This window comes from Sylvia atricapilla, chromosome 29 (genome assembly GCF_009819655.1).
Source record: "Sylvia atricapilla isolate bSylAtr1 chromosome 29, bSylAtr1.pri, whole genome shotgun sequence".
NCBI lineage: Eukaryota > Metazoa > Chordata > Aves > Passeriformes > Sylviidae > Sylvia > Sylvia atricapilla.
Genome location: NC_089168.1, coordinates 805,583 through 938,602, shown reverse-complemented (window position 1 = coordinate 938,602; position 133,020 = coordinate 805,583). Strand labels below are relative to the sequence as shown.

Below are 133,020 nucleotides of genomic sequence, written 5' to 3'. Positions count from 1 at the left end.
GCGCCGGCGGCGACGGCGTGCGCTCCGGCTGCCAGGTGCGCCCGCGGCCCCCGCGCTGCCCCCGCGGCCCCGGCGGCCCCCGCAGCCCCGGCTCACGCCGCTCCTCGCTCCGCAGGGCGATTCCGGCGGTCCCCTGAGCTGCGCCGTCAACGGGCAGTACCAGGTGCACGGCGTCACCAGCTTCGTGTCCAGCCTGGGCTGCAACGTCTACCGCAAGCCCACCGTGTTCACCCGCGTCTCCGCCTACGTCTCCTGGATCAACAGCGTAAGGCGGCCGTGCCGGGCCGGCCCCGGCCCCGGCGGCGCTCCCGGGGCACCGCTGCGCCCGCCCCGGCGCCCCGCGCCTCAGCCCGGCCCTTTCTCCCTTCCAGGTCATCGCCCAGAACTGAGCGCAGCGGGACGAGCGCTCGCTGCCCCTCGGCCCTGGACATCCCCCGACTGTCCCCGCCGCCCTCAATAAAATCTCCTCCCGTCTCTGTGCCTCCGTGCTGCCTCGGCTCGCGCCCGCCGATCCTTCCTCCTAAACGCCTCGACCTCCTCCTCCCCTCCCAGCTCCCGCACCAACCCTTCCCCATCTCCTCCTCCTCCTCCTCGCTCCTCACGGATCGGTCCTGGCGAGCAGGAGCCGGCTCCGAGCTGTCGGGGCGGCCCCAATCCCTGCTTGGGGATGCTGGACAAGGGGAAATGCCGCAAATCCCCCCCGGCTGCAGGTGGCTGTGCCCGGCACTGCTGAAGCCGCTCGAGGGCTGTGCCCGCTTCTGCCCCTCCCATCGAGGAAAACACGGAGGGGCTGGGCCGTGTCCGGGGAAGGGAACAGAGCTGGGCCAGGGGTTGGAGAACTCCTGAGGGAGCTGGGGAAGGGGCTCAGCCCGGAGAAAAGGAGGCTCGGGGGGCACCTTGTGGCTCTGCACAACTCCCTGACAGGAGGGGACAGCCAGGGGAGGTCGGGCTCTGCTCCCGGGGCACAGGGACAGGAGGTGAGGGAGCGGCCCCAGGCTGGGCCAGGGCAGGGGCAGCTTGGACATCAGGAGGGATTTCCCCATGGGAAGGGTGGTCGGGCCTTGGCAGGGGCTGCCCGGGAGGTGGCGGAGTCCCCATCCACGGAGGTGTCCAAGGAAGGCCTGGATGTGGCACTCAGTGCTCTGGGCTGGGGACAAGGTGGGGATCAGGCACAGCTTGGAGTCGATGCTCTGGGAGGGCTTTTCCCTCCTCAGGGATTCTGGAATTCTGTGCTCGGTGTGCTGAGGAACACAGCTGGTGCAGCAGCTCAGTTGGTGGTTGAGATGAAAGTTGAGCTCTGGGTGGTACAAGAGGCCGTGAGGAGACCTTGTGGGGACACAGATGGAGATAGTGCTGAGGGCAGTCGTGACTGCGATTTGTTGCTGCCGTGTTAATTATCCGAGAGTGGGAACAGCCTGTTTTCCCCCAGCTCTGGGTGTGATAAAGAGTGATTTAGTTGGGATGGGATGTGTGGAGTCAGTTGGAGTCTGCTGGCCGTACTCTGAGGAGGAAGGGACAGAAGTTCGGCAAGGGACTAATGAGCTAAGGTACTGTACAAGGGACAGACAGGGAGAGGCAGCTGTGCCAGGGACAGAAGGGAGTGAGCTCGAACAGAAGAAAGAGTAGAAGAAGAGCTGAGGCAGTGTGTCTACAGCCTAGCTGCTGCTATAAATGGACAAACTCTGAGAGCTGTGTGGAGCTGCCCATAAAAGCTGTAGAGAAAAGGTATGAGAGACTTCTAAATAATGAGGTGCCCAGGCTTGGAGCCCCCTGAAGTTTTTAAAGAGGCACTCTGAGTGCAGTGTCTGTCTCGACTTCCACAGTGAACTGCTGACCCTTTGCTGACCCTTTGCTGACCGTTTCCTGATCCTTTGGAGGGCAGTGGCACAGCTAGTGGGGTGGACACTGAGAGACAGGAGGAGCCAAAGATTTGGGAGGAAGAGCAAAACTTGCACTCTTGGACTGTAAAGGGATAAATCTGAGGGGTTCCCTCGTCGGGCTCCTCCTCAGAGGCAGCAGTTCGGGCTGTGCCCGTGTCACAGGAATAGATGCCTTTGTGTGACAGGACAGCTGAGACTGCTGAGGGAAACCAGGGCTGGAAGGGCAGGGGAAACCCGGCCTGACTGTGGGAGAGGGGCTGTGGGGACTCCAGTGGGGCTTGTCGGATCCCTGGAGCCACTGCTGGGAAGGGGCTCCAGTCCCTGCAGTGGAAGTCTCCGGAGGTGGAGTGCAACAGCCAGAGAACCTTGGGAATGGTCAGACTGGGAAGTTCCATTAACGAGGGCACCAGGCCCGGCCCGTGATTGTGACAATCTCCTTCTTATAAATACATATCATAAGTTGCTTTCACAAATATCAGAGTGAATAGTGTCTGTATAATTGTACCGTATTGTGTTTTGTTAATGAGAGTTCAGAAAGATGATGACCGTATTTTCTGATTGTGACATAGTGTGAATAGTGGAAAGACTGGGTTGTCCTCTTTGGGACATCTGAAACCAACCAAGCCAAGAATTATGGGGAAGAGGTCGTCCCCTTATTGCCCTGCAGGAAGGCTGCTGGATTTCGGGGGTTTTTATCAAAATAAAACCAGCCAAGACCCATCTTACCAGAAAAAGTGGAGCCACCCACAAATAAATCTATCAAATAAGATGATTGAGGAAACTTGAAACAGAAAAGAATGTTTTAATATCTACTGAATATGTAAAAGAGCAAATCATTAAAACACCGTAATCAGAAAGAAGGGTGTGCTTTCTGGTGAGGCACCCAGCAGAAACGTTTGCTCTTATGTCTGTCTCCTAATTGTCTATTTTATTTTTTATTAACCTTATAAAATTTTAAAAGAGGTGGAACTCGTTTTTACATCCTGATGTCACACCTGCCCCTCCTCTGGCACAGCTTGAGACTCTTCCCTCACCTCCTGTCCCTGAGCACTATCTCCATCTGTGTCCCCACAAGGTCTCCTCACGGCCTCTTGTACCACCCAGAGCTCAACTTTCATCTCAACCACCAACTGAGCTGCTGCACCAGCTGTGTTCCTCAGCACACCGAGCACAGAATTCCAGAATCCCTGAGGTGGGAAAAGCCCTCCCAGGCATGACTCCAAGCTGTGCCTGATCCCCACCTTGTCCCCAGCCCAGAGCACTGAGTGCCACATCCAGGCCTTCCTTGGACACCTCCGTGGATGGGGACTCCGCCACCTCCCCGGGCAGCCCCTGCCAAGGCCCGACCACCCTTCCCATGGGGAAATCCCTCCTGATGTCCAAGCTGCCCCTGCCCTGGCCCAGCCTGGGGCCGCTCCCTCACCTCCTGTCCCTGTGCCCGGGAGCAGAGCCCGACCTCCCCTGGCTGTCCCCTCCTGTCAGGGAGTTGTGCAGAGCCACAAGGTGCCCCCCGAGCCTCCTTTTCTCCGGGCTGAGCCCCTTCCCCAGCTCCCTCAGGAGTTCTCCAACCCTGGCCCGGCTCTGTTCCCTTCCCGGACACGGCCCAGCCCCTCCGTGTTTTCCTCGATGGGAGGGGCAGAAGCGGGCACAGCCCTCGAGCGGCTTCAGCAGTGCCGGGCACAGCCACCTGCAGCCCGGGAAGGGGATTTGCGGCATTTCCCCCTTGTCCAGCGTCCCCAAGCAGGGATTGGGGCCGCCCCGACAGCTCGGAGCCGGCTCCTGCTCGCCAGGACCGATCCGTGAGGAGCGAGGAGGAGGAGGAGGAGATGGGGAAGGGTTGGTGCGGGAGCTGGGAGGGGAGGAGGAGGTCGAGGCGTTTAGGAGGAAGGATCGGCGGGCGCGAGCCGAGGCAGCACGGAGGCACAGAGACGGGAGGAGAGATTTTATTGAGGGCGGCGGGGGACAGTCGGGGATGTCCAGGGCCGAGGGGCAGCGAGCGCTCGTCCCGCTGCGCTCAGTTCTGGGCGATGACCTGGAAGGGAGAAAGGGCCGGGCTGAGGCGCGGGGCGCCGGGGCGGGCGCAGCGGTGCCCCGGGAGCGCCGCCGGGGCCGGGGCCGGCCCGGCACGGCCGCCTTACGCTGTTGATCCAGGAGACGTAGGCGGAGACGCGGGTGAACACGGTGGGCTTGCGGTAGACGTTGCAGCCCAGGCTGGACACGAAGCTGGTGACGCCGTGCACCTGGTACTGCCCGTTGACGGCGCAGCTCAGGGGACCGCCGGAATCGCCCTGCGGAGCGAGGAGCGGCGTGAGCCGGGGCTGCGGGGGCCGCCGGGCCGCGGGGGCAGCGCGGGGGCCGCGGGCGCACCTGGCAGCCGGAGCGCACGCCGTCGCCGCCGGCGCACACCATGGTGTTCTTGACGGTGGAGCCCCAGTAGGACGAGCTGGAGCAGGTCTGGTAGCTGACGACGGGCAGGTATGCCTGCAGCAGGACGCTGGACAGCTGCCCGTTGCCTGCGAGGAGCCGGGCCCGGTCAGCGCCCGCCCGACGCCGCGAGGGCCCGGCCGAAGCGGAGCCCGCGGCCCCGCCGAGCCCCTCCGGCCCCGCCCGGCCCCACAAAGCCGGGCACGGCCCCGGCAAAGGCCCGAGCCAAGCGTCCCGGGGCCGCCCGGGGCTCCGGGAGCCGCCGCGGCTGCCGGCCTTGGCCGGCGCGCTCCGGGGACAGTTTGGGGCGGGGAGAGCCCCGAAGTCACTCACTGCGGGTCAGGCCCCAGCCCGTGATGTAGCAGGGGTAGTTGTTGGACAGGGCTGCCCTCCTGGGGCAGCACGGCCAGCTGCACGGCGCTGTTCAGGGTGGCGTAGCGCTCAGGCGGAACAGGGCGATGTCGTAGCTGCCGGGGCACGGAGAGGATGCTCTAAGGACCCCCGGGCCCAAAGGCCGTGCGGGCTCCCCCCGTGTGCCCTCCGGCGGCCTTACCCGGCGGCCACGTTGTTGCTGTTCCAGTAGGGGTGGACGACGATCTTGCTGACGCTGAAGATCTGCTCGCTGCCGTCGTTGGCGTTGAGGTTGTGCTCGCCGGCCACCACACGGTACTGCAGGTTACTGGCGGCGAGGTGCAAAAAGCCCCCGTGAGCCCCGAATTCCGCTCACTGGAAGCGTGGGCTGGTGCGGGAGGGTCAGAGCAGGGACAAGTTGCTCCCAGAGAAGCCCCGAGGGCCTTTTGGGCCGCGGAGCCCCGAAGCCCTGCGAGGGCGGCTGCTGCGCCTTGCGGCAGGCAGCTTTTCCCCTCGGGAAGGCTTTTGGGGGCAAGGAGGTTTGGCGAGAGGAAGGAGGGGGCACTTGGTGACTCGCTCACTTGTTGACGCAGTGGGCGGCGGTCATCACCCAGTTCCTCTGGATGAGGGAGCCTCCGCAGGTGTGGTACCAGCCGCCGTTGGAGTAATACTGGAGGGAGATCTGGGCAGGGGGCGAGACACGGGCCGGGGCTGAGCGCGGGGTCCCGGCGGCCGCAGAGCCCCGGCAGCGGCCGCGGGGCTCCGGCAGGACCCACCTGGTAGGGCCAGGAGTGCGAGCGCGCCTCGCTGCCGCCGACCACCCGCTGCATGTCCTCGACATCCAGCTCGGAGCAGCGCCCTGGGGACACGGGGACGGCGTCAGGCCCCGCCGGGGCGCGGGCCGAGGGGGGATTGAGGAGGTGCGGAGGCCGAAGGCTCCGGGCGGTACTCACCGCACAGGGCGAGGGCGGCGAGGAGCACGAGCTGCAGCATCATCGTGGAGCGCCGGTGTCCGCGGTGGGGCCGAGGCGCTCCCCGCGGCGCTTTAACGGGGCCGCGGGAGGAGGCGCGGGAAGGGCAGCAGCTGCCGCGGCCCCGTCGGCGGCCTTGGCCCCTGTGCCAAAGCACACACGGCCCCGAGGCTCCCGAGGGACGCCCCGAGCGCCCCGAGCCTTTGGGTCCCTCTGGGGAGACGCTGCCCCGCGCTGCCACCTGCTGTCGCCGTGTCCCCGCGGTGTCACGGGCTTGTCCCGGTGTCGGCCCGAGGAGGCCTCGGCTGCGGCTTTCCAGGGCCGTGGTTTGTGGGATGGCTCCTGAGGCTGATCCGACACCGGAGCGGAGCCGCGGGGCGCTGGCCCGGGGAAATGGAGGCAGCCCAGGACACGACCTTGGCCCCCTCCCCAAGGCCCAGCCGGGCCGGAGTCTGGGGCTAAACGAAGCAGCGAAATGGTTTGAAATAAAGCCTGGAGTTTGGGCCCAAACGGTGTCATTTTTTACCCCTTCAACTCCAAACTGCTGAGGCTGTTTTGGGGGGAACCTTGGCCCTGGAGGCACAGGCGCTGGCAAAGAGCATTTGGGATCCCGGGGCTCGTGGGGTCACCCAGGTCAAGCGGAATGAAGGCAGCAAAAAGCACCCTGGTGCAGTTCTGCCCTTATCTCCAAGGGAATCACAAGATTTCACAGGAACACAGCGTCCCACTAATCCCGTGTTTGTTGTATCAGCACCAAGGGCACGCGGCGAGGGACAGCAGCAAGGGCTCCACCCCAGCCAGGGACACCCCAATCCACAGCTGAGCCGCCCGCTGTGGCACAAAGAGCTGTCAACTCATTTTGATCTACAAAGGTGGATTTTATGGATTAATGAGAGTTTTGGGGTTGTCCTGTGCAGGGCCAAAGCTGGACACAACCTGTGCCCCCTTCAACTCCAGATGTTCCACAATACTTTGTTCCCAGTGGGTCCTTTCCAACTCAGGATATCCATGATTCCGTGTCTCTGGACATCAGAGATGTCTTGGGCAACACTCTTGGATTTTGGGGATCTTTGGGGTTGTCCCAGAACCAACAGGTGATCCTTACCATCCCTGCAGCTCCTTTCCACCTCTGGTTATTCCATGACCTGAGCGTTCTGGAACCTTTTTGACAATCTTGAACGCTGGGATTTTATCAGTGGACTTTGGGGTTGTCCTGTGCAGGGCCAGGAGCTGACTGGATGATCCTTGTGGGTTTCTCCCGGCGCTGGATCCGCCATGGCCCCCAGCCCCGTGGCCCAGCCCTGTCCTAGGTGCCAGGGGAGCCTTTTGGGGGTTCTGGGGGTTCCGGGGCGCGCAGCGGATGCTGCTTGGCCTCGCCTCCCACTTCCTTCATCAAAACCCTCCAACGGCAGCCGCGGGGCCACGGGCGGGGCCGGGCCGGGGCCATGGCCGAGGGCAGGAGCGGCAGCGCCGGGCTCTTCGCCAGGCAGGTCCAGAAACGCTTCAGCCGCGCCCAGGAGAAGGTATGGAGGTGCCACCCACCCCCAGATCCCAGCTGTGCCTGGGGTTGTCCTTCTTCCCCACCGCAGTGCTCCCGGCGGGGCCCAAAGGGAGCAGCTCAGCTCCTTTGGGTGCTCGGAGGGTGGGAATTGGGAGTTTCTGGGTCAACATCATCGTTGCTCCAAGGCTTTGGAGGATGGCATCTCCCAAAGCTCCCCAGGGACTTTGGCTTCTCTAAGGGGGGCAGTTTTCCACCCAAAACGCCCTGCAGGGGTTAGGGGGGGCTGTGGGGTGGTGGCACGGGGTCTGGCTGGCGCTGAGGGTCCCCGGCAGGGCCCGGCTGGGCTGGTGGTCCCAGGAATGTTGGTGAGATGGGCCCCAGCCCCACAGGAAGGGAGGGGGAAGGGCTGCGGAAGCGGCACGAGCAGGGCAATCCTCAGCTGCTTTGGGGTTACTCTGGGGGAGCTTCTTTCCTTTCCTGTCCCCCAAAACCGTGCCATGACTCCCCTTTTGGGGGTGACACAAAGACCCCCCCCTCAAACCTTCACCCTCCCAGGTTTCCTGGCCGGCGCTTGGTGCTAAATTTGGCTTTCCCACGGCTCAATCATCCCGGGCCAGGCTCCGGCCGCTTCCTGCACACAGCAAATCTCCCTCCCAGCCGCTCCCAGCCACTTCCCGGGGGGCCCAACCTCTTCCTGGACATCCCAAATCTCCCTCTGACCCAGCCAAAAGCTCTTCCTGGACACTCCAAAGCTCCCCGCTCCCAGCCCTGGCCTCTTCCTGGGGGGCTCAGCCTTTTCCTGGACACCTTGAACTTCCCCCGTCTGGCTTCAGTCATTTTCCAGAGGGTCGCCTTCTTCCTGGGCACCCCAAAACTCCTTCCTGCCTGGCCCCAGACTTTCCCAGGGGAGTTCTCTTCCTGGACACCCCAAATCTCCCCCACCCGGCCCAGCCTCTCTCTCTTCAGCCTCAGACCCTCCTCATCCTCCTCACGGTGCCCCCAGTACCCCACAGTCGGGGCCCGGGGTGTTTTGGGGTGCACACGACTGCACTCACCGGGTTTAAGGTGGGAGGTGGGTTGGCACGCAAAAATTCACTGTTTTCCTGAAAATAATAAAGGCGGTGAGATTTTGCATTTCCACATAAATCGCGCCCTGCCAGACCCTCGGCAGCCCCTCGGGGGTTTGGGGGGCCCAGGGGGCACAGCCCGGTGACCTCGGGGTGTGTTTGGGCTCTTCCCCTCTCCCTCCATCACAGGTTTTGCAAAAATTGGGCAAAACTGTGGAAACCAAAGATGAGCAGTTCGAGCAGAGCGCCTACAACTTCCAGCTGCAGCAGGTGACAGGGGGACCCCGGGGACATCGGGGACATGGGGGACACCCCGAGCCACCCTGGGGGTCCCCGTCCCCCCCCAGACCCGCGGACAGCCCTGACCCCCCCTCGCCACCGTGTTTTGCAGAACGAGGGTCACAAACTCTACAAGGACCTCAAGGGGTTCGTGGGAGCCGTGAGAGGTGTGGAACCGACCCGGGAAATCCTGGGAACAGGGATGGACTCGGGGCGGAGCCAGGATAATAAATAAGGAATAAAGAGGAAATAAATCACGCTTATAATAAATAGGTTATTAATTTCAAATCAGTATTAAATCAAAATAAAGAAAAATAAACATAAAATTGAAATAAATAGATTGCAAGCTACAAATGGATAATAAGGAGAAAATAGATAATAAAAATACTTACGTGGGATAATAGATAATATATAATGGATGAGATATATATTACATATCTTACATATATGATATATGCAATATATATCTTTATATCTCATTATGTATTAAAAACATATGGGATAATAAAGAGAAAAACAATAGATAACAAAGACATAAAATAATAGATATAAAAAGTAAAGATATATTAAGATAAGATAATAATCAGACTACTGTATGTGTGATGATAGATAATGAATATATTGGGATATATATATATACGGGATATCATAAAGAAAAACAGCTAATACATATCTATCAGATAGATATGGTATAGATATATATATATAAAATAGATAATAGAGACCATAGATCATTTAAAATAACGCGCCCAGGCCCATAAACACCAGCAGAGAGCAGCGAATAGATCCATAAGCTGAGGGATGAATGAGCACTGACGGTGCCTGTGCCCGCAGTGATGCACGAGAGCTCCCGCAGAGTGGCCGAGACGCTGCAGGAGATTTACAGCCCCGAGTGGGACGGGCACCAGGAGCTCCGAGCCATCGCCGACGTGAGTCTGGCTGTCCCCAAGGGTCCCCTTGAAGCCTGGGGGGAGGTGGCAGGGTCCAGGGTGTCACCGCTGTCCCTGGCCCTGTCCCCCCAGAGCAATGACCTCCTGTGGGAAGACTACGAGGCGAAGTTGGCCGACCAAGCCCTGAGGCTCATGGAGAATTACCTGGCTCAGTTCGGGGATTTCAAGGTGCCCTCTGCGCGTCGGGCGGGGTTGGGGACAGGGGGGACACGGCGGGTGTGGCTCACCTGTCCCCCCCGCCCAGGAGCGCATCGCCAAGCGGGGCCGAAAGCTCGTGGACTACGACAGCGCCCGGCACCACCTAGAGGCTCTGCAGAGCGCCAAGAAAAAGGACGAGGCCAAAATCGCCAAGGTTGGGACCCCTCGAGACTCCCCCGGCACAGCCCCCACGTGGGGACAGTCCCCCGGCCTTGGGGACAAAGCCACGGCCCCCCGTGTCGCCCCGCAGGCTGAGGAGGAGTTCAACAAAGCCAGGCGGTGTTTGAGGAGCTGAACAGCGAGCTGCGGGAGGAGCTGCCCGTCCTGTACGGCAGGTACGGGACTGTCACAGGGGCTGGGGACAGCGCGGGGCCTCGGGGACATGAGGGAACGCTGCAGGGGTTTGGGGACATCACGGGGCTGGAGGTCACTGTAGGGGTTGTCAGGCTGGGGGTGGGACCATGGGACTGGGAGACACCACAAGGGTTTGGGGACATCACGGGCCAGGGGCTTGAGGGACATTGTGGGGCTTGGGGACATCGTGGGGCTGGGTGACACAGCAGGGACGGGTGGATATTGTGGGGCTGGGGGACACGGGTGGGCACGGGTGCCACTGGGTGGGTGAGGTCCCCCCGTGGCAGGGAAAAACTTGCGTGGGTCTCTCCTCAAAGCCCACCCTGGGGACACATCGGGGGTCCTGGGGGACATCGGCCACGGGCGCCTGTGACAGTGGGAGGTGGCAATTCCACAGCATCCATGGGGTGGCCCTGAGGGGCCATTCCCCTTCCCTGCTGCGTCCACGGAGTTGGGCACTCAGCGGGTGGGATGGGCTGAGCACCCCCAGACAGCTCCAGTGTCCCCTCCGTGGGACATCGTGGGGCAGCCCCAGACCCCTCCGGTGTCCCCCGCAGCCGCATCGCCTGTTACGTCACCGTTTTCCAGAACATCTCCAATCTCCGTGACGTCTTCTACAAGGAGATGAGCAAGGTGATGAACACGTCCTCCGCGCCCCCAGCAGCACCAGGTGTCCCCAGGTGTCCCCAGGTGTCCCAGGTGTCCCCAGGTGTCTCAGGTGTCCCCAGGAGGCTACGCCGGTGCTGTTCCCCACCCTCCAGAGTCCCCGCTCTTCGTTTAATTCATTCAGAGCAGCCCGAGGGTGTTCGGGGTGTCCCCAAGTGTTGGGGACCCTGCTGAGCCCCGGGTGATGGGGCCACCTGGGGACCCCCTGAAATGTCTCTGTGTCCCCGCTCCCCAGCTCAACCGGGACCTGTACGAGGTGATGAGCAAACTGGAGAAGCAGCACTCGAGCAAGGTGTTCATCATCAAAGGTGTCCCCAGGTAACACCGGGGGGCGATGAGGGGACAGCGGAGGTTAAGGGGACAATTTCCCCCAGCCCCCAAATGCGATGCAGGCTGCGGCCCCAAAGTCCTGCGGTGGGCGGGCACCTGCCAAAGACGGGCTGAAGGAGCTTTTTGGTGGGCCTGGGGAGTTCATCAGGGTCCTGCTGGATGGGGAAGCGTCACCTGCAAGCTGGGACGGTGACACCCCAAGGATGCTTGGGGACACCCCGAGGTGACCCGCTCTGTCCCGCCCTCTCAGCAACCGCCGCTCGCTGGTCATCTCGGCGCCCGTGAGCCCCCCGGCCGTGTTCCCGTGCCCGGACAAGGCGCCCGCGTGGTCGCGGAGGTGACACGGCGTCCCCCGGCGGGGCCGGCGCTGCCACCGACCCCGCCGCCAACGGGGACCTGGGCGCTGTTTCCCCCGGGCCGCCCCCGGCCTCTCCCGCCGGCGGAGGGTCCCTGGACTCGGTGTCCAGCGAGGAGAGCCCGGAGCCCGACCACGCGCCCCCGGAGCAGGCGACAGCGGTGACAGTGTCGGTGTCCAGCGAGGAGAACCCGGAGCCCGGCCCCGACGCCGACTCTCTGTCCCCTGCTCAGGAGACATCGGCGACAGCCGCCGACCGGGGGGTGACAGCGGCGCTCCGGGGGACCCCGAGGGCATCGCCACCTCCCTGGCGTCACTGATTTTATCCGAGGCAATTGCCCAGGCCACCGGCACCTTGTCCCGAGCCGGGAAAAGCCGCGGACGCGGCAGGGGACAGCGGGGCCACCAGCGTTGAGGGTGGGGCAGGTCCCGCGGTGCCGTCCCCCACCGCAGCTGTCCCCTGCCGTGTCCCCGGGCCCGCAGCAGCGGCACCGGCGTGTCCTGGGGAGCCGTGCCAGCTCGGCGGTGAGCGGGGACAGAGCGGTGACGTCGAGGACAGCGCGGAGGTGACAGATGTGGAGCCAGAGGTGCGCAGAACGGGTGGGAACGGTCTGGGAGACGGCAGGGGTGGGGGCGGGGAGCACACACAGGGGGTTTCCCGGCTCGGGGGACACCGCGGCGGGATGTGGGGACACGAGGGGGACAAACCCAGCCCGTGGGACACCTCCTGGGGCAGGTGGGGCTGGACCCGGGATCAGCCGGTCCCCCCTGGACCCCCAACCCAGGCGGCTGCGGGGGCGTGGGGCTCGGCCCCTTTGGGATGGGGTTTAACGGGATCACGAGGTGCCGGTGTCACCCCCGTGTCTCTCCCAGGGCCCTTCCGGGACACCGGAGCAGGACACGAGCCAGGACACAAGCCGGGACCCCTCAGGTGCTGCCGAGCCCCCCCAGTGTCCCCCGAGTCCTTCAGCATCCTGTGATCCCACAGGAAACGCGGCGTCTTCCCCAAATTCATTCCCCAGAATGCATTTCCCAGCCCTCAACCCGTCCGAAATAAAGATGGAAAAAAATGTGGCGAAGTCCCGTATCGGAATGACGGAGGGGTCCGGGGGGATCCTCACCGGGGATTTGGGGGGGCTGAGGAGTGGAGGGGAGGTTGGGGGTTGTCACTCCCTCCCCCTCCAACACTCGTGACTCGGGGAAAAGGCGTCGAGCCCGTTCCACCAGTTCCTGGAAAATGCGTTGTCACGCCAAAAATCCCCCAAACACCTGATTTTCTGCTCCCGTGATCCAGAATTCCGCCATTCCCGCACAAAACCCCACTCCCGATCTCCGGGCGATGGCTCGGCCCCGCAGCCAGCGAGGGGTTAACGGGGGAGGAATCCTCAGGGTGGTTCCTCATTCCGGCCGAACTGGAAAGGTGAGGTAGAAAAAGGACAACGCCTTCACCTGGGCACCGCCTTCACCTGGAGCCGCACATGGTGCCGGCAGGTAAGAGCTGCAGGAGCGGGCCCTGGACCCCGGGATGTCCCCCCGGAATTCCCACTCCCTGCGGGGCTCCAGGGGTCCTGCCCCAGGCACAGGGAGGCACCGGAGGCCTGAAGCGAGGCGTGCAGCCGGTCTGGGGTGAAGCCGGGCTGTCGGGGCTCGGCCGGGCGTTTTCCAGCTGGATTTGGGGTGGAAGGCGAGGGAAAGGGCCGGATCCTGCCACAGGGAGAGGCTGAAAGCAGGAAATCCGGCAGGAAAGCTGAGGGGGAAACAGGGGAAAGCAAAGCGCTGATCCCAGGGGCTCATCCCAAGGTGACGGAGCAGACACAGGGTGAGCAGCGGATCCCGCCCTCCCAGCGGGGAGGGGAAAGGGGGGGCGGGGAAGGGGCTGCTGAGCACCCCCAAAAGCCTGTGGGGATGGTTTGGTGATCCCATCCTCCATCCGCCGGGAATGGGAATGGAAGTGGGATGGGACTGGGGGGACTGCGAAGGCACTGCTAAAAATCCCTGTGGGGAGGTTTGGTCCTCCAGGCACCGGGAATGGGCACGGCGATGGGGTGGCTGCATCCCCAGCGCTCCTCGAAGGAGTTTTTGGGACGGGAGCAGTGAGGTGGGGTGAGGTTTCCCTTGGGAACGCCTCTGGAGCCGCTCAGCCCGAGCGCAGGAATGAGGAAGATGAGGTTTTCACAACCTGCTTTAAAAACACATGGAAATCCATCGGGATGCAGCGTGCCGGGAATGATTCACTCCCACTGCCAGCCCCCCCTCTTCTGGGCTGGATCCGGCCTGGCACTGCCAAAAATACCGTGGTTTTCCGCGCTGGGATCACCGGGCCTTCCCACGGTCCCACGGCGGGAGCAGTGAGGGGGATGCACAGGGAGGAGCATCCCTGCCCCAGGACAGAGCACGAGGAGCTCCACTTCCATAACACGCGTGGTTTGGTGGAAAGCAAACCTTTCCCTCAGAAAAAAACTCACTTTAAACCTTTGGTGAGTCCCAGGATTCCGTTTTTCAGGTGCTGTGGGTCCTAGGATTCAATTTTTTGGGTACTGGTACATCTTTCCCCCTGGCAGTGCCAGACTTCCCAAGAAACCCTCCCTAAGGCTCAGACCAGCTCTCGTCCCACCCAGCAGCATCTTTTGCTCTCTTCTTTTAAACCTCAGTCTCTTTGGGGGAATAAGACCCAGTTTTTGCTCCAAAGCCACCCGGGAGCAGCAGCTGCTCCATGGGAAGGTCGTGGTTGGCTTTGGGAAAGGCCCAGAGCCCGGAGAGCTCTGCTGGGGGAGCTTCACAGCAAAGCTGGCCTTAGTGAAGGGTTGGCTTAAAGCAAAACCAGATTTAAAGCAAAACTGGATTTAAAATGAAACTGTTTAAAGTAAAACTTGGTTTAATTCAAAGTTGGGTTTGAAGAAAACCTGGGTTTAAAACAAAGCTGGGATTAAAGCAACTCCGGATTTAATGCAAAACTGTGTTTAAAGCAAAATCATGTCTAAATCAAACTGGGTTTAAAGGTAAAATCAGGTTTAATTCAAAGCTGAGTTAATGAAAAGCTTAAAGTGAAGCTGGGTTTAAAGCAAAATGAGTTTAGAGCAAAACCAAGCTTAAAGAAAAGCTAGGTTTAACATAAAACTGGATTAAAGTAAACCAGATTAAAGCAAAATTGTGCTGGAAATAACATTGAGTTTAATGCAAAGCTGGGTTTAAAGCAAAACAAAGTCTAAAGTGAAACTGGATTAAAACAAAGCAAGGTTTAATGCCGGAGTAGTTTTAAAGCAGAACTGGTCTTACAGCAAAACCAGATTTAAGCAAAGCTGGGTTAAATTCAAAACAGGTTTAAAGCAGGGCTAATTTTAGGTAAAACTGAGTTTAATGAGCCGGTGACTGCTGCCAGCCCGAGCCCGAACCCAACGCGGGCATCGCCTGCTCGGGGTGCCCTCCCTGTCCTGCTGCGGGGAAGGAACGTTCACTCCCGAATTCCTGGGCCCTCCCCGGCCCCTATTCTCGGGTCCCCCAGCCCAAATTCCCGGCTCTCCCCAACCCCAAATCCCACCTTCCCCGGCCCCAATTCCCGGCTCCCGGCCCGCCGGAGCCACTCCTCGCTCCTGCCCCGCTGCCGCCGCTCGATTTCCTCTTTTTTAAAAAACCCAAACGAATGAGATTTGATCCGCTCCCGGCCGCGCTGAGTCACGGAATCCCCGAGCGCCGGAGCCACCGCCGGGACACTTTGGGGGACACAGCCCAAGGTGGGTCGGGCAATTCCGCGGCATCGACCTCCGCCAACGGATTTAGGGCATTTTCAAGGACTTTTAAAGACTTGGAAGCTCACAAGATTTGGGAGTATATCCAGTCAGCGGCTGGTTCTTCCCAGCTCCAGCAATACCAGCGCGTAATTGGTGCTGCAGCACCCCCCTCGCGCGGAGCCTTTCGGGGCGATTTGTAGGAAATCACTATTTTTATCCCTATTTTTGGCAGTTCCGAAGGAACCCGGAGCCTCACCTGGAAGGAGCCGCTGGAAGGAGAGATCTCACCCTACCTGAGCACAGCTGATGGGGCACTGAGGGAATTTACCGCTCTTATCGCTATTTTTGGCAGCTCTGAAGGACCCCAAACATCCACGAGAAAGGAGCCGATGCGATGGAGGGAGATCAGCCCCACCTGAGCTCAGGTGAGCGCCTGGAGCCGCTTTCGGGGCTTTTCCCACCTTCTCCGCCCGGCTCCGGCTCCCCCTCACCTCCCTCTCTCTCCTGTCCCGAGGAAGACCTGACGACCCGTACTGAGGAAGGCTCCCACGCCCCCGGGCCATGAGGACGTTGACACCGCGGTCATCGCAGGTGAGTGAGGCCGGGCTCCTGTTCCTCCCCGGGGCCGGGGCCGCCGCTCCGGGGAGCCCCGCTCCGTTCGACCCCGGCTCCGGGCTGAGCCCCGCTCCGTTCTGTGCCCCGGGCTGAGCCCCGCTCCGCTCTGCTTCCCCCGCAGTGGTGATCGCCCTGGTGTTCCTCACCCTGCTCACCGTGTGGTGGTGATCGGGATTTACCTGTACCGAAACCAGGGCTCCTACCGCACCTACGAGCAGCCGGAGCCGGACACGGCCCCGCGGGAGGAGGCGCCCTCCAAGGAGAAGGAGGAATATTTATCTAAGGACGCGCCTGGGATCCACACAGGTCCCGAAGTTCTCTGGAGTTGGGCGTCTATATAAATTTCAGGAGTTGGGATGCTACCTGAATCCCTGCCATCGGGGATCTGCCCGAATTCCCTGGAGCTGGGGGTCCACCTGAATATTCCGGAGTTGAGGTCTGCCGAAATTTCTTGGAGGTGGAGGATCTTCCTACACCGGGAAGCTGCCTAAATTCCCTGGAGTAAATTCCCTGGATTTGGGGACCCACCTAAATTGGAAACCTGCCTAAATTCCCTGGGGTTGAGGTTTTGCCTAAATATCCTGGAGCAAGGAATCCGCCTGAATCTCCTGGAGCTTGTGATCTACCTGAACCCCGGAGCTGGGGTTCTGCCCAAAGCTGAGGATTCACAGACTGATTTTGTTTGATTTAGTTGGTTTTGTTTCCTTAATTTATGAAGCAAACCATGGAAGGAATGTGTGGGTGCCCGAGGCAGGAAAAAACCCTAATTACCCCCCCAAAAAAATAAAAGTCCCAAAAGAGGAAGTCCCCAACTCAGCTAGGAAAAAGGAAAGAAGTGAGAAAAGCCCCGTTGGCAGCAGCCAAAGGGGTTCTCAGAGGCCCAACAGAAATTTGTTACTTCACTGAAATTTCAAAATAATCTTTATTTTATTTTTTGGGTTTTAAGTATAAAAACTCCACAGTTCAGTGCAGCACAGAGAGTCCGAGAGCCGAGCTCAGGAACAGTCAGGGACGGTCACACACACAGAGGACCACGGATTCAGATTAAAATGAAAATATTAAGATAAAATGGAGTCGAATCTGAGCTCTTCTTCATCGAATAACAGCCAAAAAGAAAAATAACACCCGATTGAGGATCCCTGAAACGTTCCTCCCAAGCTTGTGGAGGTTTGGTTATCATCGCAGGCGTGACATCACTGATAAACACTTCGATAAACCCACTTCACAACCCATTTATGAGCTCCTCAGTCCATAAAAATCCCGCCCACAAACATCCCGTTCATAAAACTCATTCACAAACCTACCGATAAACAACTCATTGATAAACCCATTGATAAACCCATTGATAACGCCCCCAACCCTCCGCTGCTGAAGAGCCCAAGGGATCTGTGTGTTCCCTGACAGTCCCCCCACAGCCGGACAGATGGAAACCAGCCTCTCGGATTAAGGAATTTGGGTGCAAAACCACCAGGTCTGAGTTAAATCAAGCGTTTGCTAATTAAGCATCGGTTAAAACCCGGTTCTAGCTGGAATGGGAGGATCCCACGGGAGCTGCAGCACGGCCCTGGCACCGGTCATGGCTTTGATTAGAGCTGAAGTGCAAACAATCCAAGAGTACTCGGAGTGGGTTAAAACAATCCCAGGACAGACATTTCTGGGGGAGAAAAAGGTGGGAGAGGGTGAGGGGGCACCTCTGGAGTAAGGCCGGGAAGGACTCAGGTGTCCCTTCCACCTCTGGGAAGGAGAGTTTGCCTCTGGGAAGGGAATTTTCATCTCTGGGGAGGAGATTTTGCCTGTTTTCCTACCCAAAATCCACCTTCCTAAAAGGAAGGAAAATCCGATGGGGTCCAGCAGAGGGATAAAGGCAGTGGAAGGGGAAACCCTTCCCCAGAGCATAATTAGGCCATAATCAATTAGAGCTGAATATAAATGGAGGAAGAGGCAGGGCTGAGCTCACCCCTATTTATTAATGACCCCCACCCCCCCGGGACCCCTAATTGACCAACACCCCTCCCCTGTCACCCATTGGTGTCACCTGCGGGAAGTGGGGTCCCTCCCCGGCCTTTGGGGGTCCCACAGGCGCGGTGCAGGTACCTGGGGGAGGCGCTGACGGGCGGGGGGGATCCCCCAAACCCGCGCCCCCCCTCACCAGAGGCTGAAGCCGCCCCCGGCCCCCCCCCAGGAAGCCCCCCTTGCGCCGGGGGCAGCAGGACTGGTGGCTCCGGGCGGGACGGGCACCGGGGGGGCACCCGGGGGGCACCCGGTGGGGCGGCGGCTGGCAAGACACAAAGGGGAGGACGGGTCACTGTCACGACAAGGGGACAGCCGAGGTCACTGTCACGACAGGACGGGCCAGCCGATGTCAGTGCCGTGGACAGGAGTGGGTGGACAAGGTCATGACACCGAGGTCAGTGTCACACCTGTGGCAGGCACAAAGCCCCCGTGGGCTGTGGGGACACAGCAATGTCCCCACCCCCTGCTGAGGGACAGCACCCGGGGGTGGGACACGTTGGGTCCTCAGCCCTGACCCATCTCTGAGGCCTGTGGCACCTGGGCCAGGTGGGGGACACACCTGTCACCTGTGCCAACACCTGTGGGACACACTCTCCACCTGTCAGCGAGCTGCAGGTGGCAATTCCAGGGGAGCAGGAACCTCTCAGGTTCCAGGGAAGGGGAGCCAAAGGAGTCCGGGGAAGCACGGACCAGGTGAGCAGGACCCTCCCCCAGCTCACGGGAAGTGCCAGGCCCCAGCTGTGGAACAGGTGACGTTCAGGTGGCCAAGGGCCCCCTTGCCCTGCTCCCCCCAGCCCAGATTTGGGCAGCACCAGGCAGGCTTGGAGCCAGAGCCACCTGCAACCCCTGAGCCCACCTGGGATCAGGTGGGATGGGCTGGGACCCACTTGGGCCAGGGCCAGGTGATCTTCTGTCCCCTCCCACCCAAATCCCCGATTCTGTGCAATCCACCCGGCACTCCCCGGGATGCTGCCGGTGCCCCCTGTCCCAAACCTTCCCACCCAACCCCACAGATCCACCTGTGCCCCCTGTCCCAAACCTCCCCACCAATCCCCAAGCCCCACCTGCACTCACCGGGATGCTGGTGGTGCCAGCTGTCCCCAGCCTGGCTGCGGGGTCAAACCCCCCTTCCAGCAGCACTGTGGATCCCGGTGGATACACCTGTCCCAGCGGGAAATAGGCCACGGGGGAGCCCAGAGCCCCCACGGGCAGCGGCGGGGCCAGGGGCAGGTACAGGGACGCACCTGGGTACGCTGGGGACACCGGGGGGATGCCAGCAGCACCCAGGGGGGACGAAGCTCAGACGGTAGAGCTGGAAAAACACCGAGTCGGCACGGTCAGACAGGCGTTATCCCAAATCCAGGTGTGCAGCCAGCACCCAGGGGGCTCTCAACCTGCCTGCGGGAGCAGGGAAATCACCCGGATTTCACACCAGGGCTTTTATGGGGGTTTTGGGTCACTTGGAGATGGGAAGAAGTGGTCCCTGTCCAAGGTGAGCTCCCAGGGTTCCCCCAGGGCTATGGACACGAGGGGTCCCGGGTAAAAGCCCCTCTGCAGAGGTGTTCCCCTACCTCGGGGTACGCAGCTGCAGGGTCGAGGTATGGGGGCGGCTGCGGCACGGGCAGGGTCTGGGGGTACCCGGGGGCGCCGGGCCGGGGAACGAGGGTGGCCTGGGAACGGCCCTGCGGGACACAAACGGGTCAGGAGAGCCGGGAGCGAGGAGTCTGGGATGGAGCTGGAAATCGCCCCGTGCCCTGAGCCCACCGGAGGGATCAACCCCCGGCCCGTTCATCCCGGGATCACTGCCCCGCCCTGCCCCCACCCCATATGGCATCGGCCCGGCCTCAGTGTCCCCAAAGCGCTGCCACCCCCTGCGCCCGCTGGCCTCAGACCCCCCCGCCCCTCCCATGGTACCGCCCCCCAAGCCTCAGACCCCCCCCGCCCCTCCCATGGAATGTCCCCAAAGCCTCAGCCCCCCCCGCCCCTCCCATGGAATGTCCCCAAAGCCTCAGCCCCCCCCTCCCATGGAATGTCCCCCAGCCCCGCCCCCTGGGCCAAAGCGAGGCTGAGCACGATTCTCCATGGCAACCCGCCCCGCCCCGGCCCCGCCCCCAGGCCCCGCCCAGCCCGTGCCTCAGACGCCCTAAAGGCGCCGCGGCCCGGGCCGCGCTCCCGGCAGGCCCGGGGGCTCCGGTCAAAGGGCCCGAGGGGCCCCGCCCCGGCCTGCCTTTGCCGTTCATGGCGGCGGCGGCTCCCGCGGGCACGGCGGGGGGAGGAGGAGGACGAGGAGGAGGCGGGGGCGGCCCGTGGGGGAGGGTGAGGGACGGGGCAGGAAGCGGGGCAGGAAGCGGGCGTTGTGACGTCATCGCGCTCGGGGGCGGGGCCGCGCGCTCTTAAAGGGGCCGCGGGTAACGGGGAGCGGAGGGGGCGGGGCCAATGGGGGCGGGGTCACAGCGGGGGGCTGCAGGGGAAGGGTGCCGGCCACCGAGCGGGGCTCGGAAATATTGTGTAAAATTTAATCTCAAATGTAGAGAATACTAGAAAACTGGTAATAAATCACAGCGTTCTGTATTGCGCATTAATGCATGAGAATGAAATATAAAATACAGTTAAAATAATATTATAAAGTATTTCTAAAATACCTATAAAACTCATAGAGGTATATGATACATACTCAATAATATATCAAAATAGTAAATAAGAAATATTTTTAAATGCAGTAGGGTAATCTATAATATATCGGAATTAATATTAATAAGGACTAATAAATAAAACATATTAATTAATATAAGGATGTATTCGTACAAAAATCATATAATTATGCATAAATCTATAAATATGTTATGATATATAATATAATATGAATATATGGCAGTAAATATTTTATAAATACACAATATATAGCCTAATAGTATAACATATTAAAAAATCAACAAATGCTGATAAAAGAAGAGACTATATAGTACATAAATATATATAATGAGTATCACATGTATAAAGCTGTACATAAATAATCCATATGTCTCTATATCATCATTTACGACCCCTTAGGTTGTAAAACGTCCCTTGGAAGTCTAAAATTCCCATTTTGGGGTGGGAGTCTCCCTTCATTTCGCCCCGTGCTTTCAGGACTCAAACCTCTCCTTTTCCGCCTCATTTTCCTCCGGCTCCATCCCCAAACCCGAGCAAACCGCTCATGAATAATGTAGCAGCTGCCACATGAATATGCAAATGAGTCTCGCGGAGCTGGGGTGTGGTCATGAATAATTCATGAGAGGGACTATTCCTCACCCTCAAAACTCAGCGAAATGGAAAAAAAAAAATAATATCGACCTTCCGAGTGGGACCAGACACCGCTCAGGGACCCCCAGACCTTCCCTTAGGGACTCCCGAGCCCTCCAGCCCGGCCCCGACCCCGCTCAGGGAGCGCAGAAACCAACCACTTCGGGACCCCCCCTCTCCGCTCCAGACCCCCCTTGGGACCCTCTTTAGGGACCCCCCGTTCTCCCCAGACCCCGCTTAGGCACCCCCAAACCCGCTTCCCGACCTCCCTCTAACCCCAGATCCCACTGAGGGACCCCTCTGCCCCCCGACAGCCCCAGACCGGTTTTAGGGACCCCCGGCCCCCGTTTAGGGACCCTCCCATCCAGCCCCCCGCAGTGCCCCCCCGGCCCCCCCGCTGAGTCTTGTTAATTAAAATCCGCCCCCTCACCCCGAGCTGTTTTCCTTTCCCCGTCCGCAATCTATTAGCGCTATGCAAATGTATGCAAATGAGCCCGGGCTTTAACGAGCTGTAGGTATTTAACTATTCCTATTAAATATTCATAATCGCGGCAGCGCATATGCAAATGAAGCCGGCAGAACTGGGCCGTGGCCGCCAATAACAGGTGCACCTGGGCTAATTAGAATATTAATGAATATTAATGATTATTAATGAGGAGGGTCGGTCTGGCTGTGGGGTTATCAATATTTGGCCTTGTCCCCCCCCTTCCCCCCCCAACACCATCCCTTGTCCCCTTTGTCCCCTCTCGGCTGGGGGATCCTGACACTGCAGGGGCTTGGGGGGTTGGAGGGCTCCGGGATTGGGGTCCGGGGTTTGGGGGGTCCGGGGTTTGGGGGATCTGGGATCGGGGAGGTCCTGGATAAGGGATCTGGGTTGGGGGGTCCCGGCACTTTGGGGTCTGGGGTTTTGGGGGGATTTGGGGCTGGGAACCTCTGATTTGGGGGTCTTGGGGCTGGAGCAGGCTCTGGTTCAGGTGTCGGGGAGGGCTCTGGATTTGGGGTCCCAGGGCTCAGGAGGGCCTCTCTGGTTTCGGGAGTTCGGGTTTAGGGGGTTCCCTGGTGTCTCAGACCCTGCGGGGCTCTGACTCTGAGGGCTCCCTCTGCTCTGGGGGTCTCCGCACCGGGAGGGCTTTTGGCCCTGGGGCATCTCGGGAGCCTCCGCCTCTGAGGGGGCTTCTGGAGGGGTCTCTGGGGTCTCTCTGCCCCCAAAAGGTGTCTGGGTCGGGGGTTTCTAGCGGGTGTCCAGGGGGGTCTCGGGGGTCTCTGTCCTAGTGGGGGTCTCTGAAGGGTCTCCAAGATCTCTGTTCTGGGATCTCTGTCCTGGGGGTCCCCACCCCGGGGGTCTCCGACCCAGTGGTCCCTGTCCAGCGGGTCCCTGTCCATGGGTCTCTGTCCCGGGGTCTCTGTCCCAAGGTCCCTGTCCGGGGGTCCCGGGCTCTCTGTCCCAGGGTCCCTGTCCCGGGGTCCCTGTCCGGGGGTCCCGGGGGTCCCGGGCTCTCTACCCCGGGCTCTCTGTCCCGGGGTACCTGTCCCCGGGGTCCCTGTCCGGGGGTCCCGGGGGTCCCGGGCTCTCTGTCCCAAGGTCCCTGTCCGGGGGTCCCGGGGGTCCCGGGCTCTCTACCCCGGCTCTCTGTCCGGGGTCCCTGTCCCGGGGTCCCTGTCCGGGGGTCCCGGGGGTCCCGGGCTCTCTGTCCCGGGGTCCCTGTCCCGGGCTCTCTGTCCCAAGGTCCCTGTCCGGGGGTCCCGGGCTCTCTGTCCCGGGTCCCTGTCCCGGGGGTCCCTGTCCGGGGGTCCCGGGGTCCCGGGCTCTCTGTCCCGGGCTCTCTGTCCCGGGCTCTCTGTCCCAAGGTCCCTGTCCCGGGGTCCCTGTCCGGGGGTCCCGGGGGTCCCGGGCTCTCTGTCCGGGGTCCCTGTCCGGGGGTCCCGGGGGTCCCGGGCTCTCTGTCCCGGGGTCCCTGTCCGGGGGTCCCAAGGTCCCTGTCCCGGGGTCCCTGTCCGGGGGTCCCGGGGGTCCCGGGCTCTCTGTCCCGGGGTCCCTGTCCGGGGGTCCCGGGGTCCCGGGCTCTCTGTCCCGGGGTCCCTGTCCGGGGGTCCCAAGGTCCCTGTCCCGGGGGTCCCTGTCCGGGGGTCCCGGGGGTCCCGGGCTCTCCGCGGCGCCGCTCGCAGCGCCCCCAGCGGCGGCGGGCGGCAGCGCCCCTGCGGCAGCGGCCTGCGCATAAATTATGTTCATGACGCAGCAGCCCCAAAACCCCGGGAAGAGGCAAAAATCCCCTCCCGGGACCCCCGCGGCCCCGAGCCCCCCGTAAGCCGCCCCCGCCGCTCCCGCCGTGGGCCCGGGCCGTGGTCCCGGGGCCGCTCCGCCGCCGCCCCCCGCCCCTTTGTGCCGCCGCCGCCGTCGCCGCCGCAGCGATCGCGGGAGCGGCGCGAGCGGCGGGGACCCCCCGGGCCCCCCCCGGCCCCCCGGGGCCCCCCCGGAGCCCCGACCCCCGGCTCGGTGAGTGCGGGCCCGGGGCGGGCGGGGGGCGGCGGGCCCGGCGCGGTGAATATGCAATGGCGTAATTAGCATAATTTATATATTTATGATAAAGAGCGGTGGGGGGGGCGGGGAGGCGAGAAAACGGCGGAAAACGGGGGCCAACGGGGGGCCAGCGGGGTGTGGGGGGATAATGGGGGTCAGGGGAGGGGTGGGGGGCAGAGGGGCGCCGAGGGCGGCCGTGGGGCCGGGGGGGAACTGGGGAGAACTGGGAGGAACTGGGCAGAAAGGCGGGGGGGCAGAGGGGAGGATGAGGACGGGGGGAATTGGGGGGTGCCGGGGGGGGGCTTTGGGGACAGCCTTGGGGGAATTCCGGATTTGGGGAACAGGGAAGGGGGGAGAGGGGCTGGAGAGCTCTGGGTCGGGGAAAAGGGGGGGAAACTGTCCGGGGGTTAAACGGGGGGCAGGAGAATTTGGGGGTGCTGAAAGTGCAGCAGAGGAGACACGGGGGCGGGGGCTGGGGACAGTTTTGGGGTCCTGCCCGGAGAGGGCAAAGAGAGCCCAGGGGTGGGAGGCGACGGGGGCAGCGGGATTCGGGGGGCAGCGGGATTCGGGGGACGGAGGGATTCGGGGGGCAGCGGGATTCGGGGGGCAGCGGGATTTGGGGGGCGGAGCGGGGCAGAGGGGCGCGGGGTGGGGGAATTGGGGGGCACTGGGGGGACACGGCCGCTCTGAGGGGGGGCAGCGGGGGGCAGGGGGCACCAGAAAGGGAGCTGAGGGTTGGCGGGTGCCGCGGGGACCTGGCACAAGTGGGGTCCCTGGGGACACGGCGGAATTGGGGGGGCTGGAGAGGTGCGGGGCAGGGAACGGAGGTGCCTGCCCTGGGGGGGGCATTTTGGGGAATTTTGGGGGGGCGGGAAATGGATTTTGGAGTGTAGGAGAGGAGAAACAGCGCTGAAGGGGGCAGGACGGTGTTGGGGTCCTGCCGGGTGGAGCCGAAGGGGGGATTTAGGGGGGAAGGACAGATTTGGGGGGCTGTGGGGCTTGGAGAGGGGCGCTGGGTTTGTGGGGGAAACTGGGGGTACACCACGTGTTGGGGGACACAGAAATGGGGGCTGAGGGGTGCCAGGGGGACCTCGGCTTAGTGAAGGTCCTCGGGGAGACAGCCCTCAATATCGGGGTTCAGGGAAGGGGAAAGAGCAGCTGAAGAGCCCCAGGGCAGGGAAAGGAGGAGCTGCCCAGGATCGGCGGGGCGGGAGGAATCGGGGTGCGGGAGGTGGTTCGGGGTGCAGCAGAGGAGACACAGGGCAGGGGGTGGGGACAGTTTTGGGGTCCTGCCCAGGGAGGGCAAAGAGACCCCGGGGACCCCCGGGATTTGGGGGGCAAAGGCAGCTCAGGGGAGTGAGAGAGGCTTGGAAGGTCTGGGGAGGAAACTGGGGGGACACGAACGCACTGAGGGGGGTCAGATGGGCTGCTGAGGATTCGGGGGTGCCACTGGGGACTTCAGCTAAGTGAGTGTCCCTGGGGTCACCCCGGAATTGAGGGGGTCAGGGGAATGGGAGGAGGGGGCTGGAGAGCCCCGGGGCAGGGAAAGGGGGTTGACTGCCCGAGGGGAGGAGCAGGAGGAATTCGGGGATGAGTTTTGGGGTGCAGGACCTTATTGGGGTCCTGTTTGGACCCCCAGAGGGGAGGCTGTGGGATTTGGGGGGGGGGGGGGGGGGAAAGGCAGGGCAGGGGAATTTCAGGGGGGTACCGGGTTTTGAGGGGGCAAAGGAAGGTGGGGGGGATCCAAGGACATTTTGGGGTGCTGCAGAACAGCGAGGGGGGGCTGTGAGGGTTTGGGGGGGACTCAGCATCCATTAGATCCATTAGTATCCCGGGACTTCCCCCACAGCCACTCCGAGCCCCTTGTTTGGTGGTTTTGGGGTGGGGGGGTCCCCTGGGTGCTGCAAAGGGGGTGGGGCTGCGTTGTCCCGTGTGCCCCCCAAACCTGTCCTCAGCACCTCCATCTCTGGCCATCTCAGGGTGACTCTTGTCCCTGCACCCCACGTGAACCTCCCAAAGGAGCAGTGGGGGTACAGCATTGCCCCCCATCCCATCGGTCCTGTTGATCCCATTGATCCCATCTCGTTGATCCCATTGATACCACTAATCCCATCCCACTGATCTCATCTCATCCCATCGATCCCCTTGATGCCATTGATACTACTGATATTGATCCCATCCCACTGATCCCATTGATCCCATCCTATTGGTCCCATTGATCCTGCTGATCCCATCCCATACCATCAATCCCATTGGTCTCATTGATCCCATCCCACTGATCCCATCCTATTGATCCCGTCCCATCCCATTGATCTCACTGATAGCATTGATACTGTTGATCCCATCCCATTGATCCCACTGATCCCATTGATCCCATTGATCCCATTGATCCCATTGATTCTATTTATATTGATCCCATTGATCCCATCCCATAGGATGTAGGTCCCGGGGGTCCCATGCCCCCCAAGCCCCCCGTGCTGCCCCTCCAGGCTGTCCTGTGCCCTCGGGGGCACTTCAGGACACGGGGTCGATGCTCCAGGTTCTATTTTTGGGGGGGCCAAACTCTGCTTCTGGCCTTGGCAGGAGATTGTAATCCCAGGAATAAAGATTCCTGGGAAGTCACGGCAGGCTGATTCCACTGCTCCCGGTGCCAGGGGCTCACATTCCCAACAGGCAGCAGGGCCAGGGGCACCCCAACACCGCCAGAAATGCTGGAGGCTTGATTTGGGATCAGGGTTTTACCCCCAAAGAATCCCTGTGAAAGGGGGAAGGAAATCAGGGATTGAGGAATTCCACCTAGGCCACGTGGCCCAGAGCAACGTGTTGGTCCCCGCATCTTTTTTGGGAAAAACATGGCAAAACCAGGGGAAATTGTTCCTTTTTAATGGTGCAAAAAGGATTTTTGGAACATTTGAGTTAAACTGGCAGGAAACCTTTGGCCAACTGGTTTTAGGTTTTCACTGTTTTCTAGCAGTTTTGGAGCCCCTCCGCAGGGCATTTCTTCTCTGATGGAGTGGTATTATTATTATTATTATTATTATTATTATTATTATTATTGTCATTATCATTATCCCCTGGATTTTGGGGGGTCGGGGTGCTGGCACTCCATGGCCACACACCTGGCTCAACAATTTTGCCTAATTATGTGTGTCCCCCCCGCCAAGCTCCCCTTTTTCTGGGCTGCCCCTTTTCCCTGGATTTGGAACTTTTAGGGGGCAGTAAATGACTTTTCCCAGATTTTCCTTTGGAATTTGGCTGCCCCAGCCCCAAAATGGAGCTTTCCAGATGTGAATCTTGTTGGAGGTGGATGGATTTGGGGTATTCTGGGAGTGACATCTCATCCCCTGCCTCAGCTTCTTCATAAATGCCATAAAACCTTAAAATACATCAAATTTAGAGGGAAGGAAGGATTTGAGGGGGAATTATTCCCTCCAGGAATGAATCCAGGATAACAACAGGAAGAGTTTGTGGGTCTAAAGTCTCCCCTACTCAGGTTTCTCACCTGGACAAACTCAGTTTTCCACCCATTTTGGATCCATCTCTGCCTCATCAATAACTAATTAACATGGGAATGAAATCCACATGGAGACTGGGAGCATCCTGAAAATCCTTCTCTCACCTTTGTCTCCTCTTTATTTTTTGATATTTTTATTATGATTTTATGCCTTTCCTTGCCTTCCTCCATCTGTTGCTCCGTGGCTGCTCCTCCCTGCCTGCCCTCGCCACCATCTGGATAAATTATTTGTCGCATTAAATGCCAAAGAATACCCCAAAAAGTGTGAAAAACGGGATGTGCAATAGGGAAAGGATCCCGCTCCCAAATCTAGAGCTGGATGCCCACCTGCATCCAGCCTGGAATTACAAATGTATGATTAATTGTCTCGTTAATTAGTCCTTCCCCGCCCCCTCCCCTTCCCTCCCAGGCTGTGGCTCCTCCCACCAGCAGCAGGGCGAGAAATCCAAGGATTTTGGGGAACTTGTGCCCTGCTCAGCCTTTTGCTGCTCCCAAAAATTTATTATTTATTAGTTATTATTTATTGTTTATTATTTATTATGGAATAAATCCAGTTTGGCTGCTTGGCTCGGGCTGGGATGGAGAACGGGGAGGTTTTGTGTTCCTTGTGAGGCCAGAGCCTCAGAGAACCCCACACATCCCTGAACGTCCCTGTTTCTCCTGAGTTGCCTTTTCCCAAAACGTCTCCATCCTCTGGGAGTGGGAGGGGTGGTTCCTGGGGCTCCTGGTGGTTTTGAGCACGGGAGCAGCCAGAGCTCAGCATGGGAACAGCTCCGGGTTTTGTGTCCTTCCAGGTCAAATCCAGGGACCCCAAAACTCAGAGGAGCCCAGGGAGCCTCAAAACCAGGAGAGGCCAGAGCCCAGACACCCCAAAAGCTGCAGAGCCAGAGCCCAGACACCCCGAAACCCGGAGAGACAAAGCCCAGAATTCCCAAGAGCTGCACCAGGACACCGGAGCCCCAGAGCCCTGACATCCCGAGGTCCCAGAATCCCGGGAGCCCCCAGCCCCATCGGCCCATCCCAGGGGGCAGGACCCACCTCCAGCCCCGTGTCCAGCCGGGAGGGTCCCTCACCCCGGAGCAAACAGTGGGTGAGTACCTGGGACCCCAAAATCCCGTGGGATTCCCTTCCTTTCCCCCTTCCCATTCCCCCTTTTCCCTTCCCATTTGGGGTCCGGTTTGGCCTCAGCCATTGAGGTCCCCCTGTGTGAAGATGTGGGGGAGGTGGGAGGGGATGGAGATCCCACCTGGAAGAGGGGGGAGCAGAAACTTTCTCACCTTTTCCAGCCTCAGGTGTGGGAAAAAGCTGTCCCAGGATTTTGGGGTGTCGCTCAGGGGTTCCCCCGGATCCCTGGGGCAGGTGAATCCCACCTGGGGGGTGAATCCCGAGCCCTCCCTCCCCGTGACTCCTGTCACCTGCTCTGTCCCAACAATTTGGGCACCCATAGGAAGCAGCAGGGACTTGGGTGGGCAGCCAGGTGTCACCTGGAGATTTGGGGACCCGCTTTGGGCTGTAGAGAGGTGCTCTCACCTCACCCATCCCTGGTTTTTAGGGTTTTAAAGGGGCTGAGAGGATCCCGCAGGTGGTGACAGCCCCTCCTTGTCCCCTCTTGCAGCATGTGGCAGGTGTGACCCTGCCCACTTGTGCCAGGTCACCATGGAGCCGTGTCCAGGGCAGCCCCAGGAGGCTCTGCTGACAGTCAACGAGCAGGTACAGCCCCCCTGCCCCCCAACGGGCCTGGACACAGCCACCCTGGGGTCACCTGGTGCCCTGGGGTCACCTGGCCCTGTGCCACACCTGTGGGGATGGAGGGGACACTGCTGCTGCAGTGTGGGGTGGTGGCTCTGCTTTGGGGTGCTGGGGATGGGGGGATGAGGCAGGTGTGGGGGTTCTGCTGTGTTTTGGGGTGCTGCAGGTGTGGGAGTGCCAGCTCCATGGGTTAATGCAGGCTCAGGTGGAAGGGGCAGGTTTTATTAATCATTAATTAATCCCCTCTCTGAGGTAACACTGGGCAGGTTTAATTAATCATTAATTAATCCCCTCTCTGAGGTAACACTGGGGTCACCCCCAGGCCTGGGGAGAGGGCCCAGAAATGGGTCTGGGGGCTCTTTGGGGTCTCGGGGGGTTTGTGGCCCTGCTGGGACCCCCGGGTCCCTGAGCCAGCCCTGCCCCACAGGACAGGGAACGGCCCCCCCAGACCCCATTTACTCTTCCATGAGCCCATTTTCCATTTCGTGGCCCCTTTTACCCCTCAGGACGTCGTTGGCCATTTCAGAACCCCATTTTCCCTTTTAGGGCCATTTACACTTCAGGAGCCCATTTACCCTTCCAGGACCCTATTTACTCCCTGAGGATCCTCTTTCTCTTTCCAGACCCCATTTACCCCTTCAGGGTGTGAAAAACAAGGTTCACTTTCTTAGTAAAATTTATAAGTTCAATAATTCTTTTTTTAAAGAGACAATTAAGAGGCAGACAAGCAAAAACAGTCAATGGCTGGGTGCCTGGAGTTCAGCCAAAAGCAGCCCCTAGCTCAGAAAACGCTGCTCTGAATGTACCAGTTTGATACATATTCAAAAGACCCTAATGCATTATTCAGACATTCCTTTAAGTTTAGATATTCTCTGGGTTTTAACTCCCCCAACCTGCCCCTTTTCACCTATTTAACGTTTTATTGCTCCTGGTAGATAAATCTCTTGGTGGCACCTCTTGGTCATCTCATGGCCCACTCCCTGATAACAGAGGATCAATAAATTCCTCCTTTGGAGCTTTGGGGGTCTGTCCTCGTTATCTTCATCCAGATAATCCAAAAGTGTGGGGAAATTCCCGATTATTTTCCCTATTCTTCTGGGTTAACTCCAAAAAGCATCTTACGTCACATAGTTTCCATTTTGATGCTATGCTACAACCTAAAATGTATAAATGTATATATACATTAATCACACCGCCATTTCTGAGCACTGTTAATAGCAGAAAAGGAGAAACGATGATACATGTGATATACAATGTGTACAGACAGTATGGTGTGATACAATATGACACACAGAGTATTCACTTTGATATCTGTGAAGAGCCGACTTTATAAGATGTATTTATAACCAGGTGGACGGGAGGATGCCCCAGAGCCACGGCAGTCTTTAAAAAACACAAAAGCAGGAAGCAATGACAATTCCATTCCCACTCACCAGTGAGGCTCCAGGACAGGAAAACCGAGAGCCTGGGCTCCACTCTTTGAGCCTTGCTTTGCCTGGGATCTTCTCTGCTGTGCCCAGGGACCTTGTGCTGCTCCTGCAGGGCTGGTGGCCTTTCCCTGCTGCCACAGCCCTGTCCTGCAGGCACATCCAGCTCTCCAGGCTCTTTGGGCTGCAGCTCCAGAGCAAACTGGTTTTGTTTGGCAGGTTTGGGAGCTGCTGGGGGTTTAATTCCCCCCAGGCACAGCCAGTTCAGTGGTTTGAGACTGGCTCAGACCAAGAGATGTTCTCCAGAATCAATCAGCGTCTCCTAAGGGTCAGTGTGTTCTCCGGCACTTCCAGGTCCCACCTGTTGGAAGGAGCCGCGGGAGACGAGTCTCATGCTATCATGGTCAACAAGTCTCAGTTTATTGCTTCCAAAGCTATCACACTTATACAGACAGTAATTAGCTCATGCATATTGCAAAAACACAGCTCATTATTGGTTTTACTTTCTATGACGCATATAGCTTTTGTGTTTAGCCTTGCTGTTGCAACTTCCTTCGCTTTATGTATCTTTCTGCATACTATGTATTTTCATATTTTCAACATCCCTGTTGTTAACTAACCTCCATTCTCAAGGGTAATGTATACTTGCCACCAGTCCCGTAGCTGATGGCTGCACTTTAACCAGTCTGACTTTATTGTGGCCCTTGCTACGCAGCCATTCTTCTGACAAACTCTCCACACCCACCCGTCAGGATTCCTTGGACTCCATGGCTTTGGGATCCATCTCTTTCCCTGCACCTCGTGTCCTGTGCTGAGGTAAAATGAAGTCACAAACGCTGCCAGGACACTGCTGGGAGCCCCAGCATTCCCTTGGATCCAGCCCCGTCCCGTGTGGACATTTTTCCATCCCGTCACACCCAAACTGTTCCTCGTGGAATATTTGGCTGGGGAGGGATCCAGGTCACCTCAGGGAGCTTCCTGTGCCTTGTCCCTGGAACTGCAGCCCCTGGGTGATGGGAATGGCACAGCACAGCCCTGTCCATCTCTGAGACCCATCAGGTGTCACCTCTGGAGACATCCCCAGCTGGGATAACCCAGTGTGTCCTGGGTAAAAGTTCTTGGATTGGGATGATCCAACGTGTCCTGGATAAGGGTTTCCAGCTCCAAGATATTCCAGATTTCTGTGGGCTCAGCTCACCTTCCCCTATTGCCAAAAAAGTGGGAGAAATCAAACTCTGACACTATTTTTAGTGCTAGAAAACAGCACTGCTTTATTCACTCCCCAGACTCACCCCACCACACACTTCCCGAACTTTTCACTATTTCTACATTTTGGCAAAGAAATTCCTGCCCATTAGCTATAAATCAGAGAATTGTCATTAATTAGCGGTTTATCCTCTATTGGTTATTGATTTCTCATGCTGATTAGTTCTCATTTTCAGTCTCTTTATGGCCTTTTTCCCAGCTCGGGAGTTTCAGTTCAGCTGTGGGCTGTGTGTGTCTCTTCTTTATCTCTGGGCTCTGCAGAATGTCCTTGTGCTCTATAAATCCTGCATTCCTCACGTCCAGCTCCAGCAAAAACATCTCCCTCTCCCATGCTTTGTTTATTGAAGAGCAGCAAGGTTAGTTCAGCAAAACTCAGAAAGTTTCAGCGATTTTCCCAAAGAGCAGCTCCTGACAAACCTTGCTGAGTGCTGCCTGCAGTGGAATGTGCCGCTGCTTGTGATTAATGAAAGCCATTCGTTAGAAAAGTTAATTAAAACAATTAATTAGGAAAGTTATTAGGGAAGTTTATCCTTTTCCCGCACAGGCACAGTTTGTGGATGGTTCAGGAAGGGTTGGGTGGGAGCTGGGAAGAGATTTCCTTGTGTTTGATCCCTGTTCCCTTGGCAGTCCTGTCCCTCCTCCTGCTCTGGGATGGGCCTTGGGGACATTTTCATGTGTTTTGTCAAGGTTATTTCATTCCCTTGTTCACATCTCTGAAAAATTCAGTCAGATCATCACAAATCTAAAGCCATCCAAGGCAAAACTGATAAAAATTCCTGCAATTGGGTGACTCCAAATATTCATTAATGCTTGTACCAACTCCGAGGCTTAATTTGGTTCAGTTCCCTGACCTTCAATTAGTTGAGACAAATTTATACATAAGATAAACGTACATTTAACCTGAGAGAAAACTAAAAGCTTTTCTAACACCTTTTTTTTCCAGTAAAGAAAAGACAAAATCAACTTAGCAAAAAAGCAAACTGACAGCACATAAAATAGCCCGATTTAGATAATCCCAGTAAGATTTAGTTGCCCAACAAGCAGCTCACAATAAAAACAAATCAACAGTTATTATTAAATTGATAATACAGGTGGTTATTTTGAGGACTGTTAAAAGTCTCCTTGGTCCCACACAGCTTGATCAGGTCCTATAAAAAGGGAAAATTCCTTGATCAGGTTCTATAAAAAGGGGAAATTCAGCCCAGGATGGACCAGTAATTAAAAAGCAGGAGAAGTCCATCGAGTGTGGATTCAATTCCCAGCTCTTTTTCTCCTCTGGTAGCTCCAGGGTGAACTGTGGCACTGGTGACTTGGGTAAGAGTGAAAGGGGCAGAGGGACCACCCCAAAGCCTGGGATCATCTGGGATCATCCCAGTAAACCCAGTGCCCTCCCCTCTGGGGACTGGTCAGACTGGTCAGCCCAGGCTCCTGCTGGGGGTTGGCAGGGGAGTGTCACACCACCCCCAGTGCCCAGGGACCTTGTGGAAATCTCATCCTTTTGCCCCAGGAATTGGGATTTTCCCTCTTTTCCTGCTGCTCTGAGGGCAGCACCACCCCCCATGGCTCTGCCCTGCCTCTGCCAGGTTCATGTCCTGCAGGAATTGCAATTCCCATCACCCCTGGGGTGGGCAGGGACTGCCAGAGCCCAGCTCAGGTGGCAGGAGAATGACCACAGGGGACAGTGACCACTGAGTGACCCTCAAAGGTGCCGGCCTCAGTAACCCACTGGGGGTCACTCGGTGTCCTCCCTGAGGGTCAGCTGGACTCTGTGCCAGAGGACACCTCAGAGGACATCTGGGTCACACCAGGAACCCCAGCGCCAGCACTGCACCTCACTGAGCACTGCACCCACCCAGGGGACCACCACTGACCACTGACCACTGACCCCCACCCAGGGGACCCTCACTGACCACTGACCACTGACCCCCACCTGAGAGACCTTCACTGACCACTGCACCCCACCCAGGGGACCCTCACTGACCACTGACCACTGACCCCCACCCAGGGGACCTTCACTGACCACTGACCACTGCACCCCACCCGAGAGACCTTCACTGACCACCGCACCCCACCTGAGAGACCTTCACTGACCACTGCACCCCACCTGAGAGACCTTCACTGACCACTGCACCGCACCCAGGGGACCCTCACTGACCACTGACCACTGACCCCCACCCAGGGGACCCTCACTGACCACTGCACTGCACCCAGGGGACCCTCACTGACCACTGACCACTGCACCCCACCTGAGAGACCTTCACTGACCACTGCACCCCACCCAAGGGACCCTCACTGACCATTGACCCCACCCGAGGGACCCTCGCTGAGCACTGCAGTGGTCACTACTCGACCAATTACAAGGCTTTGGCTTTGTATTTATTTACAGAGGTCTTACACTCAAAGACGTTGATACATTTGCATAATCCCAGCCCCTCCCATTCCTCGGTGGATGTTACAGTGAGGCCAGTGGCCTTCCCACCTGCACAGTTCTCTTGAATTGGGTTGGTGGTCTTTAAAATGGGTCAGTGGTCTTAGAGGATGAAGTCAGAGACATCTTCCTCACCATGACCTTTTGACCTTTTTACTGCTGGCAGGTTCTCATGTCCTGGCACAACTCAATCTCTCCTGCTGGGTTCCAGGGAGTTTCTGGGTCCAGGTGCTCTCATGGTTCCACTGGTTTTCATTTGTTCTCCTGGTGGTCCATTTATCTCGTTTCCTTCTACAAACACAGCAAAGAATACATCACCTGGGCTCCAGCTTCAGCATCTAATAATTATTAACTCATCTTTATTTTTCCAGCTTTTATCCTAATCAATATAAATTGCTTCTGCAAATTCCTTGGCTAAAACCTTAATTCTTTAAAACCTTGACTCACCGCTGCACTCACAAGGGGCCCTCACTGACCACTGACCCCACCCAAAGGACCCTCACTGACCACTGCCAAGCATTCCTGGCATTGCCTGGCCAGCTCAGGGAGTTCAGGAGAGACTTGGATTTGCTTTGGTTTAGGGGAGGAGTCGGGTTTGCTCTGGATTTAGGGAAGGGCTGGATTGACTGTGGATTTTGGGGAAGAGTTTAGTTGACTCTGAGTTTAGAGGAAGAGTGGATTTGCTCTGGGTTTAGGGAGAGCTGGATTTGCCCTGGGCCTTGCAGAGGAACAACCACGATTCTCAGGAGGTTCAGGAACAGGGTCAGTGCTTTTCTCCCCATTAACCCTCCCTGAGGGTCAGCTGGGCTTCCTCAGGGACAAAACCTCACAAAAGCCTGGGGCACTCCAGGGAACCTCCCACACCAGGGAACGTCCCACAGCAGAGAACTTCCCACAGCAGAGAACCTCCCACACCATCAAACCTTCCACACCAGGGAACGTCCCACAGCAGAGAACCTCCCACAGCAGCAAACCTCCCACACCATCAAACCTCTCACAGCAGAGAACCTCTCACACCATCAAACCTCTCACAGCAGAGAACCTCCCACACCAGAGAACTTCCCACACCAGGGAACCTCCCACACCAGAGAACTTCCCACAGCAGAGAACCTCTCTGTGGGTGTGCTGTGCCCAGGTCGTGCAGAGAGGACAGAAATCAGAGCACTGAAGGTCAGGCACCTCCCCAGCTTCCAGGACCTTGTGCTGGAGATTTCTGTCACTTCCCCCCGTCCAACCTCCTGGCTGCTGTCATCCCCTGGGAAAACCTCTGGATCCTGAGTGATCCTGTCCCTGGCACCAGTAAAATGTGCCAGCCACCCTTAGAGCAAAGGTAACCCAGGGTGGTGTTAGTGGAGCCCTTGGGGTGAATTAGAGCGAAATGACATTGAGTGATCTGGGTATGTAAATATATGAATATAAACTTATATGTAGGATGGGGTTTAGAACAATTTGTTTGCAATGGGGAACGGGTTTGGAGCTGTTTGTGTTGTTCTCATCTACGGTAATATGGAAACAGAACCAAAAATAACACAGGAAAATGTACAAGGGGGAAGGAAGGAAAGAGGGAAGGAAAGAGGGAAGGAAGGATTATAAATACATATTATAAACTTGGTTTTTTGCAAATATTAAGATGAATGCTCTATGTATAATGTTAAAATAACTTAGCTTTTATTTCTTTTATTAACAAAACTTGGAAATAGTAATGTGATGAATACAAACCTGTCACAGGTTAACACAGCTTGGTTTTTTGGTTAATGGAATGTTAGACCTTAGCATGATATTAAAATGGAGACTGTGTGATGTTAAAATGCTTTTATTCATGTAACTAACTCAAAGAATGGTGAAGGTAAATAGGTGATTCCTCACATTTGTGGGTTATCCTATCTGGATGAAGATAACAGTGACAGAAACCAGAAGCCCAAAGGAAGAATTTATTGACTCTCCATTATCAGGGAGGGTAAAAAACCAACAGGATGGAATCATAAGGAGCAATAAAACATATTGATTTAATCTACAAGATGGCATGAAGACAAGTCAAAGGTTAAAACCAAGCAAAAACACATCTAAACTCAAAGGAATGTATGAATAATACATAATAGTCTGTGAATATGCAACAGGCTGATTGAAAAAATATTAGAAGGGTGTTTCCAAGGTAGTAAGTGCTGAATGCCAAGCAGCTGGCCACCTTTGTTGTTGTTGTTGTTGTTTAACCCTTTGCTTTATTTGTGTCTCTTGTTGTCTTTTGATTAAACTTTGAAAGTTTTACCAAGAAAGTGAACCTCGTTTGTCACAGGTGCACACTCCTGGGGGGATGTGCCCTCTCTGCTGGTCACTGGGGTCACCCCCAGTCCTCGGGGAGAGCCCAGAAATGGGTCTGGGGGCTGCTGGCCCTGCTGGGAGCCCTCCAGGGGCTGAGGCAGCCCTGCCCCAGCACACAGGGAACACTCCTCAGGAACGGGAATGGCCTTGGGAATGGGAAGTCTGAAAAACGACGTTCACTCTCTTGGTCAAATTGACAAGTTTAATAAAGGACAATAGGAGACAAAGATAATAAAGCAAATTTTAAAGGCTGGGTGCCTGGCATTCAGCCAGGAGCACACCTGCTATTTCAGAGACACCCTTTGCATAACTCTCCTATTGCATCAGCCTATTCATAAACAATTTTACATATTTGAATTTCATATCTTTCATATTTAAATTTCCTATTTTCCTATCTTTTTACATCTTTAAATATTCTTAAACAATTACACATATTTAAACTTTCCCCCAAGCTAGTGCACGTGTTCCAGGAACTGTTTAGCTCCTCCTCGGCTCTGCCCTTTTAGAGCTGCTCATTCCTTTGGCTGTGGTTTCAGTCCGTTCTCTTTATCACCTCCAGTCGGGGTCTCGCTCCACGCTTTCTGCAGATGGCAGGGGCTGATAGTTGGGCTATCAGCAGCAGGGTCTTCATCATCCGTTCACGGGATGTTATCCCGGCCGAGCAGGAAGGTCAGCCACAGCCAGAGCTGCACCAGCTGCTTCTCTACTACATCTAAGTTTAGTGAATAACACAAATAAAAACCGTATCTTTGTAGCAAAGTTACTTTGACATTAGACATAGAGCATCCGTTTTAATATTCGCGAAAAGCCAATGCTGTAATTTGGATTTAGAGCTCCAACAGCGCACTCCAGGAGTCCACTCCCTTGGAGAGTGGGAATGTCCCGGCACCTCCGGGGGTGGGTCTGGGGCTGTAAAAGGCAGGAGCTGCCTGATAAAAAGCTCTGTCCGGGAGGATGAGCAGCCCAGTGCCGCCCCCGCAGGGGCCCTGCTGTGGCTCAGAGCCCCCGGGAAGCCCTGGGCTGGGCTGGGGCCGCACCATGGCCGCGGGCCTCGGCTCCTTCACCGTGTTCGTGCCGGTCCCTGCCACGCTCCAGGTACGGGCACGCCTCTGGGGCTGCCGCGGGTGTGCGGGGGTCCGGAGGGTGTGGGGCTGATGTACATTTGGGGGTGCTGCGACCGCTGGCGGCGTTTCACCTGCCCAGGGTGTGACCCGGGGGTGCCGCTGGAGTTGGGGTGTTGGGATCCGTCCAGGGTCCGGGTGGGCTCAGCACCCCAGAAACAACCCCCCCGGGAAGCAGGGGGAGCCCCTGGGGGACACGGCGGCGGGGTGACATCCCTTCAGCTGATCTTGGGGTTCCTTTGCAGGTTATTGTCATGTCCAGCCACGAGACCATCCGGGTGCTGGAGGTGGGGGTGGATGGGGACCCCAAAACGGCCGGGGAGGGAGCGGGGGGGTCCCCGGCACCGCGGGGCCCCCCAGGTGTGGAGGATGCTCCCTCCAGCACCCCGAGCTCGTCCTGCGGGGAGGCGGCAGGTGAGAGACCTTCCCCCTTCCCGGTGCTTCTCCCGGGTCTCTCCTTCCCGGGATCGGTCCCAGGTCCCCCCTCGGGAGCAGAGGAGGTGTCTGGGTTGTGTCACCTGTGTCACCTGGGCTGCCCCGCGGTCCTGCTGCAGGTCCTCCCCCAGCCCCTCCCCGGTCACTCACGTTTTGGGGAGATCCCGTTTGGTTCCTCGCTGGTTTTTGGCCAGCGCCCCAAATCCTGCCGCAGGTGTGTCCCAAACCCCCCCACACCTGTCACCTGTCCCATCTCCCGTCGTCTCTCCTGCCGGGGGATGGTCACCGCACTGGTCCCACTGGGGCTGACCCAAGTCACTGCCCCTCGTGCGTCCCCCCACCCGGGCACGGACCCCACCTGAGCACACCTGTGGGAAGGTGTTTGCTCCCCGCGAGTGTAGAATGTGGGTGTCCCCGTCTCACCCTCGCCTGTTTGTCCCGCAGATAAAGCCAAAGCGGCGTCGCCCACCCCCGTCCCCTCGAGCCTCGCCCCGAGCCAGCCCAGCGTGACCCACCTGGCCGTGCAGGCCACCCCCCAGGTAACTGTCCACCGGGGCTGGGGGCCAGCGGGGACCCCGGGGGAGGTGTCCGCAGAGAAGGGACCCCTTTTGTGCCCCCACAGATGGGGCGGGGGGAAGGGAGGCCCCAGGTGCCCCTCGTGGCTCCATGGAGAAGGGGCTCTCTATAAGGGGGGGACCCGAAGGTAAAGGGGATCCCCTCTGTGCCCCCCATCCCTCCCAGAGCAGTAAGGGGGGACCCCCTTTATGCCCTCCAGCAGGGGGGGCGTCTCCACAGCCCCCCCCAGTGCTCCCCAGTTAGCTCCCCCCCATCTCCCCACGGAGAGGGGTGCACGGGTGAGGGGGGCTCCCCCTTTGCCTTCCCCTCCCCCAGAGGTTCACCAGAGAGCCCCCCCTGAATCGCCCTTCCCCCAGGGGTTCCCCAGGCTGGGGGGCTCATCCTTTGCCCACCCCCCCGAGAGGGATTCACCGGGGAGCCCCCCCTTTGCCCCTCCCCACAGAGGGGTGTCCCAGGCCGGGCGGGGGGTCCTCTGGGGGTTTCCCTGATGCTGAGCAGGGCGTTGATTTGTGTTTCTCTTTCAAATCTCATTTATCTCCGCAGGTGTTGGCTCAGGAAAGCTTAGCCACAGGTGTGACAGGAGTAATGGTTCCAGCAGGGACAGTTACTCAACCTCTTCTTATCCCCATCAGTATTGCAGGTCAGGTGACAGGCCAGCAGGCGCTGGCCCTGGTGACAATTCCCACAGCAACGCTCGCCGCGCTCCCGGGACTGACGCCGGCGGCACCCGCGGGGGCGATTTTCAAACCGCCCGTAGCCAATCTGACAGGTAACCGCAGGTAACCGCGCCCCTGCCCCGCCCGCCCGGACACCTGGGAGCGGACACGGGCTGCCAACGGGGACTTGGAGTGCAAAAGGTGCAGATTTGGGGCTCTGGCTGTGGCTGCAGGAGGGCTCTGAAATGGGCTTGAATTTGGGGGATTGAGTATCAAAGGTCTAGATTTGGGTAGCCGGTGTAGATTTGGGGCTCCAGGTGTTGGCACCTGGCTGAAACTGTGGAGCTTGGAGCTCCCTTTGCCCCGACTCATCCCAACTCATCCTCAGCCCAAATCTAATCGGCCCCAGCCATGGGCTTCAAGGTGAGGGGTTTCAGTATAAAAGGTGTAGATTTCGGGATTTCAGTGTAAAAGGTGTAGATTTCGGGGTTTCAGTGTAAAAGGTGTAGATTTCGGGGGTTCAGTGTAAAAGGTGTAGACTTAGGATTGCAGGTGAAGCACCTGATGCAGGAGGGTTCTGAAATGGGCTTGAATTTGGCAGATTTGAGACTAAAAGGTGCAAATTCGGCGCTCCAGGTGTGGTACCTGGCTGAAATAGGTGACCTTGAGGCTCTTTTGTCCCCTCCTTAATTCATCCTGCCCCAGCTCAGCCACAGCCCAGGTTGTGTTCACCTGCAGGGGTCTGAATTTGGCTTCAGTTTGGGGAATCAGAGTATGAAAGGTGTAGATTTGAGGCTCCAGGTGCGGCACCAGGTGCAGATTTGGGGCTCCAGATGTGGCACCCCCTGCAGCAGGCGAGGGGGCGCCCTGCAGGTGGGACAGTGTGGGGACGGACCCCAACTCGTCGAGGCTCTTACGGCCCCTGTGCCAGGTGTGTCCGGGGAGATTTGGGCTTCCCCCAGGCGCCCCCCGCTCCGTGCTGCAGCAGCACCCGGTTTAGGTGAGGCCCCGCCCCTGGTGACGGGAGGGGACGAGGCGGGGCGGGGGAGGGGACGCGGGCGCGGTGTCGCCGGTGCCACCCCACTGACGGTGTCTCCGTCTCTCCGCAGCCGCCGCCGTGCTCAGCCCCGCCATCCCGGCCATCCCGGCGGTACCGGCGCCGCGGCCGCCCCCGCCGCCCGCGGGGCAGCCCCCGCTGCTGCCCCAGCCCCCCGCGGCGCCAACCCCCCCAAAGGACCCCCCGATGGCCGTGCAGCCCCACATCACCGGACTGGCCTTTAACCCCGGCATAGTAAGGACTGAGCCCGCCCCGTCGCGGGGTCCAGCGGTCACGGGGAGCCCCGGGGATTCCAGGGCCGCGTCCCTGCCTCAGTTTCCCCAGGCGGGTTCCCACGCGCGGTTTCCACGTGGGAGCTCGTGACCTCAGTGTCCCTGGAGAGGATCGCTCCCAGGACAAGAGCCCAGTCTCTTTCCCAGGTGGGAGCCCTGCCTCGGTTTCCCCAGGCAACGTTCCATCCTCAGATTCCTTGTGCACAATCGCAGCCTGTTTTTACACGCAGGATCCTGGCCTCAGTTTCCTCACACACACTCCCAGCCTCAGTTTCTCCAGTGCAGGACTCTGGCCTCAGTTCCCTGGGCAGGATTCCAGTCTCAGTTTCCCCAAACACAATCCCTGCCTCAGTTTCCCCGGACACAATCCCTGCCTCAGTTTCCCCGTGCAGGATTCGAGCCTCAGTATTGCTGAATGTAATCCCAGCCTCAGTTTCCCCATCCCAAGCTGCAGCTCTGCTTTGGGCAGCTCCCAGGGCATGGATTTAGGGATTTAGGGACCCCCAGGGACTCCAGTGGCCACTGGGGGGGATGGGGGGACATTCCGGTGGCCGCCGCTGCCCCAGCTCTGACCCCGTTTCCGTCCCACAGCTCACGGCGGCGCTGGGGACACAGCCACAGATCCTGGGCTCCCTCAGTGCCCCCCCCGTGATCGCCAACCCCCTCCCCAGCGTCCAGGGGATCCCGGGCCAGCTCCTGACCAACACGCAGGGCCAGGTACCGCGGGGGGTCCCTTGTCCCCCGCCCCGGGCTTGTGTCCCCTGGGGACGGGGTCCGGGCTGCTCCCACTGTTGTCCCCCCCCCAGGATGGGCGTTTTCAGGTCCCCCAGCGCTGTCTCCCCCCGCAGGTGATCGGGACCCTGCCGTGGGTCGTGGCTCCCCCCGGGGTGGCCGCGGCCGCGCCGGCCCCGCCCAGCCTGCAGGTGACACCGGTGACACCGCAGCTGCTGCTCAACGCGCAGGGCCAGGTCATCGCCACGCTGGCCACGGGGGCCACGCTGGCCACGGGGGCCACGCTGAGCACGGGGGCCACGCTGGCCACCGCCCCCCCCGCACCCGCCCCCGGCAAGAAAAACGGGCCCAGCGAGCCCCCCATCAAGAGTGAGGTGAGCCCCCAGCCCTGAGCCCCCCTCGGTCACCCCGAGCCCCCATGGGTCCCCCTGAGTCCCCACCAAGAGTGACCCCCAGCCCCTGAGCCCCCCACAAGGACAAGGGGAGCCTCTGCACCCCGAGACCCCTGAGCCCCCCACAAGGACAAGGGGAGCCTCTGCACCCCGAGACCCCTGAGCCCCCCAAGCTCCGGCCCCAGGAGCGAGGTGGGTCACAGCTGGTGGCCGTGCTGGGGGCTGGCACTGTCCCCTGCCAAGGGGCTTTGGGAGCAGCTTTGGGACCCTCCGTGTGCCTTTGGGACCCAGCCACACAACCTTGGGGGAGGCAGAAGCACCTTTGGGACGTGGCCAGGTGACTTTGGGACACCATGACCATTCCTGGGACCCAGCCACGCTGTTTTGGGGACATGTGAGCCCCTTTGGGCCAAAACATGTCGTTTTGGGAGGACACTCCTGGGACCTGGCTGTGTGGCTTTGGGAACCCGTGAGCACCTTTGGGCTGTGGCCACGTGGCTTTGGGACCCGGACAGGTGGATTTAGGAGCCCCTGAGCACCTTGGGGACCCGGCTGTGTGGCTGTGGGGACACATGAGCACCTTTGGGTCCTGGCCATGTGGCTTTGGGACCTCAGGAGCACCCCCGGGCCGTGCCCCCTCCTGCCCCAGCGCTATCCCGTGGCCACCCTGTCCCCGTCCTGGTGCCACCGGCTCTCCCAGTGGGATGTGCCCCACAAGGAGCAGAGCTGCTGGTGCCCCCCGGGTCACCCCCAGGTCCCCCCCAGGTCCAGCCCATCCAGCCGGCCCCAGCTGGGGTGGGGACGAGCCCCACACCCATGGCCAAGGTGTCACCGTCCCCGGTGCCCATCGCGTGCTCCGAGCCCCCCACCGTGAGCCAGCTGGTGTCCAGTGAGTCACTGGGAGCACTGGGAGAGGGATAAGGGGCTGTGGGGTCCCCGGGAATAGTCGGAAGTCCGCTGGGAGGAGGGATGGCAGGAACTGGGATCCTGTGGGAGGAGAGATAAGGAGGGTCTGGGACTCCTGGGAAGAGAGATAACAGGGACTGGGGTGTCCTGGTAATAATGGGGTCTGGGAAAGGTTGGGAAGAGAGATACTGGAGTCTGGGATCCCTGGGAAGAGAGATAAGAGGGACTGTGGGCAAAGGGATAACGGGGGATCCAGAGTCCCTGGGCAGAGAAATAATGGGAAGTGGGATCACTATTAGGAAGTGAGGTCTGCTGGGATCAACAGTGTCAGGGAACCACTGGGAAGAGGGAACACTCTTTGGGGTCCTTGGGAAAAGGGAAATCAGAGTCGGGGGTCCGCTGGAAAGAGGGATATCAGGGTCTGGCATTGCTGGGAGAGAGATACCAGGGGCTGTGGTCCCTGGGAACAGCAGGCTCTGGGCTCCCTGGGCACGGGGATAATGGGGTCACAGCCCCCGTGTCCCCCCAGAGCCCCCTGCCCCGCCCAGCACGGAGGAGGACGGGATCAACCTGGAAGAAATCCGGGAATTCGCCAAGAACTTCAAACTGCGGCGCCTCTCGCTGGGGCTGACCCAGACCCAGGTGGGGCAGGCGCTGACGGCCACCGAGGGCCCCGCCTACAGCCAGTCGGCCATCTGCAGGTAATGTCACCTGTGGGGACAGCGACAGTGCCACCTGCTGGTATTCTCATCTCTGGGGACAGGGACAGTGCCATCTGCAGGTATTGTCATCTCTGGGGACAGGGACAGGGCCATCTGCAGGTAATATCACCTGTGCGGACAGTGTCACCTCCAGATAATGTCACCTGTGGGGACAGGCAGAGGGACAGAGCCATCTGCAGGTAATGTCACTTGTGTAGACAGGGCCACCTGCAGGCAAATACCTGTCACCTGCAGGGACAGGGACAGGGCCATCTGCAGGTAAACACTGTGGGGATAGGACAGGTACAACTGGCAGGTAGAGGGGAGGACAGGGCCAGGGACAGGTACAGGAGGAGGAAAGGGGAAGGAGTGGAAAAGATGGGGGAAAGGAGAATTGGAGAAAGGGAGGAAAACAGGAGGAAAGGAAGGAAGTGGGAGAGAAGGAGGAATTTGTGGGAAAGGAGGAAAAGCAGAGAATGGGAGGAAAGTGGAGAAAAGGAGGGAAATGGGGAAATGGAAAGTTGGGGAAAGGGAGGAGAGATGGAGAAAAAGAAGAGAAAAATGGGGCAAAGGAGGAAACAGAAAAGGGAGAAAGTGGGGCAAAGGAGGGAGTTGGGCGTTGCTGCCCCCTCACTGTCACATCTCCAGTCCCAGCCTGCTGTCCCCCTGTCCCTCATCCCTGAGAGTCTCCTATGTCCCCCACATCCCCTCAGCTTCGAGAAGCTGGACATTGCCCCTGAATGTCCCCTGAGTGTCCCCTGTGTCCCCACTAAGTGTCCCGTGTGCCCCCTGAGTGTCCCCGTGTCCCCACATGTTCGAGAAGCTGGACATCCTTCCGAGTGTCCCCTGTGTCCCCATGTCCCCACAGATTCGAGAAGCTGGACATCCCCCTGAGTGTCCCCTGAGTCCCTCCAGAGTGTCCCCCCTGAGTGCCCTGTGTGTCCCCCCTGAGTGTCCCCCATGTCCCCATAGGTTCGAGAAGCTGGACATCCCCTCCGGGTGTCCTCTGTGTCCCCCCTGAGTGTCCCCGTGTCCCCGCAGGTTCGAGAAGCTGGACATCCCCCTGGGTGTCCCCTGTGTCCCCCCTGAGTGTCCCCGTGTCCCCGCAGGTTCGAGAAGCTGGACATCCCCCTGAGTGTCCCCTGTGTCCCCTCTGAGTGTCCCCGTGTCCCCGCAGGTTCGAGAAGCTGGACATCACGCCCAAGAGCGCTCAGAAGCTGAAGCCGGTGCTGGAGAAGTGGCTGCGGGAGGCGGAGCAGCGGCAGCGCGAGGGGCAGCAGCACCTGCTGGAGTTCGTGGGGGGCGAGCCGGGCAAGAAGCGCAAGCGGCGCACGTCCTTCACTCCGCAGGCGCTGGAGGCGCTGAACGCGCACTTCGAGCGCAACGCGCTGCCCACGGGCGCCGAGATCACCCGCATCGCGCAGGAGCTGCGCTACGAGCGGGAGGTGGTGCGCGTCTGGTTCTGCAACCGCCGCCAGACCCTCAAGAACACCAGCAAGCTGAACGTCTTCCACGTGCCCTGAGCCGCCCCCCGGCCTCCTGCCATCAGCACTTTGGCCGCTGGTGCTGTCCCTCCGCCGCCACGCCCGCACCTTTGTCCACCTCCGGCGTCTCCCAGTGCGCGCAGCTGGGAGTGCTGGGAGCGCCCCCGTGTCCCACCGACCTCCAGTCATCAGCACTTTGGCCACTGGTTTTGTCCCTCTGCCACCGTACCTGTGTCCAGGCCCTCACCTGTGTCCGCCGCCGCCCCGCCCCGCAGCGGCTCCCACGTGCCCTAAACTGGGAGCACTGGGAGCTCCCCTGTGTCCTGCCAACCTCCTGCCGTCAGCCACTGGTTCTGTCCCTGTGCCACCTGGTTCCTGGCACCACCACCCCCAGACCTGTGTCCACCACAGCTGTACCTGTGTCCAGCACCCCCAGAGCTGTGTCCACCCCCCCAGACCTGTGACCATCACAGCTGGACCTGTGTCCAGCACCCCCAGACCTGTGTCCGATATTCAACGTCTTCCACACACTCCGAACTAGGAGCACTGGGGACATCCGAGTTCCCAGTCACAGTCCCCCCTGACCACCCGCCATCAGCACTTTGGCCATTGATTTGTCCCTTTGGCCACCCGTTTGTCGCTCTGCCCCGTGCCTGTACCTGTGCTCACCTGTGCCTGTGCGTGTCTCCCCGTGCCCTCCTTGTCACACGCGACCCGAGCGTGTTGATGTGGCACCTCCCCGACCTGTGACACACGTGGTGACAGACCCCCGCCCCCAGGTGTCACATGCCCACCCAAAATCAGTGATTTCCATTTTTCTGGGTTTTGCCCTTTTTCCTGTGTCCCTGAGGTGATGTCACGGCTCACCAGGGGTGACCCCAAATTTATGTCACCCCCACGCTGGTTTTGCGGGTCCCCCACCTCGTGAGGGGCTTCTGGGGGTGATCCCCCACCTTGGGGACGTCCCGTGGGTGGATTTTGGGGACATCACCCCCGGGTTTGGGGGGCATGAACCCCAAAACAGAGGCAGCGCCCTTTCCCCACCTCCCCGTGCCCTGAGCCTGGGGGCTTCCAGCGCCCCCGGGGAGCGATGGGGGCAACGGGGTACACCGGGGCGCCTGCGGGGGCCGCGGCAGACTGATGCACTTGATGTAGTGGTGTGAAATAAACAGTATTTTTCTTTTTTCTTTTCCTTTCCCCTTTTTTTCAAGATTTGTGCGGGTGGTGGGCTCCTTCCTCCTCCTCGGCCCGCCCGTCTGCGGCCGGCGCGGCTCAGCGCACGCCTGAGGCGGGAGCGGGACTCGAACCCGCGGCCCCGCAGGAGGCGCCTCACGGAGCCGAGCACCGCCCGCCGCCAATCCCCGAGCAGCCTGCCTGGCGCGGAGCTGTCTATTGGCTATTGTGGCCGCCCGTCACGTCGCGAGGCGCTGTCCCATTGGCTGAGCACGGTGGAGGGGCGGGGCCATCCTCCCATCGGCGGGGGCTGGGCCGCCGCCTCCATCTTGGCGGAGCGGCGCGTTTGGGGGTCCCGGCCCGGAGCGGGGGGGGCCAGGCCCAGACTGCGGCGGGCGGGCTCCGATCAGGGGGGCTCAGCAGGAATTGGGGGGTCTCGGCCTGGATTGGGGGTGTCCCAGCTCGCATTGGGGGGTCCCAGCGAGGATTGGGGCGTTCCAGCCCGGAGCGCGGGTCCCAGCCGGAGGCAGCGCCCGCGGTGCTGGAGGGTTTTGGGGTGCAGCCCTTGGGGTCGGTCCGTAGAACTCGGGGCCCCCCGGGGGTGCCGCCTCTCAGGGGTTCTGGGGTTCGGGGGACTCCCGAGGTGTTGCCTTTGAGGCGCCCCGGGGCGGGGGTGCAGCCTCGGGGTTTAGCGGGCTTTTGGCGTTCGCTCCCCCGGGGTAGCGGGTTTTGGGGGTCCCCAAATAAGTCACGGCAGGAGAGGGTCCTCAAGAGGCTTGGGGGGCTTCGGTACCCCCAGAAAACGGGGTGGCGTTGGGGTACCCCCAGGAGCCTCTGTTTTGGGGGTGACCCTGAGGAACCCCGTTTTTGGGGTGACATTGAAGACTGTTCTGGGGTGACCCCGAGGCCCATCGGTTTGGAGGTGTGACCCCCAAGGCTCCCTCACGCTTGAGGTGCCCCAAATCCCCCTGGTTTTGGGGGGACCCCTGCAAGCCCCTTTTTGGGGTGGCCGCAAGGAGCCCCGTGTTTGGGCGTGCCCCAGCCGCACGCTTTTGGCGCTTTTTAAAAATCCCTCCGTTTTTAAGTAACCCCTGACCCCCCCATTTTTGGGGTGTCCCCAAGGCCGCCCGTTTCTGGAGTGACCACGGGAACCCCCTTTTTCTTGGGGGCGACCCTGACGACCCCCCGTATTTGGGGGTGAGCCGGCACCCGTTTTTGGGGTACTCTGCTGGCCATGGCGTGGGCGCTGAAGCTGCCGCTGGCGGATGAGGTGATCGAGTCGGGGCTGGTGCAGGATTTCGACGCCAGCCTCTCGGGGATCGGGCAGGAGCTCGGCGCCGGCGCCTACAGCATGAGGTACCAGGGACCCCAAAACAGACAGGGCACCCCAAAACACCCCGGGGAAGGCAGGGGCCGAGTGGGGAGTCCCAAAATGAGCTGGAGATTGAAGGCGCCGGGCAGCGCCTCAGTACCTGCAGCAGCAGGGGAACCCAGAATGTCCAGAGGCACCCCAGAATCTCCATGGGTCCCCAAAATCCCCAAGCGAAATTCCAAAATCTCCAGGGGTCCCCAAAAGGAAAACCCCAAAATCTCCAGGGGTCCCCTGAATCCTGGGAGTTCCCTAGGATCTCCAGAAGGGATCTCAAATCCCCAGTCAGGGCTTCAGAATCTCCAGGGAACCCCAAAATCTTGTGAGGTCCCCAAATCTCCAGAGGGATCCCAAAGTCTCTGGGGGTCCCCAGAATGGCAGGGGATGCCAGGGGCATAGGGAACCCCAAAATATGCCAAAGTTGGGGCACCAAGGGGGACATGGGGACAGATTGGGAGGGAAATGGGGGCGTTGGGGTGGAGTTGGAGCTGGGATGGAGTAGGGATGGAGTTGGGAAGGAGTAGGGAGAGAATAACTGTTGGAATTATGGCTGAAGTAATGCACAGAGCTGTGTTTGGAGCTGGGATGGATTCGGGATGGAATTGGGCTGGAGCTGGGATGGATTTGGGATGCCATAGGGATGGATTTGGGATGCAGTAGGGATGGATTCAGGATGCTGTAGGGATGGATTTGGGATGGATTCGGGATGCAGTTGGGCTGGAGCTGTGGTTGGAAAAGGGAAGGAGCAGGGGTGGAATTACAGTGGGAATTGTGGTTGTTGGAGTGGTTGCAGCCAGGATTAGGAGCGCTTACAGGTGCACCCCAGGTGCTCACAGGTGTGTTCAGATGGCCACAGGTGTATTTAGGTGAGCAGGTGGCACCTGAGGACAGATGTTCTGGGCACACCTGCAGTGCTGGGCTCAGGCAGGATCCAGAGCCGGGTTTCGGGAGGGGCTCTTCCCGCAGGTACCAAGGCCCAGGTTGGATTGATGGGGTCCCTGACCCTGCCCCCCAGCTCACCTGTCTCAGGTGACTCCCTGTCTCCACAGTGACGTCCTGGCTCTGCCCATCTTCAAGCAGGAGGAGTCCAGTCTGCCCCCGGAGAACCAGGACAAGTTGCTGCCCTTCCAGTACGTCCTGTGCGCCGCCACCTCGCCCGCCGTCAAACTGCACGACGAGACCCTCACCTACCTCAACCAAGGTGAGGCCACACCTGTCCTGCCCAGGTTCCCCTGGGAACCACCCCCAGGGGAATATTCTGCCTGTGGAAGTTGTTGTTTCCCAGGGGAAATTGCCGATTCCTGGGTTGTGCCTGTTGGGAAATGGGAACTTCACCTGGCGTGTGGTTTACACACCACCTGTGTGGCAGTGCCTTTACCTGGCTGTGCTCTGCCCAGGTGGAGCATGAGTCACCTGGGGGGTCTCACCTGGTTAAAGTGTGGGTACTGGAAGGTGGTAACAGGTGTGTGCAGGGTGGATACAGGTGTGTGTAAGGTGTACCTGTACAGGTGTGTGCAGAGGATTACAGTTGTGTGTAAGGTATATACCTGTACAGGTGTATGCAGGGTGGATACAGGTGTGTGTAAGGTGTATCTGTACAGGTGTGTCTCTACAGGTGTACAAGGTTACAGGTGTGTGTAACGTGTATCTGTATAGGTGGGTGCAGGGTGGTAACAAGTGTACAAGGTGGTTACAGGTGTGTGTAAGGTACATCTGTACAGGTGTGGGTAAGGTATATCTACAGGTGTGTCTCTACAGGTGTACAAGGCTACAGGTGTGTGCAGGGTGGTTACAGGTGTGTGTAAGGTGTATCTGTACAGGTGTGTGTAAGATGTATCTGTACAGGTGTGTGCAGGTTACAGGTGTGTGTAAGGTGTATCTGTACAGGTGTGTCTCTACAGGTGCACAAGGTTACAGGTGTGTGTAAGGTGGGTCTGTATAGGTGGGTGCAGGGTGGTACAAGTGTACAAGGTGGTTACAGATGTGTGTAAGATGTATCTATACAGGTGTGTGTAAGATGTATCTGTACAGGTGTGTGCAGGGTGGTTACAGGTGTGTGTAAGCTGTACCTGTACAGGTCAGTGCTGGGCAGCTCTATAGTATGGGAGTTACAAGTTCAGGCTGTACCTGCTGCTTTCAGATACACCTGGCAGCTCTGGGTTGGTGGGACCCCAAATGACCAAGGAGCTCAGGTGACAGGTACAGGTAACAAAAAAGCCTCAGGTGCCCTCCTGCCCCCAGGTCAATCCTATGAGATCCGGATGTTGGACAACAGGAAGCTTGGGGAGCTGCCCGAGATCAACGGGAAGCTGGTGAAGGTGAGCAGAGAGCACAGGTACCCCTGGCCAGGTGTGCCCATCCCAACCAGGTGCTCTCCAGGGCCCTGCAGCTGGGTGGGGGATGTACCTGGTTCTGGGGGGAGGGTGGTTGCCTTTGCCCCTTTGTGGCACAGGGAAGGGCCGCACATCTGGCCAGGTGTGCCAGGGCAGCTCCAGGTGAGATGTTTCCCCCTTCCCCAGAGCATCTTCCGGGTGGTTTTCCACGACCGGCGGCTGCAGTACACGGAGCACCAGCAGCTGGAGGGCTGGAGGTGGAACAGACCTGGCGACAGGATCCTGGACATAGGTGAGTCTCACCTGGCTGGGGCAGGTGGGGGGTCCCAGGTGGGCCTCACCTGTTCCCCCCACAGATATCCCGATGTCCGTGGGGATCATCGACCCCCGCGCGAACCCGACACAGCTCAACACCGTGGAGTTCCTGTGGGATCCAGCCAAGAGGACCTCGGTCTTCATCCAGGTAAGGGCAGGTGGGCTCTGGCCCACACCCAGGTGAGGCACAGGTGGGCTCTGGCCTGCAGCAGTGTTCCCACAGGGTGCTCACCTGTCCGCAGGTGCACTGCATCAGCACGGAGTTCACGCTGCGCAAGCACGGCGGCGAGAAGGGCGTTCCCTTCCGCGTGCAGATCGACACCTTCAGGGAGAACGAGAGCGGGGAGTACACGGAGCACCTGCACTCTGCCAGCTGCCAGATCAAGGTGTTCAAGGTACCTGCAGGCCCTTCCCACCTGGATTTACCTGTCCCAGTTTGTGCTGGGGGCTGCTGGTGCTTCTGAAGCCTCCCACCTTTGGGAACAGCAGCAGGTGATGGGAGGGGCTGGGAGGGGTCATTCCTGCTGTGGTTCACACCTCAGGGTACCTGTGACTCCATCCCACCTGTGACACCCCCAGAATCTCACCTTGGCTCCTCTTTTCTCACCTGTTTACCTCAGGGGGTCAGTGGGGTTTGGGTCCTGCTCTGCCCTCCCCTGATCCACCTGGGCCAAATTCCTTCACCTGTGAGTGCAGGTACAGCCAAGTTTAAGGGAATTTCCTCAGAGATCTGCCAAGAGGAACACCTGGATACCTGTGAATGTTCCACATCTGTGCTTCCCTTGGGATTTGAGTGAGATCTCCCTGATTTTGAGTGGAGGAGGGGCCCAGGTGTTCAAGGTGTGGCAAAGTCAAGGCCAACCCTGTGACCTCGTGTCCAGGTGCAGTTTGTGCCCCCAAAATCCCATCTCCTGCCTGGGTGATGTAGATGTGGAAGACACAGCTCAGGTGTATTCAGGTGGTTACAGGTGTCTGCAGAGAGCTTACAGCTGTGCACAGGGGGTTACAGGTGTGCACCAAGTGCATACAGGTGTATTCAGATGGTTACAGGTATCCTCACGTGGTTACAGGTGTATTCACGTTGTCACACCCCCGTTCCTGCAGAGGCCTTCGGGACAAGCTTTTCCCAAAACTGCTCTATTTCCCTCTGCTGAGCACCAAGAAGGCTGAGTCACCTGTGTCACCTGTGAGTTTCCCACACACCTGTCCTGGCCTGTCCCTTTTCCAGCCCAAGGGAGCTGACCGGAAGCAGAAGACGGATCGGGAGAAGATGGAGAAGAGAACGCCCCACGAGAAGGAGAAGTACCAGCCCTCCTACGAGACCACCATCCTCACCGAGGTGAGCTCACCTGCCTCACCTGGATGCCAGGGAGCAGGGCTGTGCTGCTGCGAGAGCTTTGCTCAAGGTGTTCATACCTGCCAGGCAGAACTGGGGACAGAGAAGGTGCTTTTGTATCTGAAAAAGGGATTTGGGGACATTCTTCACCTGAGCTGGGCAGATGTGTGCAGAGCCAGGTGTGTGCAGGTGTGTATGTGCAGTGCAGGTGTGTGCGTGTAGTGCTGGTGTGTGTGTGCATGAGCAGCCCAGGTGTGTGTAGGGCTAGGTGTGTGCAGATGTCTGTGTGCAGTGCAGGTGTGTGCAGGTGCAGTCCCAGGTGTATCCAGGGGTGCACAAGTACAGTCTCAGGTGTGTGCAGTTGTGTGTATGCAGATATGTGCAGGTACAATCCCAGGTGTGTGTGTGGGGTGCAGGTGTGCACAGGTGTGTGCAGGAGCAGCCCAGCTGTGTGCAGGTGTGTGTGTGCAGCCCAGGTGTGTGCAGTTGTGTGTGTGCACTGAAGGTGTGTGCAGGAGCAGCCCAGCTGTGTGCAGGTGTGTGTGTGCAGCCCAGGTGTGCAGGAGCAACCCAGGTGTGTGTGTGCAGCCCAGGTGTGCAGGAGCAGCCCAGGTGTGTGCAGATGTGTGTGTGCAGTGCAGGTGTGTGCAGGAGCAGCCCAGGGGTGTGCAGGGGTGTGTGTGCAGTGCAGCTGTGTGCAGGTGTGTGTGTGCAGCCCAGGGGTGTGCAGATGTGTGTGTGCAGTGCAGGTGTGTGCAGGAGCAGCCCAGGGGTGTGCAGATGTGTGTGTGCAGTGCAGGTGTGTGCAGGAGCAGCCCAGGGGTGTGCAGGGGTGTGTGTGCAGCCCAGCTGTGTGCAGGTGTGTGTGTGCAGTGCAGCTGTGTGCAGGTGTGTGTGTGCAGCCCAGGTGTGCAGGAGCAGCCAGGCACACCTGTGCTCACCTGCCGTGTCCGCAGTGCTCGCCCTGGCCCGAGGTCACCTACGTCCCCAACGCGCCGTCCCCCGGCTTCAACAGCTCCCACAGCAGCTTCTCCATCGGGGACGGGTGAGTGGGGGGACACTGGGGACGGGGTGGGCGGTGACCCCAGTGACCTCAGCGACATCCCAGTGACCCCAGTGACCTCAGTGACATCCCAGTGACCTCAGCGACATCCCAGTGACCCCAGTGACACCCCAGTGCCATCCCAGTGACCCCAGTGATCCCAGTGACATCCCAGTGACCCCAGTGACATCCCAGTGACCCCAACGATCCCAGTGACACCAGTGACCCCAGTGATTCCTGGTGCCATCCTAGTGACCCCAGTGACATCCCAGTGACCCCAGTGCCAGCCCAGTGACCCCAGTGACCCCAGCGACATCCCAGTGATCCCAGTGCCATCAGTGCCATCCCAGTGACCCCAGTGATTCCCAGTGCCACCAGTGCCATCCCAGTAACCCCAGTGACCCCAGTGACATCCCAGTGACCCCAGTGCCATCCTAGTGACCCCAGTAACCCCAGTGATACCAGTGACACCAGTGACACACCCAGTGACCTCATTATCACCCCAGTGCCATCCCAGTGCCACCAGTGCCGTGACCCAGTGACCTCAGTATCACCCCAGTGTCATCACAGTGCCATCCCAGTGACCCCAGTGCCATCCAGTGACAGTGACCCCAGTGTCCCACTGGGACAGTGACCCCAGTGTCCCAGTGCCAGGACCCCCAGTATTGTCCCAGTGACCCCAGTGCGCACTGGGACAGGTATCCCAGTATGATCCCGTGTCGAGTTCTAATGTCCCAGTGTCCCCAGTATCCCAGTGACACGTGTCCCTCTGTCCCCAGCAGTGGGTCCCCGAGCCACCAGCCTGACCCCCCCCGCACCCCTGGCTGACGTAAGTACCTGCCCAGGTACCTGCCCAGGTACACCTGAGGGGTTCCCCAGGGAAACACTTTGGTCACCTGCAAACACCTGGGAGGCCACAGCCCTCCTGTGCCCACCTGGGGGGTGGAATTCACACCTGAGCTCACCTGTGCCTCAGTGGAAACACTTCCACATCACCTGGAAACATTCCCAGGTCACCTCTGAGCTCATCACCTCATCCCACCTGCTCGGGGGGGGGTCATTTCACACCTGTACTGGCCCAGCCTGAGCTCACCTGTGCCCCTGGCTGAGTGCAAACACTTGACCTGGTCACCCAGGCCACCTGGCAGCACCTGTGTCCCCCCCTGTCCCCCCAGACGCTGCTGCCCACCTGGACCCCGCAGGAGGCGCAGCAGTGGCTGCACCGCAACCGCTTCTCCACCTTCTCACGGCTCTTCAGGAACTTCTCAGGTGAGTCCCGCCCCTCACCTGGGCTGGGTCACCTTCCTTCACCTGGGCTGGGTCACCTCCGCACACCTGAGCCAGGTCACCTCCCCTTACCTGGGCTGGGTCACCTCCACCCCCTCACCTGGGCCAGGTGAGATTGCCCAAATCCCTGTTTTTATAAGCCAATCTAATGTCTCACCTGGCCCCGCCTCCCCCAGCTCACCTGGCACAGGTAACACAAGAGGGGCTGATTTTGGGGAAAATGGAGCTGGAAAATGGCAATTTTGGGAAAAGGAGGTGAAAATGGATGATGTGGGGACAATGAAGCTGAAAAATGGATGTTTGGGGATAAAAAGCTGGTTTTGGGGAAAAACAGCTGAAAATGCCGGTTTTGGGGAAAACAGAGGAGGAGAATCTTGAATTCAGGCAAAGATGATCGGCTGAAAAATGCTGATTTTAAGGAAAGTGAAACTGGAAAATTACAATTTTGGGAGGAAACAAAAGGTGAAAAATGTTGATTTTGAGGAAAACTGAGATGAAAAATGCTAATTATGGAGAAAATTAAGGTGAAAACCTGACTCTGGGAAACAGGTGAAAAATGTTAATTTGGGGTAAAGTAAACTTGGAAAATGGCAGTTTGGGGGAAGGCTGAGCTAAAAAATGCCAAGTTGGGGAAAAATGGAGCAAAAAATAGCTGATCTGGGGGAAAACAAAGCTGGGAAATGCCGAGTTTGAGATAACCAAGCTGAAAACTGCTGATGTGGGGGAAAACAGAGATGGAAAATGTAGAATTTGGGGCAAATCGGGCTGCAAATTGCTGATTTGGGGGAAAATGAAGCTGAAAAGTGGTGATTTGGGGGGGGAAGGCTGAAAGTGATGATTTTGAGGGAAACTGAGCTGGAAAATAAGAATTGGAGAAAAGAGAGGTGGAAAATGCAGATTTTAGGAAATTTGAAGTTGAATAAATGCTGGTTTGGAGAAAACAAAAAATGGCAATTTGAGGGAAAACAAAGCAAAGCTGGGAAAGGCTGATTTTGAGGAAAAGCAGGTGAAAAATCCTAATTCTGGGCAAGTAGAGGAGAATTTGGGGTGAGTTGGGGTGAATTTGGGGTAAATTTGGGATGAGTTGGGGTGAATTTGGGGTGAGTTTGGGTGAATTTGGGGTGAGTTTAGGGTGAGTTGGGGTGACTTTGGGGTCAGTTTGGGGTGAGTTTGGGTGAATTCGGGGTGAATTTGGCCCGTGGGGGTTTGACAGGGGCAGATCTGCTGAAGCTGACGCGGGAGGACGTGATCCAGATCTGCGGCCCCGCCGACGGCATCCGGCTCTTCAACGCCCTCAAGGGCAGGTGAGGGGCTGGGGCTCACCTGGGGGGAGTCAGGATACACCTGCAGGGAGATTTGGGCTCACTTGGGTGGGCTGGGACACACCTGGGGCGCCAGGATACACCTGGGAGGATTGGGACTCACCTGGAGGGGCTGGGACACACCTGGCCCAGTCTTTTCCCGTCCCAAGTTAGGGGAACTTTGGGAATGGAAGTCCAGGTGGGAGAGAGGAATTAAGAATTAGGAATTATTTTACTTTGGAAGTCCAGGAATGGGGCAGAAGCCAGGAATTCCTGTTGATCCAGGATCTGTGACCCACGCAGGTGCAGTTACCTGCCCAGAAAGTTCCCAAAAAGGGGATGGTGCTCACGGCTTCCCCTCAAAAGCAGGGCCTTGCCCCAGGGCTTTGACACACCTGGTGCATTTTGGAAGGCTGAGAGGGACAGTGTCCAGGTGGGAATGTCTGGGAAGCCCCATCCAAGATACCAGGATAGGGGAGGGAATTCCAGGTGGGAATTCCTGCCCCATGGCACCATGGAATGCGGACCCAGGGTCACCCTGAGGGGACTCCTTGGGATCGGCCAGGTGGAGACAGCCAGAGGGGTTTCCCTGTGGGAGGAGCTTGTCCAGCTCCTCCTGAGGACACCTGGCAGGGACAGGGGCTGGGGAGGGGGAGCCCAGGTGACCCTCACCTGTCGCAGGATGGTGCGGCCCCGTCTGACCATCTACGTGTGCCAGGAGTCCCAGCAGGTGAGGGACCCCCAGCACGAGCACGAGGACGGCGACGGCAGCGCCGGCACCTTCTTTGGTGAGGGGGGCAGGGGTCACACCTTGGGGGGGGTGGGGATCACACCTTGGGGGGGATTGGGGGGCAGAGATCACACTTTGGGGGGATTTGGGGTCTTGGTCACACTTGGGGGAGCAGGAATCACACTTGGGGAGGGATTGGGGAGCAGGGATCACACCTGGGGGGGATTGAGGGTCTGGGTCACACCTGGGGGGGATTGGGAATCTGGAATCACACCTGGGGGCTCAGGAAACAGGGATGTGCTGGCAGCTGTTTCCAGCAGAGCACCTGCCCACAGGTGCTCAGCACCCAATGGCCCCACCCCCTCCTGAGCTCTGACATGAGGCCTCACTGTGCTCTGAGATGAGCCCCTTCCCCACCTGACCCCTGCTCACCTGTACCCTTGCCTCTGTCCCCACCTGTGAGCACAGAGCTCACCTGGGCTCTCTGTACACCTGGGGGACCTGCCCACTCCCCTCAGGCCAAGGTGCCAAAAATGCCACCCCCGACCCCAGATTTCCCTCCCTCTGTGCCACCACACAGGTGTTGACATCTCACCTGTGGTGAGCCAGGACTGGAGACACCTGTGAGAACCCAGGTGCTTCCCCCAGTACCTGGGGAGCGGCTGGTTTTCCAGCATTCTCACCTGTTGGGAATAAAACCCACCTGGAGCAGGCCAGGTGAGGCTGAGAGGTTTTTGGGGCCAGGTGTGTAAATCCTGCACAGGACACAGGTGATAGGTAGGTTCCTGTTCTGAGGCACAGGTGAGCCCAGCCGTGGGAGGCACACATGGGCAGTTGTGAGCACACCTGAGCTCTCCCTGCAGTGTACCACACCATTTACCTGGTGTGAGCACACACCTGAGCTCTCCCTGCAGTGTGCCTGGTGTGAGCACACACCTGAGCTCTCCCTGCAGTGTACCACGCCGTGTACCTGGAGGAGCTGACGGCGGCTGAGCTGACGGAGAAGCTGGCGCAGCTGTTCCGTGTCCCCGCCCAGCACATCCAGCACATCTACAAACAGGGGCCCACGGGCATCCACGTGCTGGTCAGCGACGAGGTAACGCCCACCTGCCCCACAGGTACCTGGGGAGGCAGGAGGGAGCCCCTGGGGGTTCACCTCGGGAAATGGGATCACCAGGGATCATCACCTGTGCAGGTGTTGGGAAGGGCACAAGGAAGGAGCGAAATAAAACCAGCTGGTGCTTCCAAAGCACCCACCTGAGCACCCACCTGGGCACCTCCAGCCCTTTGGAGCCCAAACCCCTCCCTGTTTCCCTTGTTGGGAAACAGCCCCTAATTTGGTGGTGTTTTGGGTTTGTTTTTTTTTTTCAGATGATCCAGAACTTCCAGGATGAGTCCTGCTTCGTGCTGGACACCATGAAAGGTGTGTGAGTACCTGGGGCCGTGTTTGGGCCACACCTGTGTTAGATCTCCCCACTTTCCCTCACCTGCTGTGGGGTGACCTTGGCTTCCTTTGCAGCCGAAACCAGCGACAGCTACCACATCATCCTGAAATAGGGAGCCAGGTGAGGGACAGCTGAGGAGCACCTGCAGCCTCTCAGCACACCTGGAGACCCTCCACTCCCAGCAAGAGGACACAAGCAGCCACCTGGGAACCCCCAGGTGTCGTCACTTGGCCACCCTCCTCACAGGGAACACCTGGAAACCCTCTGGAGAGCCCCCAGGTGTGGTTACCTGGCAGCCCTTCCCCCAGGTGACTCCTGGCATGGACAGGATGCTCCATTGCTGGAGCTCTGAGGCACCAAGTGTTCACCCACCTGGGACAGGTGTTGCCTCCAGGTGTGTGCAGGTGGGAAGTGACCTCACAAGGTCATCAAGAATTCCAGACCCAGATTTAATTATGGAAAATTGGAGGATAAAGGAATAACTCTCAGGGGGGTGGGGAAGGGAACGGACATCGCTGCGTGTTTTGGGGAGAAAAGCAAAGATTTCGCTATTTCTGCTGAATATGTGAAGTGATTGAAGTGGCTCTGGGCAGGTGTCCAGGTGAGGGATCTGCCCAGGTGAGGGAGATCCATCCCCAGATCCCTCATCCCTGGATGCTCCAGGTAATACCGGCCTCAGCCATTTCCAGGTGAAAAAATCAAGAAAAAAGACAACATAAACCAAGGATTTGATCTGAATAAAGCCAAGGTGGGATCCAGGTGAGGCAGGTCCTGGCTCAGGTGACAATCGTGACAATCTGGCCAGTGCAGGGGGTCACCCCACGATTTCCCCAGGACTGAGCAGCACCTCAAATCACCCCAAACATCTCCCCAAATCATCCCCAAGACCACACAAAAATCACTCAAAACCACCCCCAAGTAATCCCCCAAATCACCCCAAACTACCCCAAAGTCACCTCCAAAAATCTGCCAAATCACCTCAAGATGGCCCCAAAATCACCTTGACATAAACCTGAATCTTACCCAAATTACCCCGTCACCCCCCAAAGTTACCTCAAAATCATCCACTGGTTACCTAAATCACCTAAAATTCGTCCACAAATCACCCCAAATCCCCCATGCCTCAGGGGGTGTCAAAGGTGGAGCACCCCAGGGTGGGGACACACCTGGAGGAGGGGGAGGGCCTTTGTTTGCAGGTTGTACCTGGGATTTCACCTGGAAAAGGCAAGGCTGGGGGCGCTGAGGGGCCTTTAATTTCCCTTTCATCAGTCAGTAACTCTGAGATGTGACCTCAATTCCGTGCCCTCCTCTCCCGCACTCCACACCACACCCAGGCCCTGCTGGGGGCACAAAAGGCAGCGGTGAAAAAAGGTGAAGAAAGGAAAAAAAAAAAAGGTAGAGGAAAAAAGAAATTACTGGAAACAGCAAGGAGATAAAGAGACAGACAGAACAGCAACCCTGGCCACAACCAGGACACTGCCCACCCCTCACTGCACACATCCGTGTCACTCCTGACTCCACACCTTCCACTTGTCCTTCATTCTGCACCGTCCAGCTCGCACCGGGGTTCCCACGTTCCCACCATGCCCCTGTTTATACACACAGGAGTATACACAGTATTTATTTACACAGAGTTCCATCCCCACGGTCCCTGGCTGGCCCAGGGGTCTGTTGAGGTCGGTCAGTGCTGGCTGTCGATGTGTCCACCCTGGATCTCTCCCAGGACACCGGGGCTGCTGTGTGTCAGCGGGTGGCTGCATCCAGAGCTCCCAGCTGGAGCAGCCCATCCTCATCATCCACTGCAAACGCTGCCAGTGTGATCCACAGCCAACGTGTCACAGTTCAACATTCCGGACTGTTCTCACCCCAAAACCAAAGCCCCTCAAGGGACATTTGTGTTTCCCTGTCCTCTGCATCTCCCACCAGGTGTACCCTGGTCCACGAGCAGAAACAATCCCAAAGGATGGGTTTGCCTTTTGTCTCGGTTTGAAAGACAGGTATCTGCTAGGGAGGGGCAGGGCCTCCCTTCGGAATGGGGAATTCAAATCCCCTCCCTCCAAATTATTATGATTTGGAAAATTAAAGGTACTTTCAGGCGATATGGGGATAAGAATAACAGTTCTTTACTAGTACATATAACAAAGCAAACAAAAACAACTACAGCATTAATAACAAAACAGTACCAAGAACCTTGAGGACTTTGCTTTACAAAAACCCAGGGCAGTTTGGTATTGGTGCCTCTGCAGGATCCTCAGAGCACCAGGCTGGAACAGTGGAGAAGTCCCGGGCTGGTGGCTGGGATGGCAGGATGTCCTGGCAGGGCAGGGACAGGGTGTCCCAGCAGGGCAGGGGGGTGCCGGGTCACGCTGTAGCAAGAGCAGCAGCCTGAAGAAGCCGTGATGGGCAGGGCAGGGCTGGCTCAGCTCCAGCACTGCGGCAGAGGAGCTCAGAATTCCTGGGCACATGAGCAGGTGATGGTAGAGTTCCAGGGCCGAACTTTCTAGCGACAGTGAGCCCGTCCTGCAGCAAGCAGCAGCCTGGCTGTGTCGTCTCCGATGTGATACCGAGAGCAAAAGCGTGAAACTTCCTCCAGCTCTGCCCTTTACCTGCTCCAAAACTCACCTTATCTCCCCCTCCGAACTTTCTGCCACCTCCTTCTTTTTGGTCAAGCACCCTTAAGCATCCAGTATTTAGTCTCCTAGTAACTTACGGGGAAAAATTATTTAGAGTGAGAAAAGAACAAAGCTAACCCTAAACACCTTTGCTTGACGCAGGACTGATTCAAACTCTTCCCTGACACATTCCTCATGTGCACCACGGGGACTTTGTTCCCTTCTGTGGCACCTGGGACTTGCACTGGGCAGGATGGTTCCACTGGTGCAGCCTCGGCTGTTCCCTGACCAGGTGACCTTCCCTAACTGCACATCCCAGGGTTTGAGGGTCCCACCTGCGCTGCCTTCAGTGGTTTTTACAGCCCACGGCACCATTCCAGTCTCCCAGGGCTGTGGCTGATGGGGCTGTGGCCCATCCCAAGCTCTCTGGCCCAGGTGTCCATGGGGCCATTCTTGAAATGAGTCCAATTGTCTGCCTCTGTTCTTCCAACTCTGCCGTGCTGCCATGGGACTCGTTTTCCAAGGCCCAGGCTACTCGGCTGCTGTTCCAGGCAGTGGTGAGATGCTCGGGCTCCATCCTCAGCCATCCCCTGGAGGCTCCTGCCATTCCCAGCCCATGGTGCTGGCCTTGGTGGCTCTGAGGTGCTGTGATGCCATCAGTGTGCCAGGCCCCACACTGAGATTGGGGTCACTGCCCCCAGACCACAGGGGCTTCACCCGCTTGGCCCTGCTCGACTGCAGCTCCCTTTTCCCAGCTGTGGACCACACGGATGCAGCAGCCCTGGCTAATTCCATCCTTCCCTCACAAGCCCCTCAGGATGGGGCATTTCTTCCCCGATGACCTGAGGCATCACGGGCACGCCAAGCTGGAAATGACTGTCCCTTGTGCCGCCAGCCCAGATGTCCCTGTCACACCTGGATCTCAGCCCCTATGCACCTGGCCGTTGTGCTGCTCCCCATCACTGACTCTCAGGTACACGATGGCTTTTCATGGTCACCTCCTCCACCTGGGCAGTGATGCCCTGCCACCTTGGGCAGCCCAGATGAGTTTCCCTCTGTGCTACCAGCTGGCCTTTGGCCTTTTTCCATGGTGCCAGCCACTCCCACAGAGCGTCTGTTATCATCCACAATTCTCTTCTCTTGCTCAGCAATATCCAAAGACAGCTGGATGGCTTCCAGCTCTGCAACCCTGACTCGATCCCTCGTGTCCCTCAGCAGCTTTCCCAGCTCACTGCACGGGGCTCTGTACAGCAGCTTTCCATCTCCTGCTGGTCCCTGCAGGATCTAGCAGTGAGGAGTGCATCATGTCTCGCTCCCCAGTAGCTGGTTATGTGGTGGGACCTCCTCAGCACCTTCTCTGAAAATAATTTGAAATTTTCACCTTCAGGCCAGTTTGCGATGATTCCCAGGATTAGGATTTCCTGTCTGAGCTCTCTGTGTAATCAGTGCAATCCACTTGCTCCACCAGCATCAGCTGCATGGTTTGTGAGAAGCACTTTCCCTGTGAACATCCAGCCCAGCACTGGCAATTGGGTGCCACAAGCAGCAGAACTTCAGTGCCCATCATGTCTGAGGCAGCTCAAACACCTTCGTAGGTTGCTCAGATCCCTTTCTGGGGTGTAGCAGGTCTTGGGTCCTCTGTATCCTCAAATCCAGAACCCCAGAGGTCTCCCTTGGGTGTCCCCAAATCCCTCCTGCCAGAGGCTCCAGGCAGGACCATTCTCCTTGGCCCTGGGGTAGGGCACATTCTTCACATCCTGACTGGCCCAAGAGCTCCTGCAGAACAATCTGTTTGATCTGACCAAATGCTCTTAGTTGTTCAGGGCCCACAGGAAATCCTCCTTCTTTTCTGTCACAAGGCTGACAGTCTGGATGTGATCTGGGATGTGCATCCTCCAAAACCCCACAGCGCCAGGAAAGCCTCTGTTTCTTCCTTGCTGCTCAGTGGGGACACAGCAGTTTATCTTATTAACACCTCTGTTGGAATCTGGCTGTGTCCATGTCACCACTTCACCCCCAGGAACTGAATTTCCTGAGCAGACCCTTGACTTTACTTTGCACAGAGGCAAAATCTGCTTTCAGGAAGAGGTGGATGATCTCCCTTTTCCCAAAAACTTCCCCTGCCATGTTCCCCCCCCCAGTGTCCTCGATGTACTGTAGATGTCCTGGAGCCTCTCCCTTCTCCAGTGCAGCCTGGATCAGTCCATGGCAGACGGTGTGGCTGTTTCCACCCCTGGGGCAGTTGGTGCCAGGGGTACTACACGTCCCTCCAGGTGAAAGCAAACCTTGGCCTGCACTCTGCCCTCAGAGGAATGCGGAAAAATGCGTCGGCAATGCCTGTGGTGACAGCACTTAGACTCTGTCTTGGTTTGGAAAGACGGGTGTCTGCCAGGGAAAGCTGGAGTTTCCCTTGTAATGGAGAATGTAAATCCCCCCCTCTTCCAAATTATTATTATAATTTTGCAATTAAAGGCTTTTCAGGCAAAAATTTGGGAATAGGAATAACAGTTCGTTACTAAAAATACTAAGAATACAAATGTAATAGTACAAAAGACAAGGAAACAAAACAAAACAAAACAAACCCAAAAAAATCCTAGAAACCCTGCCAGAGTCAGAAATACAAGCTGATGCCCTGTTGGGTGTTGGAAGTCGCCCAAAGTGAGCCCTCCTGGAGTGGCAGGTGTGGTTCTCTTGGAGTAGGGATGACCCTGTAAAAAAGGGTCCAGTAATGGCAAGATGGGTCCAGTCTTCCTCTGGGAATCCAGTGGAAAACCAGAGGACCTGGTGCTCCTACATCTCAGGTTTTATCTAGGTAGGAACAGTTTGGCTCCCCCCATTGGGTGGAGCACTTCACAATGGGATGACGTAATGTGTGATGTCATTGGTGAGCCTTGATGGCCCATTAACAGACGATATCCCCATGGAGGAGATAAGGAACGCTGAATGTAATGTCTGATGTCATTGATGAGCCTTAACAGCCCATTACCAAAAGACATCCCCCGAGGGTGGAAAGAGATAAGGAACAATCCCCCACCTGGTTTTAGAACCATTTCAGAAGGGAGCCGCCCCCTCCCCCTGGAGATACAAGAGAGAAAGAAAACCCTTCCCCAACCAGTTTCAACAGATGGAATAGAAGAAGCATTTTTTGGACAGACCATCCTGGAGCTGCAGCATGGCCAGCACAGCAGGTCTCAGTGGTGGTGTGACCTCATTCAGGCCACTCCACTGTCGGTGTCCATCTCCACCGGACACTCCCAGGCCGTGTGGGTCTCCTGGAGGGTGAGTGAGCCTTGCTGAGCTCTCCCTGGCTCTCCCATTCATGGATCTTCCAGGGGTGGGGATCCTGCAGCCGTGGTGGGTGTGGGGCTGCCAAGGTGGTGGTGGTTGGCACCTGCTCTTCTTCAGCCCTCATCAGCCCCAAGGACAGGAGGGTGCTCTGAGAGACAGGCAAGGTGTTCAGTTTGTAATGATGCCTTCTGTCCCCACAGCAGCTGGCCCCAAAGGCCACCCACGTCCCTTGTGATGCCTTGGAGTGGTTACCTAGGACAGAGGCCAGACAAGGTTAAGAGAATAAAAGTGGGTATTTATTAAAGGCCTTTAGTTGCTGCACCTTGGGCAGTCAAAAGCCTCCAAGAGGAGTTACACCCAAGGTGGACCATGGTCACGAGTTTTTCACACTTTTGTAAGTTTGGCCCCTTTGCATATTGGGGATTAATTTTCTGATTACAGCTTCAGGTAACGAAATCATCTACCCCAAGTTTGCTCCTCCCCAGCTCACTTTTGTTTGTACTTTATGGGGCCTGAAACAGTGAGGTGTCCTTGAGGTACAGGCTGTGAAAAACCAGGGTCACTTTCTTGGTAAAATTTTAAAAGTTTAATAAAAAGATAATTAGGAGACAGAATAAAGCAAAATGGTTAAATGGCCAGGTGCCTGGCATTCAGCCAAAAAACATGATTTGCTAACAAAGGCTCATTCCTTAAAAGCGTCAACTTGTTACATATTCATAAATTCTCATACATGATTCAAATGTTCCTCTTGAGTTTGCATGTTTCTGCTTAATTTCAACTTGCCCCCCTCCCCAACCATTCCATCCTGCAAATTGATTCTCCAGTGGCTCTACCAAGTTTCACACTCCCAGATAACAGAGGTTCAAAAAATTCCTCCCCTGGAGCTCTGGTCAGTGTCATCTTCATCTGGATAAGATAATCCAGGAATGTGGGGTGGGAGTTTCTGATTATCTTTGCATTCCTTGGGTTATATTTACTAAAGCAGTCTTTATTTTAGTACCGTGCTATAGCCCAAGAAATGCGTTTATCATACTACTCTTTCTAAGTTTTGTTAATAAAAATACCTGTATTAATACAACAAAGTTTTCCAGCATAATATATATAGTATTCATTTTAATATTCGCATAAAGCCAATGATGGAATATGTACTTGCACTACAGGCCTCGTGAGGAGTTGTTTTGTCTCAGTAAAATGGGAGAACAACAGCTGACAGGCTGTGGAGTTTGAGAGTTACACACCAAAGCAGTACAGGATCTGTAAAATATAAAAACTAAATCCTAAGGCATCATTTTGGGTTTTTGAAATGCCCTCTCCTGAGGAAATCCAAGGTGGCCTCTGTACCAGTCACAGGGCGGGGTTTGCAGTTGGGGTCACTTCAGCTTCCAGCACAGTCCCTGCTGGGGCCCCCTGTCACCCCAGGAACAGAGATGGATTCTGCCCCCACAGATCCTCATGGCATCAGGGGGTGAAAAACAGAGTTCAGCTCCTGGTAAATTTTAATAAATAGGTTTAATAATTTTAAAAAAATTAGACAATTAGGAAACATATTAAGTAAAAGGAAGTACAGCTGGCGGCGTGACTTAGCATTCAACCAAGTCCACAACCTGCTATTTCAGAGGCCCTTTCTATTGCATCAGTGTGTTGAATAGTCATATTTCTCCATAAACTAGTTTCCATATTCCAGGGACTGTTTTGCATGGCTCCTGCTTGGGTCCGCCTTTTTAGAGCTGCGTGTTTCTTGGCTGTGTCCTCATTATCACCTCCAGATTGGGCCTCGGTCCGTGCTTTCTTCAGATGGGAGATGCTGATAGTTGATTTATCAATAGCAGGGTCTTCTTTACATGTTCACTGGATGTTATCCCGGCCAAACAGACAGTTTAAGCACACATTATATTAATACAACATAACTTTCTAATATAACACATATAGTATTTATTTCAATATTTGTGAAAAGCCAATCATAGAATATATTTATAACAAGGTGACGCTGTGTGACAGCGCCAGCCAAAGCCACGTGCTGCTGTGGCCCTGCTGTGCCAGATCATGGAGCTGCACAGTCCAGGGGACCCCACTGTCCCTTTCCCCTCCTGGCTGGGGGAGTGGGCTCAGAGCTGGTCACGGTCACTGCTCACCTCGGTGAACACCAACCAGAGGTCCCAGCCCCTCGGGGCCCCTCTGTGTCATGCAGGTAAAACCACAGGTGACCTCATGGGATGTCCCCTTTATAAACCACAGGTGACCTCATGGGGTGTCCCCTCTGTAAAACCACAGGTGACCTCGTGGGGTGTCCCCTCTGTAAACCACAGGTGACCTCGTGGGGTGTCCCCTCTCTCTCGAGCAGGAGGCAGTCAGTGTTGTAATGCATTTCCACATCCATGCAAATTATCCTATATATGGGAAAGAGTTTCAGTTTGCCTCCAAACGGGTAAGGAAGTTAACTAGAACTTTCCAAGGCTGCCTCAGTGTAACTGGTGCCAGCGCAGGGACACCGATTGGGCTTTAGAGGTTTACCTCAAAGCCTGTTGCCGATTTCCTTGGGCAAGGTGTCCAAGAGCCCACCGGGACCATCGGGTACTAACAAGACTGCACAAAAGAGCTCAATTGCTTTTTTGGTCTGCCTTTATCAGTGTCAGAGTCTCCTCTGCACTGCGTTTGACTCGTGTTTCTTTGTTCTAGAATGTTTATTATTTTTGTCATTATTAAAACCTTCTCTTTTACAAAGCATGTCCAGAGAAGTTGTCTCACTATTATTAAGCCACTCGGAGAAGTGCAGGACACCCTCAGAGACTTGATAAATCTTCACGTAGCTCGTTCCATTCTGGCCATGGGCAAGATTTTATTTTCTCCCAGTAGCAGAGACTGGGCCATACTGGTGGGGCAGTGGGGAGCCAGGCTGATACAGCACAACAGCGGCCAGAGTGTTAGAGGTGTTCATGTATCAACCTCTGAGGGCCCAGACCCTACAGAGAGACCTAAAATAATCCTGGCGAGACTGCTCTTCAAAGGTGTTTTGTAAAGTAAAAGGTTTAATAAGTGAAAAATAACAAACGTTACAGAAAGCAAAAAATAAAAAAATCCGTGCACAGGTGTCTGAGGAAACCTCTGACACCCTGCTAGAAACGCTCTCAGAAGCCCTTTGGTTCCTTTGTGCTTCTTCCTAAATATTCCACGTTTTAGGAGGGACAGTTTGGCTTGCTGCCAGCAGGGAGAGGCACAGCATTTGAAGAACAGTGACAAGGTCTCCACCAGCTGCTCTGAGCAAGTTACAGTGAGAAGGGCACAGAACGTTCTCATTAAACCTCCACAAATGTCTAAAGGTAAACTGAAGCTCTGTCCTTATACAGAGATGCCCACTCGGGGCTGGGAGATGCTTCACCACGCCATAGTGTCACCCCTGGGTGACCCAGAGTCACCTCGGGGGTTGGCCGGCAGCCCCAGGAAGGCTTAAAAAATTAACAAGCCATCAGTGGAGGTGTGCTTTGAAAAGCAAAAATGTTTTAATTAAGATGAAAATAACAAACCATAGAGAACAAAGGAGAACAGCCGTGCCAGGCACAAGGAGGATCCTTGCACCTGCTACAACACCCCAAAAATGCATCGAGGGCCTTTGTGCTCTCTTTTAAATATGTAAAATATGAGGATATTTCTTGGCATCCCGCCCAAGAGGAATAGCAACAGGTTTTGAGGTGCAGCTCTATAAAAGTCAACCAGATGTCTCTGTGCTGCCACACGGCCAAATAAGGTACTTATTGGTATTTTCTTACCCAAATAAGGTAAGAAAAGTGTCAAAGCCTTTGGGGTTTTACCTTATAAGTGAGACAAAGAATGAAACCCTGTAGATGCCTCCAGGAAGGATGTTGGGACAAGAGGCGGCTCTTCAAAGTGCTGTTTATTGTGTCAAAGATATTACAGCAGTCCTGGTGGTGGGTGACAGAGCTGCCAGCCACAGCTTGGGCATGCCTGAAGCCCAGGTAGCTCTGGTCATGACGATTATATAGTTTTCTTTGCTGAGCATCTTAATACATAAAAGCCAATCAACATCATACACAACACCTTTACCATTACCTTTAGCCTCTCAGAGCTACTATCATTAGCATTTTATTTACAGTTTAAGCTTAAAGTTGTTTTTCAGTGTTCTTGCAGTGGAAAATTCTTAGACATTTTTTTCTACTTGGTAAAAGCATGTTTTTTGTTTGCTTACAGTATCTTCTGCTTTCCTTAAGACCTAATTCTGCTTGGTAAGAACATCTCGGTTTGTGGTCAATGTATCCTTTGCTCCAGCCATAAAACCTCCTTCCAACTCAACTCAACCTGCGCTTTCTTAATTGTCCAGTGACAACTGGCTCAGCAATTCTAACTTTAGACATCCTTTAGACATTCTTCCATATCAAAACTTGCTTTCACTTCTATTTCACTTACAGGTTTTACATTCAGAGCGCCTTCTGCTCAGCATTCCTATCTTTAAAGTTTTCCTTTTTTAAACTTTCATCTTTCCCAACAACCCCCGAATCCTTGCCTGATATGGAAACCCCTGCTGCTGTGGGGTGCATTCCCACAGGACAGGGACATTTCCTGATTTGCCTGAGCCTTTCAACTCTGCCCAAGGTCTTGGACTGTCCTTCCACACCCATCAGCAGGGAGGAACAAGGATGATCCCCATTGTGCTGGAGCTGGGGGCTCAGGTGAAGCAATGTGTCTTCTGCTGCTTCCATCGGCATCGCTGCCGGGAGCTGGGGCACAGCATTCCAAAAAACCTCCAGCCTTGGACTGTGTGTGCTGGGCTTCACTTGGACCCACAGGCAACTGCTCACTGCTGCAGCCCCCTGAAGCAAAGCCAGCTCCCTCGGGCCCTGGATACCTTTCTCCAGTGTTCCAGCTGCCTGGAGGCACTCTGAGATCATCCCTGAGGGGTCACCTTTCCCTCACTCTTGACAGGAGCCTCCTCCAGGGGCTGGGAGCCTCTATCCTCTTCCCAAGCCCCTTGTCAGTGCTCACACCCCGGGACAGGATCCCAGTGGCTTCCCTCCTGTCCAGTTCCACATCCACAACATCCCAGCCCTGGAGCACGAGGGGTTGAAATCTTCTCCTGATCCCACAGGACTCCTGGGAACAGGAATTGCAGGAGGAATTCTCTCCGGCTCTGCCTCTTCCTTGGGTTGAGAGGGCCCTGCTTCTTCTTCATCCCTCCTTAAGTTAACTGGTCTGGTCTGGGATTTCCTCTGCAGTATTGGGGTGGCTGCTCCTGGCACGGGTTGTTCCTTGGGCTCAGCTGTGCTTGGAGTGGCCACGGTGCCTCTGGCTCTGCTCTCCTCCTCCTCCTCCTCCTCCTCCTCCTCCTCCTCCTCCCCTGAGGTGCTGCCCAGCAGAGTCCAGTGAATCACAGCCAGGGCCCAGCTCACTGCAGGGAGTTGCTGACAAAACCTTTTCCCCTCATATATTTTATCACTTTATCACTGCAGTTGTTCAGGAGTGAACTTCCAAACCACTGGAGCAGAGAATTCCCCCAAATCCTGGCCAGTTTTGTCCTGCATTCCACGACTCCCCACCCTTGGGCCTGTCACTGTAGGACACAAAAGACTCCAAGTATTTCAGAAGGCAAAGAGCATAGAAAAGAAGGGTTTATTGTCTAAATTCTTAGTACCTTTTATAAGGTGTTCCGATACAGACGTGACATGATTGGTGTGAATGGGAATGACACTTCTCTAATCCTCTTGGTTAAACTAGAGAAAGAGCAAAACCTGGAGAAAGATTGTTTGGAGAAAGGAGAGTTATTTGCCAAGATGGTTTTGAGAAGACGCTTTCTTGAGAAACTTTTCCTTGGGAAAAAGTTCCCAGCTGCCAGCAGGCTGAAATCTCTCAGGCCCACATTGGACCTCCCCGGAAATCTCCTTCTTGACTCCAAATGTGCTGTGAGCTGGCAGAACCAGAACCAGGAACAGGCCTTCCCTGACATCCGAAGGCAATTCTGGATTCTCCAAAGCTGCTGTAAGAGGCCTGAAGGAGCTAAAAGGGGTGAAAGTCTGGGGAGAATCCTCCTCCCATCTCTCCCCCTGAGATGGAGATGATTATCAAGGTTCCCAGAGTGGAACCCGAGGCCAGAGGAAGGGAGCAGCTCTGAACACTCAGCCCAAGTGTCCCTGACTGCGCTGGATGTTCTCATGTCATGACCTCAAATCCCACAGAGCAGCAACAGAGTGACCCTGAGCCCTGTCCCTGCTCTGAGAAGGGGAATGTGGAAACGTGTCCAGGGTTGGACCCACACCCAGGTGAGCACAGCCAGCCCTGTGCCCAGGGCTCTGCACCAAGCACACAGACCTCAGCTCAGGGCTGTTTCCAGCCTGCTCTGCGCAGATCTGTGGCTGTCAACCCTTCGTGTCCGACTTTGGGCTGTGCTGGTTTGGGGATGGTGCTCCCCAACTTGGAGACTCCAAACCAGACACTGCTCCCCCTCCTTCTCTGTGAAAAATGAGGGTCACTTTCTTGGTAAAATTTAAATAGTTTCATGAAAAGACAACTAGGAAGCAGAATAAAACAAAGGTTTACCCCAGCTGGGTGTTTGGCATTCAGCCAAGAGCACACACTAACTCAGAAACTCTTCTTTAAATGCACCATCCTGTTGCATATTCATAATTCTCCATGCATTATTCAAACTTTTTTTTTTGCTTTGTTTCAACCCCCAACTTATCCCCATTCCATTTCTCCTTGTGGCTCCTCTCTGTCCCCAACTCCCTGATAATGGAGAGACAATAAATTCTTCTTTTGGGGTTCTGGTGTCTGTCGCTGTTATCTTCATCCAGAAGAGGATAATCCAAGAATGTGAATTTCCTGATTATCTTTATGATTCCCCGAGTTAACTACAAAAAGCATTTTACATCACATAGTTTCTATTTTAATATTATGCTATAGCCTAAGAAATATATATATTTATCACACTACTATTTCTATAGATAGATATAGATATAGATAAAGATAAAGATATAGATATATTTATCACACTACTATTTCTAATTTTTTTAATAGCAGAAATAAACTATATTAATACAGCAAAGCTTTCCAACATTATACACATAGCATTCATTTTAATATTTGTGAAAAGCCAGTAATATAATATGCACTTATAACACTCTCCAACTGGAGGCACAAAAGGCAAAGATCCCAGGGGGAGATAAAAACGATTTACTGGAAACAGCAATGGGATAAGAGAAGGAACAGGAACAGCGCCAATATTGATAACCAAAGGTAAAAGAAAAGAAATTATTTACATGGACAAACATCCCTGACAACAAAAAACTCCTGACTGTTCCCTCATGCCATCACTTGAGGGAAGGAGCCCCTTGTCCCTGGAATTGAATCCCGGCCCCTGAGGTGGGACAGAACCACCCCGGTCCCAGCCAGGCCCCTCCCGATGCTGCCAACCCCAGCCCTGTCCCGGCAGAACCAGGAGATCCATTGATCCATGGCCCCGTGGGGTGTCTATGGAGAGGAGCCAGCTGAGCCCAGGGGGATTTGGGGGGCTCTGGGAGAGGGGGGAGTCTGCTGGGGGCTGTACCAGGGCTCGGCTGCTCCGGGGCTCTCCCCACAGCCTTGAGCCCAGCCCAGCTCCGGCCCAGCCACACTCCCTGCTGGGTTCTGCAGAACAGGGCTGGGCTGGGGAATGCCCCGGATCCCACATCCCCTGTAGAGCCCCATATTCCCTATAGCCACACCTGAATCCCCTATAACCTTCCCATATCCCCTGTAACTCCCCCATATCCCCTAAAGCCCCCCATATCCCCTATAGCCACACCCATACTCCGTAATGCCCATCCTTATCCCCTATAATTCCCCCATATCCCCTAAACCCCCTCATATCCCCTACAGACCCCTATATCCCCTATAGCCCATCCTTATCCCCTGTAATTCCCCCATATCCCCTATAGCTGCCCATATCTGCTATAGCCCCCCCATATCCCCTATAGCCCCCTGTAGCCTCCCCATATCCCCTATAATGCCCCATATCCCTTATAGACCCTCCCCATCCCCTATGGAAGTAGAAATAGAGGACTCCTGGCAGGCAGGTGAAATTCCAGTCGACTGAAAAAGGGAAACGTTGTCCCCATTTCTGGGGAGGATGGAGAGGAGGGTCCTGGGAGGTCTTGGGCTGGATCCTCCTGGGAAGGTTCTGCTGAGGCACAGAGGGAACAGAGAGGGGATTTGGGATTTGGGATTTGGGAACCCCAGCTCGGCCCAACCAAGGCCAGGTCCTGCCCAGTAGCCTCTGAGGGAGTGACCCCATCAGGACAGCGAAGGGACAGGGATTTCATTCATTTGGAATTCCCAAAACTTTTGGCAGGATTCCCCAGCATCCCCCCGGGGAGGTGGATCCCAGGGCTGGATGTTTGGGGGATGTGGAATTAGCTGCAGTCACATCCCAAGGGTCGTGGGCTCAGAGTCCCCGTGGACATCACGGGTGGTGGTGCCCTCGGGGGTCAGTGTCACTGAACACCTTCAGCCGTGACAGAGGGACCCAGGGGACCTTGGCAGTGACACTGAGCTGAGGGACAGTGACACCCCTGAAGGACAGGGCCACCCCGAGGGACCTGGACAAGCTGGAGCAGCGTCCTGTGGGAATCTCCTGAGGTTTGACAAGGCCAAGGGCAGGTGCTGCCCCTGGGTCAGGGCCAGCCCCGGGATGGATCCAGGGGGATGAGCAGAGGGAGCAGCCCTGGGAGAAGGACCTGGGGGTGCCGGGGGCCGAGAGCTGGAGCCAGAGCCCCCTAAGCCTGGGCTGAGCCCCAGCGTGGGCAGAGGGGAGGGAGGTTCTGCCCCTCTGCCCTGCCCAGGTGAGAGCCCACCTGCAGAGCTGCTCCAGCCCTGGGGTCCCACACAGGGAGGATTTGGAGCTGCTAGAGCCAGTCCAGAGGAGGCCACGGAGCTGCTCCGAGGGCTGGAGCCCCTCTGGAGCCAGGCTGGGAGAGCTGAGGGTGTTCACCTCACTGCAGAGGGACCTTGGAGCCCCTTCCAGGGCCTAAAGGGGCTCAGGAGAGCTGGAGAGGGGCTGGGGACAAGGGATGGAGGGACAGGACACAGGGAATGGCTTCCCACTGCCAGAGGGCAGGGATTTGGGGAAGGAATTCCTCCCTGTGAGGGTGGAGAGGCCCCGGAATGGATTTCCCAGAGCAGCTGTGGCTGGGAGTGTCCAAGGCCAGGTGGACAGGGCTTGGAGCAGCCTGGGACAGTGGGAGGTGTCTCTGCCCCTGGCAGGGGGCGGGACCAGATGGGTTTTAGGGTCCCCTTTACCCAGTCCACTCCATGACTCTGTATTGTCCCACCCCAATGCCCCCCTGATCTCAGGGCCCAGCCCAGTGCCCACATCCCAAAATTCCAACGTCCCATTTCAGTGTCGCATCCCAGTGTTTTCATCCTGGTTTTCCAGCCCAGTGTCCCCACCTGGGGTCTCCTGCCACCGTCCCCAGCTCAGATCCCAGCCCCATGCCCCAGTCACACATTCCCATCCCAGTGTCCCAACTTCTTATCCAGGTGTCCCATCCACACAGCCCCAGGCCAGTGTGCCATCACTGCTGTCCCATGCCCTTGTTCCTACGTCCCCATGTCCATCCCAATGCCCTGACGCCCCCATCCCAACGTCCTCACCCCAACATTCCACCTCCATATCCCACCCCAAAATCCCATAAGACCCCAAAAGCCCCCCAACCTCCCCCAGCCCCCTCAGCACCCCTCAATCCATTGCATATTTTTATTGGATCAAAGTTACAGACCTGGGGGGGAAATAAAAAATAAATAACCCCCCCGAGGGTGGGACCCCCCCGGGGCTGGGGGGGCAGGGGGCAGGGATCCCCCCGTCTGTCCTGGGGGTCGGGGCTATGTACAGGGGTCTGTCTGTCCGTGCTGCGGGGGCCGTGTGGCACCAGCCCCCTTGGCGGGGCCAGGCCCCGTCCTTGTGCCCCCCACTGCCAGCCAGGGGGCCCGGGGGGCTCCCCCTGCCCAGGGGTGGTCCTGTTGAATGGGGGGGTCCCCCTGCATGGGGGGTCCCGTTGAGTGGGAGGGTCGCTCTGCCCAGGGGGGTGCTCCTCCTGCCCCGGGGGGTCCCCATTTATGGGGGGATCCCCCTGCCTGGGGGTCCTGCTGTCTGGGGAGGCCCCGCTGCCCAGGGAGGCTCCGGGGGGGTACTCGCAGCCCGGGGTGATCCTGGGGGGGTCCCGGTGCGTGGGGGGATCCCCCTGCCCGGGAGGGGGCCCTGCCCCCCCGCTCAGTCCTCGGTGATGCCCTTGGCCCGCAGCTCCTCCTGCACCCGGGCGAGGTACGTGGGGTCGGGGTACCCAAACCTGGGGGCAAAGGGGGGGTAAGTCAGGCCGTGCCCCTCCCCCGCGGGGGGCTCCCCCCTCAGCCATTCTCCTGCCCCCCACACCCCAGGTCCCCCACCCAGCCCCCCAGCCCCCCCTCCCCGCACCGCTGCTGCCATTGGCCTCGTGGTGGATGTTATTCCCCAACCCCTCAGGTGCCCTCCCAGGTGTCCCCAGGTACCCCCCAGGTGCCCCCAGACCCCCCCTGCACAGCTGGGTGCCGGCAGTGTCCTGGTGGATGTTGTTCCCCAACCCCTCAGGTACCCCCCAGGTGTCCCCAGGTACCCCCCGGGTGCCCCCCCGCCCCCCAGGTGCCCCCCGCACAGCTGGGGCCCGCCGGTGCAGTTGGTCTTGTGGTGGATGTCGTTCCAGGTGATGACGTTGGCACGGCCGGTGGTCAGCGAGGTGCCCACGGTGAAGGTGAGGCGCTGGGCGAAGGCCTTGCGGAACAGCCCCAGCACCTTGTTCCCCTCGGGGCAGTCGGGCAGGTACGCCACGCGCGTGGTGCCCGGGTACCGCACCCCCGGGTTCGGGTGCTCCACCTGCGCAGGGTTCCGAGTGGCAGGGAAGGGCCCAGGGCACAGGTGTCAGTGCCCAGGTGGTGCCCGGGTACGGCACCCCCAGGTTCAGGGCCACGGGAATGGGGCAGAAGTGATGGGAGCACGGGGGACAGGTGCCACCTGCGGTGCCCAGGTGCTGCACCCCCGAGTTCAGGTGCTCCACCTGCACAGGGGATGGAGGGGACACACACCAGGTAAGGGACAAGAGGACAGGAGGACAGGGGAAAGGTCTGGGGACACTTCACCTGACTGGAGGGTGGGGGGTAAGGGATGGGGGGACAGGAGGGATGGAGGGATGAGGATCAGGGCTGGGGGCACAGGATGGGGGCACCCAGCAGGGTTTTGGGGCACCCAGCAGGGTTTTGGGGCACCCAGCGGTGTTTGGAGCACCCAGGGGTATTAGGGACACAGGGCTGTGTCAGGGGCATTTGAGGGCACCAGGCATGCCAGCAACACCCAAAAGGATCTGGGGACACCTGGGGACACCTATCAGGATGTGTGGACAGCCCAGGGGTGCTGGGCACACCCAGCAGGGTTTGGGGGCACCCAGGGGCATAGGGGCCACAGAGCTGGCTCAGGGGTACTTGAGGACACCCAGGGCATCAGGACTGTGTTGGGCACACAGTACTGTGCCAGGGCCACCCAAGGAGATTTGGTGACACCCAGGGCTGCCAGGGCCACAGACCATGGACAGGTGCACTCATCAGGACTTGGGGACACCCAGGGGTGTTGGGGACACAGAGCTGGACCGGGAGCATTTGGGGGCAACCAGGGCTATAGGACCGGTTTGGGACACCATCACGGTCTCGGGACACCCAGGGATGCTGGGGACACTCAGCAGGATTTGGGGGCACCCGGGGCCATTGGGGGCACACCCGGGACATTCGGGGTACCCACTGGAGCACTGGGGGCACAGGGCTGGGTCAGGGCCATCCACCCCACGGGATCTGGGATCACCCGGCCCGATTTGAGGCCACCCCCGCGCCCCGCCGTGCCGCACTCACCCCCTGCACGCCGGGCGGGAAGACGTACTGGATGATGATGGTGCCGAAGGCCTCGTAGCCGGGCAGGGGCAGCGCGGCGTCGCGGGTGACCAGCATGCGGCCGTCGGGGGGCTGGTTGCCCACCAGCTGCCCGTAGAAGCGGCCGCAGACGGGGCAGGCGGAGCGCACCTGCAGCGCCCGCGCGATGCACTCCCCGCAGAAGGAGTGCCGGCAGCGCTCCAGCGTGCGCGGCCCGCGCATCTCGCCCAGGCAGATCGGGCACTGCCGCTCCGGCTCCTCGTCCCGAGCCGGCCCGGCGCCGGGAGGGCCGGCGGCGCCCGCGGGGGGCTCCGGGCGGGCCCCCAACACCTCCCCGTGCCGCTGGCTGCGCTTCTTCAGCTCCTTCTCCGTCTCCTTGAGCAGCGCCTTGAGCGCCTTGCGGGCCGGGCAGAGCCCCGCGCCGCCGGGGGGCCCCGGGGGGGTCGCGCAGAGCTGCAGCACGTACAGCTCGGGGGTCTCGCCGTCCACCAGGATCCGCACCCGCGCCTCCTGCGCCAGCAGCGCCAGGCGCGCCGCGCGCTCCCGCGTCACGAACTCCCACACGCGCTTGGGCACCGTCACCCGGCTCTTGGCGGGGCCCCCGCACCCCGACATCCTCGACAGCACGAACGACACTGCGGGGACAGCCGGCAGCGTCAGGGGCTGGGCACCGAGCGGCCAGAGACCCGCACGGACCCCCCAAAACACCCCGAGATCGGGCACGGACCCCCCAAAACACCCCGAGATCGGGCACGGAGTGTTTAGTCCCCTAAACACCCAGGGAATGAGCACCGACACCCCCAAACACCCCGAGATTGGGCACGGATACCCCGAAACACCCCGAGACTGAGGATGGACACCCCAAACACACAGGGACTGAGCATGGACACCCCAAAGAACTCAGAGATTTGGCACAGCCCCCAAAACACCCATGGACACCCCAAAACATCAGGGGCTGGACACGGACTCTCACATCCCCAGAAACTGGACCCTGCTGGCAACTTCACCCAACTCCTGGTGGCGCCCCCACACTCCAACACCCCCTACAGCATGAACGACACCGCGGGGACACCCCAAAACCGTCAGGCTGATCATGGGCACCTCAAACCCCCAGGGACTGGGTACGGGCCTCCTGAAAACCCAAGGGACACCCCAAACTATCAGGGGATGGAGATGGATCCCCCAAAACCTTCTGAGCCTGGACCCCACTGTCAGACCCCCCTGCACCCCAACACCCTTGACAGCACAAACGACACTGGGGGACCCCAAAACTGCCAGAGGCTGAGCATGGGACCCTCAAAACCCCCAGAGACTGGCCCCATTGGCACCATCACCTGGTGGCCCCCACACACCCCGACATCCTTGACAGGACAAAGAACTTGGCAGGGGGACACCCCAAAACCATCAAGGGCTGCCCATGGGAACCCCAAAATCTGAGCATGGAATCTTCAAAGCCTGAGACTGGGAATGGACCCCCAAAATCCTCTGACACTGGGGATGGAACCCCCAAACTTCTCAGAGCCTGGACATGGGTCTCCAAAATCCTCTGACACTGGGGATGGAGCCCACAAAACCCCAGAGCCTGTCGAATCTGGATCATCCCCCAAAACCATCAGAGTCGAAACATGACCCCCACAAAACCCTCTGAGTTTGGGCTCTTAAGGGACCCCCCCCCCAGAATGCCCAGAGCCAGGACACGGCACCCAGGGGGGTTTCTGAGGGGGCCACAGTGTCCCCTGCCCGCCTGGAGGGACGTTTACCCACACAAGGTGCCACTTTAAGGGTTAAACCTGCCCCCGTCCCCCAAATCTGGGACAGCCCGGGGGTGTCACCACACTCTGACCCCTGGGGACCTCCCCAGAACCACCCTCCCCATCCCGCGGGGTCCCACAGCCGGGGGGTGCCCAAGGGGGGTCCCCAGAACCCAAGGAGTGTTCCAGGGCCGGGGGGGTCCCACAGATGAAGGGGGAGATGTTCCAAGGGGGTCTCCAGAGCCAGGGGGTCCCATAGGTGTGGGGTGGGCAAGGCGGTCCCCACAGCCCTGGGGGGGGTCCAAAGGGGTCCCCAGAGCCAGGGGTCACGCACGAGCGGGGGTCCCACGGCCCGGGGGGTCCCCAGAGCGGGGTGTTCCCCACACCCACCTGGTGAGCCCATGGGGGACACGAGCCGAAGCGCGGTGGATCAGCAGAGCCACGAGCCCGAGGCTGGGGGGACACGGGGGGACAAGAGAGGGGGTCACAGGTGGCCCCCACAACCCCCAGACGCAGTTTAGGGGCTTGTCACCCCCCCCAAACCTCCCCCCGCCCGGGTGACCCTACAATAACAACAGCAGCATCACCCCCTCCGTGTCCCCAGGGGACCCCACAGCACCCACAGTCCCAGCACCCCGCCAGCACTTTTGGGGGGCGGTCACGAGCTCCGGGGGGTCCCCAGCGCCCCGCGGCTCCCCCAAACCCATCCCGCAGCCCCGGAGCGGGCGTCGAGGGCTGTTTGCCCAGCCATCGGTCTCGGGGGGCTCCCGGCGGATCGGGGGGACTGAACACGCCGCTGCCCCCCGGGTGTCCCCCCGGTGTCCCCCCGGTGTCCCCCCAGCCCCCCGAGGCTCCCGAGGGGCTCCCGCGGGGGCCGGGGCGGGGGATGGCGGCTGCGGCCCGGAATGGGGCTGAACAGGCCCCGGGGAGCGCCGGGTCCCCGTAAGGCCCGGGGGGATCAGGACACGGCCGGGGGGTCGCGATGAGGCCCGGGCGGACGGACGGGCCCGGGCGGTGACAGGACAGACCCGGAGGGCCAGGAGAGATCCCGCTGAGGCCCGGAGCGGGGACAGGCCCGGGGCTCCCGATGAGACCCGAGGGAGGGGTCGGTGAGTCCCGATAAGGCCCGGGGGCGTTCGGGGGCTCCCGCTGAGGCCCGAGGAGAACGGACAGAGCCGGGGAGGGGCCGGGGCTTCGCCGCGGCGGAGGCAGAAGCAGGCCCGGGGCGGAGGGCGGGGGCAGAGCGGGCTGCCGGGGCCAGGCCGGGGCGGGGCGGGGGCCGCGGGGCGGAGGGCGGGGCGGTGCCGGGGGGCTCGGGGGTCCCGCACCCACCGGGCCCGGGCGGGCGCAGCATCGCGGGCACGTCCGGCGGCGGGGGGCGCCCTGCGCGCGGCCGCCTCACGTGACCGCGCGGGGCGGGGCCGCCATGGCAACGGGGGAGGGGCGGGGCCATGGCAACGGCGCGCGGGGCCGACGGTGGAGGGCGTCGCCATGGCAACGCGCCTGGGGGCGTGGTGAGGGCGTGGTCAGTCGATGGGGCGGGGCTCTGACGGCGGGAACTGACCCGACGGGGGCGGGGCCGAGGGAGGGGCGGGGCCTGGGCGGGGGCGTTGTGTCCGGAACTCGGGGGTCCCGGGGAAAAGGGGGTCCCGGGGCGGTTGAGGGGCGCAGGGGGGTCCGAGGGAACCAGCGAACGGGGCAGACTCAGGGCCGGTTCAATAATTTATTTATCGGGGTATAGAGCAGGGGAAGAAGCCCCACAAAACAGGGGGAGGGGAATACAACATACGACAATCCCACAAACGGGGGGCAGGGGTGTCAGCCCAGCAGGGCCCCGCCCGCCCGGGGGTCACACCAGGCCGCCGTCCTCCCCTGACCCCCGGGAGCTGCAGTAAAGGGGAGGAGCTGTGGAGCCCCCCCAGGTCCCACATGGAGGGGGGCAGGTGTGTCCCCCCAGCCTCATTTGGGAGAGGGGTGGGGGCTGCACCCCCGAGAGGTCATGAGCGGGGGCCCCTTTCACCCCCCTTCCCTGGGGCAAGTAGTGTTTGACCCCCTCCCAGCTTTGGGAGGGGAAAAGGGTCCCAGAGCCCCTTGTGCAGGGGGGGCCACCCCAGATCTCCCCAGTGCCGCGGCCAGAGCCCCCCAGCCCCCCCGTACATAAAGTTAAGGCACTTAAGTAGTGAAATCCCACTGGGAAAGGGGGGCTGCTGTGGGGGCCCTGGGCGTTTAGGGGGGGCAGCACACCCTGCGGGGTTTTGGTCCCATGGGGAGGGGCTGGGAGCCACCCCTCAGGCGAAGATGTTGGTGATGAAGTCGAGGAAGCGCTTGGCGTATTGCTCGGGGTGCACCGTGGAGATCTCGGCTCCGGCCTGGGGGGCACCGGCTCAGAGCCCAGGAACAGCCCAGGAACAGAGCCCTGCCCCAGATACCCCGGAAACCGCCCCCAGCCCAAACTGACCCCCCACAACACCACTGGGAACTGACCCCCCCAAATGACCCCCCAAAACACCCCTGGGAACTGACCAGCCCCCAGCCCCTCCTGACCGCCCCACAATACCCCTGGGAACTGAACCACCCCAAATGACCCCCCCAAAACACCCCTGGGAACTGACCTCTCCCCCAACTGACCCCCCCACAATACCCCTGGGAACTGAACTCCCCCCAAATGACCCCCCAAAACACCCCTGGGAACTGATTCCCCCCAAATGACCCCCCAAAACACCCCTGGGAACTGACCTCTCCCCCAACTGACCCCCCCACAATACCCCTGGGAACTGAACTCCCCCCAAATGACCCCCCAAAACACCCCTGGGAACTGAACCACCCCAAATGACCCCCCCAAAACACCCCTGGGAACTGAACCCCTTCCCCAAACTCCCCCACAGGAACCAACACCTGCCTGGGCACCCCCCAGAGCTTCACCTGAACCCCCCCAGCCACCCCCAGTCCCAATCTCCCCCCACCCCCACCCCTCCTGCCCCCCAGACCCTGCAAGGCGCTTAACCCCCTCAAAGCCTCCCTGGAAGGGTTGCCCCAAGTGCCCCAACCCCTTCCTCTGCCCGCCCTCAGCACTCCAACGACCCCACTCCCCAAAAACCCGAGGGGGAGCCCTGCCACCCTCCGTTTTGGGGGTGCTCCCCCCGGCTTGGGTGCCCCCTCACCCCGTGTTTGACAGTCTTGGCCGCGTGTGCCGCCTTCTTGCGGGCGTCGTACTGGGTGAGGACATCGATCAGCCCCATGAAATAAACCTCGCGCCGGGGGGCTCCTGGGGGGCACAGCAAGGGGGGCTCAGTGCTCCCTGCACCCCCAAACCGCTTCCCATGACCCCCCCACCCCAAATTCCGTCCCCCAGCTCACCCTCAGCCCCACGCAGGGCGTACACGTCCACGCATGGGTCGAACTCCCCAGGCCCCAGGGGCCGGTAGGAGTTGAGGAGCCCCAGGCCCTCCGGGGAGGTGCCATAGGGGTCCCCCAGCCCCCCCTCGTCACCCCCTCCAGGCTCCTCTTCCTCCAGCTCCTCCTCCTCCTCCTGCTCCCCCCGATCCACCTCGTGGATGCCCAGGAGCAGGCTGTAGTCCATCAGCTTCTGCTGCACCAGGAACTGCGAGGCAATGGCAGGAATTGGGGGGGGCAATGCCAAAACCCTCAGAGGCTGCACCCCAAAACCCCAAGAGCTTGGGCATGGCCCCCTCAAACCCCCAGAGCCTGGACACTGAGAAGGGGACCCCCACAACCATCAAATACTGGGCATGGTTCCCAAAACCCCTTGAACTCCCAGGGCTGGGGGGACGACCCAGGGGTCATTAGGGGTGGGGGCCACTCCCACAGCTGGTGGGGGCAGGCAGCCCCCCTCAACGGCTCCCTGGGGTGCAGCCCCCCAATTCCCACCTCCACATCTCGCTTCAGCTTGTCCATGAACTCGCGCTGCTGCTCCTCTTCCACAAACACCTTCTCGTTCTTGTTGAGGAAATCCACGTCCTTCAGCGTGGGCAGCTCCTTGCCCTGAGCAGAGAGTGGGAGGAAGTCCCCACAGACACCCCTGAGCTGGAGGGGGCACCCCGGGGCTGTGGGACCCTCCCAGGCAGAGGCTGTGCCTGTGGGGGTCACGGGCCAGCCCCTCCTCTGGGGAAGCAATCCTTGTTGGGGGAGAGAGGGCAGATAATGAGTTGTAAGTATTGGGGGGAAGGGAAAATAAGGCCTGGAGACATCCCCCACTAAATCTGGGGGCTTCACAGCATCCTCCTGCCTTGTCACCATCACTGTACCTTCTCCTTGTCACTGGCCTCTCGGTCCACGAGGGAGCCCTGAAGAGGAGGGAACAGAGATGACAGGAGGGTTTTTCTGGGGAGACAGTCCCATAACAGGAGCCAAGGGGGCTCAGGGGGGCACCCCAATACCTTCAGGTCGTACTTCCTGTGCACGGGCAGGCGGTGGCTGAACAGGTTCCTCATGACCAGCAGGTAGGTGTCCTCGCTGTCCACACTCACCCGGTACATGCCCAGGAACCGCGGCAGCAGCGTCTGCCCGTGGCACTGCACCACGTACTGAGGGGGGACAGAGGTGACACAGCCGCGTTTCGGGGACCTCCCCGCGCCCCACGGGCCCCCCCATACCTGGTGGTAGTGGGACAGCAGCCCGTGGACATCGGCCACGTCCTCGCTCGACAGCTCCTTCAGCACCAGCGTGCGGTCGGCCGAGAGCAGCATGCGGTGGCCGCTGCCCGCCCAGCGCGGGGGGCTCCGCGTCAGGGACACCTGGGGGGGCACACGGGGACCAGACAGGTGGCCAGGAGCCCCGAGAGGGCCCGGGGGTCACTCTCGAAGCGCCCCCTCGCCCACCTGGTAGTCCTGGTCGTCAACACCAAAGCGCTCGCGCAGGTTGCGGAACACCTGGGGACAGTATTCCTTGAACTTGAAGTGGCTGGGCAGGTTCTCCCTAAGTATGGGGGGGGTTCGTGGCACGACGTGAGTTTTTGGGTGTCCCCCACTGAGGGACACTCCCCTCACGTACCCCCCCCCCGTGCCGCTCACCTGTTGAACAGGTGGTTGTTGACCTTGATTTTGGAGCTGGCTTTAAAGTCGTCGGGCAGCAGCATCACGGGCAGCGGGACCTGGCTCAGCTCGTTGATCTGGGGAGGGCGCGTTGACACCCTCGGGAAGCAGCCCCGCGCCCTCAGGCACCCACCGGGGCCGGTGACAATTCACAACCCCCAGGAACCCCCCAAGTGTGGGGACAGGGGATGATGGGGATCCCGGGGTGATGGAGCCAAGGGACGGGGGATATGGGATCGCGGGTAGCGGGAGACGTGAGGGCTCCGGGGAAAATGACGGTCCCAGGGAAGGGACACGGTGGTTCCGAGCGGGGGATTGGGGAGACGCCGGGGAAAACACGCGGGAATCTCGGAGGGAGGGGCACGGAGATCCCGGGTGGGGGACTGGGACCGGGGATCCCGGGGCCCTTGGCCGGGGAGGGGACACGGGGGTACCAGGGGTGGGGCGAGGGTCCCGGGGTCCCGCGGGGGTCCCTTTGCCGGGTCCTGACCTGGTGCGTCACCCCCCAGCCGAGCACCGCCAGCAGCGGGTCCGCGGCCCGCGGCAGCTTCACGCGCTGCGGCACGAAGCGCTTCTGCTTCTTCTTGGTGCGGGCGGCGCCGGGGCCGGGGCCGGGGCCGGGACAGGGACCCGCCGCCGCCGCCATGGCCGCCGCTTCCGCCGCCGCCGCCGCTTCCGCCGCCGCTTCCGCCCGGCCCCGGCGCGGGCCCGGAAGCCGGAAGTGGCGCCAGGAGCTGGGCGGGGCCGGCGCTGAGGGGCCGCGCGGCCGCTAGGGGGCGCCAGAGGCTGAGGGACGGGCAGGGGACGGGGGAACCGCTAGGGGGCGCCCGACCGCCCGGGGACACGTGACCGGGACACGTGATCCACAGGGCTAGACAGGGACACGTGTGACACCTGCAGGGGACACGTGTCTGAGCCACGTGTGACACCTGCAGGGGACAGCTGTGGTATTGCCACAGGGGACACGTGTGACGCCAACAGGACGCGTGCGACACCTGCAGGACACGCATGCGATCTCACAGGGGGCATGTGTGACACTACCAGAGGACACGTGATCTCCATAGAGGACATTTGTGACCCCTGCAGGAGACGGATGTGACCCCGTAGGGACAGGTGTGACCCCACAGGGACAGGTGTGACCCAGAGGTGTGGAGCGCTGCCATGGTGGGCTCCAGGTGTGCCCTGGGTGTGTCCAAACCCTTTACATGGGACAGGTGGAGCAGGAGAGGTGCCGGGGCAGTCCCGGGGACATCAGAGACATCTGATTGTGCTGACATGGGCAATGAGGAGAAAGACGGTGATGAAGGTGACAGCGAAGGTGACAACGAGGGTGACGTTGAAGGTCACAATTATGAAGGTGACAATGCTGATGGCAATCATGAAGGCGACAGTGAAAGGTGGCAGTGAAGGTGACACTGGTGAAGACAATGGTGCTGATGAAGGTGACAGTGAAGATGATGGTGATGGTGCCCACGGGTGAAGGCCAGGGGAGGGCCAGCAGCCCAGATGTCACAGGGGGCCTGTTCTGGGCCCCCCCAGGATGAGGGGTGGGACTGTCCTGCAGAACTCCCGTGTCCATCGGCCCTTGGGCACCTTGGCCAGGTGTCACCGGGACACTGCCCCAGCCAAGGAGGGTCCCCAGTGTGTGAGACAGAAGTGGCACACCTGGGACCTGAGGCAGCCTGAGGAGGGACAGGGCTGGCTGTGACCGGGGAAGAGCCACTGGGGACAGTGACACTCGGGCAGAGTGACCACGAGGTGCTGGAGATTTCCATTCCGGGAGAGGAAAGGAGGGACACCAGAACTGCTCCCTCAGATGTCACAGGCAGGTCCTGCTTCTCCTGTGTCCTCCTGTCACCAGTGACTGCTCAGCAGGTGGGGAAGGCTGAGCCTGTGTCTCCCTCCCAGGACAGCTCTGGATGTGTCCCTGCACTCAGGACAGCTCTGGATGTGTCCCCGCACTCAGGACAGCTCTGGAAGTGTCCCTGCACTCAGGACAGCTCTGGATGTGTTTCCCTACACTTCAGGAAGGTGTCTGGCACTGTCTCCCCGCAGCATCTCCTGCAGGAATGTCTGACCATGGGCCGGCTGGGTGGATCTCTCACGGGGACATTCCCAGCTGCTGGCCCAGGGCCTGGTGGAGTACGGAACCAAGCCAAGGTGGGTCCAGGGCCAGTGGGGGTCCCCAGGGTGGGTGTTGGGGCTGCCGCTGTTTCACACCTTTACTGATGACCGGGACTGAGGGCAGCCACAGTGACACCGAGCTGGGTGGGATGTGGATCTGCTGCAGGGATCAGGACAGGCTGGATCCATGGGCTGAGGATGGAGCCAGCAGGGTGAGGGTCACCTCGCAGGGTGAAGGTCACCAAGGGCCGGGTCCTGCCCCTGGGCCACCACATCCCCATGGAATTCTCCAGGCTGGGGGAGGAGAGGCCAGAGAGCTGCTGGATGTGAGCCCAGCATGGGCAATGTCACCTGAACTGTCACCTGGGCTGGGTCAGGGCTGGCCAGCAGGGCCAGGGCCGTGCCTGTCCCTGTGCTGGGCATGCTGAGGCCACACCTCCAGGGCTGTGTCCCCTCATCACAGCACTTTGAGGAGCTGGTGTCCAGAGAAGGGAGCGAGGCTCCGGAAAGGTCTGGAAAAGGTCTGATGAAGATGCTGGGGATGTTCAGTCTGGAGAGGAGGGGACTCGAGGGGGACCCCACGGCTCTCCACTGTCCCTGGGCGTGGCACTGAGGTGGGGCTGGTCCCTCCTGCCCTGTCCCAAGGAAACGGCCCTGAATTGAGCCAGGGAGGGCAGGATTAGAGATCAGAACCTTTGACTGTGGAGGGGTTGGGCATGGGAAGGGGCTGCCCGGGGAGGTGGGGGGGTGGGGGATGCGGGGTGTCCCTGGGGGGTCCAAGAGGTGTGACACCTGCAAGGACATGTGTGACACCTGCAGTGACATGTGTGACACCTTCAGGGACAGGTGTGACCCCAGAGGGGACAGCTGTGTGACCCGTATGGGGACATGTGATCCCGTGTAGGACAGGGACCCCTATGGGGGACTCGGGTGTGTCCCCTGTAGGCGACAGCGGCAGTCCCTGCTGGGGACGTGGGAAACCGATAGGGGGCGCCAGATCCCCATAGGGACAGGTGTGACACCTGCAGGGGACACGTGAGATCGCTATTGGGCACTCGTGTGACACCTGCAGGGAACAGGCGCGAGCCCTGCAGAGGGTGTGGGAAACCGACAGGGGGCGCCCCTTCCCTACAGAGACAGGTGTGACCCCACAGAGACAGGCGTGACCGCTATGGGACAGGTGTGACCGCTATGGGGACAGGCATGATTGCCATGGGGACAGGTGTGACCCCACAGAGACAGGTGTGACCGCTATGGGGACAGGCGTGATTGCCATGGGGAGAGGTGTGACCCCACAGGGACAGATGTGGCCGCTATAAGGACAAGTGTGATTGCTATGGGGACAGGTGTAACCTCTATGGGGACAGGTGTGACCCCACAGGGACAGGTGTGGCCCCTACAGGTGGGGGCCCCGTGCAGGTGGGGGTCCCACTCGCCCCTCCCCAGATCCCGTGTCCTCCCCGCTCCCTTGAACACCTGGTGTGTCCCCCAAATGCCCCATGTGACCCCGCTCCCCCTGTGTTCCCCGAGCCCCCCGCAGCCCCCCGCAGCCCCCGCAGCCCCCCGCAGCCCCTGTGTTCCCCGAGCCCCCCGCAGCCCCCAGGCTCCTCTCAGCATCTCCAGCCTTTATTGAGCCTCCGGCTGCGCTGGGCGGGACATGCAGCGCTGGGGGGGCGGGGGGCACCGGGAGCCCCCACGCCAGAACGGCCCGGACGGTCCTGGGGGGTGAGGGGGGGGCACAGCCGAGATGCCAAGCGAGGGGACCCGGGGGGTGCGCGGGGGGGCTGCCCCCCACTTGTGGGGCCGGGCCGGGGGGGCGACATTCTCCAGGTCCGCGTTAAGGCAGCTCGGGCGGCCCCCGGCACCGCCCCCACACTGATCGGGCCCCCCGGGATTGGGGGGTCCCGGGGGGTCCTGGGGAGGGGGCGGCCCCCCGGCACGGGCGAGCGTGGCACGAGCACAGGACACGGGTGACACCTGGACATGCGAGCGGAGCCGGGTCTGGCAGGACCTGGGGGGAGGGGACACGCGCGTTGGGGGGGCTGGTGCAATCCCGGGCGCCCCCCAAGAATGGGGGGGACCCCCAGAGTTTGCAGGGCTTGGACGAAAGACGGAGGGGGGTGGGGGGTCTGGCAGTAGTGCGGTATAGGGATTTGGGGACATCCAAGGGACACCCCAGCAATAGGGGGGGGATGTGGGGGATGTAGGGCTTGGGGTCACTCGAAGGACGATGAGGAAGAGGGTCCGGGGGTCCCTGGGGGTCTGTGAGAAATGAGGTGTGAGGGGGGTCCCGTACCTGGGGGGCATTAACTGGCTGCCGTCTCCTGGCGCAGGGGGAAGAGTTTGGCCGCCTCCTCGGCCTCGCAGGCGCACGACAGGTCACTCCTGGGGGACACGGGGTGTCAGCCGGGCCCAGCCCCAACCCGAGACCCCCCGGCCGCCGCCCCCTCCTCACCTGTTGTCATTGATGTCTGTCACGTTCCCTGCAGGGAAGAGCAGCAGCTCCAGTGGCGGCGTTTGGGAACAGCCCACCCCCATGACACCGCCCCAAAACTGGGGACACCCCCACGTCCCCAGGGCCCTCCCTCACCATTATCCACGTTGAGCTGCTGGTAGGAGTCCGGGGGGCTGCTGGAGAGCGTGGGGGGGCCGCTGGCAAAGCTGGCAGGGGACACACAGAGACTTTGAGACCCCCTGGGCACAGCTGGCCCAAGGGAGACACCCCGTGCCCCCTCTCCAGCCCCTCAGAAACCTGTGCCTGCCTCTCGTGCTTCTCAAGGCATCCCCCCTGCTCCTGCACCCCCGGACCCCACCAGCCCTCCCCCAGGACCCCCCCTGCCCCTGCACCCCCCTGTGCCTCCTTCCCCTCCCCCCAGGACCCCCCATCCCCTGCGCTCACTGCCCTCACTCCACCCCCTGCTATGGGGACAGGTGTGACCCCACAGGGACAGCTGTGACTGCTATGGGGACAGGTGTGACCCCACAGGGACAGCTGTGGCACCTACACAGCACCCCGTGCAGGTGGGGGTCCCACTCTCCCCTCCCCAGACCCCATGTCCTCCCCGCTCCCCCAAATGCCCGCTGTCCCCCCAAATGCCCCATGGTACCCCGCTCCCTAAATGCGCCCCCCGCCCTCCCTGCACCCCCGTGTGCCCCTCCTCTGTCCCCTCCTGTCTCCCCGGCCCCTCCCGCACTCACAGGCCGTGGGGGCCGGGCAGGGGGCCCGCCCCGGGGTACCCCTGGAACAGGCTGTTGGTGTAGCTCAGCCCCGTGGGCGACGGCACCTGCCCCGGCCGCACCGGCTTGGCTGGGGGGACACGGGGGGGTCAGGGCCGCTGGCTGCCACCCGGCACCGCCGGGGAGCCCCCCGGAGTCTGTGACACCCCCTGGGCCGGACCCTGTGCCCTTGCAGGGGGTGTCAGCCGCAGCACCCCCCGCGCACCCCAGATGGGCGCCCACCCTGCCCCTCCCGTGCCCACCCCGCATCACCCGCGCCCCCCTGCCCGCCCGGCACCCTCTGTGCCCACCCTGCACCCCCGGACCCGCTTCCACTCCATGCTGTGCACCCCATGTGTTCATCCTGCACCCTGGGCACCCTCCCCACACCTCCTGCACCCCCTATGCCCACCCTGAACCCCCCACACCCCTGCACCCCCTGTGCCCACCCTGCACCCCGGGACCCGGTTCCACTCCATGCTGTGCACCCCATGTGCCCACCCTGCACCCTGGGCACCCCCTTCCATCCCCCCCTGTGCCCGCAGCCCCCGCACCCCCTGCACCCCCGTGCCCACCCTGAACCCCCCGCACCCCCTGCACCCCTGTGCCCACCCTGAACCCCTGTAGCTGTGCCCACGCCCCTCCCGGTGCCCGCCGTGTGTCCCCGTTACCGATGTGGGCTCCGGGCCCCCGCCGCGCCCCCCGGGCCCGCACGGCCTCGCGGATCCGCTCCACCTCCTGCTGGTACCGGCGCTTGTCCAGCCGCGCCCCCTCCTTGGCCGCCCTCAGCGCCCCTTCCAGGGCCTGCACACGCCCAGCCGTAGCGCGCAGCCGCTTCTCCAGCTTCGGAAGCTCACAACGCAGGTCTGCATTGTCACGGACCAGCTGTGCGACACGTCAGTACCGGCACCGGCCACCGGGACCCCCGCCGGGACCACCCCCGGCACCTGCCGTGGCACCCGAACCTGCCCCTGCCCCGCACTCGGCTGTGCCCGCCCGGCCCGGGGCTCGCAGCGCTGTCACCGACCCGCTGTGCCACACGGCAGAACCGGCACCGGCACCGGGACCGCACCGGGACCCACTGCCACCGTCACTCGGCACCGGCACCCACCGGCACCCACCCGCACACACAGACACCGGCACCGGTACCGGCACCGACCCGCACATCCACATCCATCCACAGCCGCCGGCACCGGCCCTGGCCCCGGCAGCTGCACCAATCGGAACCGGACGGCACCGGTACCAGCCCCGACACCGACCCGCTCTGGTTCCAGCACCGGCACCGCGCACCCACGGGCGCAGCCGCTGCAGCCCCCGGGGAGCTCCCAGCAGTGCCTCGGGGGGCTCCCAGAGCCCCCAGCCGTGCCTGGGCGGGGGTCCCGGTGCCCCTGGCGGTACGAGGGAGGTCCCGGCCCCCCAGCAGTGCCCCTGTGGCCGTGCAGCAGTGGGGCTGTGCTGGGGGGCAGTGAGGGGGGCGCAGGGAGTGAGGGGGGCTCCACCGGCGGAGGGCAGCAAGGTGCCGGTCAGAGCGGTGCCCCCCACCCCGCAAAACCGGGGGCTTCCGGGGGGGCAGAGGAGACCGGGGGGGTCTATTGCCCTCCCCGGGGGAGTGGGGAGGTTTCCCCGCGTGGGTGCCGCAGGCCCTCGGTACCTTGGACACCCAGAGCTCCAGCTGGGGAGGAGACGATGGGGGGCAACAGAGGGGCCCGGGGGTCACCCCGGGATGGGGGCTGGATGGGGTGGGGGGGCTGGATAGAGCAGGGTGGAGCACCCAGGGATGGGGACGCTGGGGGTGACACCGCAGGGGGCACCAGGAAAGCAAGGGGAGGCTGCAGAGCTGGAGGGACCCTGGGGTAGGAACCCCCTGTCCCCCCCTGTGCCCCCCCCGCGCACCTGTTTGTGAACCTTTGTAAGCTGCTCCAGGTTGTTCTCAAGAAAGGAAATCTTCTGCTTCTGGGAGTGGAGCCCCCCACTGTCCTCGGGTTCCAACTCTGCGCTCTGCGGGCACGAGGACCCTCGTTAGAATCAGATCCTCCCACTGGCAAACCCCTTCCTTCCCTTCCCTTCCCTTCCCTTCCCTTCCCTTCCCTTCCCTTCCCTTCCTTTCCCTTCCCTTCCCTTCCCTTCCCTTCCCTTCCCTTCCCTTCCCTTCCCAACCTTCCCAAACCTTCCCTTCCCTTCCCAAACCTTCCTCAAACCTTCCCAACCTTCCAAACCTTCCCTTCCCAAACCTTCCCTTCCCAAACCTTCCCTTCCCAAACCTTCCCCATCTCTGACCCCTCACTCTCCCCGTACCCCACTTTCACTCCCCCATTTGTCCCCTCTTTTAGCCCCCTTTTCCTCCTTATCCCCTTCTTTCCCCCTTTTTCCCCTTTTTCCTCCTCACTTTCTTGACTCGAGTCGTGACGTCTTGAACAAACAGCTTGCGCAAGTTGTGGAGGGTCTGGAGTTCACGGGCCTGGGGGGGCAGGGGGTGAGAGGGTGCATGGGGACCCCCAGACCCCCCCAGGCTCCCCTGAGCCCCCCAGGCCCCCCACCTACCACGGTCTCCTCCAGCCCCTTGAGGTCCTGCTTGGACTGTTCGTGGCGCTCGTAGAGGAGTCTGGGGGACAGGGACCCCAAAGTTAGGGGGGCTCAATCCCAGGGGGGACACCCCTGGGTTTGGGGGGGCAACCCAAGATTGGAGGGGGTCCATACAAGGAGGGGAGGGCATCCCGAAGGTCGGAGGGTCACTTCAAGTTTGAAGGGGGCACCCAGAAAACGGAGAGGTCCTTCCAATGTTAGGGGGGTCTCCCCAAGGTTGGGGAGCACCCCAAAGCTGGGGGGAGTCACTTGACGGTTGAGGGATGTCAGGGGGTCCCGGCGGGCTCGGGGGGTCAGCTTTAGGGTCCCAAGGATGGGTCCTGGAGGCCCTGGGCTTTGGGGTTCCTGGCATGTCAGCAGGGTTGTGGGGGATGGGGTTGGGGTCCTGTGGCGGATCCCTGCTGGCCTCTGGGAGTTGGGGTCCCCAGGGTTGGGTTGGGGTCCCGAGGGGAGCCCCAGAGGCCCCAGGGTTGGGGTCCTGGGGGTCTCACGTGAGCTCCTGCAGCCGCGCAGCCTTGGCCCGCTCCTCCGCACGCAGCGCCTCGTGCTCCGCCCGCAGCCGCTCCAGCTCCAGCTCCAGCTTCTGGTTCTGGCTGTGACGGACACACGGACACGGGTCAGGCATGGATGGACACGGGGACACAGATGGATGGACCGATGGACACGGGGCTGATAGACAGATGGGTGAGGGAAGGATGGATGGACAAGTCAGGGGCTCAGGGCTGGATGGAGGGGTGCACATATGGATGGGGAGAACAGGGGGCCGTGGATGGACAGACACAGGGTCAAGGGATGGACAAACTGATGGACATGAGGTTAAGGGGGCTGAGGATGCAGGGACAGCATTCAGGGAATGGAGGGATGGATGGATGGATGGATGGATGGATGGATGGAGGGATGGATGGATGGAGATGGATGAGGGATGGATGGAGGGATGGATGGATGGATGGATGGATGGAGATGGATGGATGGATGGATGGATGGATGGATGGATGGATGGATGGATGGATGGATGGATAGATGGATGGATGGATGGAGGGATAGATGGATAGATGGATGGATGGATGGAGGGATGGAGACAGATCCACGAGGGGATGGTCCTTGCCTGCCCCCACTGTCCATCCCTTCACAGATGAGTCAGGGAAGGGTCAGGGAGGGGTTGGCGACAGACTGGACAGGGCTGAGGTCAGCATCAGAGGCAGGGCCAGGTCACGGCTGGACCAGGGATGGGTTAGGGGGTCAGGGCCAGGGTCAGAGTCAGGGTCTTGGCCTGGGTTGGGAGGGGTCAGGGTCCAGCCAGGGTCACTCACTCCCGCAGCTCATCGATGGTTTTCTGCCGCTCGTTGACCTCGTCCCGCAGCCGTGCCAGCTGTTTGTGCTGGGCCTCACGCTGGCTCTCGAGCTGCAGCTCCAGCGCCGCCTGTGCCCATGGGGAGCCTCAGTTCGGGGCACCCCGGGCACCCCCAGGGACCCCAACATTTCCTGAGCACCTCACATCTCCCACCGCAGCACCTCCCAGGGACGCACACACCCCAACACCCCCGGGGACCCCACAGCCCAGAACCTCCTGGGACCCTCAGCACACCCACATTCCCAGCAAGTCCTTGGACCCTACATCTCCCAGGGGCTCCCTACACCCAGCCTCGAGGAGATCCCAACACGGCCCAGCCTCCTCAGCAACCCCCAATGCCCCACAGACACCCAGCGTCACCCAGAACCCCCCAGCACCCCAGGGACCCTCACCCACCTCGAGCACACCTCACACACCCTAAGAACCGCCAGCTGCCCCTCACCCCCACCAAATCACTACACCCTTCAGGGACTCTGAACCCCCCAGGGTTGCTGTGCCCCCTGCACCCCTCACCTTGACCTCGTCCGTGTCCTGGCTCTCATCCTGCTCCCGCTGCTTCCGAGCTGCCCCCTGTGCAGCCTCTGTAGGACCCAGCAGGACAGGGACCCCTCAGCCCCCGAGTCCCCCGTGCACCCTCCAACCCCCCAATCCCCTCCATACCCCAAAACCACCCATACTCCACCCAAACCCCCTGAGCCCCCCATCCCCCTGAGCCCTCCGTACTACCCCATACACCCCCCCAGCCCCCCGTGTCCCCCATCCTCCTGAGCCCCCTGTACTACTCCATACACCCCCAGCCCCCGTGTCCCCCATCCTCCTGAGCCCCCCATACTCCCCCAACCCCCGTGTCCCCCCGTGCCACCCATTTTCCCCCTTGACCCCCCTGTGCCCCCAGTCCCCTCATACTCCTCCAATGTCCCTGAGCCCCCGTCCTCCCGCGCCCCCCCCCCCCGCAGCCCCTCCACCCCCGGACTCCCCCCACTCCCGAGCCCACCGTGTCCCCAAGCCCCCCGTGCTCCCTGTCCCCCGCCCCAAGCCCCCCGCGCCCCACCCTGCGCCTGCAGCCGCGCCAGCTCCTCCCCGAGCGCGTCGTGCGCCTCCTCCAGGTGCCGCTTGCGCAGCTCCAGACTCTGCGCGTACTCGGTCAGCGAGCGGATCTTGGCCTCGTGCTGCACCGGCACCGGCACCGGCCTCAGCCTCCGCCCGGGGGCACCGGCACCCCCCGGCAGCCCCCGGCACCCCCGGCACCCCCGGCACCCCCTGGCACCCCCCGGCAGCCCCCGGCACCCCCGGCACCCCCCGGCACCATTCCCCCAACACCCGCGGGGGCTCCACCCTGGTAACCCCCAACCCCAGGACCACCCCCAGGTACCCCCTGACACCCCCAGGGACACCCCCACTGGCCCGCCCAGAGCCACCAAGCCCTCGCCACAGTGGAGTCAAACTCTCACGTCATCAATCCCAGGGTCATCTGACCCTTGAAGCCACCAAACTGTGGGCCCCCTGAACCCTGGGGTCACCAAATGCAGGGCCACCAAACCCTGGGACCAATAAACTCTGGTGCCACCAAACCCAGGGCTGAGAAATCCCGGGTCACCAAACCCCAGGTCGACAAACCCCAGGGAAACCAAACCCTGGGGCCACAGAACCCTCAGGCCACCAAACTGTGGGGACACCAAACCCTGGTGTCGCCAAACCCTGGTGTCGCCAAATCCCAGGGACACAAAATTCTGAGCCACCAGACCCCGGAGCTACTAACCCTTGTGCCACCAAAGCACAAGTCCCCATGGCAGTGGCACTGCCCCCGCCCCTGGCGCACCTGGGAGATGAGGAGCTGGCAGGAGGACAATTCGCGCCCTGTCACCTCCAGCTTGCGGTGACACTCGACCTGCAGGTTCTCCAGCTGCCGGCAGCGCTTCACCACCGACTTCACCTCCGACTTGATCTTGCTGATGTAGAGCCGGGCAACGGCGAACTCCTCCTCGATGGCGCCGCTCACCTCCACCGGCTGGGCAGGGCAGGGGGCACAGGGATGGCACAGCGTGGGTATGGCACGGCACAGGTGTGCACCACACACAGGTACAGCATGGTGTGGGCACAGCATGGCACGGCACAGCACGGCACAGGTGTGTACCACACACAGGTACAGCATGGTGTGGGCACAGCATGGCACGGCACAGCACGGCACAGGTGTGTACCACACACAGGTACAGCATGGTGTGGGCACAGCATGGCACGGCACAGGTGTGTACCACACACAGGTACAGCATGGCACGGCATGGCACAGGTGTGTACCACACACAGGTATGGCGTGGTGTGGGCACAGCGTGGCACAGCCAGCAGACGGGTGTGGCTCAGCATGGCGTTGAATGGTGCGGGCACAGTGTGACACAGGCATGTCCCCACCCGGGTGTGGCACATGGGGGTGGCATGGCATGGGCATGGACACTGCGGAGGCGTGGAGGGGGCATTATATAGCCGTGGCACGGTCACTTCACGCACCTGGGAATGGTGTGGGCAGTGCAGGGGGATGGTGTGGACATGGCACGGACATGGCACGGACATGGCATGGACATGGTGTGGGCATGGTGTGGGCATGGTGTGGGCATGGTGTGGGCATGGTGTGGCACAGGCAGCACAGCCTGGCACGGGGTGGATGTGACACTCACAGGGGTGTTGGTGGCACAGGCATCACGGGGACATGGAATGGGCATGGAATGAGCATGGAATGGGCACGGGATGGGCACATGATGGACACGGGATGGGCACGGGATGGCCACGGCGCAGGAAGAGAACACAGCTGGGTGTGACAAGTCACGGCTCTGCTGTGGGCACTGCATGGCACGGGCACATCAGGCACGGCATGAGCACAGCGTGGCACAGGCATGGCAGGCACACACAAACGTGGGGATGGCACGGCAGGGGCACGTCCCACAGGGCACAGACCGCCCAGCACGTGTCCCCCGTGTCCTCCGTGCCCCTCACCAGTTTGATGTCCCCGCTGCCCACCAGGGCGCTGAGCTCGCTGAGGTCCCGCAGGAGCCCGTTGAGCACCTCGGCGGCGCGGCGCCGCTGCTGCCCCCCGAGCTCCCGCGCCCGCGACAGCTCCGACTCCAGCGACAGAGTGGTGGCCTGCGACACCGACAGGGCCGGGCTGGCACCGGAGACAGAGGCACCCGGCACCCCCCGGGGACCCCTGGGCCACCAGGGGACAGTGGCACCCAGAATGTCCCGCAGACCCAGGCACAGCAGCAGCTCCCGGGCACCCAAACCTCTCACACCTGAAGAACCCCAAAACTCCCAGACACCCTCTGTGCCCCCACCCCTCCTGTGCCCCCCATACCCCTGGCACCCCCATGTCCCCTCACACCCAGCACACCCTGCCCAGCAGCCCAGCACCTCCAGCTCCCCCTGCCTTAACCCCCACTGCCCAGGCATCCACACCGGCACTCCCAGCACCCCCTGGCACGGCACCAGCACCCCAGTGCCCAGTGCCACCCAGTACCACCCAGTACCACCCATCTTGGCACCCCCCAGCACCCCTCAGCAACCCTGGAACCACCACTGTAGCAGGACCTCCAGCATCCCAAGATCCCCCCCATGGGGTGCCTCAGGAGCACCCCATTTGGCATCCCAGTTTAAGGGCAGGGTTCCCCAGTTTGGGTGCTGGTTTGAGGCAGGGAGGAATCCCTTCTTCTGGTCTGGGGGGGTTTCTCTTTTTTGGGCTGTGCCTTGATGGGAGGAGGAGTCCCATCTTTGGGATCTAGTTTGGGGTTTAAGGGGCTCCCAAGTCTGAAGCTCCTGTTTTGGGGTTTCCCTGGCTCACAGCATCCCAGTTGGGGATCGGGAGTCCCAGTTGGGGCCTGGGGGAGGAGGCTTTGGGAGTTGGTGTGCCAGACGATGGGAGTCCCAGTGGGTTTTCCAGTGGGGTTGAGGAGCCAATCTGGAGTTACCAGTGGAGTCTAGGAGGGATCTCAGCAGGGATCCCAAGTGGGTTCTCAGTAGGAGCACACTGGGGAGCCTGGTCGGACACCTATGGGGGCTCCCAGTGTGACTTTGTGGAGCCCTCAGCAGGAATCCCCACTGAATGGCCATGAGTGTTCCCAGTAGGATCCTGCTGGGAATCCCTGTTGGGTGTCCATGGGGGCTCTCAGTAGGTTTCCCAGTGGATTCACAGCTGATGATCCACTTTTGGGTTCCCAGTGGGGGAGTCTCAGCAGGGATCCCAGCTAAGTCCGCATGGAGGCTCCCACTAGGATCCCACTGGATTTCTTGTTGGGTTCCCAGTAGGATCCTGTTGGAAATCCCTATTGGGCTCCTGTCGGAATTCCCAGCAAAATCCCATTGTGAGTCTCTGTGGGGCACCCACGGAGGTTCCCAGCAGCACCCTGCTGGGTTTTGCCATGGTGTTTTCCCTGTTGGGTTCCCAGTAGGAACCCACTGGTTTCCCAGTTGTGTTCCCTGTTGAGTTCCCCATTGATTTCCACATTGGGTTTCCTGGTTGGTTTCCCTGTTGGGTTCCCATTGGTTCCCTGTTGATTTCCCCATTGGGTGCCCAGTTGGGTTTCCAAGTTGGTTTTCCTGCTGGTTTTCCCACTGGTTTCCCCACTGGGTTCCCTGTTGGGTTCCCAGCTGGGTTTCCTGTTGGACTCCCTGTTGGGTACCCCATTGATTTCCCTGTTGATTTCCCCATTGGTTCCCAGTTGGGTTCCCTGCTGTGTTCTCTGGTTCCCAGTTGGATTCCCAGGAGAGTTCCCTGTTGGATTCCCAGCTAGGTTCCCAGTTGGTTTCCTCATTGGTTCCCAGTTGGGTTCCCTGCTGGGTTCCCTGTTGGGTTTCCCACTGATCTCCCCATTGGTTTTCCCATTGAGTTCCCCATTGATTTCCCTGTTGGTTCCCCTGTTGGTTCCCCCACTGGTTCCCCATTGATTACCCCACTGATTTCCCCATTGGTTTTCCCACTGAGTTCCCATTGATTTCCCCATTGGTTCCCCATTGAGTTCCCCATTGATTTCCTGTTGGTTCCCTTGTTGGGTTTCCCACTGGTTCCCCATTGATCACCCCACTGATTTCCCCACTGGTTTCCTGTTGGTTCCCTTGTTGGGTTTCCCATTGGTTACCAGTTGGGTTTTCCAGTTGGGTTCCCTTGTTGGGTTTCCCATTCATTTCCCCATTGATTTCCTGTTGGTTACCCTGTTGGGTTCCCCATTGATTCCCCCCTTGGTTACCCGATCGGGTTTCCCCACTGGTTTCCCCACTCGGCCCCACCGAGCCCCCATGGGTGTCCCGGGTGTCCCAGCGGTCTCCCCACCTCGGTGCGGGCCAGCTCGTCAGCCAGCCGGCGGTTGTGGCGCCCGGTGTCCTCGGCCTCCTGGGCCTTGCGGTCGTAGCTCCGTGCCAGCTCCTCCAGCGCCGCCAGCACCTCGGTGACCTCGGCCCGCGCCGCGCCGTGCTCGGCCCGCAGCGCCGCCAGCTCCCGGCGCGCCGCCTCACCCCCGCCCCGCGCCGCTGCCAGCACCTGCCGGGGGCACAGGGGCCACAGGGGTCACAGGGGGGCACACAGAGGGGTCCCGGGGTCAGAGGGGGGCACACAGAGCAGTCCCGGGGTCAGAGGGGGGCACACAGAGGGGTCCAGGGGTCATGGTGGACATCCTGGAAATCAAAGTGGGTGTCCAAGGGTCATGGTGGGCACCCCAGGGGGCAGAGTGGGGGTCCCAGCAGACATGGTGGGCATTGCAGGGATCAGAGTGGGGTCCCAGGGGTCGTGGTGGGCATTGCAGGGATCAGAGTGGGGTCCCAGGGGTCGTGGTGGGCATCCTGGGATCAGAATGGAGGTCCAGGGGTCATGGTGGGCATTGCAGGGATTAGAGTGGGGTCCCAGAGGTCATAGTGGGCATCCCACAGGAGACCCAGAGGTCGAGGAGGAGGCTCAGTTGAGAGGTCCTGGGGAGTGTCCCAGGGATCAGTCCCAAAGTAGTTCTGGCAGAGTCAGCCAGGGGTCACAACTGGGGGTCCCAGAAGGGTCCTAGAGGGTCCCCAGGTTGGAGTCCCAAAGGAGACCTGGGGGGTTCCCAGTGAGGTCACATTGGGGTCCCAGGGGTCAGATTTTGGAGGGTCCCAGACACTCCAGGTGAAGGGGTCCAGGGGCTCTGGGTTGGGGTCCCAGAGGGGTCCAAGTGGGTCCCAGGGTTCTGGGTGGAGTCCCGGGGGGTCAGTTGGACAGAGGGGGTGTCACAGGCTGGGGACAGGGCCCTCACCTCCTCCTGGTCCAGCATCTGCTGCTTGAGCTTCTCCATGATCTGGCTCTGCTGGTTGATCTCGTCATCCTGGGGGGCACAGGAGGGTCCACAGTGCTCACCCCAGGGGCTGGGGGGCAGGGGACCCAGGGGGAAGCTGGGAGCTGCCAGGGGGTCCCAGCAGTGCTGGGCTGCTGAGGGTCCTGGGGGCTGCTGGGCACACTGGGGGGTCCCCAAGTGTCCTGGGGAGCTCAGGGGTGTGGGAGTTCCCTGGCAGGTCTCGGGGGGGGGGCGGGTCTCAGGGATCCCCACCTGGCCAGAGGTCCCCACCTTGTCATCCAGCTGCTTGTAGAGCTTGCGGATCTCCTCCTCGTACTTGTGGCGCTCCTCGTCCGAGATGTGGATGACGATGGAGGAGCTGTTGTCGTTCAGGGGGGGCTCCTCGGGGGCCCCCCCTTGGCCCTCACCTGGCCCCTCGCCCGGCCCCGTTTCGGCCTCGGCCTCGTTCAGCTGCTCCGTCTCGGGCACGGCCTCCCCTGTGGGGGGACACGGCCTCAGTGTCCCCAGCGAGCGCTGGGGGGTCTCCCCGGATCTCGGGGTGCCCCCCAGATGTGGGGGTCCCCTCGCTGCTCTGCCAGTGGCTCAGCTCAGCCTCCCCCAGTGAAGGACATGGCCTCGGGGTCTCCACTGGGCGCTGGGGGCTGTTGGGGTGGGATGGGGTCCCCTCCCCACAGTTGGGGTTCCCCTCCAGATCTCCGGGTGCCCCTCCCGGCTCTACCAGTGGCTCAGCCTGGTCCCCCAGGGGACACACTGCCTCAGTGTCCCCACCGGGGCTGGACAGGATGGCGGGGTGTGGTGGGGTCCCCCCAGATCTCGGGGTGCCCCTCACCGCTCCTCCAGCGGCTCAGCTCAGCCTCCAGCCGTGCCAGCGTTTCCCTCAGCGCTTTGTTCTTCTCCTTCTCCTTCTCGAACTTCTTCTTCCACTGCTCGGCCGTGAGCTCCAGGTTCACTGACGCTGTGTTCTTGATGGTCTTGGCCCTGGGAGGGGGACACCCCAAAACTGGGACTGCCTCACCTGGCCACCACAGCCACTCCAGGGGTCACCCGCCTTCCACTCCCCTCCCACATCTGGGGACCCCGATGCAGCCCCCGTGAGGGCAGAGGACACTTGGGGTGCGCTGGAGCTGTTGGGGTGTGCTGGGTGCTCTTGGGGAGAAGTTGGGGTACAGCAGGTGCTGTTGGGGTGCAGCGGGGCTGGAACAGCTCCGTGGCTGCAGTGGCCGTGTCGTGGCTACACAGGGGCACTCGAGGTGCTCGTGGGGTGGAGATGGGGGGCAATGAATCCATGGGGCGCTTGGGGCACAGCAGATTCGGGGAGGGGTCCCAGTTGGCCCCCCCAGCCCGGACATCAGTGTTGGGGCTCAGGGGGGTGCAGGGGGGTGCAGGGGGGTGCGGGACCCCCCCGATCCCCCACCTCTGCCCGAACATGAGCGTGGATTTGGTCTCGGCGTCGTTGTAGCTGGACGGGGAGCAGCAGATGAACATGGTGGTGCGGCAGTTCCCGCCCAGGGAGTCCTGCAGGATCCGCGTCATTTTGCTGTCGCGATAGGGCACGTACGCCTTCTGCGGGGGGAGGGGCGGCGTTAGCGGGGGGACCCCACGGGACCCCCGGGGGGTGCACGGGAGTGGGGACACGGGGACACACACGGGGGGCGGGGGGCTCGGGCTGGGGACACACAGGGGACAGAGCGACACGCGGGGGTCAGGGCTCCCCCTTCTCGGCACGGCGTGGGCAGGGGGCTCAGTGAGGGTGGGAGACATGGCGGGGGGGGCTCAGGGCCGTGTGCCCCACCCCAGGACCCCCGGGGAGACACTGAGGGGGTTCAGTAGGAGGGTCCCTTCCCCTGGACCCTGGGGGGGACACGGGGAAAAGGGTGGGGGGACTGGACGAGGCGCACCCAGGACCCCCGGACTGGGGGACACCTGGGGGGGACACCCGGGGGGGACACCCAGGGGGGCTCCGGGGGACCGCAGGGGTCTCACCGTGCCCTCGGCCAGTGCAGAGATGACGTTGCCCAGCGCCGACAGCGACTTGTTGATGTTTTTGGCCTCGTCCAAAACGGCTCCCTCAGCCCCTGTCTTGCTCACCTGGGGGGCAGCGGCGGCTCAGAGACCCCCCGTGTGCTCCTCTGCCCCAAGGACCCCTCCCAGGGGTGGTCCCAGACCCCAGCACAAGGATTCCATCAGCCAGGAGACCCCCGGTCCTGGCACGTTCCGCCCTGACATCTCCACCCCAGCCTGAGGATCCCAAAAGCTGATGGCCCCCAAACTCCCATGGCCCCAAAAATCCCAAAACTCACCCCCCCCAAGACCCCCCACCCTCCCAGTGTCCCACAAAGCACCAATGTCCCCCCCCAAAACCCCACAAACTGCCCCAGGCCCCCATTCTCCAAATGCCCCCCAAAACCCCAATATCCCACAAGCTCCATGGACTCCCCCCAAAGGCCCCCACCCTCCCAGTGCCCCCTGAAACCGCATGAACACCCCCAGGGACACCCCCTCAGCCCCTCTCCCCTGACCCGCTGGACCCCTGGCTCTGCTCTCTCACAGCTCCGAGGTCCCCCCACCTTCGGGGTCCCCCCACCTTTGGGGTCCCCCCACCTTCTCGCTGCCCGCCAGGTCCACCAGGTAGAGTTTCCCGCTGAGCTTCTGCTCCGTCTCCACGTTCTCCTGCTTGATGTGGATGAGGAAGATGCTGTGGCTGCGGGAGCTGTGCTCGTTCATGTCTGCGGGCATGGGCACACGTTGGGGGGCACCCCAAAACCGGCAACACCCCCGCAGTGCCCCGACTGCACCCCAAAAGGGCTCACAGAACCCACGGTGTCCCCTAAGAGTACTCAAGGACCCCCTGATTCTCCAGGACCCTGAGTCAGCCCAATGGGTCCTACAGCACCCTGTGGACCCCTGGAAAGCCCCAGGGACCCCCATAACTGCCACACGGTGCCCCATGGCACCCCAGAACCCTATGGCAGCCCAGGGACCCCCGGCAATCAGTCCCTAACTCCCATCACCCCCCAGCCCCTTGTGTCCCCTCGTGTCCCTCACTGGTGACAGCCATGCCAGTTGGATGTCCCAGCTCCACCCCTAGGCCCCCCGTGTCCCCCATGTCCCCCCTGTCCCCTGTGTCTCTGTGTCCCTCACTGGTGACAGCCATGCTCACTTGGATGTCCCAGTTGCACCCTGTGTCCCCCCATGTCCCCGTGTCCCTCACTGGTTGGTGACAGCCATGCCAGTTGGATGTCCCAGCTCCACCCCATGCCCCCCGTGTCCCCTGTGTCCCCTCGTGTCCCTCACTGGTGACAGCCACGTGCCGGTTGGATTTCCCCTCGTCGATGACATCCAGGATCTCCTCGGGGCTGGACACGAAGCGCTCGGTGCAGCCCTGGCAGGGGATGACCAGGGGGGCTCAGGGGGAGCCCGAGCCCACCCCTCCAGGAGCGCTTTCCCCCCGGGACCCTCCCCTGCCCCTCACCTTGACATAGGGGACCCGGTTCTTGTCCTCGTGCACCGACAGGTTGGTCTTGGTCACTGCGGGGGGACAGGAGCGTGGGGGCTGTGGCCTCCCAAAATGTCCAAGGAGCTCCCAGTGCTTCCCAGTAACCATCCAGTGCCTCCCAGTAACCGTCTAGCTCCTCACAGCACTCATCCATCCTCTTCCGTTGACTTCCAGTTTTTCCCAGTCACCATCCAGTAGTTCCCGGGACCCACCCAGTGCTCCTCGGTTTGCCCCCCAAAGCTTCCCAGTGACCCCTAGTGCTTCCCAGTGCTTCCCGGTGCCCCCACCCGTGTCCCGGTGTCCCCACCCGTGTCCCGGTGTCCCCACCAGTCACCCCCTGTGCCTCCCCACTCACTGTCCAGCAGGTCTCGGATCTTGTCCAGGTAAATCTCGAAGTAAGACACCTGTGGGGAGGGGATGGGGGTGTCAAAGGGTTTGGGTGTCAGCCCAGGCCCTCCCAGTGCTCCCAGTGCTCCCAGTGCTGCCCCGGAGCTCCTCCCCGTGCTCCCAGTGCTCCCAGTGCTGCCCCGGAGCTCCTCCCCGTGCTCCCAGTGCCCACCTTGATGTGGAACTCCAGGTTCTCGTCCATGGAGTAGATGTGGTTGAAGATGTCACGGGCGATGCGGGGGATGATGCCCATTTGCTGGGGGTCGTGCAGCTTCCCCTGCAAAGGGGAGGGGGCAGTAAACACCCAGGGCACCCCCATTTCCCCCCCCCCCCAGCCCCCTCAAAGCCCCCAGAGCCCCCTCACCTCCATGGTGTGGGTCTTGCCCGATGACGTCTGCCCGTAGGCGAAGATGGTCCCGTTGTACCCAGCCAGCACATCTGGGGGGGGGAGGGGGGAAGATGGGTATGGGACCCCCCCCCAGGACCCCCAAACACCCCCCAGGACCCCCAGGGGCATCACAGACCGCCCCAAACCCCAAGTGACCCTTCTAGGAATCTTGAGTGTTCCTGACCCTCCCAGACACATGAGATCCCCTCTGAGCCCCTCTGGGATGCCTGAGGCCCCCAAGACACCCCAAAGGACCTCCCGGACACCCTCAAAACCCCGGGGACTGCAGTGACCCTCCAAAGGACATCCCAAAGCCCCGTGGATTTCAGTGAGCCCCCTCAAAGTCCTGCAGAGCCCCCCAAGGCCTTCTGGACATCCCCAAGATCCCCCTGCCCAGTGGCGCCTGGTGTCCCTGGGCTGTCCCCACGCTGTCCCCACGCTGTCCCCAGGGGTCCCTCACCCTTGACGATCTGCATGGCACAGGCATGGTACACCTGCTCCTGCGTGGTGTTCGGGGGGAACACGCGGTCGAAGACATAGGGTTTGCCCTGGGGGGGACACAAGGGGACACACACAGGGGGTCACTGGCCAGGAAGACCCCCACAAGGTGCTGAGGGGCTGTGACAGGCTCAGGGCTCCACGGGCAGGGTCCAGTCAGGTCCAGTGAGTGCCAGTAAGGGAGGTGGGAGGTTATAGGGCCTCTCACACTCTGTGTCCCTTATACCCACCCTGAACCCCTCTTACAGCCCCCATTCATGGACCCAGCCCCCACACACCCCAGTATCCACACAGACCCCACTCTCCACAGCCTCCCACAGACCCCCAGAACTCTCCAGTCGTCCCCGTGGATGCCTCAGAGCTCCCTGAGACCCCCACAGCCCCATGAGCCCCCAAGGACCCCTCAGCCTCCTCAGAGACCCTCCAGACCCCCGTACACCACCACAGAACACTCAGCCCCCCCAAAGACCCCCATAGGCACCCCATCCCCCACAGACCCCTCAGCCTCCATTCAGACAGCCATAGACCCCCAGCCCTCCATAAAACCCCCAAAGACCCCCATAGGCACCTCAGCCGCCCTACAGACCCCCAGAGACGCCTCAAGCCTCCCACAGAGCCCCACAGACCCCTCAGCCGCCCCACAGACCCCTCCAGCCTCCTGTGGACTCTTAGACCCCCCATAAAACCTGTAGTTGAGAAGACCCCTCAGCTCCCTATAGACCCCTGCAGACCCCCATATGCCCCCACAGACCTCCCAGTCCCCGTGTGGAGCCCACAAACCACAGATCTGCGGGGTCCATAATCTGTGGGGTCTGACCCTCACAGATCCCTCAGCCCTTCCCCCGCCAGACCTCATCCATCCCCACAGAGCCCCCATCCCCCTACAGACTCCCGTAGACCCCCACAGATCCCCAAGAACCACCTCCCCCATAGATCCCCCAGCCCCCCATGAACAGTCAGACACCACCAGATCCCGCTACAGCCCCAGAGACCCCCAGAGACTCCCCCAGCCCCTCCGTGCCCCCAGCCCACGGCGGGAGCTGTCCGGGCCCCGGTGCTGAGCCGGGGACACGGGGACACACGGACATGGGGACACACGGGCTCGGGGACACACGGGCTCGGGGACACACGGGCTCGGGGACACGGGGACAGCCGGGGACAACAGCCCCCGCTCTCCCCGGCCCCCCCCGGCGCCCCGCAGCCGCCGCAGCCCCGCGGCCCCGCCCGCCGCCGGTCACGCAACAACCTGTCCGCTCCCCCCGCACCCCCATCGTCCGCTGCCCCCGCATCGCCGCCATCCCGGCGCCCCCCAGCCCCAACCCGCACCCTCAACCCGCAACGCCTCCCCTGCAGTTCCCCCCGCGATTCCCCCCGCACCCGCAACCTCTTTCCCCCCGCATTGCGCCGGCACCGCCGCACCGCGACAGCCCCCGGCCGGAGAGCCCCCGGCATCCACGGACCCCCCACATCTACAGCACCCCCCCACATCTACAGCATCCCCCCACATCTACAGAACCCCCCGGCATCCACGGACCCCCCACATCTACAGAACCCCCCACATCTACAGCACCCCCCACATCTACAGAACCCCCCACATCTACAGCACCCCCCCACATCTACAGAACCCCCCAGCATCCACAGACCCCCCCACATCTACAGCACCCCCCCACATCTACAGCACCACCTCACATCTACAGCACCCCCCCACATCTACAGAACCCCCCAGCATCCACAGACCCCCCCACATCTACAGCATCCCCCAGCATCCACGGACCCCCCCCACATCTACAGAATCCCCCCACATCTACAGAACCCCCCGGCATACATGGACCCCTCACATCTACACAACCCCCCACATCTACAGAACCCCCCCACATCTACAGCACCCCCCAGCATCCACGGAACCCTCATTCATGGAGCCCCCATCACAGACTCCCCAAGCATCTACTGATCCCCCCCCCCATCCAGGGACCCCCCACATCCGCGGATTCCCGCCCGCACCCAAGCACCCCCCAGCACCCACCGATCCCTCCATCCATCGCCCCCCCATCCACGGACCCCTCCTCCACCCACGGACCCCCCATCCACAGACCCCCCCTTCATCCACGGACTCCTCCCCAATCCACGGACACCCCCGGACTCCCCCCGCACCCACACCCCCGGGGACCCTCTCTGCCCCCCCCGACAGCCCCACGGGCAGGGGGGGGCCGCTAAGGAGGGGCGATATTTTGGGGGTCTCCACCGTGCCCCGGACGAGCCTCACAACAAAGGGCAGGGCCGCAGCGTGAGGGGGAGGGGGCGATCTGCGGCACCCCCCCGCCGCTGCCTTGGGGGCCGATGGTGCCCCCCCGGGGGTCAGGGCGTTTCCGCTCATTGTAAACACACCCCACCCCCCCTTGGGAACTGGGCAAACTGGGAGTGCCGGCAGCCTCGGAAATGGGGGTTGGGGGGGGCTGGGGCCAGTCCCGGGGGTCAGCGGCCACACCCAGGACCTCTTCCTCCCCACAAAAAACAGGTTCTGCCCCCCAAGTGACAGCGGCCCCGCTCCGGACAGTTACCCCCCAAATTGGGGATACCGGCCACCCCCCGCCCCCGCCCGCATCTCGGGGTCCCCGCGCCCCCCGCGCTGACTCACCCCGACCACGACGCTGTCATCGCCCTGGAACACGGGCAGGAACTTGTCCCCCCGCAGGATCTCGGCCTGGTTGAGGGGCCGGAACCGGCACAGGACCTTGATGCTGCACTCGGAGCTGGGCTCGGCCATGGCGGGGGGCGGGGGGCTTCGAGAGTGGGGGCCAAGGGGGCGGCTGGTGCTGGGGGGCGGGGATGTCACCCGGGGTGCTGCTCACAGCCTAAGGGCCGGGTGGCACCGGGGTGCAGGGCGGTACCGAGCCGGGATGCCGAGCGGTACCCGAGGGCGCAGGATGCTGCTCAAGGATGCAGGATGCTGCCCGGGTGGTGCCCAGGGATGCAGGATGTTGCTCAGAGATGCCGGGTGGTACCCAAGGACTCGGGATGCTGCCCGGGCTGCAGGATGCTGCTCAGCACTGCAGGGTGGTACCCAGCGATGCAGGGTGGTGCCCAGGGATGCAGGATGCTGCCCGCGCTGCGGGACGCAGGATGCTGCTCAGGGATGCAGGTTGCGGGCTGCAGGATGCGGGAGGCGGCGCCGGGCGGGGCTGACGCTCCGCAGCTGCCGCTGTCGCCGCTCCTGTGACCGCTGCTGTCGCCACTGCAGCCCCGGGACCGGGGGGTGGGGGGCCGCCCCCCCGCGCCCCCTCCCCCGCCTTAAGGTGGAGCCGCCCGCGGCTCTTAAGGTGGACGGAACTGGAGGGGGGGGAAGCAGCCCTGAGAATAGACCCCCCCCAAAGTGCTGATTCACGGCGGGGAGAGCAGGACGGGGTGGGAGGACGGGACCCTGGCGCGGCTGGGGAGGGGGACGGTGCAGGGCCAGCCTGCCCCTGGCCTCCCTGCTCAGTGTCCGCCCCCCCCCCGCGGGAAGGCAGCGGTCCTGACTCATCCCCGTCCCGGCACCCTGGGGACCCGGCCCGGCCCGGAGGTCCCCCGCCCCTCCCTGTGACCCCCCAAACACGCCGGGGGGCGGTGCGGAGCTGACCCCGAGGGTCTCCCGCGGGTGGGAAGTGCAGCCCCACCATGGGACGCAGCTCGGGACAACCCCCATGGGTGCCCACCCACCTGCGTGCCTCCTAGTGTCACCTGGTCTGGACGTGATCCTTGTGCCCCCACCCGTGAGCCCGTCCCGAGTGTCCCCGTGTCCCCACCGTGTCCCCCATCCCTGTGCCCTCCCGTGTGTCCCCCGGCGTGCCCCCACTGTGTGCCCCTGTGCCTCCCTTGTGTTTCCCCCTGTGCGTCCCCCATGTGCCCCCATGTGTCCCCCCGTGTCCCCTCGTGTGTCCCCATGTGTTCCCACATCTCAACCCCGTGTCCCCCCGTGTGCTCCCTGTGTGACCCTCCGAGAATGTCCTCGTGTTCACGTCCCGCGTGTCCCCCCCCGTGTGCCCCCCATGTGTGCTCCCGTGCGTGTCCCCATGTGCCCCCACCCGTGTGACCCCCTCTGTGTCGCCCGCCTCTCGGTGTCGCTCGCCTCCTGTGTGTTCTCCTGTTCCCCCGCCCTGCGTGTATCCCCGTGTTTACCCCCGGTATATCCCCCTTGTACCCTCCGTGACCCCGCCGTGTCCCTGTGTCCCCCATTGTCCCCCCCAGTGCCGCTCCCCCATCGTCTGCCCCCTCAGGCCCCGCCCCCGCCGGCCAGGCCCCGCCCCCGCCGGCCAGGCCCCGCCCCCGCCCCGCCAGGCCCCGCCCCCGCCCCGCCCCTGCGCTCTCGCCTCTGGCCCCGCCCCGCGCCGCTCTCGCGAGATCCGCCCCGCCCCGGCCCTGCGCGGCCATTCCGGGACCCCCCGGCACCGACCCCCCTCATTACCGACCCCCCCGGTACCGCCCCCGCCATGGCCGACCCCAAGTACGCCGACCTGCCCGGCATCGTGAGTGAGGGGCCTGGCCGGGGAGGAGCCGGGGATCTGAGGGGCTGTAGGAGGCTTCGGGGGGTCTGAGGGCATCAGGGGCCTGGGAGTCCTGAGGGGTCTGAGGGGATGGGAAGGGCCGGGGGGATCAGGGAGGGTCGGGGAGGTCCTGAGGGGTCTGAGGGTGTCGGTAGGACCTGGGGGGTCAGGGAGCACTGGGGAGGGTCTGAAGGGTCCGAGGGGATCGGGAGAGCCGGGGACATCAGCGAACATTGGAGGGGTCTGAGGGGATCAGAGGCCTGGGGGTCCTGAGGGGTCTGAGGAGCTCGGGGGAGCCGGGGGAATCAGGGAGCATTGGGGGGATCCGAGGAGGTGCTGAGGGGTCCGAGGGGAGTCAAGCGGGATAAGGGCCCTGGGAGAGAATGAGGGAACTGCGGGGATTTGGGGTATCTGAGGGGGCCGGGGGGTCCCGGAACAGTGAGGGAAACCAGCGGCATGTGGAGGGGCTGAGGAGGTCGGAGAAGGGCGGCTCTGAGAGGGTCCGAGGAGTCAGGGGGATCTGAGGGTGCTGCAGGGGTGTCTCAGGATGGTGAGAGGATCCGAGGGAATCGGTAGGAATTTAGGGATCTGTGGGCACTGGCGGGCGCTGGGCGGGGTATGAAGAGTTTGGGGTGGTCTGAGGGGATCGGGGGGGATCTGAGGGGCTTGGGAGCGTTACGGAATTGGGGGATGTCCGGGGTCCCGAGGTGGAGGAAGCTGAGGGGAGGCGTGAGGGCATTGGGAGGGTCTGAGGGGGTCAGGGTGGCAGAGGGGCTGGGGGATCAAGTGAAGTCAGAAGGGTCTGAGAATGGGATGACTGACAGGGTCTGGGAACCAGGGGGATTTGGAGGATCTGAGGGGTTGTAGGCCTGTGAGAAAATCTGTGGGTGAGCTGAGGTTTCTGAAGGGTATGGGGGGTGTGGAGTTGGCAACATTTGGGGTGTCTGTAGGAATGGGAGAGAGCTGGGGCTGGGAAGGTGGCTTGGGATGCCAAGGAGCTCTGGGTGAGGGAGGTGCCTGTCTGTGGGTCTGTCTGTGGGGAGAACACGGATCCTTGGGGAGTGGGAGCACCCCGGGATCTTTGGGGTGACTGTGGGAACTGGGACACAGAGCTGGGAGGTCAGGGGACAGGGGCAGTGAGTCAGGGTGTTGGGGGGACATTGGGGTGTTTGAAAGGCTGTTAGGGGAATGGGGGCAGTCATCAAGGCGTGTGGAGACATTGAGATGTCCAGAGAGAGAGGTGGCACATCGGAGATGTCCATGGGGATGGGCTGTGGGGGGCAGGGAGCTCCTGGGGGGGTCAGGGCTGGGTGGGGGTCTCAGCACAGCCCCTGGTGCCACAGGCCCGGAATGAGCCCGACGTGTACGAGACCAGTGACCTGCCTGAGGATGACCAGGCCGAGTTTGAGGCGGTAAGGCCAGGCTGGTGGGGGGAGCAGCAGCTGGACCGGACCCCCGGGACCCCCCGGGACCCCCCAGAACCGGCACCATGGCAGGGAACCGGCTCCCACCCCCCACGCACCCAGCAGTGCTGCATCCCGCACACTGACACATCACACCACAGGGACAATGTCCCCCCTCAGTGACAGTCCCCCCACAGTCCCAGTGTGCCCCACGGTGACAATGTCACACCACAGGGACAGTCCCCACACAGTCCCAGTGTGCCCCACGGTGACAGTCCCCCCACAGTCCCAGTGTGCCCCACGGTGACAGTGTCCCCCAATAGTGACAGTGTTCCCCCACAGTCCCAGGGTGCCCCACAGTGACAATGTCCCACCACAGTAACAGTCCCCCCACAGTCCCAGTGTGCCTCACGGTGACAATGTCCCCCCACAGTGACAGTCCCCCACAGTCCCAGTGTGCCCCACGGTGACAATGTCCCCCCACAGTCCCAGTGTGCCCCACGGTGACAATGTCCTCCCTCAGTGACAGTCCCCCCACAGTCCCAGTGTGCCCCACGGTGACACGTACCCCCCCCCACGGTGACAGTGTCCCCTACAGTGGCATGTAGCCCCCCCTGTGACACCCTGCCTGTGCTTTGGGAGGCAGGAAGGGGAGAGCCAGACAGCCTTTCCCACACGGGCTGGGTGTCCCTGTCTTTGCCGACCTTGTTCCCAAGAGGAAGGGGGCTGTCACTTCCCCAACCCCACCCCCAGGGGAACAAGGGGGACCCCCTAAACCTGCTCTGAATAGTGGGGGGTCCTCAGGCCTGGGCTAAGGCCATTCTTGGGGGTGGTTGCTCAGGGCCTTGAGTGTGGAGTGATGGGGGGTCCATCCTTGTGGGGCTCAGGGGACCCCCAGATGTGGAGTGAGACAGATCCATCATCAAGGGATCTGAAGGACCCCCAGGGCCTGGGGGGTGACACTGGATTCTGTCCTCAAGGGGCATGAGGGACTCCCAGTGTTGGGGGCACACGGGGGTCTGTCCTTGAGGCCACACAGCAGAAAGGACCCCCAGGGCTGTTGGGTGACCCCCAGATGTGCTGGGGAGGACGATGGCAGTTCAGGGGTCGCAGCCCAAGGGGTGATTTGGTGCCCCCCGAGCCAGTGAGGAGGTGCCAGGCCTTGGTACAGGCGGCACAGCCACCCTCTACCATCAGTGCTGTTGGTGTTTATGGGGTCGGGGAGATTGGCACAGGTCCCTGGCATGGAGCAGGGGCCCACCGGGTACCCCCAAATCCTGAGGGGGCAAAGAGACCCACCCCTGTGAGGGCCAGGGCTGCAAGAAGGGCTGAAACAGGGGCTTGAGCCTAAAGTGAACCCAAAGTCATGAGGTGACCTGTGGCTCCTACTGTGGCGGGAGGTGAAGGATGAGGGGTCCTAAGCCCCCCCTGCCTCGGGGAGCCCTTCACCAGCTCTGGGGTGTTGAGGGGTCCTTCCTCCCCCTCGGGGAGCCCCCCGAACTGACCAGGGCTCCCCCCGCTTCCCCCCCGCTCCCGCCTGGCCTGGACTCAGTTCGCACAAGTAAGCGTGGCCCTGCTTTGGGGTGCATGGGGGGGCACTGCTGCATGTGCATGGGGTCCCAGTGCTGTCCCCTCAGGGGTCCCCTGCTGTGCTGGGGGTTTTGGGGTACCCTGTGCTGCCCCCCCCACTCTGCCTTGCCGTCTGCATCCTCTGCCTGCTCCCCGCACTGCCCACCTGGCCCCGGGACCCCTGGGACTCTCCAGGACCCCCCGGGCTGGGTCTCATTGCCCTGGGGACTCTGCCTGGGCATGGGGGGGCCGTGCTGAGCCCCCTCACCACTGCCAGCATTGCATGGGGCAGATGCTGGGCTGGGGCAGCTCGTGGCCATTCAGAGCCCCTCCAGGGGCCCTGGGGTCCCACCGAGTGTGGGGGTCCTGTGGGGAAGCCCCTGACTCCACTCACATTTCCCCCGGGGAGGAGCTGCAGCTCCTGGAGGGAGTTATGGGGTGATCCCCAAAACTCTGGCCACATCCTGCTCCTCTCCAGGGCATAGCTCTGCTGCCCCCGTCCCCAGGGTGTGTCCCACTGCCCCTCATCCTGCGGGGGTCCCCAGCCCTGGGGGTCCCCATCCCATGGGGCTCCCTGTCCCGCGGGGGTCCCCAGCCCTCGGGGGGCGGCAGGCGCGGGCCGGACCTTCTAACGCGGATTTTGTCTCTCTCTCCCCTCTCTAACCTTGCTCTGACTTTCTTACCTCTGGGAAACGCCAGGAGCTGGTAAGCGCCCGTCTCCCGGCCGCTGTCACTGTCCCTCGGCCACTGTCACCCGCTGCCACCCACCGCAGCCCCCTAACGCTGCCAGCGCTGCTCCCGCCGCTCTCACTCCCCGCAGCAAACCAGGGCTCCCTGAAACCACCCGGGCCAGAGCCGGGAGAGGCTGGAGAGGGCCCACAGGGGGCTCCTTTGGGTCCCTCCCAGAGCCCTGCTGAGTTGGGGACCCCCTTGATGGCAGCAGGGACAAGGGGACCCCAGACACACCGGCTGTGCCCAGCCTGCCTGGCACAGGGCATGGCCCCTTGGTCTGGGGGTCTGGGGGCCTACACCCCCCACTGCCCCCCTGGAGGGGATCAGCCTGAAAGGCAGCCAGGGGGCAGTGACAACCCCAGAGGGCCAGAGGTCACCCTGGGGAAGACACAGCTGGGGGACAGTGACAGTCCCATGGGGACAGGGGTCACCTGGAGGGACCAGTGATGCTCCTGGCCAGGGGCTGCTGGAACGTTCCACAGTTTGGGGTAGGCTGAACCTTGGGGGGTCCCTGAGCTGGGCCAGGCCAGGCCAGGGGTCCAAAGTCCCGACATGGCCCTTGGGGCATCCCTGCCTGCTGGGCTGGGCCACACCAGGGTCCAGTGTCACCACACTGGGCCAAGCCGGGGTCTGCTGTCCCCACACTGCGCCAGGGGTCCAATGTCCCCACTCTGGATTCTTGAGGGTACCTCCCCACTAGGCCAGGCCAGTCTGGGGTGTGATGTCCCCACCCTGGACCCTTGGGGATGTGCCACATCACTGCTGGGTGCCATACTGGGGACCTGTGCCTGTGTCCTGGGGAGGAACGTGCCAGCGCCCCCCATCCCCACCCACGCCGTGTGCTGGGGCTGGTGGCACCCCAAGGGCCCCCTCATGCCCATCCCTGTCCGTGCTGGGGGCGGTGGTGGCAGTGTGGGGAGCGCCATGTCTGTGTCCCTGTCCCTGTCCCTGTCCCTGACGTGGCTCCATGTGCAGGAGGAGCTGAGCAGCACCAGCGTGGAGCACCTGATCATCAACCCCAACGCTGCCTACGAGAAGTTCCGGGACAAGCGCCTGGGCACCGAGGGTGTGGGTGAGCTGGGGGGCTCAGGGGGGCTCAGGGGGGCTCAGGGGGGGCTGGAGAGGGGCCAGGGGCACCCTGGGGGGCTGAGCCCCCCGTGCTTTGCTGGGTCACACCCGGCTCTGCCTCTTGCAGATTTCTCTGACCGCATTGGCCGGACACGGACAACGGGTTACGAGGCTGGAGAGTATGAGATGGTGAGTGGGCGAGGGACACCCCCACCTCCCCACACACCACTTGGGACACCCCTGTGTGCCACAGGTCCCGTGGGACCCCCGGGGTCACCTGCTGCAGTCCCCGGCCATGCCTCACAGGAGCCATGTGCCAGCTCCAGCAGTGCCATGGCAGCACCATGCTGGGCTCTGCCCAGTCCATCCCAGTCTGCCATGCTGGGAACCCCTGTCCTGACCACGGACCCCTGGGGGTGCCCAGGACAGCGCTGATGACCAAGTCCTGGATGGAGCTGGGGGTCCCAGGATGGAGCTGGGGATGGACCTGAGGGTCCCAGCATAATCCTGGTCCAGGCTGCTGTTCAGCTGGGTGTCCCCCAGGATCCCCAGGCCTTTCCTAGGTGTCCCCTCACTGACTGAGAAATTCTGTCACCCCAGTTGCCCAGGCTGTCCTGGTTCCTCTGGTCCCTCAGGGCCCTCACAGGGGCTCAGGGTGGGCTGCAGTCCCTGTCACCCAGGGTCAAAGGGGAGAAGGTGACTCAGGGTCACCTGCCTCCTTGGCCTGCATGGAGAGGAGTGACATCTGTGTCCCGTGGCCTGGTCACTGTGGCCCCTCAGGCCGCTCCATCACCCCCCATGCTGTCCCAGCTCTGGAAACAGCTGGATTTGGGCAAAGACCAGGAAACCCCCACATTCCATGGGGTGCATGAGACCACCCATAACCACCCCACAGCTTTAGAGCTCTGGGTCAGGAGGAGGAGCTCTGTGGGCACTAGGATGGGGAGATCCATGGGGGTGGTGGTGAGGAACTTCATGTGGGTGAGAATGAAGAGCTCCATGGGGATGAAAATGAGTTTCATGAAGATGAAGATGAGGAGCTCCATGAGGATGCAGATGAGCTCCAGAGCAGCCCCTCTCTGTGGGTTCCGGCCTCTCCTGGGCTGCTCCTGCCCTGCCCTACTGACCCCATCAGGTTCCCATTAGGTGCCACCTGAGGCACTGTCACCTGAGGCTGCTCTGACCTGTCCCTGCTGGCCACACCTGCTCCTTCTGCTTGGTGCCAGGTGCCACCAGCCCCTGTGAACCCCCTGAGCCCCTGTGAGCCCCCTGAACCAGCATGACTCCTCCAGCACCCCATGAGCTCCCCTGACCCAGTGTGAGCCCTTGGGAGCCCCCTGACCCATTTCTCCCACAGCTGGGTGAGGGTCTTGGTGCCAAGGAGACACCGCAGCAGCGATTCCAGCGGTTGCAGCACGAGGTGCAGGAGCTGCTCCGGGATGTGGAGCAGATCCAGGTGAGCTCCCACTGGTCCTGGGGCACAGCTTGGCGGTGATGTAGCACCTGTGTGTGCAGGTGAGCAGCCACCTGCCCCAGGTGAGCTGCCACGTGTCCCAAGGCGTGTCCCAGGGGTGACACGGTCCCTGTGTGTCCCCCACAGAGCTCGGTGAAGGAGTCGGGGGCTGAGGAGGAGCTCACGCCCATGGCCCTGGCCAGGCAGGTGGAGGTGCTGAAGCAGCAGCTGCTCAGCTCCCACCTGGAGAAGGTGCTGGGCCCTGGTGCCGCCGTGGACTTTGCTGACCCCGAGGGTGCCCTGGCAAAGTGAGTGGGAGACAGGACCCCGGGGGGACATGGCAATGTCCCCATGGGGCTGGGGTGAGGACCCTGCCCACCTTGTCCCCTGCCCGCTGTGTCCCTGTGCCCACCTTGTGCCCTCCTGCCTGTCCCCAGGCGGCTGCTGCAGCAGCTGGAGGTGGCCAAGTGCAGCAAAGCCACACCGGGGAAGGGCCCCGCACGGGACCCCGCCCCTGCCGGCGATGCTGTCACCTTCGAGCTCTACTGGAGGCCGGAGCAGGACCAGTTTGCCCAGTCTGCCAAGGTGAGCAGGGGCTGCTGGCCCCACACGGGGGTCCTGTGGGGGGGCACTGCAGTCCCAGCACCTCACCCCAAACCTCACAGGTGTCGGAGCTGGAGAAACGTCTGGCACAGCTGGAGGCAGCCATGAGGTGTGAGCCTGACAGCCAGGTGAGTGCCCCGGTGAGGGGCTGCCCTGCCTCCCTCCCGGCCCTCTCCTAACCCCTCCCTTTATCTGCCTCCTTCTGCCCGACTGACATTGTTTCCCCCCACAGAACCCACTGCTGGTGGGGCTCAAGGGCTCCAGCCTCATGGTGAGTGGGGCACAGTGGGGTTTGGGGTGACCCCTGTCCCCCCCTGCCCTCAGCGCTCTGGGGGGCGGCTGTACCCCCCCTCACCTACGTCCCCTCCCCAGGACACGGTGCAGGTGCTGCAGGCCAAGGTGAATGTTCTGGACATGGCTGTGCTGGACCAGGTGGAGGCTCGGCTGCAGGTGAGGGGAGCTGGGGGACATTGCTAAAATTGGGAGGCACTACTGAAAGTGGGGGACATTACTGGATTTGGGGACCCACTGCTGGATTTGGGGTCTCTTTCTCCCCCTACACCAGAGCGTTCTGGGGAAAGTGAATGAGATCGCCAAGCACAAAGCCACAGTGCAGGACGCTGACACTCAGAGCAAGGTACGGGCTGTGGGGCCCAGAGGCCACGGGGGGATCCAGAAAAGCCCCCCTGGGCTCTGCTGACCCCCCCCAGGCTGTGCTGAGCCCCCCAACTGCTGCCCCCCAGATCCACCAGCTGTACGAGACGCTGCAGAGCTGGGACGCTGTGGCCAGTGCCCTGCCCGACGTGGTGCAGCGCCTGGTGACCCTGCGGGACCTGCACGAGCAAGGTGAGGGCCGGGGGGGCTCAGGGACACCGTGGGGGGGTGTCTGCCCACCCCAGCACTCAGCTGTGTCCCTCTCCAGCCACCCAGTTCGGGCAGGTGCTGGTGCACCTGGACACGACGCAGCAGGAGATTGCGGGGGCTCTCAAGGACAATGCAGTGCTCTTGGCAGAGGTGGGTGCCCCTGGCCCTCCACTCACCCCCAGCCCAGGGGTCCTCACCTGTCCCCCCATCACCCCATCCCCACCTGCCCCCCCCAGGTGCAGAAGACGATGAAGGACAACCTGGCCATTGTCGAGGACAACTTTGCCAACATCGATGCCCGCATCAAGCGGCTGCAGAAGTGACAAGAGCCCAGGACACCCCCTGGGGTTCCCCCGAGGACTTCCCCGGGCCCCTCCCGCGACCCCCTGGGCTCTGTGACCCCCCCACGCAGGTCCCAGCTGCTGCTTGTAAATACCCTGGCTTGGCCCCCCCGGCACATCCTCCGTCCCCATCCCCACAGGGGTCTGTGCACCCCTCAGTCCCCACGGGGGGTCATCCCTGTCCCCCCTGCTCCGTCCCCATGTGTGGGTCTCTGGTCCCCCCGTACCCCAATAAAACAGCTCAGCTCCGGATGTGTGTGTCAGCATCTCTGGTGGGGGGGCAGGAGCAGGGACCCCCAAACTGGGGGTGGGGTGGGCACCAGGGGAACCTCTTGGAGCCAGGACCCCCACAAGGGTGACAGGCTGGGGGGCAGCTGGACCCCAGAGATGGGGGAGGTGTCCCAGGTGTGTCCCCAGCCCTGCTCCTCCCGGCCCCTCACACCGCTTTGCAGCACCCCGGCGCCCCACCTCCATGTCATCACGTCACAAGTGCCACCAGCTCCCCTCAGTTCCCCCATCCCTCCCAGCTCCAGTGCCCTCGGTCATCCCAGGACTCCCAGTTCCACCCCTCGCCCCAGTGTCGCCCAGTTACACTGCGAGGGACCCTTGAGGTGGGGGGATGGGGGGGCTGAGACCCTCCTCCCGGCCGCCTTCCCGTTAATCCCGGAATGGGCAACGAGACCCGGCGGCAGCGAGGCCCCGCCCACTCCCATAATCCCCGCCCATTCCCGACAAGTCCCGCCCCTCGCCCCGTGCCCGCTGTGGGGCGTGGCTCATTTCCCGCCATTGCATCATCCCCTCGTGACCCTCCCACGCGCTGGGCGGTGCCGCTCGTCCCACCCCTGGAGCGCCTCCATTGGTTGGCGCTTCCCTGCCAATCACGGCCTTCGTGCGCCCATTGGCTGTCGCCGCCCGAGCGTTGCGTCAGGCTGCCCTTAAAGCGGCGCGGCGGGGGGCAGGGCGCAGCGCGGGACGATGCGGACGAGGATGAACCGGGGGCAGCGACCGGAGCGGGGCCGGGGGGAGCCGGGACCACCCAGAAAGGTGCGGGGAGGCCGCGGGGCAACCCGGGGACCGGCTGGCGGAGAGTTTCCGCTCGGTCCCGGGAGGGGAACCGGAGTCCCCGCAGCCGCCTTCGCGGGACGGTGACCCCGGGGATGGGGCGGGGGCCCCGACCCCAGGCGACCCCCCCACTCGGGGGTCACCGATCCTAACAGCACCCCTTCCTCCTTCCGCAGGCATCCAGGAGAAAGTGCGTTCTTGCCGACCACCACACCTGAGAGCAGGTAAGGGACATTCCCCGCCATACACACACACCTTTGAGGTCCGGCCCGGGTCACTCCCTCCCGTTTTTCCCTCCCTCCCGCAGCCCGCGCCGGGCCCGAGGTGACAATGGCGGCCGAAGGGCTGTGGGGGCCGGGCGGCCCCCCCGGCTGGGAGCTGGAGGGGTGGTACCAGGACCTGCAGGAGGTGTTGGCGGCGGAGCCCCCCGGAGCCGCCCCCACCTGGGGGGCTGAGCAGGTGAGCGCGGGGCCGGCAGCGCCCCCGGGGCGGGGGATGCGGTCCGTGCTCCATCACCGTTCCCGCTTCCCGCTCTCTCCGCAGGCGGAGCCGGGCCCGGGGGCCTACGGGCTGGACCTGGCTCTGGCCGAGGAGCTGCTGGAGCTGCTGGGACCGGAGGGAGCGGCTCCAGTGGAGCCCCCGAGCGCGGCCCCCGGCGGGAGTGACCCGGCCCGGCCGGGCCCCGCCGAGGAGGAGGAAGAGGAGGAGGTGCGGGGGGCGCGGAGGAAGCGGCGCGGCGGCCCCGGAGATCCGCGGGAGCGGGACGGGGAGCGGCGGGTGCGGGAGCTGACGGCGCAGAACGAGCGGCTCCGCGCGGAGATCCAGCGGCTCAGCGCCGAGGTGCAGCGCACCCGGGCCGCGCTCATCGACCGCATCGTCAACCTGCGCAAGGTGTAGGGACAGGCCCGGGGCAGGGCCGGGACACACAGACCACATCGTCAGGCTGCACCGGGGGAAGGTGTCAGCGCTGCCTCACAGCTGGGGACAAGGACTCTGCTGCCCCACGGACTGAGGGGGCAGCCACATGGAGAGACGGACTCTGCAGACAGACAAATGCATGCAGCTTTTCCATGGCATTGTACAGCTCTTGTCATTTATTACACTCCTATAACCACAACCAGCATAGCCCAGTCTGCTTACTGGGGCTACTTCTTCCTCTTGCCCTTGGGGACCTCGGGGCTCCGGCCTTCGGCCAGCGCCAGCTGCTGCTTCAGCTCCAGCAGTTTGGCCACCTGGGTGTCCACCTGGGCCTTCTCCACCTGGGCAGCCTTCAGCTGCCTCACCAGGTTGCCCTGCACAGGTGGGAGGAAGGATTTGAAGGTGTGATGAGACTTTGTGGGGGGTTTAATGGCATGCCAGAGCCTTTGTCCTATACCCTGTCACCCCTCACCTGCTTGGCGACCTGCTCTGTCAGCTCCTGGATCAGTTTGGGGTCACCTGGGGCTGCAGCAGTGTTGGGGGCTGGGGTGGGGGCTGAGGCTGGGGGGGTCTGTTTGGCCTGTAAAAGGCAGAAATGGGGATAAGCCCCCCTCACTCCTGTTCTGGGCAGGTGCAGCTCACCTGGGGCAGCACCAGGAGTTACCTGGGGCTCTACAGCAACACTTCTGAGCTGGGAACGGGGAGGGGCGGTGGGGGGGGGGGGGGGCTGCAGGTGCCCAAGGTGGGGAAGTTGTTGGGGGGGCACCTGAGCCCCCACTCACCTGAGCCCCCACTCACCTGCCCTCCCCCAAAGCGCTGGCGCAGGGCTTCCACCTGCTCAGGCTCCAGCTTCTGGAACAGGGGGCTCACCTGGCACCAGCAGGGACAGAGGGGTCACACCTATGGGGTCAGGGCCTGGAGGGACACCAGTGACCCCGCACAGGGAGAGAGGCCCTGCCCTCCCCGGTCCCCGTGGCCGTACCGTGCCGACGCGGTGCCCGGCGGGCAGGGTGCAGGTGAGGCCCGGCCCGAGCCCGAAGCGCTCCGGGGGGATGCGGAGCTGGCCCTGGATGGCGGCGCTGACCCCGGGCACGAAGGGCTGGAGCAGAGCGGCCAGGGCGGCCGCCACGTTCACTGCGACACCCGTCACTGTCCCCGCGCGCTGCCTGCGGTGGGGACACGCCCGGTGACACATCTGTCACCCCCTCCCTGATCAGTGACACCCCCCATCGGTGACCTCTGTGTCCCTCCGCCACGTTCACTGCCAGGCCGTGTGCTGTGGGGACAACACCTGTGTCCCTTGTGACCCTGTGCCTCATGCCCCTCCCCGGTCATTGTCTATGGGAGGGGCCATCAGACACTCACCCCCTGCCCCGCCACTATCTGCCCGTGGACAGGGACCTCTCAGTGTCACCCCCAGCTCCTGGCTTTGCTCCACTCCTGCCCTGTGCCCCCCCTCAGTGCCCCATCCTGACAAGACTCAACAGTGGGGATCCCTCCATGGCACCCCTGGGCCCCCCAGTCCCCCTTGACCCCCTGAGATCATGGCTGTACCCCCTCCTGTGACCCCTCCCTGTCCCCCCATGTCCCCTCTGTGCCCCACTCATCCCTACCTGTCCTTCTCGTCGCCCTTGATGCGTTTCCAAGGCTCGTTCACCTGGATGTACTGGTTGCCGTGGCGGGAGATGCTGAGCACGCACCTGAGCGCGTCACGGATGCTGAGGGGGCACAGGCGGGTCTGAGCACCTGCAGGGCAGGTTCTGCCCCCCTCCCTGGGTTTTGGGACCCCCAGGACCCACCGGACTTTCTCCATCAGCTGGTGGTACTGGCGCATCTCCAGGGTGACCCTGGCCAGGAGCCGCTGGTCCTCAGCCGTGAGCACCATGTCGGGCACCACACCTGCAAAGAACTTGCACACGAACATGCCAGCCCTGGGGATGGGGGGACAGGTGTGAGCACAACCTGGGGACAGGTGTGACCAAAGCCTTGGGGACAGGTGTGGGATGGGGGATGGGTATGAGCAAAGCCTTGGAAACAAGGGTGAGCACAACCTGCAGACAGGTGTGGCATGGGGTACAGGTGTGGGATAGGGGATAGGTGTGAGCAAAGCCTTGGGGACAGGTGTGGGATGGAGGATAGGTGTGAGCAAAGCCTTAGGGACAGATGTGAGCACAGCTATGGACCAGCCCTCCTCCCCAGAGTGTCCCTGCACCTGTTGATGAAGTTGCCCAGGTTGTTGAGCAGCTCCGAGTTGTTCTTGAGCAGGAGGTCGGCCCAGGAGAAGGCGCTGTCCTGGCCCTCGGGCCTCAGGTACAGCAGGTAGAAGCGCCAGACGTCGGCAGGGATCCCGGTGTCCTTGGCCATGTCCCCGAACACGCCCACGCCCCGGCTCTTGGAGAACTTCCCATCCTCATAGTTCAGGTACTCTGGGGACAGGTGAGTGCCCACCTCAGTGGGGAGCTGGCCCCTCCCAGGCAGGTGACAGCACCAGGCACAGAGCAGGGAGAGCACGGAGTCCCCACACCTGGGGACCCCTCACAGCTGGGGCTCCCCACACCTGGGCCCGTACCTGTGGCGATGAGGTGGTTCACCAGAGTGTAGTTGTCCTCAGCACCCAGCAGCGAGCAGGGGAACACAACGCTGTGGAAGGGGACGTTGTCCTTGGCCATGAAGTTGTAGAGCTCCACCTGGCAGGTAACAGGACAGGTGGAGATGTCAGTGGAGTGCTCTGCTCTGTCCCCACCTGTAACATCACCTGGCTCCTCCTACCTGCTGGGGGTTCTTCCACCACCGCTCCCACTGGTCAGTGTAGTTGGCCGTGATGGACAGGTACCCGATGGGGGCGTCGAACCACACATAAAACACCTGGGGGAGGGCGATACCTGAGCAGGTGAGGCCAGCAGGGAGGACCCAGCAGGGCCCCCCCAGGCAGCACACCTGGGGCCAGGGGGGGACCCACCTTGTCCCGGAAGCCGTCGAGGGGCACCGGGGTGCCCCAGGTGAGGTCGCGGGTGATGCAGCGCGGCTTGAGCCCGTCCCGCAGCCAGGTGCGCGTGATGTGCCGCGCGTTGGCCGTCCAGTCACCTGCGGCCCAGGAGCGCTCCAGCCACGCCTCCAGCCGCCCCTCCAGCTGTGGGGGACACAGGTGGGACACCTGGGGTACCTGGGGGTCCCTATCCTCACCTCACCGCTCCCCCAGGGGCGCAGCTCACCTTGGGCAGGTCCAGGAAGAGGTGCTGGGTGGGCGTCACCACCGGGGTACCACGGCAGAGCTTGCACTGGGGGTTCTGAGGGAAAACGGGGCCCCAGTGGTTGGGGGGAGATCCCCAGTGGTGGGGCAAAGAGCGTTACCAGAAGTGTGAGGGGCAGGCCCAGGGCGAGTGAGGGAGGCCCCCAAAGGTGGAGCTGGGGGATCCCCAGGGGCTGCTGCCTCACCTTGAGCTCCACGGCGTTGATGAGCTTCCCACACTTTTCACACTGGTCCCCGCGGGCCTCGGCGTAGCCACAGAAGGGGCAGGTGCCCTCCACGAAGCGGTCGGCCAGGTACCGCCTGCAGCTCTCGCACCTGAGCTGCTCCAGCGTGTCCTGCAGCAGGAAGCCCCGTGCCAGCAGCCGCTGGAAGATGTCCTGGGCGATCCTGGGTGGGAAGGGGAGGTCATGTTAGCCACAGGTACCCCCCAGAGCAGGTGGGGCTCACCTGGCCTGCAGTGAAATGCTTTCTAGAGAAATGCTTTCTAGCAAATTTCTAGGGAAATGGCTTTCTAGAGAAATGAAGTGAATGGATTTGTCTCGTGTGAAGGGTGAAAAGATCCACATCTTGTAATTCATACCATCACAATCAAAACCCAACCATTCCTTAATTACATTATAAATGTTTCCTGGTCTATCAACCTTTACCACACAACGCTGTAAATGCCTTAAAGCCAATCACCTAAAATCACCCCTCGTGGCTCCTACTACAGTGCACCTTTCACAGTTTTATTTCTCTAAAGTATCAGGTCTTATTTGCAAGGCCATCCTTTGAAACTTGCTTCCAGTTCCATTTCTCTCTCAACAATGTCCTACTCCATAGAATTTCTAAGCCAGCATTTTTTATCTCAAAGTTTGCACACAGATACAGACTATGTGAGCTGTTGGTCAGGCTTTGAGAATTCTCTACAAATCCATTTCCCACACAGGGACTCACCTGGCCCTCAGGGGCTCACCTGGTCTGCTGGGGCTCACCTGGCCCTCAGGGGCTCACCTGGTCTGCTGGGGCGTGGTGGTGCGGCCGAAGTGGTCGAAGGAGATGAGGAACCAGCTGTAGATGTCGGCGTGCAGGGCGTGGTAGCGGTCGCAGAGCTCCTGAGGGCTCAGCCCCTCCTCCAGCGCCCGCGTCTCCGTGGCCGTGCCGTACTCGTCCGTGCCGCACACGAACAGCGTGTTCCAGCCCCGCAGCCGGCAGTACCTGCGGCACACCTGGTGTGGGCAACTGGCACACCTGGTGTGGGCACCTGGCACACCTGGGCGTAGGCACCTATCACACCTGTGAGGCACGTGTGTAACACTGGGGCGAGCACCTGTCACACCTGTGTGTGTGGACATCTATCACACATGGGGGGCACCTGTCACACCTGGCAGTGGGCAACTGTCACACCTGAAAATGGGCACCTGTCATACCTGGGGGTGAACACCTGTCACACCTATGTGTGGACGTCTGTCACACATCGGGGGCACCTGTCATACCTGGCAGTGGGCAACTGTCACACCTGTGAAGCACATGTGTAACACCAGGGGTGGGCACCTGTCACACCTGTGTGTGGACAAACCTGGGCATGGGTACCTGTAACACCTGCAGGGAGACATCTGTCAAACCTATGGGGGCACACCTGTAAGACCTGCAGGGGACAACTCTCACAGCTGGGTATCGACATCTCACACTTCTGGGGACACACCTGTCACACCTGTGCATGGGCATCTGTCACACCTGTAGGGCACACCTGTCACACCTGCATGTGGGCATCTATCACAGCTGTGGGGGCACTCATCACACCTGGGCACGAGCATCTGTCACACCTGTGTGTGGACACCTGTCACACCCACAGGGGTACATCTGCCATACCTGCAGGGGCACCTGCCACACCTGCAGGGGACACACCTGTCACACTTACACAGCTGAGCACACAGTGATACACCCCCTCCCAACAATCCCCCAGTCACCCCCTTGTCATCATCCCATCCCCCCACTACCCACGGCTCCTGGGGAGGTTTCCCACAGCTGGCACCACCTGCAGGTGCACACCTGTAACACCTGTGCAGGTGCACACACAGCACAGCCTCCCACATGCACACCTGTAACACCTGTGCAGGTGTGCACACAGCACAGCCCCCCACATGCACACCTGTAACACCTGTGCAGGTGTGCACACAGCACAGCCCCCCACATGCACACCTGTAACACCTGTGCAGGTGTACACACAGCGCAGCCCCCCACTTGCACACCTGTAACACCTGTGCAGGTGTGCACACAGGGAGGTTCCCCACAGCCTCACCTGGCAAAGGTGTCAGCGCTGAGGACACAGCCAATGATGTTGCCCAGGTGAGGGACGTTGTTGACGTAGGGCAGCGCGCTGGTGATCAGGACGTTCCTCTCGCCCTCCACAGGTAACCTGGTGGGGAGGGGGGGTCAGAGCAGTGACCCCCCGCTGCCCAGACCCCTCGGTGTCACCTGGGCACTCACACAGGTGTCCGTGGCTGCCGGGGCGGGGGCAGCGCCGCGGGGCCCCGGGCCCAGATGTCCACGGCGGCCGCGATGTCGTCGTCGGTCAGCATCCGCTCGGGGCTCTCCTCGTCCTACGGGCACCGGGTGAGGGGGGCTGCGCTCACCTGCCCCCCCGACCTCCCCCCCGGGGCGGGGTCGCACCTGGGGCTCGTGGCGGGGGGCCAGGAGGGGCGGGGGGTGCTGGGCCAGGTGTGTGCGGAGCTCCCGCAGCGCCTCCGGCAGCAGCGCGGCCGCGTCCCGGCACGGCTCCCACTGCGACATGGCCCGGAACCAGGAGCGCAGCACCTGCAGCTCACCTGGGCACGACAGAGCGGGGTGAGCCCCGGCACACCTGGGACCTCCCCCCTGCCCCCCCAGGCCCGCTCTTACTGGGCAGACTGGTCTCGTCCTGGAGCACTGGGAAGAGGCTGCCCCACACCACCACGTCAGCGACCGAAACAGAGTCCTGGGGGGACAGGTACAGACTGGGCAAACTGGGAGCACTGGGAGGGACTGGGAGTGTGCTCTGGGGGCACTGGGGGTACCATGGAGGAAGAATAGAGACACACTGGGACAAACTGGGGACACTGGGAGCACCAGTAGGAGGAACAAACTGGGGAAGGCACTGGGTGGTGGTGCCAGGTGAAGCCAGGACTGGGAGCTGCAGGGTGGCACTGGGTGGACTGGCAGGCACTGGGGGACCATACCGGGGTCAGCAGTGTCCCACCCCTCATCGGGGCACACCGTGGAGACAGGACTGGGGACACACCTGTCAGACAGGTAACCACAAGCTCATCCCCCCCGCCCAGGGTCCCCCACTCACCCCGGCCAGGTGGGTGGTGCCGCTCCGGGTCAGGTGCTGCTCCAGGTGAGCCAAGAGGTGCTGCAGGACCGCGATGGCCTCGGGCCCCGCCCGGCCCTGCACCAGCCGCAGGTACAGAGCGGCGGCCACCGCCGGCTGGGGACACAGCGGGGGTCACATCGGGACACGGGGGACAGGGGAGCACAAAGCGCCTCGGGGGGCACAAGAACAGGGGCGTCACTCACCTGCAGCTCCGTGGCCTCCCATTCCAGCCACTGGGTGGTGAGGTCGGTGGGCTCCTCGCCACGGCACAGGTAAAAATACCTGCGAGGAGGATTCAGGGGAGTCGGGGGGTTTCGCGCTATGAAAGGGGCGGTCGGGGGATACGGGGGGTGTTGGAGGAGGCTCTGAGGGGCGGTTCTGGGGGATGGCTTTGGGGCAGGGCTTGGGGCGGGTGTTGGGGGCTCCCCACGCCGCCCGTACTCACTGGCAGATGGCGTTGGCAGAGAAGAGGACGGTGCCGTTGTCCAGCTCCAGCTCCAGCCCGGGGGCCCGCGGGGGGCTCCGGAGGGAGCGCGGCCCTTCTGTGAGGAGGGAGAGGCTGAGGCCCGGGCGGGGGTCCCGGGCCCGGGCGGGGCTCAGGCCGGGCACTCGCGGGGCCGGGGGGGTTCTGAGGGAGGCGGTCTCACCTTCGGGGCCGCCCAGGTGCGGCCGCACGGGCTCGGGGGCGGCGCCGGCGGCCGCCAGCACCTTGAGGGCAGCGGGAGCGCCCGGCGGGACCCGGAGCCGCATGGCGGGAGGGGGCGGGGCCGCGCGGGGCACGGCGGGAGTGGCCGAGGGACGGAGGGGGGCGGAGTCAACGCCGTCCGCTCCGCCCCGGCGCCGCCCCTCTCGCGCCGCCCCAAGTCTCGCGAGAGCGCGGGCGGCAGGTTACCATAGCAACAGGGACGCTGCTGGCGGGACCACCACGGCCGGGATGGGAATAGAGATGGGATAATGGGATAATGGGATGGGATCCATGGGATGGGATAATGGGATACTGGGATGGGATAATGGGATAACAGGATGGGATGGGATCCATGGGATGGGATAATGGGAAAATGGGATGGGATCGATGGGATAATGGGAAAATGGGATGGGATAATGGGATAACAGGATGGGATGGGATGGGATCCATGGGATGGGATAATGGGATAATGGGATGGGATCCATGGGATGAGACAGGATAATGGGATGGGGTGGGATCCATAGGATGGGATAATGGGATAATGGGGTGGGATGGGATAATGGGATGGGGTCCACAGGACAATGGGATGGGTAATGGGATCCATGGGATGGGACAGGATAATGGGATGGGGTGGGATCCATGGGATGAGATGGGAACTGGGATGGGATAATGGGATAATGGGATAATGGGAAGGGATGGGGTACAATCCATGGGAGCCATGGGATGGGGTCCAGCAGGATCCAGTCGGGCTCCCAGGTGACCCCAAGCCTCTTCTGGATTGAGTCTGATCCTGGGGTCTGAAGGCATCCAAGGGGAAAGTTGGGATTTTACCCCAAATTCTGTGAATTTAACCCAAACATGGTGGACTTCACCCAAATCCCAGTGGATTTAACCCAGATTTTGTTATACTTAGCCCAGATTTCAGTAGTTTTAACCTAAATTTTATTAATTTACCCAGATTTAAGCCACAACTCCCCATCAAGTTTAACCACTTTTTATTTTTCCACTTAAATATTCTCTTTAAATACAGCATTGTCCTGGGAAACTGCAGAAAAGCGGGAAAAATTAATAATAGTGGGAAGAAGCTTTGGATTCACTTGGGGGCATTAAATGTGGAATTAAAACAGAATTTAAAAACTGAAAAATGACATTAAAAATGGAATAGAGAAAAAGGAAAGAAACAGAAAAAAGGAAATTAAAAAGGAAATAAGGCAAATAAACGGAATTTAAAAAGAAACAAGTGCAAGTAAAAATTAAATAAAGAAATAAAAAGTCAGTAAAAACAGAGAAAGGAAATAAAAACAAAAGGCAAGAAGAAATAAAAATTAAATTTTAAAAAAATTTAAAAATTAAAGGAGTAAAAAAGAAGTAGAAAAAAAGTGAATAAAAAATAAAGAAGGAAATCAAAATGACATTAAAAGTTCTGAAGCCATTTTGGGGGCCCTGGGGGGAAGTCTGGGGATCTCCCAGGGATTTTTTTTGGGGGGGGGAATAGCACCAGCGAGGGGCCAGATCCATGAAATCCAGTGGATCAAATCCAATTGAGATGAAAAGGCCAAATCCCACCTGGATCACACCAAACCTGGCAGGATTTGGGTAAAACTGGGCTAAATGCAGGAATTCTGCACTTTGGGAAGCACCAACTCAGGAGATCCAGCCCAGACGGGGCAGGGCAGGATTTGGGGTCACCTCCCTCAGACCACGGGGGGCTAAAGTCTGGGTTTGGGGCCATTTCTGTGGGATTTGGGCACCCCCACGGGGAGAAGCCCAGTGCTCCCCCCAGACTGAGCCCCGGGGGAGGTTTGGGGGTCACCGGGGCCCTGGATTGGGAACTGGCCCCTCCCCACCCCAAGCCCCTTTCAGACCCCTGGGAAATCCCCTTCTGACTCCCTTTCAGCCACTCCAGACTCCCTTAAACCCCCCAAAACCTTGGAACCCCCTCCTAAACCCCCCTGAGCCCCTTTAACACCCCCTTAAGTGCCCTTTAAATCTTTTGAGCCCTCTTAAACACCAAAAATAACCCTTTGAATCCCTCTAAACCCCACTGACTCTGCCCAACATCTTGAAATCTTGGTTGAAGCCCTAAAAAACCTCTGAGCACCATTAAATCCCTCTTTGAATCCCTAAAAAACACCCTCTGGATTCCCTTTTCAACCCTTTTTGGAACCTCTTACACCCCTCCTTTGAACCCCCCTAAAAACCTCAACCCCCTTTGAACCCATTTAAGGCCCCTGAACATCTTTTTTAACCCCCCTTAAATCTTCTGAACTCACCTAAACCCTAAAAAAGCCCTTCAAACCACCTTAAACCCCACCTGAGCCCCTTTAAACTCCTCTGAACCCCCTAAAGCCTTTGTTAAATACCCCCTAAACTTCCCTTTGAATGCCTAAAAAAGTCCCTTTGACACCCTTAAACCCTGTTGAGCTCCCTTGAACTCCTTTTAAATCCCCTTAAGCCCCTCTGAACCCCCTTAATCTCCTAAAAGACCTTTAATTCCCTTTATTAACACCTTAAGATCCAACTGAACCCCTTTCAGCCCCCCTTAAACCTCTGAGCCCCTAAAACCCATTAAAACCCCTCTGAAACCCCTTTCAACCCAAAACCACCCCTCTGTGCCCCCTTAAACTCTCAACCCCTCCTGAACCCCCAAACCCTATGAAAACCCCTCTGAAACCCCTTTCAACTCCCAAAAAACCCTCAACACCCCCATAACTCCTAAACCCCCCACTTTGAGCCCCTTTAAACCCCTTTTAAACCCTCACCCCCTCCTGAACCCCCTTTTTAAGCCTCTCTCCCACGGGGTGACCCCCAGGAGCACCAGGGGACCCTCAACCCCCAAAACTGGGGGTGCAGGTGAGACCTCAGTGTGGGAAAACTGCTGGAAAAGCTGACATTGAAATCAAAAAGTCGGGGAAATAAAAGGGTGGATTGGGGGATTTGGGTCCCTGTGACCCCAGGGTCTGGGAGCATCCAGGTGAGCAGGTCCTGAAGGCACAGACCAGCCCAGGTGAGCAGATGCAGGGGCTGGGAGTGTCCAGGTGAGCAGATCCAGGTGAGCACATCCCACAGTCTGTAGGGTCCACGGGAGCAGAATGAAGGATTTGGGGCACAGACCAAGCAGGTGAGCAGATCCCAGAATCCAAGAGCGTCCAGGTGAGCAAATCCCAAGGGCACAGACAAATAGGCAGCTCCACCCCATATCCCAATTTTCCCTCATTCCTGCCTCCTCCCAGGCTGGAATTGCTCCTGGCTGGAGCTAAAAAAGAGAGAAAAGCCCCAGAAATGAGAAGTTTCACCCCAAGACAGATCCCAGAGCCTCAGCAAAGTCCAGAGCACAGGTGGGTTTTCCAGGAATCCCAGTCCAAGGAAGGGCTGGAAGGATCAGGTGAGTCTGGAGAATCCACACCTGGAGAACCTGAATCCATCCCAGTCTGACCAGTTTGAAGCCAGTGGAGATGCCTGGAGCACCGGTGAGCAGGAAGCACCTGAGGAGCAGCACAGGGAATTCCAGGTGCTCCAGGAAGTTGGGTTCACCAGGAACAGCACATCCAGGGGAGACCAGGAGCTGGACACCTGTGACACCTGCAGGGCTCTGATGGGGGATGGATCCTGAGTGCAGGAGTGGCAGGAACTGATTCTTTGGGAAACACAACCAGGTGAGGCTCACCTGGCATGGACAAGGAGCCAACTGAGAGCTTGGGGATCAGGAAGGGCAGGGCCAGGTGATGTTACATCCATGGGATAACCTGTCACACCTGCAGGGCTCTGATCCTGCTGCAATTGGTCCTGGCCCACCTGGATGCACAGAGCCCACCAGCAATGGGCCAGGATCACAGCTAGGGGCAGGGACAGGGACATTCCTGCACCTCCACATTCCCAAATCCTGGTCCTTGGAGGGGCAGCTCCAACAGCTGCTGGAAAGTCCTCCCAGCAAGTGAATGAACATTTCAGAAGATTCCAACAGGTAGAGGTGAGCAATGCCAGGTGATGGAGCAACCAACAAGGAGGTGAAGTTGGTTCAACCCCCCCCAAATTTTCCAGGTGAGTTTGCTGATCCAGTCTTGAGTCTCTTGTGCCCGTTTCAGGTGTTTCTCAATAATCCATCCCAGCCGCAGGGTGAGTGGGAGCATCACCTGGATGAGGTGGGATGGGACACGGCCCAGGTGAAACATTCATTGAACAAACAGGAATTAGGGGAAAAGGGCTTTTTCCCCTTAAGAACAAGAACAGTGGAGGCAGCCAGGGGGACAGAGCTGCCATGGGATCCAGGAGGCTCCAGCTCAGGTCAGTCTTGGCACAGGTGACCCCTGCCAGGTGGGATGGAGAACAGGAAGGATCCAGGAGGCTGCAGCTCAGGTGAGTCCTGGCACAGGTGACCCCTGCCATGTGAGTGAAGGACTCCTGGCCTGGGCCAGGTAAATCCTCTGTCCAGAGAAGCCCCCACCAATTAAATAATCTATCCATGGAATAAATAAAGGAGCCAGAGGGCATGAGGCCACTCATATGGGCAGGTGGGGCTGCTCCAGGTGCTCTGGGAGATTTTGGGATGCTCCTCCCTTGCTCACAGCAGGGACAGGCGGGACCCCCAGCTCCTTCCCAGGGGGGCTGGAGGCTGGAGCTGGATGCTCCACGTGGCCACTCCCACCCTTGGCACCTGCCCGTGGCTCCACCTGGCAGTAGAGCCCAGGTGCATCAGCCAGGTAAGGCTGGGAGCCCACCTGGGCTGGCTGCCCCGGGGGATAGCACAGGACAGAAGATTCCAGCGGGAACTGGGCTGGGATGAGGATGGTGGAGGCGAGCCCGGGGCACTGGGGAGGTTTCACCTGCCAGGTGTCATCCAGGTGCTCCCCTAGGACGCAGACCCCGCCCCCCTCTCCCCCAGAACCGCTTCCAGAGTCTTCCTCAGCCTTCAGCCTCTCCAGCTCCTCGGCCGTCTGCAGGTGCAGCACCGCCCGCTCGTTCTCCGCCAGGTATTCCTGGAAGTCCTGAGTCTCGGGGGGCTGTGGGGGCGGCCAGGTGGGGCCAGGGAGGGCCGGTGCTCCCTCCTCTTCCTCCTCCTCCCGCCGGTTCTCCAGCTCCAGCTTCATCAGGGTGTGCAGGAAGTGCGTGCGGACTCGCAGCGGGTTGAACTCGATCCGCCCGGCCACGTTCCCGCAGCCGTCCCGGGAGCAGCCGCAGGGGAACGACGTGCGGTCCACCTGGGGCACAGGGGACAGCTGTGGGACCCTGCAGCACCCGAATCCCACCCCCAGCATCCTGGTGGGGCTTGACCTCAGCCAGGTGTCCCCACTGGGAAGAGATGTGGACAGGTGGAGGATCCCATAGGATCACTCCCATAGCTTGAATCCCACCCCAGAGCGATCCCAGATGCCACCTGGACAGCAGGAATTTGGCTCTGGGGTGGGGAGAAGAGTTTACACATTCCAGATATGTCCAAAACACACCTGGAGCTGCTCCTGCTCCTTCAAGGAACAAGAGCATTCCAGCACCTGTTGGAGCACAAATACCAGCTGCCTCCCCTGGTATTCTGCTCCCTCAAGGAGCAAGGACATGGGCACAGTGGGTGTGCCAGCACATGGCTGACCTCGAGTCCCACCTGTCCCCCCTTTTCCCAGGTCACCTGGCACCGGATGCTCTCATCTGGTGTGAGCCTGATTTTCTGAGTCTGAAAGATTTTTAGCCTGCTAGCAGCTGCTAACTTTTTCCCAATGAAAAATTTCTCAAGAAAGCGTCTTCTCAAAACCATCCTGGCAAATAACTCTCCTTTCTCAAAACAATCTTTCTCCAGGTTTTGCTGTTTCTCTAGTTTCACCAAGGGGATTAGAGAGATGTCATTCCCATTCACACCAATCATGTCACGTCTGTATCAGAACACCTTATAAAAGGCACTAAGAATTAGACAATAAAGACTTTTTCCTACGCTCTTTGCCTTCTGAAATATTTGGAGCCTCTCATCTTTCTTCTGTGTCTACGACGACATCTGTCACATCTGGCTCTCCCCACTCCTCAAGGAGCGAGAGCACAGAACAAAACCCACAGGCACAGGCAGGAGAGGAGCAGCCCGGCCCTCCCCCTACCCAAACCCCACCCTGCAGCTCACCTGGCACTGGATGCCGGCCTGGCTGCAGGCGCAGGTGCGCGGCTCGCAGGTGAGGCGGCAGAGGCAGCCGCACTGCTCGCGGGACAGGCGCAGCGCCCGCAGCTCCTGCCGCTCCTCGGCGTCGATGCGGCGCACGCCCGAGGCGCGCAGCAGCGCCCGGCGCCGCTTGGTGGGCAGCGGCTGCAGGTAGAAATAATCGCCCACCTCCACCTGCCCCACGTCCAGGTCGTCGTCAGACACGTCGGCCAAGGTGAGCCCCGCGGCCTCGGCCGATGGCACCGTGCCGTTCTGGGTCAGCTGGGGACGGAGGGACGCACGTGGGGATAGGGGATTGTCGGGGGTCCTGCCCTCTGCCCAAACTGAGCCTCTCCTTGTCCCTCCCAAGACCTGTCACCCCCAGATACCACCCAGATTTTTCCCTGTACCTGCTAAAATCACCCCCAAAGTGTTTCCCACCTGGATTCCCCTCAGTTTGCCCCTCTTCCAATCTCACCCAGGTATTTTTCACTTCCCTCCCTCAAACCGCCTCCCAAAAAGGATTTTCCACCTGCCCACCACCACCCTTCCACCTATTTCCCACCTGGATTCCCCCCTCTCAGCCCCAATACCTGGCTCCCCCAAATCTCCCCCTCCAAGTACTCCCCACCTAGATTCCTCTCTCCCAGCCCCAGTACCTGTCTTCCCTAATCCCCCTCCTGGATTCCTCCCTCTCAGCCCCAATACCTGACTCCCCCAAATACCACACCCCTCCCAGATATTCCCCACTGGATTCCCCCCTCCCTCCCCAGCCATCCCTCCTCGCAGTTCTCCCGCTCACCTCCCTCCTCCTGGCGCGCAGTTTCTCCCTGCGGAGGTGCTGCCGCAGGTGCTGCCGGTGGCTCACCTGGCGCAGGTGAGCGAACTGGCTGAGGCTGTACCTGCGGGCGCGGTGGTGCCGCGGGGCCATGCCCAGGGAGCTGCCGCCGGCGCTGGGCACGCAGGTGAAGCCCTGGCGCCGGGCGAAGTAGTAGACGGTGACCTGGGCGAAGCGCACGCGTTTCCCGCCCCGGCGCGCCCGGGAGCGCCGCAGGATGGACGGAGCTGCGGGCACAGCACGGCTCAGCCCAAAGGTCACCCCCAATTCCTCCCCAAATTATGTAATGTTCATCGGTTTTCCCCGTTTTTCCCTCCAAAATTTAAAAAATAGCTGTTAATTCACTATAATTCCTCCATCCCGAAATGTTACCGATTCCCCTCCAAACTCAACTCCCCCAAAATCTCTGAAGTTCTTTAACTCTTCCAAAATTTCTCCGAAATTCAAAGGGGATTCAAGCCCCATGAAGCAGCCAAATAATTCCCCAGGAATGCCCCAATTCCTGCAAACTTTTAAAAAATCTCAGAAATTCCCCCAGTGCCCCCAAAAAGTAAAAAATTCCTCTGAATTCCCCTTACTTTAAAAAACAAAAATCTCAATTAGCCCTCAAATTCTAAAAACTCACAAAAAACCAAAAAACAAAATTCACCAAAATGAAAAGAATTTCCAAATCCCCCCAAATTCAAAATCCCAAAACCCAATTTAAATAATCCCCAATCCCCCAAATGACCACTTTATAAAATCCCCCTTGAAAACCCAAAAACCCCTCCCTTCCAAAAAAAAAAAGAAATTGCTACAAAAATTCCCTCACCATCCCCTTAAAAAATTCCACAGCATTCCCTCCAAACTCCCTAATACTTCCCCCTAAAAAACCCGCACCGTGACCGAAATTCCCCCCATTTAAAAATCCTAAAAGAAAAAAAACCCCTCCAAACCCCGCCCAGTCCCGGCCCCGGCTCACGCCCGGCGCTGCCGGAGCTGCCGCTGTCGCAGCTGTCGCCGCTGTCGCTCGTGGCGATCTCATCGTCCGAGGCGGCGCCGCTGGACGCGGCCGATCCCGATCCCACATCGTCCGGCTTGCGTTTGATCCCGGCGCTCGGGACCGCGGCCATCGGGGCTCGGCTCGCATGGAGACCCTGCGGAGAGCACCGAGGTGCGTGCCGTGGGTCAGCGGCACGGCGTTCCCGGGGTTTGCTCCCGCAGAAATCCCCCGATCCCAACGGGTGGTGTTGGTGCCGGCTCATCCCGGCGCTGGGTGTTAATATTTCATGAGTCATGGTTCCTCGAGCTGGCCAGGAGAAGATTCCCTGGATTTTCTAACAATCCTGCCCTTCCTGTCCCAGATAAATCCCGATCCCAAAGGGAGTTCCCTGTGCCAGCCCATCATCCAGGCACCAGGGATCTCCACACAAACATTGACCCTTAAACTTGCTCCGGCTTCCTCTATCCCAACTTCTCCATTCGGGATTGAGTTGGGATGGAATTCACCAAAAATCAAAGGAAAAGCACTTTTTTTTTGTTGGGATTTGGTTTGATTTGGGTTTTTTAGGGTTTTTTTGGAAAGGCACTGCCAGATTAACCCCTGACACATCCTGCTCCCCCCTTTAAAATTCCCTAAAGTTCAGAAAAACCACCAGATGCTCCAAGAATTCCCAATCCACCACAGATGCCAGATTGGGAATAAGCCTCCCTAAGATTTTCCTGCCCCACACCCCTTAATCCCAAAAAGATCAAAGAGTCCCAAAAAACCCACAGTGATATTTGGGGCTTGGGGAAATTTCCAGCTCCAGGTTGGGCAAGGGAAGTTTTGGACCTGATTCCCATTGGGAAACTTACAGGATGAATTTGGGAGTCCCCCTGGAGCCTTTAGGGGGGTTGGGCTTTGGGTGGGATTTGCTGGAGCAGGAGGGAATGACAGATCTGGATCCAGCCCAGGGATCCTTCCCTGTCCCCTCCAGAAGGGAATGTTTGGGTCCCAAAAAGCAGGATGGGAATTCCCAACCCGTGTGCCAGTTTGGGTGAAATCCAGGTTTTTGGGGTGTTGTTTGGGGGAGGGAAATCAGGGAATCCTGGTGGTAGAGGGGGGAACAGCAGGAAGGAAGGAACTGATCCAATCCCAGGAGGAGTGAAGGTGGAACATACCCCTCCAATCTTTCCAGCTTTCTATAATTGCCAAAAATCCTCAAATTATTCCCTAAAACCACATTGCCATGGAAAATTAGAGACGGAGTCTGAGTGGATCCCACCACCTGCACGAGGATCCTTGCCCAATGGATCTGTCAGGATACAATTCCTATTCCTCACATAAAAGCCCAAACTATTCCAAATTATCCTTTCCATGGCATAAAGAAACTCCTGGAAGAGTCAACATGAAGGAAAAAAACCTCAAAACAATTTAATGAAAATACCGTGTTTCCATTTTTTCCCATTTTAAATTGGAAGGAATTTGTG

The 133,020-nt window shown here is 60.6% G+C and overlaps 12 protein-coding genes, 1 long non-coding RNA gene and 2 pseudogenes across 18 annotated transcripts in view; 7 read left to right on the top strand and 8 right to left on the bottom strand.

Annotated features, from left to right (window-relative positions):
• Window positions 1–450, top strand: part of LOC136372838 (chymotrypsin-like elastase family member 1) — a 1,828-nt pseudogene extending 1,378 nt beyond the window's left edge.
• Window positions 1–17,433, bottom strand: part of LOC136372830 (uncharacterized) — an 87,185-nt gene extending 69,752 nt beyond the window's left edge. Inside the window, exon 1 of the long non-coding RNA XR_010745531.1 lies at window positions 17,402–17,433. This is a non-coding gene — a long non-coding RNA (uncharacterized lncRNA). The remainder of the gene's footprint in view (window positions 1–17,401) is intronic.
• On the bottom strand, window positions 3,844–5,681 carry LOC136372835 (chymotrypsin-like elastase family member 1; annotated as a pseudogene).
• Window positions 7,008–12,697, top strand: LOC136372680 (bridging integrator 2-like). The gene is given in 16 exon segments (XM_066337412.1): window positions 7,008–7,149; window positions 8,384–8,464; window positions 8,586–8,640; window positions 9,308–9,402; window positions 9,496–9,591; window positions 9,668–9,775; window positions 9,872–9,890; window positions 9,893–9,956; window positions 10,533–10,608; window positions 10,877–10,959; window positions 11,222–11,296; window positions 11,298–11,578; window positions 11,581–11,683; window positions 11,685–11,913; window positions 12,200–12,410; window positions 12,621–12,697. Coding segments are annotated over 16 exon segments (1,731 nt in total). The 5' UTR covers window positions 7,008–7,071.
• On the top strand, window positions 15,397–16,010 carry LOC136372679 (small cell adhesion glycoprotein-like). Its single transcript, XM_066337411.1, is given in 5 exon segments — window positions 15,397–15,479; window positions 15,573–15,579; window positions 15,581–15,645; window positions 15,791–15,826; window positions 15,829–16,010. Coding segments are annotated over 5 exon segments (321 nt in total). The 5' UTR covers window positions 15,397–15,448.
• Window positions 17,434–18,544: 1,111 nt separating the features above from the next.
• LOC136372693 (DAZ-associated protein 2-like) lies at window positions 18,545–20,001 on the bottom strand. The gene is given in 6 exon segments (XM_066337421.1): window positions 18,545–18,695; window positions 18,734–18,972; window positions 18,974–18,994; window positions 19,254–19,332; window positions 19,334–19,364; window positions 19,910–20,001. Coding segments are annotated over 6 exon segments (534 nt in total). The 5' UTR covers window positions 19,923–20,001.
• A 7,899-nt stretch (window positions 20,002–27,900) lies between these two features.
• Window positions 27,901–44,965, top strand: LOC136372822 (POU domain, class 6, transcription factor 1-like). Of its 3 annotated transcripts, XM_066337648.1 has the most exons (11): window positions 27,901–28,086; window positions 28,612–28,706; window positions 37,552–37,720; window positions 38,186–38,280; window positions 38,861–39,086; window positions 40,083–40,264; window positions 40,894–41,019; window positions 41,151–41,408; window positions 42,192–42,315; window positions 42,862–43,033; window positions 44,211–44,567. In XM_066337648.1, exons 2-11 carry the CDS (start codon window positions 28,653–28,655, stop codon window positions 44,554–44,556), a joined length of 1,752 nt encoding a protein of 583 aa, XP_066193745.1. In that variant the 5' UTR covers window positions 27,901–28,086; window positions 28,612–28,652; the 3' UTR covers window positions 44,557–44,567. The 3 variants fall into 3 exon arrangements, with proteins under 3 accessions (XP_066193745.1, XP_066193746.1, XP_066193744.1); XM_066337649.1 differs by lacking the exons at window positions 27,901–28,086; window positions 28,612–28,706 and adding an exon at window positions 34,783–35,263 and having other exon boundaries at window positions 44,211–44,965; XM_066337647.1 differs by lacking the exons at window positions 27,901–28,086; window positions 28,612–28,706 and adding an exon at window positions 37,194–37,280.
• A 1,879-nt stretch (window positions 44,966–46,844) lies between these two features.
• Window positions 46,845–57,399, top strand: LOC136372829 (transcription factor CP2-like). The gene is given in 16 exon segments (XM_066337658.1): window positions 46,845–47,046; window positions 48,109–48,260; window positions 49,301–49,377; window positions 49,579–49,684; window positions 49,749–49,855; window positions 49,950–50,102; window positions 50,936–51,046; window positions 52,000–52,088; window positions 52,865–52,892; window positions 52,894–52,914; window positions 53,261–53,354; window positions 54,586–54,676; window positions 55,355–55,461; window positions 56,357–56,499; window positions 56,775–56,826; window positions 56,923–57,399. Coding segments are annotated over 16 exon segments (1,491 nt in total). The 5' UTR covers window positions 46,845–46,924; the 3' UTR covers window positions 56,961–57,399.
• A 15,071-nt stretch (window positions 57,400–72,470) lies between these two features.
• On the bottom strand, window positions 72,471–77,868 carry DTX3 (deltex E3 ubiquitin ligase 3). Its single transcript, XM_066337653.1, has 5 exons — window positions 77,757–77,868; window positions 76,815–76,877; window positions 74,656–75,308; window positions 73,416–73,633; window positions 72,471–73,073 (listed from the first exon to the last, which is right to left on the bottom strand). Exons 2-5 carry the CDS (start codon window positions 76,825–76,827, stop codon window positions 72,998–73,000), a joined length of 960 nt encoding a protein of 319 aa, XP_066193750.1. The 5' UTR covers window positions 76,828–76,877; window positions 77,757–77,868; the 3' UTR covers window positions 72,471–72,997.
• Window positions 77,869–78,133: 265 nt separating this feature from the next.
• On the bottom strand, window positions 78,134–82,161 carry PIP4K2C (phosphatidylinositol-5-phosphate 4-kinase type 2 gamma). The gene is made up of 10 exons (XM_066337652.1): window positions 81,966–82,161; window positions 81,455–81,552; window positions 81,263–81,359; window positions 81,038–81,178; window positions 80,822–80,968; window positions 80,690–80,728; window positions 80,313–80,426; window positions 79,782–80,025; window positions 79,586–79,689; window positions 78,134–78,793 (listed from the first exon to the last, which is right to left on the bottom strand). The coding sequence occupies exons 1-10, from the start codon at window positions 82,119–82,121 to the stop codon at window positions 78,713–78,715; spliced, it is 1,221 nt and encodes a 406-aa protein (XP_066193749.1). The 5' UTR covers window positions 82,122–82,161; the 3' UTR covers window positions 78,134–78,712.
• A 3,064-nt stretch (window positions 82,162–85,225) lies between these two features.
• On the bottom strand, window positions 85,226–105,066 carry KIF5A (kinesin family member 5A). Of its 2 annotated transcripts, XM_066337644.1 has the most exons (29): window positions 104,450–105,062; window positions 101,777–101,864; window positions 101,293–101,366; window positions 101,101–101,205; window positions 100,897–100,945; window positions 100,518–100,573; window positions 100,340–100,427; window positions 99,647–99,771; window positions 99,029–99,133; window positions 98,460–98,608; window positions 97,875–98,023; window positions 97,316–97,521; window positions 97,007–97,075; window positions 96,061–96,267; window positions 93,735–93,881; window positions 92,569–92,757; window positions 91,801–91,918; window positions 91,263–91,330; window positions 90,709–90,818; window positions 89,890–89,991; window positions 89,357–89,417; window positions 89,202–89,273; window positions 88,709–88,813; window positions 87,487–87,700; window positions 86,798–86,906; window positions 86,190–86,260; window positions 86,055–86,082; window positions 85,896–85,984; window positions 85,226–85,610 (listed from the first exon to the last, which is right to left on the bottom strand). In XM_066337644.1, exons 1-28 carry the CDS (start codon window positions 104,576–104,578, stop codon window positions 85,906–85,908), a joined length of 3,072 nt encoding a protein of 1,023 aa, XP_066193741.1. In that variant the 5' UTR covers window positions 104,579–105,062; the 3' UTR covers window positions 85,226–85,610; window positions 85,896–85,905. The 2 variants fall into 2 exon arrangements, with proteins under 2 accessions (XP_066193741.1, XP_066193743.1); XM_066337646.1 differs by lacking the exons at window positions 85,226–85,610; window positions 85,896–85,984; window positions 86,055–86,082; window positions 86,190–86,260; window positions 86,798–86,906 and having other exon boundaries at window positions 87,511–87,681; window positions 104,450–105,066.
• A 1,146-nt stretch (window positions 105,067–106,212) lies between these two features.
• DCTN2 (dynactin subunit 2) lies at window positions 106,213–114,619 on the top strand. 2 transcript variants are annotated; one of them, XM_066337703.1, is made up of 14 exons: window positions 106,213–106,316; window positions 107,678–107,746; window positions 111,014–111,110; window positions 111,234–111,295; window positions 112,464–112,562; window positions 112,707–112,867; window positions 112,997–113,144; window positions 113,225–113,290; window positions 113,395–113,433; window positions 113,535–113,612; window positions 113,728–113,799; window positions 113,906–114,008; window positions 114,085–114,176; window positions 114,263–114,619. In XM_066337703.1, the coding sequence occupies exons 1-14, from the start codon at window positions 106,281–106,283 to the stop codon at window positions 114,347–114,349; spliced, it is 1,209 nt and encodes a 402-aa protein (XP_066193800.1). In that variant the 5' UTR covers window positions 106,213–106,280; the 3' UTR covers window positions 114,350–114,619. The 2 variants fall into 2 exon arrangements, with proteins under 2 accessions (XP_066193800.1, XP_066193801.1); XM_066337704.1 differs by lacking the exons at window positions 106,213–106,316; window positions 107,678–107,746 and adding an exon at window positions 109,940–110,011.
• Window positions 114,620–114,822: 203 nt separating this feature from the next.
• Window positions 114,823–116,544, top strand: DDIT3 (DNA damage inducible transcript 3). 2 transcript variants are annotated; one of them, XM_066337665.1, is made up of 4 exons: window positions 114,829–115,411; window positions 115,606–115,653; window positions 115,737–115,888; window positions 115,973–116,544. In XM_066337665.1, the coding sequence occupies exons 1-4, from the start codon at window positions 115,036–115,038 to the stop codon at window positions 116,324–116,326; spliced, it is 930 nt and encodes a 309-aa protein (XP_066193762.1). In that variant the 5' UTR covers window positions 114,829–115,035; the 3' UTR covers window positions 116,327–116,544. The 2 variants fall into 2 exon arrangements, with proteins under 2 accessions (XP_066193761.1, XP_066193762.1); XM_066337664.1 differs by having other exon boundaries at window positions 114,823–115,411; window positions 115,737–116,544.
• On the bottom strand, window positions 116,506–123,703 carry MARS1 (methionyl-tRNA synthetase 1). Its single transcript, XM_066337663.1, has 21 exons — window positions 123,579–123,703; window positions 123,377–123,473; window positions 123,135–123,213; window positions 122,911–123,045; window positions 122,478–122,553; window positions 122,250–122,404; window positions 122,067–122,179; window positions 121,879–121,995; window positions 120,591–120,794; window positions 119,783–119,984; window positions 119,560–119,634; window positions 119,307–119,477; window positions 119,117–119,212; window positions 118,917–119,034; window positions 118,560–118,773; window positions 118,147–118,278; window positions 117,961–118,065; window positions 117,330–117,513; window positions 117,146–117,217; window positions 116,820–116,927; window positions 116,506–116,721 (listed from the first exon to the last, which is right to left on the bottom strand). The coding sequence occupies exons 1-21, from the start codon at window positions 123,679–123,681 to the stop codon at window positions 116,575–116,577; spliced, it is 2,703 nt and encodes a 900-aa protein (XP_066193760.1). The 5' UTR covers window positions 123,682–123,703; the 3' UTR covers window positions 116,506–116,574.
• A 3,513-nt stretch (window positions 123,704–127,216) lies between these two features.
• CSRNP2 (cysteine and serine rich nuclear protein 2) lies at window positions 127,217–131,700 on the bottom strand. Its single transcript, XM_066337395.1, has 4 exons — window positions 131,531–131,700; window positions 130,534–130,796; window positions 129,717–130,013; window positions 127,217–128,814 (listed from the first exon to the last, which is right to left on the bottom strand). Exons 1-4 carry the CDS (start codon window positions 131,679–131,681, stop codon window positions 128,116–128,118), a joined length of 1,410 nt encoding a protein of 469 aa, XP_066193492.1. The 5' UTR covers window positions 131,682–131,700; the 3' UTR covers window positions 127,217–128,115.
• Between the last annotated feature and the right edge of the window lie 1,320 nt (window positions 131,701–133,020).

What these genes read in the sequence shown, in the direction of transcription:
- LOC136372822 (XM_066337647.1), top strand. Translation starts at nt 37,224, where the DNA reads ATGGCCGCGGGCCTCGGCTCCTTCACCGTGTTCGTGCCGGTCCCTGCC. An exon ending in GTCCTGCGGGGAGGCGGCAG is followed by an intron (nt 37,721 to 38,185) that starts GTGAGAGACCTT and finishes TTTGTCCCGCAG; the next exon opens with ATAAAGCCAAAGCGGCGTCG. An exon ending in CGTGAGCCAGCTGGTGTCCA is followed by an intron (nt 42,316 to 42,861) that starts GTGAGTCACTGG and finishes GTGTCCCCCCAG; the next exon opens with AGCCCCCTGCCCCGCCCAGC.
- DTX3 (XM_066337653.1), bottom strand. An exon ending in TCCCGCCCGGCGTGCAGGGG is followed by an intron (nt 73,634 to 74,655) that starts GTGAGTGCGGCA and finishes AACCCTGCGCAG; the next exon opens with GTGGAGCACCCGAACCCGGG. An exon ending in TGCACCGGCGGGCCCCAGCT is followed by an intron (nt 73,074 to 73,415) that starts GTGCGGGGGGCA and finishes CTTTGCCCCCAG; the next exon opens with GTTTGGGTACCCCGACCCCA.
- PIP4K2C (XM_066337652.1), bottom strand. Translation starts at nt 82,121, where the DNA reads ATGGCGGCGGCGGCGGGTCCCTGTCCCGGCCCCGGCCCCGGCCCCGGC. An exon ending in GCTGGGGGGTGACGCACCAG is followed by an intron (nt 81,553 to 81,965) that starts GTCAGGACCCGG and finishes CGCCCTCCCCAG; the next exon opens with ATCAACGAGCTGAGCCAGGT. An exon ending in CCAAGACTGTCAAACACGGG is followed by an intron (nt 78,794 to 79,585) that starts GTGAGGGGGCAC and finishes GGTGCCCCCCAG; the next exon opens with GCCGGAGCCGAGATCTCCAC.
- KIF5A (XM_066337644.1), bottom strand. Translation starts at nt 104,578, where the DNA reads ATGGCCGAGCCCAGCTCCGAGTGCAGCATCAAGGTCCTGTGCCGGTTC. An exon ending in GCAAGACCCACACCATGGAG is followed by an intron (nt 101,206 to 101,292) that starts GTGAGGGGGCTC and finishes TCCCCTTTGCAG; the next exon opens with GGGAAGCTGCACGACCCCCA. An exon ending in GCAGCGGGGACATCAAACTG is followed by an intron (nt 92,758 to 93,734) that starts GTGAGGGGCACG and finishes TGCCCTGCCCAG; the next exon opens with CCGGTGGAGGTGAGCGGCGC.
- DCTN2 (XM_066337703.1), top strand. Translation starts at nt 106,281, where the DNA reads ATGGCCGACCCCAAGTACGCCGACCTGCCCGGCATC. An exon ending in AGGTGGAGGCTCGGCTGCAG is followed by an intron (nt 113,613 to 113,727) that starts GTGAGGGGAGCT and finishes CCCCTACACCAG; the next exon opens with AGCGTTCTGGGGAAAGTGAA. An exon ending in ATGCAGTGCTCTTGGCAGAG is followed by an intron (nt 114,177 to 114,262) that starts GTGGGTGCCCCT and finishes TGCCCCCCCCAG; the next exon opens with GTGCAGAAGACGATGAAGGA.
- DDIT3 (XM_066337664.1), top strand. Translation starts at nt 115,036, where the DNA reads ATGGGCAACGAGACCCGGCGGCAGCGAGGCCCCGCCCACTCCCATAAT. An exon ending in AGCCGGGACCACCCAGAAAG is followed by an intron (nt 115,412 to 115,605) that starts GTGCGGGGAGGC and finishes CTCCTTCCGCAG; the next exon opens with GCATCCAGGAGAAAGTGCGT. An exon ending in ACCACCACACCTGAGAGCAG is followed by an intron (nt 115,654 to 115,736) that starts GTAAGGGACATT and finishes TCCCTCCCGCAG; the next exon opens with CCCGCGCCGGGCCCGAGGTG.
- MARS1 (XM_066337663.1), bottom strand. Translation starts at nt 123,681, where the DNA reads ATGCGGCTCCGGGTCCCGCCGGGCGCTCCCGCTGCCCTCAAGGTGCTG. An exon ending in GGACGAGACCAGTCTGCCCA is followed by an intron (nt 122,405 to 122,477) that starts GTAAGAGCGGGC and finishes TGTCGTGCCCAG; the next exon opens with GTGAGCTGCAGGTGCTGCGC. An exon ending in CAGCTGATGGAGAAAGTCCG is followed by an intron (nt 118,066 to 118,146) that starts GTGGGTCCTGGG and finishes GTGCCCCCTCAG; the next exon opens with CATCCGTGACGCGCTCAGGT.
- CSRNP2 (XM_066337395.1), bottom strand. Translation starts at nt 131,681, where the DNA reads ATGGCCGCGGTCCCGAGCGCCGGGATCAAACGCAAGCCGGACGATGTG. An exon ending in TGCGCGCCAGGAGGAGGGAG is followed by an intron (nt 130,014 to 130,533) that starts GTGAGCGGGAGA and finishes CTCCGTCCCCAG; the next exon opens with CTGACCCAGAACGGCACGGT. An exon ending in AGGCCGGCATCCAGTGCCAG is followed by an intron (nt 128,815 to 129,716) that starts GTGAGCTGCAGG and finishes CCTGTGCCCCAG; the next exon opens with GTGGACCGCACGTCGTTCCC.